The sequence below is a fragment of the Macrotis lagotis genome, chromosome 7, assembly GCF_037893015.1.
Source record: "Macrotis lagotis isolate mMagLag1 chromosome 7, bilby.v1.9.chrom.fasta, whole genome shotgun sequence".
Lineage (NCBI taxonomy): Eukaryota > Metazoa > Chordata > Mammalia > Peramelemorphia > Peramelidae > Macrotis > Macrotis lagotis.
In genome coordinates, this window is record NC_133664.1 from 74739727 (window position 1) to 74883905 (window position 144179).

At 34.6% G+C, this 144179-nt stretch overlaps 1 long non-coding RNA gene across 3 annotated transcripts; it reads left to right on the plus strand.

Moving 5' to 3' along the window:
• The first annotated feature begins 3034 nt into the window (after positions 1–3034).
• LOC141492648 (uncharacterized) lies at positions 3035–109551 on the plus strand. Of its 3 annotated transcripts, XR_012470010.1 has the most exons (7): positions 3035–3374; positions 92627–92719; positions 93295–93358; positions 97359–97475; positions 98359–98430; positions 99129–99263; positions 108474–109551. It is a non-coding gene; the product is annotated as an uncharacterized LOC141492648 (long non-coding RNA). The 3 variants fall into 3 exon arrangements; XR_012470009.1 differs by lacking the exon at positions 108474–109551 and having other exon boundaries at positions 99129–100226; XR_012470011.1 differs by lacking the exon at positions 108474–109551 and having other exon boundaries at positions 93295–93351; positions 99129–100226.
• Positions 109552–144179: the final 34628 nt, after the last annotated feature.

Consider the following 144179-nt stretch of genomic DNA (forward strand, 5'->3'; position numbering starts at 1 on the left):
AGATCAAGTATAGTGGTTATCTGTCCTAAGTAATCCAGTTTCATTCCAATTGAGACCCTATCTCACTGCATGAAAAAGGGCCAACATGGTCTAAACAGTAGGGTAAGCCTCAGATAGTAATAAAGCTATCTAAACCATACCTAAAGATCTGTTTGGACCAGACATAGACTTAGAAAAACCATAAACTAACATCTATTATAATGCATTTTTGTTTATTTAAAGAAATTCCCATTTACATTTTAATCTGGTTCTGGTATACCATGAAGTGTTGTGGGCTGCCCTTGGGGCATGTATTTGACACCTCTGAGGATCTGTGATTGAAGGACTTTCACTTGCTAGCTCACAATCTTGCCATAGTGTAAACATAATGGTTCTTGAGGTTTCCCAAATGGATTCTGTAATTTACCTGTGAATTTTTTAAAATTGGATGGGGGCGGGGGGGGGGGGTGGCGACTTGGTTGCACAATGGATAGAGCACTGGTTCTGGAGTCAGGAGTACCTGAGTTCAAATCCAGCCTCAGACACTTAATAATAATTACCTAGCTGTGTGGCCTTGAGCAAGCCACTTAACCCCATTGCCCAGCAAAAACTAAAAAAAAAAAAAAAAAAAAACAAAAAAAAAAAAAGGAATTGGATAGGGGAGATTAATTCTATTTGAGAATATTAAAACAGGGTAATGATCCACCTGGACCTGGTCTAATGCAAAGTCCTGGGGCTAGTGGTTCACCTGACCCAGAAATTCATTCAGCTGCTCAGTCATCTGTGTGTCTGTGTGTGTGTGTGTGTGTGTGTGTGTGTGTGTGTGTGTGTGTGTCTTTTTTCATATTAGTCCTTTGTATCCAGAGGTTAGCAGACTCCACTTTAACCTTAACAAAAAGAAAACAGAGAAGGGAAGAAAGATGTCAAGGTCCACAGTCAAGAACCATTGGTAGTTGCATAAGTTTTCTCTCTTAGTGGTCAAAGAGAATTTTATACAGCATTATGAGATGTCAAACAAAGGAACAGGCAGGCACATAAACAAAGTCCAGGCTGTCTGAAATGCTTTAGCGGTAAGCTGTGAAATTACAATTCAGGTTCTAGGTCAATAAACAAGTCCAAGGAGTTATACATTAAAGTCTCTCAACAAGATTAGTAAGGGCTGGCAATTTATTTCATTGGGAACTCTGAAAATTTGAGACAGGAACAGTAAGGGACAGAAAGAACCAGAAGAAGGCCCTTAGTCAGCAGGGTTTGCTGTCTCCTTCCCTCCCTGAGTTTCAGTTTATTTTATTTTTTTTAATGTTCATGTCTTATGAAACCAAAGTTTGGAGGACTTTGATAAGCTTCATATGCAGAGGAGGACAATGGTGATGAAGAAAGCTTCCAAAGTCATACATTAGGATAGGGACAGGGTCATATAAGCCCCTGCCCCCACTCCCAAAATCATTTGGTCTGGCACAGTCATGACAACTGCAGGGGAGGCCTGAAATTCAATAAATCTAGGAACTTTTTAGGTTTGAATTAATTAAATATTTGGCCAAATATACCTGACTAATTTTTATATTAATTTTTTATGGTCCTAAATGATGTTATAAATAGCCAAATGACCCTTGGCAGATAAAGAAAGTTTCCTACTCCTGTTTTAGGAGGATTGGTCATTAAGTATAACTTGAAGAACAAAAGACTTGAATGGAGTTATACAGGAGGAGGGGGAGGGGATAGGTAATTATTAAAAACCTACTATTTACCAGGTCTTGTGGGATTCATTTTGCAAATATTATGTCATTTAATCTCATAACAACTTTACTATTCCCCTTTTATAGTTGGAGAAACTGAGAGAGCCAGAGGTTAAGTGCCTTGTCAATAAAAGTTATAGCTCTTTGGGGGTAGCTAGATAGCACAGTGGATAGAGTACCTTCCCTGGAGTCAGGAGGACCTGAATTCAAATCTGATCTCAGAGACTTAATAATTGCCTAGCTGGGTGACCTTAGGCAAGTAACTTAACCCAGCTGCCTTAACTAAATAGAATTTTAAAAAGTTACAACTCTTTTCTGGAACAGCTTGCGTTGAAAAAAGAGATATATGTTTGGGTTTATATTTGGGCATTGCATGTGCTCAGGATCATATCAATAATATGTATCTGAGGTCATATTTGAACTCAGATCTTCCCAGTTCCAGTCTATTATCTGATTTGCCATTTACTTGCCAATACAGGACTGAAGGACTTTCACTTGGTAGAGGCTTTAAACCCATTTTCTTTGATCCTAGAGGAGCAAAGTTGGGTTCAAAGATTAGAGATGCCAAAGAGACAGATTTTGTCTTAGTACTGAGTGGGGTAAAGTAGACCAAGAAATAAAAATGCTAACAAATAGGGCTTTTCCAAAGCAGAATAGGCTCAAATGAGTTGACTGTTTCCCCAATACTGAGGGACAGTTTATCGGGGAGCAATGCTCCTTTTTCAGATGCCCTTTCCTGCTTGGAAATTCTATGATCCAGAGACTATCAGTGCATTCCTTGAATGAGACTGAAGATATTTTGTCCCTGTTTACACAGAAATACATTGGTAGGCTTGTGGCAGAACTAAAAATCCATTTCACTGACTTGTTTTTCACTGTTTCTACCCCCAGTGATGACTTTTGCATGGCAATTTCCAGAAAGAACAGATAGTGTGATTTGTTCAAATAGTATTTAAAGACAAAGTCCATTTAGAAAAATAGTGGAAATTTTGAGGTTCGGTGGTTGGGTAAATGCTGTACACCCATCTGGCTGTAAGGCCGAGGAGCTCTTCCTTCTTGCATGAACCTCATCAGGAGCAATTATCATTAGAACACATACTAGAAAAGACACACAATCCCCGAGCCAAGCGGGGGTGGGGTGGGGGGGTGGGGTGTTTGGAGACCTCGGAGCTCCAGAATGTTCGGCGTTTGCCTCAGGCTCAGTTAGCTGTCAGGAAAACCCCTGGAGCATCCGCAGTTCTCAAGATTTACAGCACATCATAATCAATAAATGCGACAAGTCCAAGCTGGGGAAGGTGGAGGAACACCGGTTGTCACTGTGACCATCACAGAAGGAAGCCGGCTCTCCCCGCCGCTCAGCCGGCCGGCTTCACAAACAATGTATTTCACTCCCAGTCCATGCTGGCAGGAGGAGAGGGAGGGAGGACCTGGAGGCAGGGATCCCGGATCAATCAAAGGCACAGCTCTATTCTGGGAGCAGCTTGGGCTGGTTGGGCAGCCTTCAAGGCTGCCAGGGAAATAAATGTTTGTCTTTAGATTTGGACATTGCAGGTGCCCTGGAAAAAACTAGGGTGTTTGTGCAGTGGAAGGAGAAAGAAGATGTTTTGAAAAGTGCTGGTCTTAGCCCTAAGTGGCCCCAGAGATCCTGGAGAAAGTGAGGTACGGATAGTAGCAGAACTTGGGGTTCTTTCCTCTCTGTGTGAATAATAATCATAATGATATAATAAGAACAGTATATATTATTATAAATATATAATATATAATAATTAATAACAACAATAATAAATAATAAATAATAAATAGCAAATAATAATTATTTATTTGAAACTTTAAGGATTGCAAAGCTCATTCTATATGTTAACTCGTTTGAACCTCACAATAATCCTGGGTGGTAGGAGGTATTATTTATCCCCATTTTACAGAGGAGGATATTGAGGTTTAGACAGGTTAAAGGACTTGCCTGGAGTCACATGCTTGTTAAGTGGTCTGAGACTGAATATAAACTCAGGTCTTTTTAGTTCCAAATCCTATATTTTAAGTCCAAATCCTATTTTCTATTCACTATACCACCTGGCTACAAGTACAATGAGATTATGAACATGTATGCCAGAAACACAGGACAGTTTCCTTGGCTATCTGGCTATCTTTGAAAAAGTTAGGTCTGTAAAGCTTTTGTTTTTATTATTATTATTATTATAATTATTATTATCCAGTGGGCTCAATCTTTTGCAAGATTAAATAAAAAGATTTTCTCTCATATTTCTCCACCTGCCATTTCAGTTCTAATCTCTCCTTCCCTTGATTCTCCTCTTCACCGCCTTTATCTTTTTTACCCACCTTCACTCTTGTTTCTTGATTGCAGCTCCTACCTCTTGGTCCTTAGCAATATATATCCTTGCCAATTATGAGATTCCATCTATAGTAGGGAAGATATCTTATGGAGAGAGTGCCTTCCCAGACCCTTTAAAGCACTTGGCACTATTTTGACTTGGGCTTCAGAATGTGAGTTTTATTGCTTATTACATATTTTCATGTTTGACTTCCATTTTAAAAACTGCCTAGCTCTCTAATCTGTCTGGGATTCCTGAGTCTGGTCTGATAAAATCCTAGTTTTTTTCTCAATATCTCCTCTAATCAAAACAAACAAAAAAAGTTGATTGATAGAAAATTGTGTGAATTGAAACAATTAGAGTTTAATATTGGGAATTAATAAAATTAGGCAGAATTAATCCAAAATTACTTCTCCCCTTAATCTCAAAAATTGCTTCTGGGCAGACCTGTAACTAAGGAAAGACAATTGAGAATTTGTACCAGAACATTGAAATATATAAGGAGTTAAATGTATATCTTATCTACAATGCATAAACCTGGGGGACTAAGAGGAAATAGCATAATAATAGTGTTTGTCCTTCATTTTTGAAGACCATATTTACACAATAGGTAGGTGTGAGGCAATGCTTGAACCTAGGATTTCCAAACTCTGAAGTTGACTCTCAGTGTGTGATATATGTAAGCAAATATGATTGTTTCTACAAAAGTATATGTGTATTTATGCACATGCATATATGTATTCATCTACATATATATTTTTTTAACCTTAGATTGTTAAGTGTAATCCTGAGACCTCTGCTGGTCTTTCAAGCTTTTCATCTGAAATTGAATTGAAACTTCTCCTGTTCCTATAAAGATTAATTTACTGTTTGATTAACTTATTATTGATGTTATCACAAAACATATGTGGTTTTGATATTGTCATTCTAATTTTGACTGCTTTGATCCCCTTTCATCTTATCCCAATTTTCCAACTTCGTTGCTGAAGCATAAATGCTAACAATGAAAATTTAGTAATCAGGGATAGGAGCTTATTTTGAGACTTACCCCATTGGACACAATCTCTATAGACTCAGTTGATTAATTCTTCAGTAACAGGGATTTTTTTCCAATATGCTTAAAATTCATTTCTTTTAAGTTCTTTCTTCTTCTTCAAACTTCTAAGTTTGCAAAATGAATATGCAAATATTTATATCTCTTCCTGTTGGATTGATGCCTTAATTAAGAAAGCTTGTTCACCCTTTAACCCTTTTGAAATGTTATCATATTCAGTGTTTTTGGAATTTTTTTGGTTGAATTGGAGAGCTTCTTCCAGGTTCAGGAGGAAGAAGAGAAAAGGTTATTCTCAAGGTTCTTCATTACCGTCTAGTCTCTGATTTTCTTGAGGGGTGAGGTTGTACCAGTATACATTATTGCAAGCCATTGTTCATGCTTCATTTCTGCAGATTGAAATTCTTCTGTTTCTTTAGACTAGCTCAGCAGCACTTCCTTCAAGGAATTCTCTCTAATATTTCCTGCAGAAAGTGAGTTCTTCTTCCTTAACTTTTCTTTATTCTGCTACTTAATAGAATTTTATTTTTTCAATTACATGCAATGAAAATTTTCAACATTCATTTTTGTAAGATTTTGAATTTCAAATTTTTCTCCTCTCCCTTCAAGACAGTAAGTTATTTGTTATATATTATAAAAACAGTCAAAATGAATATAGCTTCACATAAGTCATATTGTGAAAGAAGAATCAGAACAAAAGCAAAAAACAATTAGAAAGAAAAAACAACAAAAGTGAAAATAGTATGCTTCCACCTGCATTCAGACTCATAGTTCTTTCTCAGGCTATGGATAGCAGTTTCCTTCATGATTTTTTTTTTGAAATTGTCTTAGATCATTATATTGCAGAGAAGAGCTAAGTCTGTGATAGTTAATCATCACGCACTGTTGCTATTATTCCCTACAATTTTTTCCTGGTTCTGCTCACTTCATTTAGAATCAGTTCATGTGAGTCTTTTCAGGTTTTCTTATAGCACAATAATATTTCATTATATTCATATACCACAACTTGGTCATCCATTCACCAATTGATAGATGTCCCCTCAATTTCAAATTCTTTACCTCCGCAAAAAGAGCTGCTATAAATATTTTTGTACTTTTTTGTGATGTTTTTGGAATACAAACTTAGTAATAGTATTGTTGAATCACAGAATCTGAAGGGTTTTTATGACCCTTTGGGTCTAATTATAAATTGATCTCCAGATTGTTTAGATCAGTTCACAACTCTACCAATAATGCATTTTTCCAATTTTTCCCTCATTTCCAATATCTATCATTTTCCTTTTCTGTCATTTTAATAAGTTTGATAGTTATGACATAGATCTGAGAGATAAGCTATTCCTTGTCCTCCTATTGACATATTATCCTCTATGTCTAAATCATACTCATTTTGACCTTATCTTAGTACATGATATGAATTGTTGCTTATGCATAGTTTCTCCCATTGTTTTTTCCAATTTTCTAGCAGTTTTTGTTAAATAGTGAGTTCTTGTTTAAGAAAATAGAGCCTGAATTTATCAAACAGTAGATTACTATTGTCACTGACTAATATGGTTTGTGTACATAACCTATTCCACTGATCCACCACTCTCTTTCTTAACCAGGATTAAACAGTTTTGATGATTTTCTCTTTATACAACTAGACCACCTTCTTTTCCATTTTTTAGGAATACCCTTGAAAATATTGATCTTTTATTCTTCCAAATGAATTTTATTATGATTTCTAATTCCATAAAATAATTTTTGGTAGTTTAATTGATATGGCATTGAATGATTAAATTAACTTAGGTTGAATTGTCATTTTTAGACTATTGCCTATCCAAGAGCAATTGATATTTTTTTCTACTTGTTTAGATCTGACTTTATTTGTGTGGAAAAGTGTTTTGTAATTGTGTTCATATAATTCTTGGATTTGTCTTGCCAGATAGATTCCCACATATTTTGTACTGTCTACAGTTATTCTAAGTGGAATTTATTTTTCTTTCTCTTACTGCTGGATTTTTTTGGTAATATATATAGAAAGGTTGATGATTTATTTGGGTTCATTTTATATTCTGCAACTTGGCTAAAGTTGTTCATTCTTTCAAGTAGTTGATTATTTAGGATGCTATTCTAATTCCTTCCATTTCTTTCATTTTTTCTCTTATTGCAAAAGTTAACATTTCTAGAGTATTATTGAAGAATAGTGATAATAATGGGCATCCTTGTTTCACCCCTGATCCTATTGGGAAAACTTCTAACTTATTGATATTACATAATATACTTACTTGCTGATGGTTTTAGATACATATTACTTACCATTTTGAGGAAAATCACATTTATTCCTATACTCACTGATATTTTTTAATAAGAATGGTTGCTGTAATTAGTCAAAAACCTTTTTATGTGTCTTTTAAAATATCATATGATTTCTCTTAGTTTTGTTATTGATATGTTCAATAGCAATTGGTTATTGCTATGATTATTTCCCTTATATTAAACCAATGTTGCATTCTTGGCATCAATTCCATCTGATCATTGTATATTATAGTAAATGATAAATTGCTATAATCTCTTTTTTAATATTTTATTTAAAAGTTTTGCTTCAAAATTCTTGAAGGAAATTGGTAATTTTTTGCTCTGCTTTGGCACTGCCTCTTTTAGTATCAGCACCATATTAGCATCAAAAAAGGAATTTGGCAGAACTCTTTCTTCACCTGGTTTTCCAAATAATGGGGAGTTCATTGATGGTTTGATCCACTTCTTTTTCTGTAATGGGATTATTTGAGTATTCCATTTTCTTTTCTGTTAATCTAGGCAATTTGTATTTTAAGAAGATATTCATCCATTTTAATTAGGTTGTTAGAATAACTGGCAAACAGTTGGACAAAATAACTTCTAATTATACCTTTAATTTCCTCTTCATTGTTGGTGACTTCATCCTTTTCAGTTTTTGATGCTAGTGATTTGGTTTCTTTTTATAAAAAATCAAATTAACCAAAGATTCATTTATTTTGTTATCTTTTTTTCATAAAAAAACAACTTTTGGTTTATTTATTAGTACAATAGTTTTCTTATTTTCAATTTTATTAAGCTTTTCTTTGATTTTTAGAGTTTCTAAAAATGGGAAATTATAATTTGTTCTTTTCCTAGCCTTTTTAGTTGTATTCTCAATTCATCGACCTGCTCCTTATCTATTTTATTCATGTAAGCATTTTGATATTAAAATTAAATTTTTATTTAAGAACAGCTTTGGCTGTACTTGATTACTTTTAGTATATTGTTTCATTATTGTCATTTTCTTTGATGAAATTATTGTTTCTATGATTTACTGTTTGACTAACTCATTCTTTAGGACTAGATTATTTAGTTTCCAAGGAATATTTAATTTTTCTTTCCATGGCATTTTATTACATGTAGTTTTGATTAAGTTATGATCTCAAAAGTATACATATATTATTTCTGCCTTTCTGCATTTGTTTGTGAGGTTTTTATGCATCGGTATATTTTTTCTATTTCCATTCAGTTTCCTACACAGCTCTATCATATGCATCTTTTCTATAATTCTATTCACTTCCTTAATTTCTTATTTATTTCATGGTTAAATTTATCTAGTTCTGAGAGAGGGAAGCTGAGTTCCGCCCCAAGCACAGTTTTACTGTCTATTTCTTCCTATAACTCACTTAACTTCCACTCTGGGTTGTGGATCAATATTACTTGGTGTATATATTACTTCATTATTTATAGTAGCTTTTGGTAAGATCTAGTTTCCTTCCTTATCTCTTTTAGTTAGAGCTCTCTTTTTTTGCTTTTGTTTTGTCTGAAATCGAGATTGCTATCCCTATTTTTAACTTTCTTTTACTTCAGTTGAAGCAGAATATATTATACTTTAACCTTTTACCTTTACTGTGTATTTATCTCTCTGCTTGAAATGTGTTTTATGTAAACAATCAATTGTAAGATTCTAGTTTTTAACCTATTCTATCTACTTCCATTTTATGCATAAGTTAAACCCATTCATATTCAGTTATAAACTCTAATTCTGTATCATTCCTCCTATTCCCCATCCTAATTTATACTTTTCTCTTTTGTTTCATCCATCCTGCTCCTCCCCCCAGTGTTTTGCTTCTGACCAAAGCCTCTTTTAATCTGCCTTCCCTTCTGTCATCTCTTGTTCCCTTTTCTTTCCTTTTCCTTTCTTATATTAGTCCCATCCTCTTCCTTCCCCCCCTTCTCCTCCTATCTCTACTGAGTAAAATAAATTTCTATACCCAACTGAGTACATATATTATTTTATCTCTGAGCCAAATACGATGAGAGTAAGGTTCAACCAATGCTCACCTCTCTTTCCTTCCCCCCACTATAATAGATCTTTTTCACCTATTCATGGGATGTAACTTACCCCATTCTACCCCTTTTCTTTTGTCTGAGTATAATTTTTTTTTTACTCCTTAGTGTTTTCTTATATCATTTCATCAACGTCAACTTAGATCCACACCTGACCACATCCTATGTCTAGGTATATTCCTTCTAACTGCCCTAATAGAGATATATTTCTAAAGAGTTACAAATATCATCTTTCTATGAAGGGATATAAACAATTTAATATTATTAAATGGCATATTTTTTATGTTTCCCTTGAGTTTTGTATTTGAAGTTGGAATTTTCTGTTCAACTCTGGTCTTTTCATCAGGAATGTTTGAAAGTCTCTTATTTCATAGAATTTCCATCTTTTCCCCTGAAAAAGTATGCTCAATTTTTCTGGCTTGTTGATTCTTGGTTGTAATCCAAGCTCTTTTGACTTCCTGAGTATCATATTCCAAGTCCTCTGATCCTTTAATATAAACCTGCTAATCTTGTGTGTATAATCCTAACCATGTGTAATACTAACCATGACTCTTTGATATTTTGATTATTTCATTCTTTGTGTTTGCAGCATATTCTCCTTCACCTGATAATTCTGTCATTTGACTATAATATTCCTTGGAGTTTTTATTTTAGGATTTCTTTTAAGAGGTAATCAGTGAATTCTTTCAATGATTATTTTAACCTCTAGTTCTAATTTTCTTTTATTTTTTTCCTTTTAGTTGTTTTTCTTTTTTGTTAGGCAATGTGTCTTGCCCCAGGTCACACAGCTAGGCAATTATTAAGTGTCTGAGGTCAGATTTGAACTCAGGTCTTTCTGACTCCAGGGCTGGTGCTCTATCCACTATATCCCCTAGCTGCCCCAACAGTTTTCTTGACAATTTCTTGAAAATGTTATCTGGGCTCTTTCAAATTTTATTTTGATTATGGCTTTCAGGAAATACAAAAATTCTTAAATTGTCTCTCTCTTGGTTTTATTTTCTAGATCAATTGTTCTTCCAGTGAAATAATTTACATTTTCTTCTATTTTTTCCATTATTTTGATTTTGTTTGACTCATTCTTGATATCTCATAGAGTTATTAGCTGACACTTGCCCAATTCTAATTTTATAAGAATCATTTTATTCAGTTAGCTTTTATGTCTGTTCTTCCATTTGGCCAATTTTTAAGGAGTTCTTTTTCTTGAGGATTTTTTTTCCACTTGACCAATTATAGTTTTTAAGGAATTGATTTTTTCATCAATTTTTCCCTTTATTTTTCCAAGTGATTGACTTTTGAATAGCTCTCATTTCTTTTCCCAGTTTTTCTTCTCTTATTTAAATATTTTTTTTTATCATGAAACAGATGCTTTATTTGGGGCAGTAGGAACAAAGGTAGAATTAAATACCAAAGATGGAAATCAACAACCAGATCACAGCACGCACTACAGAGGAGAATTGACGGTGTATTGGGGATTATTTTATTTTTTTTATTTTTCAGAGTTACCTTTCCTCCAAGATCCCAAGAAGCTTGATTTTTAGTTGATGTTCATCTTTTTTTCTGCTGTTTCTCATTTCTGGAGGTAGAAAGCAGGAGGGAGACAGAATCATGTTTCTGAGATGATTGTAGCTTCAGGAACAAAGGCCTTTTATTGTTTTTGCAAGGGCACAGATACATTGAGTTTCAGAGAAAGGAGTTAAGATTATAGTCCTCCCCAGAGAGGCTCCAAATCCCTCCTTCATGGCTTGGGCAGCAATTGGTATTATTAACACCACCTGGGTGGGCACAGGGACTGGCAAGGAGGATGGACAAGGTTGAGGACAATGGGGTGGTGGGCATGTAGGGGGGCAAATGACAAAACAACCTGGAGGGACTTCCAGTGAGCACTTTAGAGGTTGCTGGTTAGATGGTAGATCAGCTCATTCTCCTAGGATGGGCACTTGAGAAGTTGCTGGGAAGACTCTTGGATCTGCTGATTCTGCAGGGAGGACATTTTTCCTAGAGTTCAGTGAAAAGTAGATGCTTCAGAAGTGAGTGGCAACCAGCTGGCCATTGGATGGCTGTGGTGGCATCAAGAGCCTTTGTATATGACTGGGGAGTTCTGCTAAAAGGAAGCAGGAAAAGTCCTATACTCCATCATCCTATTATCTCCCAAAGAAACCAAAAGCCACTTACAGTTCTGAGAAATGACTTGCCCCCATTCTGAGAAATGACTTACCCCCTTATTTAACTAAAATAATTTTTGAGCTCTTCAAAAGGGACTTTTTGGGCTGGAGGACAATTCATATTTCCCTTTGATTTTCTGCATGTAAACATTTTGACAATGTTGTCTTCTTCTGATTTGTGTTTTGATCTTCCCTGTTGCCGTACTAGTTTTCCATAGTTAAGACTCTTTTCTGTTTTTCCTCATTTTCTGAATTCATTTTGTGACTTAAAGCTGAGCTCTCCTCTTGGGTCAGAGGGGTCACTCTCCCATTTTCTGCACTGCAGGTCAGGGATCTGGTTTTCTGTGCATGGGTCTCAGATGTTGTGTTTAGGTGGCCCAACCAAATCTCTCCTCTATTGTACTAGAGTGCTAGGGCTGGCAGTTTGCCTTCTGCACTAAGACTGGAAGTCCCAGATCTGGCCTGAGGAGCCAGGATTTAGGTGCTTAAGTTGCTGATCTGTATTGTCTTAGCAGCCTCTCACTGACTTTCTTGGATACTGTGCTGCACATTCCTTTTACCCAAGTGAGACAGACTTTTCCTGAGATCCTTTTAAGTTAGATGTGCCCAATCTGCAGTCCATGAGCTACATGAGACCCTCAAAGTTCATTCATGTGTTTTGAGTCACCGGGCAATGAAGGGATGGGTGAACACTTATGCCAATATTGCAACATCACAGACCAGCTTAACCTTAATTAGCATGCTATGTTAACTAGCATTGCACAGTCTCACCTGTTACCAGAGGTTGTTTTTGTTTGTTTGTTTGTTTTAACAAAACATATACACATAGGAATTATAAACTTATTTTTCAAAATATTATGCAACTCATCATAATTGCAGTGGACCCCTTTACTGTATGCAACATTAATTGCTATTTTGTCACGGGATTTATGAATAGATTTCAAGAGTTAGGAAACACTAACTGCATTTCAATATACTTGCTACTCCGTTCTCAGTTGACATCATGTTGCCTGCAAAATTTCAAATACATTGTATAAGAATTGTAATCAGATATGCAACTTAAAGAAAAATTTATTCTTTATTAAAATATTATAAGTTGTACCTTCCTAAAGAAAATTATCTGGCATTTCACTAACATGTTCTGTTCATGATGTCTCTTTGAAACATACAAAAAGTAAAAATAAAACAAACATTTTAATCAGGCGTCTTGAAAATATTCTTTGCATTGCTGTATCAAACCAGATAAAGATGCACTGGTATGGGAAAAAGCAGGCTTACTGTTCATATTAAAAATAGTATGTTCTTATTTTTTGCTTAAAAAGTAGATGTTTTATTATTATATTCATTGTTTTTGTTATACTTTTTACATGATTCCATTTTATTCTTATAGTTGTTGGTAATATGGTTTATACTGTAGTCATAAATAAATATTAAATTCTATATGTGACCCTTGACATGTTTTTGTGGCCCAGAAGAGCTAAATGTTGGACACATATTCTAAGCTATCTCAAGCTGGGAAATCATCTCACTCTTTTTTTTTGCAAGGCAAATGGGGTTAAGTGGCTTGCCCAAGGCCACACTGCTAGGTAATTATCAAGTGTCTGAGGCTGGATTTGAACTCAGGTACTCCTGACTAGGGCCAGTGCTCTATCCTCTGTGCCACCTAGCTTTCCCTTCACTCTTCTTTTTGGCTTCTGTTGCTCCAGAGTACATTTAGTGACTGGATTTCATATTGGTTTCTAAGGGAAAATGGGGAGAATTCAGACTTTGGGGAAAAGTTCCTAACTTCAAACCATTTTGGCTCCACTCCCCTCTCAGATTTTCTAAAGACTTTTTGTGGTCTCTCCTTTTAGTCTATGAGTTTCTACTTTCTGTCATACTTATTAGTGTATATATTAAATTAATCTTTAAAATAAAACTAATTGAAATTGTCCAGCATTTTAAAAGTTCACAAAGCATTTTACATACTTTACTTTCATCCTTATAATGATATCATGAGGCAAATATAGATGATGTTATTTTTCCTATTTTTAGGTGAGGAAACTGAAGCTGAGGAGGTGTTATTTATGTGCCCATGCAGTTAATGCAAGATGTATGATTTGAACCCAGTCTTCCTGAATATACATTCAGATATCTAATCAGTATAATATTTCTTCCCAAAATTTTGATTTTAAGCTGCTAGAGGAAAGAGACTATCCTTTTCCATTGTCATTTCCAGAATATGAATAGTTCTTGTCCACACTGAGTAATGTGTTTGTTGACTGAAAAATGAATGGAAAAGCTAGAGCAATTACAGTATCTTGTTTTGGTATGGTTTGTTGCTTTCTAGAATAGGCAATACTGTTCCCTTTAAACTTTTTTTCCTGTCCAAAACAAAAAAAAAAAACCATGGTGGATCATTTAAACATACTTACTAATGGAAAAAATGATAGTTAAGGAATCTTCTTTGATAGCTATTTGCTGAACCTTTCCTCTCTCTCGATGCTGGAACTCTAATGATGCCAATCTCTTCTGTTTGCTGATAGCACCTAAAGATTATTATTTTGCTTTGGTTATAACATATCTCATCAGAGTTCTCTCTTCCCATGAGATCATCTCCTATGGTAAAGGCAGCTAAGTGGTTGATTGATACCAATCAGATTTCCAGGGGTTGAGGTCTCCTTATATAATGCAAAACTCAGTTGTTTTGAGGGGGAAAAGGGGGGGAAAACTGAGAAATAAACAAAGGATAAACAGAAGATTCATAAGAGAAATGTCAAGTATATTTTCTTCAGCACTAGACTTGGGCTTATATGATATATTAGTACCACTCTCTCTCCTTTCAAAGGACAGAGAGCTGTCTTAGTAGCACAGTAGGAGAAAAGAGAAAAGGACGACTCTGGGTAGCAGGTATAGATTTTTAGGTCACCTGGTCCACTGTATCCCGCTGACCTATCAGGCTGATGAGACATTGATGTCTCCAGAAGATGGGCAAGATGTGAAGTTATTTTGTCACTCTTGTATCCAGATTTCAAACTATTAGTCACAGATGGTTCAAGGAGTTGCTGTTGCATAGGAAGGAGGGAGGAATGATGAGATCCCTGGTACCTGGGCATCCTTTATTAGAACTCAACCTATGGTGAGTCCAGGACACATGCAGTTGTATTCTATAATTCCCTTCTAATCCAGAAACAGATGAATAGAGACTGAAACTAAGTTTTCATGCTTGAATATTACATATGCCTGAAAGATTTTGAACTTAGTACTAAGGAACTGTCTTAATAAAACATTATGAATCTAACTAACCAAATTTTTCCATTGCATCTGATTCCCCATGAATAGACAGCCTGAGGTGAACTCTGCAGGTTTTAGGAGGAAGCCCCTATGGTTATATGGTTCCTAGGAAAAGAGGAAAGTGACATAAAACCTTGTCACCCACCTTGCACTAGTAATGTGAAACTGTGCCAGTGAATATAGAGGGGAGAATTGAGTCTATTATCTGTATGACCAAGGAAAAATGTGATTCTCTCCCCTTCCCCCACAAGGCATTGATAATTGAGTTAATAAGTTATGTAGACAATTATCTCTGGTCTTCACTTTACATGTGTAGACACATCTGAAATGTGGGTGGATGCAAATATAGCTTTGTAAAGAAGTTCTGATTTTCAGGACCAAGTGCCCAAGGACATACTTTAGGAGGCAATTATTTAAGGTCCTTCTGATGCAGGAGACCTCAATTATAAGTGTTGTTATTTTAATTGAACACATAATTAGGTATCTTGGTTTCAATGCACAGGTGTGTTTTCCCTAAGTTGTTTTTGCCCCAAATATATATTTTCCCTAAAATTGAATTAATGCATAGAGGAGATACTTTCTGTGAAAGGTTTTGTAAATTGTAAAATATTATCTTAATAAGTGGTATTATTACCATTATGTCTGATTTTTAAAAATTCCTTCCAAAAAGAAAATATTAAATGTAATTTATAAAGAAGGAAAAGTTTTTGTATTTTCTATTTCTCTTGCTCTCTCTTCTTTTTATACTTTCTTGGCATGCTTCTCTATACTTGCCACTATTTCCTACTCAGGCTTCTCATCTAAATCAATATTATTCTAGGTCACGACTTTTTATAAAATATTTCCTTCTATGTTGTTCTCACAAATGCTATATCCCAAACATGCTATCAAGTTGATATTCCTTAAATATAATTTTTGTCATGTCATTCTCCTGCTTTAAAAAAACCTTCCCTGTCTCCTTGGTTCCCACTGTAATACTCCTAAACTACTCTGACTGATTTTCAAGGTTTTCTCCTTTTTTCCAGCTCCTTAATATGGTACTTCCATTCTCATCAGGGAAGTTTCCTTACTGTTCTTTTAATATATAGAACAAAATACTAGGTAATAAGGCAGATGAAATATTTGGATAAGTGTGGATCAGTCTTCTTGAAGTCAACAATGTAATAGGACAATGAGATGGATGCAAAACAGCTAACAAAAAGTTACATGAGAAATATGTTAGAGAGGTCTTAACCATTTCAGCTCTGGAAGTCTTGCTCTCATCAGCACTACTCCCCCAGCTCCCATTATCAAGTGATTCACATGGTCCACTCTTGCTAATGGTTAGAGCAGCTCTCATGTTACACTCTGCCATCTTCTCACCAACTTCCCCAACCTTTTAAAAGTACTTGCACCCCACCTTCCTTTCTAGTTCTGGAACCATAATTAAATCAGGATTGACAATGCTACCTGAAAGGATAAGTCCATCCATTTCCCAGTGGCTCTACTCCATCTGGGTAAGTTTGGTAACTAAAAATCAGCAACAGAGAAGCAAGAGGTAGTGGCCAAATACTGCAGAGGCTAGAGAGTTGAATTCAAATTAGAAAGACTTAAGGTCAAATTCTGCCTCAGATACTTGCTAAGTGAGTTACTGTGGTCAAATCACTAAATAACTTTCAGCCTTATTTTCCTCATCTGTAAAATGAGGATAATAATGGAACTGATCTCATAGGATTGTTGTGAAAATCAAATGAGATAACATGTGTAAAATGCTTTGCTCACATATAAAATCAAAGTATCCCTCTTTACTGCTCCTCTGTAAATATTTTCTCTTTTATTGGAGATTAAGCTGTAGCCTTTAAAGATGTCTGAAGAGAAATTAGAATAATGGTAACTTTATATATTTTAAAGACAAAATTTTGGCAGGTGAATGAATTTTATCCAGAAAAAGTGAACCTTTTCAAGTTTAGGTATGAGTAAGGTACTTTTCATTTTCTGTTTTCCCCACTGGACCATCATTTCAGATCACAAGAACTCAGAATTTAGAGATGGAAGGGACCTTAGAGAAAACCTAGTCTAAGCCTTTGTTTTATAGATAAGAAAACTTGAGACAAGAGGGAAAGTGACTTGTTCAACATCAGCAGATAGCAAGAGGCAGAATGAAGAGGGTTGTGTATAGGTTTGCTAACTATGCAGGCTCTCTTTAGTTTGGCATTCCTATTGTTCTGTGGATCACTTTAGAAATCTTCAGTTTGTGTCAGTCTGAAATCAGAATCTTTACTTTAATGATTGCTTCATTGATTTAAACAAGGGAGTCTAAAGATGACACTAATAAAATTATAGTTTCTAAAATAAATAATTGCATTTGCAGAGGTCTTGTTGGGGGTCTCCATATTATTTAAATATAGTTTTTTTCTGCAAAAGTTTTCATAACTCATTTAAAAAATCATTTATTTTTCCAACTACATGCAAAGATAGTTTGCAACATTCATATTTTTATAATATTGTCCTCCTTTCCTCCCTTCCCTCCCCCTCCCTTTGACAGTAATATAGTTATATATGTATGTTAAGTATATTTCCTTAGTAATCATATTGTGAAAGAAGAATCAAAACAAAAGGGAAAATAAATCATGAGAGGGAAAACCATAAAACATAAAACAAATTTTAAAAATTTAAAACATTATTCTTTGGTCTATATTCAGATTTCATACTTCCTTCTCTGGATATGGATAATGGTATTTTCCATTACAAGTCCTTTAGAATTCTCTTTGACTATAGTACTGCTGAGAAGAACAAATCTATCATAGTTGATCATTATACAATATTGCTGTTAATGTGTAAAATGTTTTTCTGGTTCTGCTCACTTCACCCCACTTCAGTTCATGCAATGCTTTTCAGGTTTTTCTGAAGTCCAGCTGCTCATGATTTCTTATAGAATAAGAGTACTCCATTCATTAATATGCCACAATTTGTTCAGTGATTCCTCAATTGATGGATATCCCCTAAATTTCTGATTTTTTCCATTATAAAAAGAGCTTTTATATACACACACAGTGTGTGTGTGTGTGTGTGTGTGTGTGTGTGTGTGTGTGTGTGTTGTACATATGATATCTTTGGGATAAAGACCTTGTAGTGGTATTACTGGATCAAAGTTTGAGTATTAGTCCCAAATTGCTCTCCAAAAAGGTTGGATCAGTTCACAACTCCAGCAACAATGCATTAGTGTCTCTATGACTCATATTTCTCATATATGTCATGTGATCATCCTAAAATCACTGGTCCTAACATTCACACACCATTAAAATGTACCTGTGTCAATAAGACCCAAGTGCTTAGGGAAAAGAGAAAAATAAAAGTATACCAGATTGCCAGATTAGGTAGAATGTAGATTCTCCAGACTCCAGACTAGTAATGTTGACTTCTGGTTAAGTTCTACAATTGTTTATTAAGGAATGATTATGCACACTGAAAAGAAGGACTGTGATCCCCATGACCCATCATGAATGGATAAGATCACAAAGAGACAGAAGGGTTCTTGGAAGTGATCTGGTCCAGTTATATTAGAGTAAATGAAGTCCAAAGAGATTATATGACTTGTCCAAGGTCACATAGATAATAAGTATGCATAAAAAGAGCCAAGATTTCAGCATAGATCTTTTGTCACTAAATTCTTCATTTATTTTTCTGCATCATCCTAGTTCTCTCTAATTAAGGAAAAATCATGTCATAATTGCCTTATTTCTCTTTTAAAATATTCTAGATTCATAGATCCAAGGGAAAACTGTAAGTTTAATTTAACTGAATTTAACCAAAGAATTTGGAAAATAATTGCAAAATTTGTTTGAAAGAAATAGGAAAAAGTGAAGCCTAGATGACAAAATTTAGGACCAAATAGGTTAATGACTAGACTCCAGTAATGAGCAAGAATTCCATACAAGTCTGGAATTCCATAATCTAGGTTCTGGTTCTATCATTGTTCTGATGACATTTTTAGTCTTGGATAATTGGATGAATGAATAGTAGGCAAGTCTACTCTTCCTACTTCTACTGCTTCTCCATACATTTTGAGTTTTAGTGTCACCGATTTCCTTGAAGTTGACATTCCATCTCTCAATGGCATTGTGTTCACTGGCTCTCCTCCCATCTTTGGAATACTCTCTTTCCTCATCTCTACTTCCTAATTTCCTTGACTTCCTTCAAGTCCTAATTTAAAACCCATCTTCTTCAAGAAACCTTTCCCAGATGAAATGAGATAAGGTTTGTAAAGAGCTGAATATCGTTCCCGGCCTTAATCATTTTTTTATTTTCTTCCCTTCACTTGAATCTTAGTATCTTCCCTCTGAGACATCCCCTCTAGTTTATCCTGTTGGTGTCTTATTTGTACATAGTTTTTTTACTTGTTGTCTTCCCCATTAAACTGTACTCCTTGAAGGCAAAAATTGATTTTTCCTTTTTTTTTTGTTATATCCCTAGCACTTATATTTGTGCTTAATAAACACATAGTGGTGCTTAATAAATGTCTGGGTCACCAAGCTACACCGTGGATGGAGCCCTGGGCTTATAATCAGGAAGACTCAATCCCATAAGTTACAACCATCCTCAGACATTTACTAGGCTGTGCATCCCTGAGTGTCACTTAATCTTGTCTACTTCAGTTTCTTATCTGTAGATTGTGATGAGAAAGCACTGGCACACCACTCCTGTATCTTTGCCAAGAAAACCCTAAATGGGGTCACAAAGAGTCAGACATGATTGAAATGTCTTAACAGCAGCAATAAATTTTTATTGATAGACTAACTCAAGAGCAATAGGAAGGTGTGATAGTATTGAGATCCAAAAGTATTCTAACAGACTGGAACAATGTACCACATATAATAAAATGAAATTTAGTATGGATAAGGGTAAAGTTCTGCATCTGGATTTACTGCACAAGTGAAGATTGAGGAAATATGGCCAGATAGCAGTTCATGTGAAAAAGACAGAGATTTTATTAGACTATAAGATTTATATATCTGAGTGTCAAAAGCATGATAATGGAAATCAAGTAAGTGCAAAGGATCTTAGGTTTGTATGGGTAGAACTCTATCATTATACAAAATATACAGATAGCACATATACAGAATTGAGATCGGAGGTGCCTGTAAGACTTACTATATCTTGCCTTTTTCACACTTCATCAGGAGAGTTGTACTCCATTAGAGGCACCACATTTCGGATATTGTTTTCATTTCATTAACTAGATGGATGAGTAACATATGATGATGACCATAAAAAACCAGCTCAAATAAACTGGACCAAAGAAACATGGATGTTTCTTGGGGAGAAGATTCAATAGGCTGAGCTCACTCTATAAAAATATTTAAAAGGTTGCCATATGGGATAGTAATTCAATTTACTTTGTGTGACTCTAGAAAACAAAACTGTTCTATATGCTGAATAGTTTACTAACAATTAGAGATGTTCAAAATTGGGATGTGTCATAATAGGGAATAATGAATTTCCCATTGCAAGTTTGTATATAAATTCTTTTAAGAGCTATTTTAGAGAGGATGCCGACCTCTGAGGTTCCTTTCAATTCCTAAACATTTTATGGATTTTATAGAAATTTTTATACATTTCATTTCTTTTCAGCAATGTACTTTGACCCATCAAAAGTCTGCTGTATCTATTTTTTCAAATTAAGCAACTGGTATCTATCTTTTGTTTACTTGGTGTTGCTGAAAAATAAGCTGAGTGTCAGATCATATGGAAGTACTATAAAATCAGTCACCTGTTCTTTTACACTTAATTTCTTAATTCTCACTTAGAGTAAATCAGGTGTATGGGGTGTTCAAGGAGGACTAACACCTCTACAATGAGGACTTGTTCATCTATCTTTGGTGACCACCATCTCTCACACCTGTGCTAAGAAGTTGAGCATACACAATGACAACATCCTGTTAACCCTCTCTACAGATAGACTAAATGAGGTTGAGCAGTCTAAACTGAATGGTCTATAAGTCAATGATGAGTTGGGGGGAAGTGTGTACACCCAAGAATGTGAAGACTTTCCCTTGTGAAATGGGAAGCTAAGAATGAAAAGAGCTAAGTAGAATGCTTAATAATTTGGCATATTGAAGACACCAAGGCTATCAATTGTCTTGCCAATGGACTCTGATGACTCTGAAAGAGAAAGTGAGGCTTACAGCTTTGTTCGAGTTTGCCTAACTTAAATCCAATTCATATACTAGTCAACATATCATTCCTTGATATCATTGGTCCTTTTTCAAAAATGAAGAACAAATAAATTATATAAAGTATTTTGGAAATTATGTTAATGTTATCTCAAGCTATGTTTTTTCTGAACTCATATTTCTGCATTATCTATATAGCATTTCCCATTAAAGCTTTACTCTGATGACTCAGGTTGTACGGATGATGTTTACTTCTTGAAACCTATGCCAATATTACTTGAGGGTAAATGTAGGATTAAAGATTTAATAATAATTATAAGAGCATTTATATAATGTTTTAAGATTTGCAATGATATACAAATGATATACATGATTTACATATATTTTCTCATTTTTATCCTCACAACGAGGATATATAATAATAATGTTTGTCCTTCATTTTTGAAGACCACAACATCAGAGAGGTGATGCCATGACAAGCATGTGAATTGAATTTGAGTGAGGGGGAGCTATGCTAAGTCATCAGCCTCACTTTCTCCTCCAGAGCCATCTGGGTCAGTGGTCAGACATGAATCAGGAGGACTGGAGATGACCCTGGATACAAGACAATCAGGGTTAAGTGACTTGCCCAAGGTCACACAGCTAGTAAGTGACAAGTGTCTGAGGATGGATTCAAACTCCTCCCTTCCTGACTCCAAGGCCATTGCTCTATCCATTGTACTATCCAGCTACTAAGTGTTTAAAAAAAGGAGTCAATGTTTACTGACCCAGATGCCTCACATTCTCTCCCTGGTGTCATCTAACTGCCTGGATTAAATCTGATATTTGGTTTATTTCTAAGCACTAAGGAGAGAGAGAGAGAGAGAGAGAGAGAGAGAGAGAGAGAGAGAGAGAGAGAGAGAGAGCTGATTTTAATCTGAGAAGGACCCTTTTAAAGGAAAATGGTGAACATAGGATGGGAACCATCCAGTCCAACTTCCTCATTTTGTAGATGAAGAAACTGAAGACTAGAGAAGTAAAATGACTTGTTCAAGGTCATACAGATAATTAGAAGCAGAGATAGCTTTGGAACCCAGATCTTCTGCCTCCAAATTCAGAACCACTTTCTGATGCTCTGCTGTTTTTCCAAGCTTTGAGTAAGGGTCCAATGAAGATTGTTTGTATATCTTAACTACACAATTAATGAGAGGTTATCATTAGAATGTTGGCCTCCTGTAATCACTTTTTTTTGGTAGCTGCTAATGAAATGCTAACTCCTAAGTGTGGAGGTCTATGCAGATGCTGACATGAAAACTATTGCTAATATAAGATTGAGTAACTTTTTTCATCTGAGGTCTACAGATATACAAAAACAAAAACAAAAACAAGGTGACCTCAATGTTTAAAAGAAGCAAAATAAAAATGCCAAAAAAAAATCTTAAAGCAATTTATGAGTAACTTGTAACTTAAAGAAAATTACAATTACTTAGAAAAGTTTTTCTTTTCAAAGAGAAATAAAATTTTTTAAATGTTCAGATCAGTGTTTAAGTTAATAGGAAACACCAAATTGTTACCCAATAAATTTCATGACTAATGATCAATATATGTTTATTTCTGTATAGATCATAGCCAATAAAGGTAGATAAAGTGACTAATATCTTCTGCAACCTAGCCCTTACTTTTCTCATTCAATCAAGTCATGCATAGCCTGAGGTTGGGTTTCTTATTGAGTAAAGATCTTACATTTTGTTATTTTGTTTGTTTATTTTGGTAGGTAGAAGGGCACCATACTTGGGATCCAGTATGTGTATATATATGTATATATATATATATATACATACATATATATATATATAATCACATTGTAGATAATACCTTTGTTGATAATTAACAGTATATTGTATTTCAAAACTCCTCTCCAAAGTTCACAGTCTTTGTTGCTTCATAAATATGTAAAGGCCAGCATATACACCAATATGAGTGGTCCTTTAGAATGTTTTATGAAGAGTAAAAACAGCTCAGCGTAGAATATGAGAATTGTCTTTCTATACAGATGTATTATTTTCTTCATTGACAGATCTCATCCTTTCCTTTGAGAATTTCTCCATTTCAGTAAAGAAATAATCATTTGGGGGCACCTAGGTGGTGCAGTGGATACAACACTGGTCCTAGGGATCCGAGTTCAAATCCAACCTCAGACATTTAATAATTGCCTAGCTATGTGATCTAGGGCAAGTCACTTAATCCCCCAGCCTTGCATAAAAAAGAAATAGTCATTTCATTCACTATACATCTTCAGAAAAAAAGCATTTGCAATATATTCTGAGTAGATGAGAGATTTTGAAAACTTTTATTTCTATTGTTGAGTGGGTGGGAAGATAGTGCTTTCTTAATTCTTTTCTCCTCAGTCCTCCTTTTGTTAGAAGCAATAATGCTAAAAGAAGCTATTTCTGACATGCAGATGATGGGACCTTCTGCCTTTGTTGCTAGACTGACACCTACTTTTAACTTGATGACCTCAAAAGAAAACACATGACTTTTGCTTATCCTAAGAAAAGTATTTAAAATGGTTTAATATCAAGGGGCTATTAACAGGAAAATTATATGATATTCATCATCTAGTTCCTTTCTCTGAATTACCAGTAAAGGTGAGAGAGAGAGAGAGAGAGAGAGAGAGAGAGAGAGAGAGAGAGAGAGAGAGAGAGAGAGAGAAAGCTGATTTTAATCTGATAAGGACCCTTTTAAAGGAATCTCAAGAGAATCAGAGTTTCTAGAGGAACTAGGAGATATGAAAGTATTTGTTACAAATGAGAAGAGCCTTAAAACAATATAGAATAGGAAATGTACACCTGGTGACCTCTCCCCTTACTATCAAAAGATAGCAAAAGGAAGCTGATATAGTCTACAACTGTCACTGTATACGAACGTTATACTTACTTTCTAATGGAATGGCAACAAAGGCCACACTCAGTGGGTATTCAATGATCAGACAAAACTGTTAAGAGAAGCATGAGGTTCTTACCTGAACGTTGGTTCAAAGAAGTATTCCAGTGCCGGGGAACACTTAAAAACATAGAAAGAAAAGAAGCTTGGATTGATGTTTTGGTTATCTACCTGAAATGATCATAGGAGAGGTAGAGATGGAATACCACAGTATGTTTTTTTTTAAATTGCATGATTTTTTTTCCTATATATTTAAACAGCATCTCTAAAACAATGAATTCTTTCATCCATGATCCCGTCCATCCAGATGCCTTATTGGTAGTGATTCCAGACAAGGTATATGATCCTTTCTCTCTTCTCTCTATTTCTTCACTCAAGAATACATTTAAATTTGTTCCTTAAAAGGTTTCATGCTATTCTTAAAACCAAAATTAATTCTTGCTTAATTAAAAGCTTTATCCTTGTTCATAATGTGAATGTGTTTGAGTGTGTGTATGTGTGTGTGTGTGTGTGTGTTGTGTGTGTTCGTGTGTGTGTGTGTGTGTGTGTGAGAGAGAGAGAGAGAGAGAGAGAGAGAGAGAGAGAGAGAGAGAGAGAGAAAGACAGAGATAGACACACACACAGATAGAGAGACAGAGGGAGAGAAAGACAGAAAGACAGAAAGAGAAAGGTAGAGAGACCCACAGAGAGCAAGCATTTGCCATCAGGTTGGCAAAGAAGAATGCTTTCTGAAATCAATAAAGTAATATAAGTTGTTACAACTTCAAAAAGGTTGTGACCAGTATAATGACATGTAACATATAGGATAAACATTTTTCATTGTGATACCATCTGTTACAGGGGAATAAAGAGAGTAGAAGCGGTAGGTCATTGAACTGGAAGTCTTGTTTTTCAATTGCAGCTAAAGTGATTTTTCTCATTTGCATTGTTACACTGATAGTCAAATGATGTGCTGCAGTGATTTTTTTCCGCCTTTATGTCTGTCTTCTTCTTTGACAGGCTAAATGCAACATTCCAAGAATATAAATACACTGAATAATTTAGGAAAGAAAGACAACATATTAAAACTGTAAACATTTGGAAGCAATTGATGAAAAAAAAGTATCTGAGACCATTTCACAAATTTGGTAAGGTAAAAAAGATTTGACTATGGAAGCAGAAAGGGCAAAAAACATATTCCATGGAATGTAATTGTCTGTTAACTATATCTGATACTTTTTTTTTTATTAATGGGGTAGAGCAGTTCAGAGGATCAGAGAAGGGGCTCTTGGGGAGTGTGTTCTACTGTTAGCCTTGGGAATGGTCTTATGAGTTTTAATAGAAGAATGAACAGGAGAGGGAAATACAGTCAGTAACTTAATGTTTATATATTGTTCTGTACAGTATTGTTTCAATTACTAGATTATTTCATATTTTTATGCAGGTGGCTAATGTAAAACAGGTCCCAATTATATAGTAAGTGTGGCCTGTTTTAAATTAATAAATAGCCCAACTAATCTTGAATCATTCTTGGCATATCCTAAAAAAATATTAAATGTATTCTGCTTACCTTAGAGAGAGCTTTAGTTCTATGGTTCTCTTGGAGCCCCCTCATCATATCATTTTATATAATGATTCTGAAAAGCCCCAGGTGGTTAAGAATTCTTATCCATGTACAGTGGAGATAGCATCAATCCCTTCTGGAAGAGCTGCAGATTTTTCCCTCTGATTAATAAGGGTTGATAATACCATTGTGCCTGAAAGGGGAATTGAATTCACTGGAAAGAAGTTTCTTTTAAATACAAGGTATTATCCTTTACATTAATTATATCATGCAGACAATTGAGATCTCAGTGCTCTTCTTCTGCTTAGATATAAATACTTTTCAAGGTCATGTTGTACTGTATGATCAAAACTTCTAGTTTTGGTTAGAAGGAAACTTGCAGCATGTCATATGAAAGATAGTTATGCATTACTCATATGTGAGTATAATTCATTTGCTTAAGTCTTTGAAAATTGCCTTAAAGTTTAATCTTTTCTATGTTTCATAAATATGACTTGTGACAATTATAATATACATATTATAACATATTCCCATATTTAATATAATATACACTATAAGATAAGCAGTAGAAAATATGTATGTGTGTTATATATATACATATATACTCTAGTTTTTGCTTTTTTAAAAAATAATACAGTCAAGCTCATATGAGATACTTTATTTCATATTTCCTGCTAAGAGGATATTGGACAATCAGCAACTACTCTGCATTCAGCAAATCAATATGTTCCAAATCCATCTAATTGTATCATCATTTGTCCTCATTGACTCATTACTTTCACAAGAATTCTAGAAAATGCTCCACCAAATGCTTTGCTCAAATCTAAGTAAAAGATGTATTTATCACTTCCTGACCTACCATTTTAAAAATGCTACTCCCCCAAAATGGTTAGAATAAGAGAATATTAATTGTTACTGATTCATATAGCTATTTTTGCATATTTCTACAGTCTTTAACATAATAATTTACATATATATTAAGTTTATATTTGGTGAAAATGAAATGAGAGACAAACAAGTGAATGATTTTCTAAAGCAGATATCTTTAATCATATGATTGAGAAAACAAGATTGAGAATATAAGATTCCACTGCTTCAATTTTTTTTTCATTCAAGCATTGTATTTGTCTTAGTAGAGAAAAAAAAGCAACCCTAAACGCTCACCTCTAAAACATAATTTTTACAAATGTGCTATCATACAAACTTCTGTAGTAATGGTGAATGCAGATTATAATGCTGAATGGCCTTTTGATTATCATTGATCTAAAATAGGGTGATATGTATTTGCTAATGGTATACAACATTGCTTAAGGAAGTATTATACTCAAGGTTCATCGGAAAGAACAATTCCCTATAAATTAATGAGGTTCTCTAGAAGCTCTTATTTGTCAATGAAATTCTCTGATTGTTTCATGTCCAAGAACATTATAGGAACTCAAGTCAGATCTGCGATTACTTAAGAAAGATTGATTTCAGGGGCAACTAAGTGGTGTAGTGGATAGAGCACCAGCCTTGGAGTCAGGAGGATCTGAGTTCAAATCTGACCTTAGACACTTAATAATTAACTAACTGTGTGACCTTAGGCAAGTCACTTAACCCCATTGCCTTGCCCCCCCCCCAAAAAAAAACAACGACAAAAAAGAAAGATTGGTTTCACGATCCATTTTGAATATGAATTGATGCAGGATATAGATCATCTATAACTAAATTAAAAATTCCAATTGTCCAATCTGTGACAAAGATGGCTAGTCCATTGAGCCAGGACCTTATAACACATATCTTGGACAGATAATTGGAGATGAGCAATGAATTATGACTTTGTTGCCTTCTCTCCTTTCTCTTGTTAAAAACTATACAAACATTTCTCCTTATATATTAACTTAGCTGATTAGCTCTTTTCTTTTTTATCCTTTCACTATAAAAATTCTTGAGAATTGCATCACATTTTCACTATAAATTTACTCTATAACATTTTCCTAAATGACTTTTACCATCTCCACTCCACTGAATTTGCTCTCTTGTAAATCAACAAATGATAGCTTCTTTTTCTTTCCAAATGCCTTTTATAGTTCAATGGATAGAATAACAGAGCTTTAAACAGTGAAAGCAAGCTTTGAAAGTCTTGTCTTAATGGAAAATGGATCAATTTTTCCAAGTGTACTGTTGAAGCAGGTTGCTATAAAAGAGATTCTAATAATGTAAGTAATAATATCTTACTATCTTTAAATAGAGGTTACTAGGTGATGTAGTGGATGGAGTGTTGACCTAATGTGAGAAGACTTGAGTTTAACTGCTGCTCTAAAAATTTGCTAGGTGGATGGCTTTGGGCTAATCACTTAACCTCTCAGAATTAATCTTTAAAATGGAGATAATAATAGACCTGAACCACAGGCTTGTTGTGAGGATCAAATGAGATTACTTATATAAAATACTTTGCAAACTTTAAAAGTTTTATATAAATATTATCTATCTATTATTAGGTCGAGCAACCTTATAGTCAAATTCATGATGAAAATTTTTTCTCAGTCCTCATTTTCTTTAACCTTTCTGGAATATTTATCACACAGTAGTTAATAAATGCTTATTGATTGCTGAGTAATCACCCCATCCTTGATTCTTTTGTAAGAACTCGACTGATTCTTGGTGCCTTCTTAGGTTTCCATATAAGTCTTGAACTATTCTTCCTGGACCCCTTTTTCTTCTCTTGTCCTAAAATATGAAATGACTCCACATTGCTTAAATAAAATATCGAATTTTTAGTCCAGGGTGTCCAATATCTTCTACATCTACAATATGGACCTGTCCTTATAGTCACAATTTCCACTATTCTTTATGTACCTTCCATTCCACACTGTACTATACACAACTGTCTGAAGACTTCATGACTTCTTTTCACAACATTTTCTTTCTATAGAATGTCCTCCTTAATCCTAACTTGTTCAAAACATTACCTGTTTCAAGGTATAGCTACAAAGCAATCTCCTTCATTAGACTTGCCCCTATTACCTCCAACTTAAACAATCTCTCTCCTTTAATTTCCTATGACATATTATTTGTACTTTTCTCATGGCATTTTGCTCTGGATCAAGTATAGGTAGGAATTCCTTAGTTTCTTTCTCTTTCAGTAGATTTTCATACTGGTCTTTCATTTTTGTCTGTCCAATGATCATTTTTAGTGTCAAACTTAAGAAGTTTGGAGTAAAGGAAGAAAGGAAGGAAGAAAAAGAATGTTCCCTCATTGTCTTGCTCAGTAAGCTCACCAGTAAAGTCTGTGATAAACTATGTGGTGGAATTGTCTCACTCAGGGAGTGAGAAACTGGACAATGTTTAATAGAGGTCAATTGGGATGGTGGTGGTCCTTGGGGACATACTAAAAGAGGATCTGTTAAAGGAAGAACATCTCCAGTTAATAAATGGCCAAATGGTAAATATAGTTTTCAAAAAGAGAAATCCAAATTATCAAAAAAATTTACACAAAATTCTCCCAAATCACCAAAAATTAAAGAGATGAAAATTAAAACAACTCTGAGGTTTCATCCAATACCCATCAGGGTGGCAAAGTTGACCAGAAAAGGAAAATAAATGTTGGAGTGAAAATAGGCACTTTATTACATTGTTGATGGAATTGTGGATTATTTTAGCTATTCTGGAAGCAATTAGGAGCAATGCCCCCAAAGGTACTAAAATATGCATACCTACCATTGACTCAGCAAATGACTCAGCACTAGGCTTATGCCCAAAAGAGATCAAAGAAAGAGGAAAAAAGAAGCTAAACTTGCAAGTTTCTTCTAACAGTTTTTTTCCTGTAGTTGCAAGAACTGACAACCTTAGGGCAAGGATACCCATCAATTGGGGAAAGGCTGAACAAATTATGAATGTAATGGGATGTTATTAAGTGTTAAAATGATAGAAAGGTGTGGATTTGCAGAAACCTGGGAAATTCTCTATGAACTGCTGCAGAATCAAGTAGAACAAAGAAACAATTTAAACAATATTAGGGGCAGCTAGGTGGCACAATATTTAAGGAAGTCAGGAAGATATGAGTTCAAATCCAGACTCAGATATTAACATTGTTACTCCAGGCAAGTGACTTAACCTTAACCTGTTTGCCTCAGATCCTCATCTATAAAATAAATTGGAGATGGAAATAGCAAATCACCCTAGTAAACTTGCCAAGGAAACCTCAAATGATATCACAGACTTAGACACTATTGAAAAATGACTGAACAGCCGCAAAGATGTTATTCTGGACCACTCCATGGTCATACGATATACTCCTATTCATCTTTTATCTTGGCATTATTTTAACTGTCTTAAATTTCTTTCATTTCTATCATTAACTATTATAACTGAATGCCTCTTGAGCTTCGTTTATCAAGTCATCAGTCTACATTATGCTTAGATTTTTTGCTTCTGAAAGCCTCTGGGCTGCTACCCATCTCAATTTGTCAAATACTGGAACAAGAACTTTTGTTTTCCATCTAGTTTTGCTAATTACTGGTTTTAGACAAGTCATAATTTCCAGTGGCCTCTGGTCTTCTATCAATTTGTGATAATATACCCTGTCCCGTCTACTTATGGGGTGGTTGTGACTCTTCCTGTTGAAATTTCCAGAAGGCTTCCCTCTTCCTGGTCCAAAACATTCAACATCATCATTTTCCTATTTTATTCTCCTATTTCTTTTTTTAATGAGCTTGCCTACTAGTCCCACTGGGGATTTGTTTGAATACATGCTTTTTTTTTTGGAGGAATGGTCAGTTCTGCCCATTCATTTCCTTACTTTTGTCCTTTCCCCCCTTGGATTCTGCTACTTATATCATCCTTTAAGTCAATGAACCTGGAGCTATGATTTTGCTGTTAAGTCTAGGAAAGAGTGGACCTTTTGTCATAGCATTTTTTCTCCAATAGAAGACCCATTGTTCTCATGTTTAAAAGTTGATGTTATTTTTTTGAAATATAAGAAACACAGGGGTATGCAAATCACCAGTCTTTAAAAATTCAATTCATCACTAAAATAGAAATATCTGTTTCTCTTCTAGTCCAAATATATATATTTTTTTAGTGCAGGAGCCATGGTCTCTTGAAAACTGAGCTCTACAACCTTGTAAACAGTTTAATCTGGTGTTGATTCCAAAAAGATAAGTTATAGCTGAACTTTTAAAAAAAACAATAATTACATCTAACTCAGTAGCCTAGTAATAAGATCATAGTAATAACTGATATATGAAGCAAATCACAGTGACACTATCTATACAGAATCTATACATTCTATTAAGCCTTACGTAATAGAATTCCCATTTTGAGCATGAGATTTACTCTTATAACAATGTGTAGTAATTGGAGGGCTAATTTGTTTACCTATAGTCAGGTTTATTGCTTATGACAGAAGGTGTGGGGGGGATTGTTCATTTGTTAAATTATTTAGAAACTATTTGATCTGGGAGGGAGAGGTACAATATTTCCTTTGACCACTGAGACATTCTGTAATTGAGTTTACTGTTTGATGTAACAGATGTAATGCAGTCAAAATAGAAAGTAGATGTATATGATTTTGTGCATACTAAACAGGAAGTAAAAGAAAAAATAGAATAAATCCCTTGTCAATATGCTTTGATAATAAGCCTCAATATTTAATTTATGCCTTGAAGCATTATTCATAAAGGGATTCATTCTCAAAGCTAATACCTTCCTATTTGTGTTGATTTAGGGAACAATTATTAGTAACTGAAAAACATGGGTTTTGAGAAAAGTTATTGGTCAAGGGGAACTGATGAAGGAGATTGCAATCAATGTGGTAATATGCATGTATTATATGTTAAATATATATGTAGTGTGAAAAGTTTTAAAGCAATGGCCTCTTTTGCTTAATAACCAATTTGCTTCCCAATAATATCATGATTCAACCTTCCTATCATAATGTGTTCTTGTCCTTTCTATAGAGTTGAAGTTTCTTGGTATTTAAGTAATTCATTTCTACTGGACAAGGCCCAAACCTCAGCTTTACTTAATTCCCCTTTACGGTGGAATTATACAATAATATAGAGAACTTCATTATAGTGTAGGGAGTTGCTCAGTTTCCTAAATGAACTTGATAAATCATTAGAATGGTGAAACTTGACTTATTTCTTTGATTGTATTTTCCTAAGGAAAGTAGATGTAGACATAAAGGTAGAAAGAATGTCATAAATCATATAGTCCAAAATTGACATTCTGAAAAAAGATTCATTGACTTGATCAAGGTTATTAGCAATGTCAGCACTGGAGGTGACATCTTGTTGACAAGACATATAAATGTGTACTTATATATTTTCACACACACACACACACATATATATATATATATATATTTATATACATGTAGAAATCTACACAATACCTACACACATACACACATAGATAGTTAAATAGATAGCTATTTCCTTAATTAGTCTCAGTTACTGAGATTGATCTCAAGATGCATTAGTTCATTTTTAGACACTCTTCTGCTACCTGGGTTTCTTTGATAGGAGATTACTTCAAGATAAACTGGGTGGCTTGGACTCTCTGGAAGATGGGCTCTTGTTTAAAGAGCCCCTCCCTCTTTTTTTTACGAGACTTTAAAATAAGTCTTCAGTGAAGTCTTGGGGTCTTTTTCGACTTTTCCTTTCTACCCCATAAAAACACTATGCTATATTCCTGTACTATATCCCTGTTCATCATTTTTTTGATCTGTGGAGTCTCTGATGAACTGCTATTTTCATAGTCTTGTGGCTAACTAACACTTCTTCCCTGTTCTCTTTCTCACACTCTTGACTCATCCGGTTAGCTATTATCCTGGTTAGTTATCTCTCTGACCGCTACTTTTTTATATAGTCTCTGCAATCCCTCATCTGGTATTAACTAACTCCCATTTCTTTATATTTTCTTATTGTTTTCACATTCTTTCATCTTCTGACCTTCATGGAAACCTAGTCTTTTCTAGCAGATATCAATACCAATTCCTCTCATACTCTTTTGGTGGTAATGAGGAAAGAGTCTGCATGCTTACATACCCCTTATTCTTCCATTTTTGTCATTTTTCTCCATTACTAAGTGAATTCTCATCCTTTCAGTTGCTCTACTTGACCTTGAGTATATATTTATTTCATGAAAAGACATGAATAGAATACCTTTTTTTAAAAAAATATCTATTTTGTACCAGTTTATATAATTTTAAAGTTAATTGTACTTTGAAAGTGTTATAGAATTTGTTGGCAAATCTTTATAGTTCTGAGGTATTTTCTTTGGTGGGTCATCTATGGCTTATTTGGTTTCCTTTTTTTCCTGAGATAAGGTTATTTAATTCTCTCCCAATAGTAATTTCAAATCCTTTCATCTTTCTCAGTTTTTCCAGTCTCTCAATTCTAATCTGACCTCTTTTTTCCTTTATAGAATTGACCAAATTGTTATCACATTAAAATGTTTTGTCCTACATCCTTAATTCTGTTACCTCTTATCTTTCTGCAGTTCAGATCTTGATAATATTTTTTCAGTTCTTTTTTGGCAAAGCAGTGGGGTTAAGTGATTTGTCCAAAGTCACACAGCTAGGTAATTAGTAAGGTCAAATTTGAACTCAGGACCTCCTGACTTCAGGGCCGGTGTTCTCTTCACCGCATGCTTAGCTGCCCCCCAGATCCTGATAATTTTTAAACCATGATCACTTCATCACTTGATTTGCTCCTATTCTTTGGGTACTGAATGCTCCTAGAGAAAAATCTTATCCCTACTGGGATTTTATTGCTTCACAGCACTTGTTAGTTGATTATTAATTGTTTATTTATTTAACTGCCCCTTAATTTAGACCTGCATCATGTCTCTCCTATCTATAGTAATAGCTTTCTAGTTGTAGTTCTTGCATCCAACCTCTTTCTGTACCATCTTAACCATAGCATGCCTACCAAAATCATTTTCCCATTCATATAAGTAACCAAGGTCATAAAGATAAAATACAAACACTTTATGTTGATATTTAGAGTCATGCAAGATCTAGCTCAAACCAATCATTCCAACACGTATTTCATATTCTCTTAATTAATTCTACATTTCAGGCAAAGGGAAGAGAAAGAACAATGTCCTTGAAAATCTCAATGTGGCATTTATGAAAAAGAACAGAAATGTAATCAGGTGAATAAAAACAAAAATTCATAAACAATATCCTTCATTCGCAGAAGGTTTTTAAGCCATATTTTGTTGAGAGTCCTATAAGCCTTTAAATGGGTAGGATAATTACACCTGGTTAAGTAATGGGACTGTGAAAAAAGTTTAATATGCAAAACCAGATTTGCCTGCTTTTCTGAGTTATGAAAAGACAAAGCATACTTCGTTCATTTTGGCCTAATTCTCACTTCATCTCAGCCAAATAGCTCCTCTGAGTCAATGTGCGTTACCTTAAACAAGCATCTGTGCTTCATGGGAGGGGGGTTTGCTGAGGAAAGAAAAGAGGAAGTTGCATTTTTTTCCTCTTTTTTTTAGGTGGGCTGTCTCAGCCTGATGGTGCTGGGAAATAGCAAGTTTTCATAGTCTCTTCCAGCTGCCCAGGAACAAGCCCAGTGAGAGTATGGTCACTCTTTTTTGGAGACTCAGACCATACAAAATGAAGGAGTGTGTAGGGAGCCTCAGAAGAAATATCTTTGCAGAATTCTGTTTGACTTAGGCTTGGGTTCAAAATAAGGTTTAAAATAAAACTTACTAATTTCTCAAGAAAACTAAGACAATAGCAACAGCCAAACAACAATCAAACAAAATAAGATTGAGCATTATTCATTTGCTAAATAGTTCACAGCATTCCAATATACTGAGTAAAAGGGAAAATATACTCAGAACTGTTTTAATACATTTTTATCAATTAGTATTCATGGAATTATAGAATCATAGATTCATCTGTCTATCAATCAGTGATTATTTATCAACAACTTACTAATTGCCAGACAGTAGGGCAATTAGAACTTGAAGGGACTAATCGAAGTCAATCAGTCCAATATCTTTATTTTGCTGAGAAATATCATAAAGATGTTTAGAGCAAGATTATAAAGTGCTAAGTACTTTTTGATTCTTTGGTATTTTTTGGTATTTTAGTAATCAGTTATAGTTAAGGATTAATGATAACAAGCAAGTTAAGACAGAAAATGCCTTCCATCTACTTATAACATCGACCAAGGGTGACATTTTTTTCTCAACATTATATGTAGTTTCCATTCAGCTAATATAATTATTTAAATTATATTGATTTATAATGTTTTTTAATGACTAACTAATGACAGAGCTACCCAGGAATCTCATTTATAGTGCTTCTATTGTGTTTTAACACTTCATTTGAATATTATTCATGTTCAATGTATGCTTCATTTGTAATGCTCTTTAGGGAAACTATGGAACAAGGCGAATTCAAGCATTTAGACAAAATGAAACCACTGTTCTCTCATCAGCCTTGCATTCCTGACCACAAGGTTAGTTGCTGCCAATATGAACAGTTTCTACTTTTTTAAATGCATGATTCACCATGGAAATGAAATAGGGATAGTGGTGATAATATTCACATGACCAGGAGCTGAGCTGGAAGGGACTTTGGAGATCATTTATTCCAGCCCCCCCCCCCATTTTATGAGCAAGGAGACTGGAGCCAGAGAAGTAAGCTGATTTGTGCAATATTACTCAAGGGGATTAAGTTTCATTGGAGACTTGGAGCCTTTGATTCAAAAATCCAAGGATTCCATAAATGGGGATAAATAATGTGAGGTATTGTTCTTCATACATGCAGATTTTCTGATAATCCACTGTTTATAGGACCTGACCTCTAGCATCATTCATTAAAAGTAAGAGTTTGGAGTGGTTAATAAGCATTCTGTTCTTTCTTTTCTCATGGGCTTAAATAATGCTATCTTAAAATAATCTGCTAAACTGAAGAAGAGGATTAAGAGAACTCTGAGAATCAGTACTAACTTACATCTAAAAGGTCATCCTAAAACTGACTTTTTTTCTTGTGTGGTACAGTAGAAAAAATGTTGACTTGGGAGTCATATTTATTGCAGTGTTAATACATGTATGTATGTATATATATGTATGCATGTATGTAGTATATAACACATTTATTGAGTGAAAAAGGATAATTGTCCAGATTTGTAATTTCATTGGTGGAGTATGGTGGCATCAAGCTCAAATAAGAAACAGGATCACTAAATCATATGTAATGATCATATTGAGTAGGCATATTTAGAAAACTACATAAAAAAATTATCTATATTCCATGGTATTTTTAGGAATTTTGTTAAATATTTCTCAATTATTGACAAATGGCAAAAGGATATGCAAAGGCAATTTCCAGATGAGAAAATCAAAATTATCCATAGTCATTTGAAAAATTGCTCCAAACCATTACTGATTAAAGAAATGCAAATTAAAGCATCTCTGAAATACTAACTCATACCTCTCAGATTGGTCAATATGAACAGAAAGGACAATGATCAATGTTGGAAGTGATGTAGGAAATCTGGAACATTAATGCATTGTGGGTGGAACTGTGAGCTCATCCAACCTTTCTGGAGAGCTATTTGGAACTACGCCCAAAGGGCAACAAAAATGTGCATACCCTTTGACCCAGCAATACCACTACTGGGTCTATATTTTGGAGTGATCATGAAAAAGGGTAAAACCATCACTTGTACAAAAATATTCATAGCAGCTCTGTTTGTGGTGGTAAAGAAATGGAAATCGAATGTCCATCAATTAGGGAATGGCTGAACAAATTGTGGTTTATGTATGTGATGGAACACTATTGTTCTGTTAGAAACCAGGAGGGATGGGATTTCAGAGAAGCCTGGAAAGACTTGCATGAACTGATGCTGAGCCAGATGAACAGAACCAGGAGAACATTGTACTCCATAACAGCAACATGGGATGGGTAATCAACTTTAATGGACTTGCTCATTCCATTGGTGCAATAATCAGGAATAATTGTAGGGTATCTGTGAGGGAGAATACCATCTGTAGCAAAAGAAAGGACTGTGATGTTTGAACAAAGACCAAAGACTCTTATGAACTGTGTTAATTTTGCTATCTCTTACAGTTTATTTTTCCTCAAGGTTATGATTTTTCTCTTAACACATTCAATTTTTTGTTTAATGTATAGCATAGAAATAATGTAAAGTTTATCAGATTGCCTTCTGTGAGGGGGTTGAGGAGAGGTTAGGGAGGGGGGAAATTGTAAAATTCAAAACATTACAAAAATGATAGGTAGAAACTACTATTATAATTTGAAAACAAATAAAATATTTATATTAAAAATAAATATTTCTCAATTATATATTATTCTGGTTTGTCTTCACACTGGAGTGGTGGACATGACATGTTTGATGCTTCTGATGTAGTGAAATACCCATTTGAAAACTCCCTTTACTGATGAAGATCAGTACCTTATCAGATTCTAAGTCTGGAATTTACAATTTTAGAAAGTTTGGAACCTTGAGAGGTTAAGTGATTTTATAGCAACATATCTAATATGTGTCAGATGCAGGATTGAACCCCCATCTTTCTGATTCTAAGACTCTGCTGCTCCCTTTCTTCACAAAAATATGGTACTGCCCTAAGTTTCAAAAATGCAGTGGTGCTAAAACATTCTCTTTCTCCTCTCTTTAAAAATGAATGGAGGTGACATGAGTTTGTTTGGTTGTTGTTGTTGTTGTTAAAAAAGGAGACAGTGATTTACAAATTTGGGAAAAATTATTACCAAGTTAGATGCATCAAACATGATGAGTTTTGAAATAGCAGTGACTTCTTTGGCATTCTATCTATCTCTTAATTTCAGCATAGTTTTCTTAAGTATATTCTCCCTTGTGCTATCTATCAGTAACACATCAATGAGTTTCCATGAATTTTTTTAACCATAAATGATTACATTAGCTGCTTTTGTAGCAATTTGCTCATCTCAAAGGATACAGCTGCAGAAGAGCTCACCCCATGGGAGCAAAACACGATTTGCTTTAAAGGAGCCTGAAAACTGATGGTCTTGGTTTTAATTGCTGAGCATGATTTTCTAAACGAAAAAGTCAAGGATACACCTGAAAGGGTCATTTCCTTCTTGGAGCTTGTTAGTTCCTCCTCTGTGCACAGTAATGAACTTCAGTCTTATAAAATTTGGCTGCTGCCCCAGCTCAACATGTTGCATCAATCACCAAGAATTTATGGAACCCCTACTGTGTACCCAACAATGTCGTCTGGTCTTATTTGTTTTACTATGTAAAATTATTAGGAATAAAACCTGATGAGGGTGATTCATTGAACAAATTATAATGTAGTCTCCCTCCCAGGGATTCCTTCTCCAACTCCCACTCTTATTGGTAGATTGGGGTCCCAAAGCATGGCTAATTATTTACTGACATCATTTTGGAAGTTGCTCAAACTCTTTATCTCTTTACTTTTTTCAAAAGAGAGACATTCATCATTATGCATCAATGCAAAGAAAGTTGACTCTTGAGGAAGAGAAAGTGGGTTCAAATCCAATCCTGATATTTTTGCTATGTTCATAGGCAAGTTTTTTAAGCAGATCAAGGACTGGTCCTTGTTTCCCTCAAGGACTTGAGTTTGGGAATTCATTTCTGGTTCTCCATCAAAGATTTTTCACTTTTTTGTGTGCATGGTTACCTTTGGCCATCTGGTAAATTTATAAACTCCTCAGAATAATAATTTAAAATAATTGACACAGATGCAAAATTTCAGAGAGAACTCAGTGAAAATAAAGATTCATTTTTTCCCATCTAAATTCATAGCCAGACTCCCTGAATTCTATCCAGAGATACCTTGTTGGGGGGATATTTCTGTGATCTCAGGTTAAGAATTTTCATTCTAGATCTATGATCCTCATTCAAGCAGATTCTATCAGGAGACAAGTTCAGAGCATTTTTCTTTTAAAACTATGTGTAAATATGCTATACTTTTAAGGGCAATGATATTAATCTACATGTATATTAAGAACCAAGTTTATATAAAAAATTCTATCACTATTTTCCTTTGAGGTCTTAATAATGCTATTAATAAAGAAATGTGTGCAATGTTCTTCTGGGTCTGCTCATCTGACTCAGCATAAGTTCATGCAAGTCTTTCCAGACTTCTCTGAAATCCCATTCATCCTGGTTTCTAATAGAGAGATAGAGAATCTGACTTGGCCTCAGGAAGACCTAAACTTAAATCTTGCCCCATATAATTATTTTTGGCCACGTGACCCTGGGAAAGTCATTAACCTTTCTCAAACTGAGTTTCCTTTTCTGTAAAATGGGAACGATAATTGTCCCAGGATTGTTTTGAGGAACAAATGAGATAACATCTTTAGTGTGCTGCAAAACTTAAAGTGTTACAAATATGCTATCATCATCACCACCATCATCATTATTGGAGCAGCTAGCTAGTGCAGTAGAAAGAACACTGGCCTTGGAATTAGGATGGGAGTTTGAAACCAGCCTCAGACACTTGCCAGTTACTAGCTGTGTGACCTTGGGCAAGTCATCTAACCCTGATTGCCTTGCCAGGGTCATCTCCAGTTGTCCTGATTCATGTCTGGCCACTGGACCAGATAGGTCCTGAAGAGAAAGTGAGGCTGGTGACTTAGCACAGTCGTCCTCATTCAAATCCAGTTCATGTGCGTGTCATGGCATCACCTCACTGATATCAAGGTCTTCTTTAAGAATGAAGGACAAACATCGTCATCACTATCATCATCATTTTTGTACTTTTCCATGGTCACATAGCCAGAAAGCATAGAGCGAAAGTTCAGACTTAGAAGTCCTGACTCCAAACCTTTGTAGAACACTGAACTGCTGTGGAAATATAGAGATGTCTCTGTGACATTTAGACTGTCTGGATTCTAGTCCTGCTCATCACAAGACAACTTGGGGTACCTTCAGCAAGTAAGATAATGGACTTAAAATCTATGAATCCTAGAATTTTAAAGCTAGAAGGGACCCTTGCAGTTAGTCCAAATGTTCTCATTTTATAGTTGAGGAAATTGAGGCCTAGAGAATAGAAGTTCCAGAACTGGTTAATTGTAAGGCTAGCATTGGAAACCAGAGCTTCCAACTTCCTGTCCAAATCTTAATCTACTAAACCGTTCTTATTTCATAATGAGGGGTTAAGAAATTGGGTCAAAACCAAAATGGTCCCTATTAAAATGTTGGCCAGTGCATAGCCATTTCCTGTGAGCAAACACATTTTCCAAGGTGAAAAATATGATTGTAGAGACTAAGTGTGAAAGTATTGACTATATGGATCCCTAGCTGAAATTCTTGGTGATCATTTTTTATATTCCATCAAGCTGTCTTCCCTCAGAGGAGTTTCAGTAACACTAAAAACCAATGTAATTAACTGTGGTTTGGAATTCAGTCAGGTCTCTCCTTGGAGACTCGGAATTCCATCAGGTGTTTGGGACAAACTACAAACTCTGCCTAATCTAAGCTTTCACTTCAACTTTTTTTCCCCCTTCAAAATATGAATTTATGAATAGAAGTTGATGGTGAAAGACTGGGTAGGTACAAGTTTTTGAACAGGCTGCCATATTGAGATAACTTGATTTAGAGTCCCAGTAGGTAATCATGACCAGAATTTTCTCTGTTTCAAATGGTGAGGGGTGAAGTCTGTGGACAAAGTTTGACAGATTGGGTCTCTGGAATGAATGAAGGGGCAATGTTTTATGCCCAGAAAGGAAGAATGTTTTATAGGCCACAACACATGATAAATGAGGAATTATGAAAGAAAAGCCATGGAAAAATTGTCATTTAAGGAATGCTAGATTGCAGAGGAAGATGGGTGAGCCAGGTGGCAAAAGTCAACATATGTGCTCCATTGTATCCTCCCTATAAAAGAACTAAAAGAGGAGCATTGGCTGTACCCCTATAGGGTGAAATTTTGGGAGGACAAAGCTTTTTCAAGTTCTTAATATTCATGGATGGGATGCAGCATGAAATTTGTTGAAATGCACACATTAATGGAATCATGTAAATATTGAAGTATCTGAGTTTGTTGTAGGAAAGGTCACATGTTGTAGTGACTACAGATAGATAGCTACCATTATGAGTTGTAGACCTGTTAATTTATATTAATAGAAGTAATTTCCATGGTAGAAGTACAATGACCCCCTCCCCACAAAAAAGGTAATGGGAAAAGACATAGAGAATAAAATTACGGATTTTAAGAAAATTTATTCAGAAAGAACTGGGTTCAAATTTATATTCAGCATATTAGTTCTAAGACTCCAGGCAAGTCACTTGATACTTCTGTGCTCATTTCCTTACCTATAAAAAGAAGGCAAGGATTTGAAGACTTCTAACGTATTTTTCAGCTCTAAATTCATGATTCTATTAATACTGTGAGATTTCCAGAGTCAGAATATCCTCTTCTAAAAGTAACTATTTTTAAAGTTGATATCAGATGAACCCCAAGAAGCCCCTGAAAAGGCAAGGCCAAAGAAAGTATCTAGCTTTACTTGGTTCTAGAAAATATGTTCAAAATAATCTAGGGCAGAGCTCAGCATGTGTGACTTTTTGTGCTAATCAAGTACCATCAAACCCAGTTAGGATTGGAAACTCTTAATGGTAAAAGAGTGGGGTACAACAAAAATGAAATATAATACAATAGAATGAGCACAGACATAAGAAACTGGTACCCTGAGCTCTTGCCATAACTGTCATTATGAATGTGTGAGTACAGTAAGTTATTTACCCTCTTTGGAACTCAGTCTACCCATCTATAAAATCATATTATTTAAGAAACTTTCTATAATAAATTGTAAAGTATTATAGCCTAAGAAGCTCAAAATTTTCTTTGAGCTCAGTGGATAGTAGATCCAAATACCAGAAAGCCTAAGCCTCCCCTGAGTGTTATCATTAACACTTTTTATCAACAAAGGCTTAAATGGCATGGCTATGAAATATTCAGATGACATTAACCTTGGAGGGACAGCTATCACATTAGAAAACAACCAAACCTCAAAAAAAGGTTTCCACAAGCTTGAAAATTCGACACAAATAAGATGAATTCTAGTAGGCAAAAAGGGGAGCTAAGTACGTAGTGGACATAGTGCCATATCTAAAGTCAGAAAAGCTCTTTTTCAAGTTCAAATCTGGCCACAGGCACTTACCAACTATGTGACCCGGGAGAAGTCACGTGATCTTGTTTATCTCAGTTTCCTTATCTGTGAAAAAGAACTGGAGAAGAAAATGGCAAATCAGTCCAGTATCTTTGCCATGAAAATAGCAAATGGGGTCAGAGAGAGCTGGACGTGACTGAAAAATGACAGAACAACAAAATAAGCATAAATGTTTAAGATGTTACATGTAAACTCAAAAAAATCCACTTCTATATACAGTAAGCATGTGACTGATAGAGCTTGGGATTTTATTGCCCCCCCAAATTCAATCTTTTTCAATGGTCTAATATTGCAGTGAAGATAGGTAATGCTGTGTAAGAAGAACATCAGCATTTAGGAATAAGGGAATGCTAATTTTCCTCCTCGGTCAGAATATATTAGAAATATTGTTTTCAGTTCTAGATCAGAGGTTCTCAAAGGTTTTTGCGGTGGAAGCAGGACAGTTTTTTCCTTGTGAGGAGTCTAGGCATGCTACAGGACTCAGGCAATTTGTAAATGTCCATATGATTGCAACCTTAGTACTCTCTTATTGCTGATACTTGTAATTACTGATTGGATCCCCAATAGTGTGATTATATTGAAGACTAGATCCTCTGTGGATGCTTAGTCCTAATCCTACAGTTCATAAACCACTTAATTGTTCTCAAATAGACACAATTGATGCCCAGGAAAAGGAATTAGAGGTAGAGTAACTACAAAAGAAAACATAAAAATCCTCCTTAGACACTGGGGCACACTCTCCCTTACATACACAATATCACTGGGAAGAACAGGCCGTCTTCATTCTTTATTGTAGTTTAGAGCTTCAGTCATTTCCAACTCTTCAGGATCCCATGGTCCATAGCATACCAGACCTTTCTCTCTTCCCCAAGTCTGTTCAAGCTTCAAGTCTGTCTGGCTATCTGGCCATACCTACAATTATTAATATTTCTTATTAAATATATAGTTATGCTACAAAGTGCTGAGTAGAAATAACTCAATTCCCTTCACCTCCCACTAGCAATAGTTTTTGAAGAAAGTAATTGCCTCTACATATGTGGGTTGTTGATCCCATATGTGGGTCTCCTCCAGACTCCTGGGATTTTTTTTTTTAAATAGCTATTTTCCTCACTTCGTTCTCCAGAGTGCAAGGGCAGATAGATGGTACCAAAGATGATTTTGGTGTCAGGAGGAAGGAAGTTCAAATTTGATCTCAGACACTAGACTCTTAATAGTTGTGTGACCTTGGGCAAGTCACTTAATCCTGATTGCCTTGCATCTAGGGACATCTCTGATTCATAACTGGTCACTGGACCCAGATAGCTCTTGAAGAGAAAGTGAGGCTGGTGACTTAGCACAGCATCCCCTTCCCACAAATCCAATTCATGTGCTTGTCATGGTATTACTTCCCTGATGTTGTGGTCTTCTTTGAAAATGAAGGACAAACGTTATCTCCAGAGTGGCAAAATTGCTTTTAAAATGTTATCTTGCTCATGGATAATCTTTCCCAAGCCAATGGCAACCTACTTTTGTGATTTCATCAGACTGAAATCTTTATATAATGAAAAGAAGTAGCAAAGAGTACAAACCTTTCTTTATATTTTTCTTGAAACCCTAATGCTCTCTAATTTTACTCACCTGCTCCTTCTGTTATTTCACTTTATGTTGACTAGAGGAGGAATCAATTGAGCAAGAATGTCTTCACCAATTTCCATCACCCATACTGCACAGATGTTCCATACAGTATGTAAAAGGCTTGGTTGTACAAAAAAATTGCAAGCATAAGCTTCATATAATTCTTGGCAAATATAATGGAAATTCAACCTTTGAGAGCCACTGACTAGGTCTTTTCATTCACCCCCAGTTGAGCCCAACTCAGTCTATTGTCTTTCACAATTATGAGTATGATCTCCTCAAGAGCAGGGAATGTCTTGATTTAAAAAAAAAAAAAATTATCCCTTGCATTTACCAGCATTTGGTACATGATGAATACTTTATAAATTATTTTTCATTCATTCATATATTCATTCAACTGGAAGTAATCTTAGAGATTAATTAGTTCAATTGTTATTATTCCTTTGTTGTTTCCAATGTGGTTCATGCCTTCTTACTTCTGCCTCTAATCAATATAAAAGAAGTAAAGAGTTTCATTGTATTATTTTTTGCTTTTTGTTATAAATCCACCCAAATGACAGTGGTTTTATATGCCTTTCACTGTTCTAAATTGTTCATGCTTTTCATCACATCTTCTCTTACTCTACTTCTGAATCCATCGTTTCTTCAGGAATCTTGTCTTTTTTAAAAAACTTCCCTAAATAGTAGGGTAGAACAGGGGTGACAGCTATCTCTATATATGAGACATGCTTTATTTGATTTTTATTTTGCATTCATTGTGAGGTTGTGGTCAGGATTGAAGCCCTTTAGGCTGTCAAGATATTACTCTTCTGTCAAGGCCCTACTCCAGTAGAGTGGCTGGGTCCTAAATTTACATTAACATTTAAATAGCAAGTAAATAGAATTATAAAATGTCAGTACTGGATAGGGCCCTCAGAGAACATTTAGTTCCATCATCTCAATTTACAGATGAAGAAACCAAGGCCCTAAGAGGCTGACTTGGTAGACCTCTTCCATGACTTATATTCTCATTTTCCTTGGCTATAACCCAAGGATGCAAGAACAAAACTGAGTGGCAATTATCCATGCTCCCAGTATTCCAAACTTGATGACAGTTGTTCCTTTTTGAGCATTGACAGTGCTGTTGATGTTAAGTTCCAAAGATTGAGAAGGCTGTGGGGTAAGGGAATTGAGAGGGGCCAAAGATATAGCAAAATATCTTATGCCTAGCTTAAGGAATTTGGGGTCAGAGTCATCCACATCTGCAAGTTGGGAATTGTTAATTTAGTCCACATGTGTGCAAGCAATGATTCTGTTAAATTCTTTAAATCTCTACTCGTGGTAACTGGTCAAGTTGGGCACCACCAGGTCTGTAACAATGCTTTCCCTATTTTTCAAATGAGAAAATCAAGGACACACATGCTGTGTAAGACTTATGTTCTCGATGATAGCCTCTAATCACATGACATATTAGTAAGGTGTAACCTCACTAATAAATACAGTGTCATTTGTCAAAAAAGGTTACTAATACCTTTCTTGAGTTATGGCATAATGCTGTTGTCAAGAATTTGTGAGATAAGAAATGTGAAAATTCTATCCAAAGTTAAATGTGGCACCTTTTTGTAGCATTGAAATGAACACAGGGTAAATACCCATTTCTTAGGGATTAGATCAGCTGAATAAATTCATGAATGCAATGGAATTTTATTGTGTCATAAAAAGTATAAGCATTAAAAACTTATAGAAATATAGGAAATAGGAATGAATTGATCCATAGTATATGAGTAAGAAAAAAACATTTATTATGTACAAAGCATTGTGTTCTGCTTGGGACACAAAAAATAATTAGTCTACCCATCAATTAATAAAACTTTATTAAGTACTATATTCTAGACACTGTACTAAGCCATGGGGATACAAAAAAGCAAAAGATATTCGCTTCCCTCAAGAAGCAGAGTCAATATTTCCCCTCGAGGATCTCAAATTAATGGGAGAGAATATAACACGTATAAGATTCCAAGTGTAAATCAAATGAAAATGTCCCATGAACCTTAAGGTGTGACAGAAAGCATAAAATAATACATCTTTGATGTCATTTCTATTGATAAAATGATAGCACTTTCTCATGTTGAACCATTTGACAATTCCAAAGACCTTGGTGATGAGAATTTTTTTTCCCATGACTTTCATAGCTCTGGCTATAGTAATTACAAAAGTAGTCCCTGGTAATGTCACTGGAGAGGTTACTTCTTGGCATGTTGCCTTCAGTGATTGGTTTGGAAATAGGACTGGTATATCTGTATATGTGTATATGGGGGGGGCAGTGCTGTAACTTTCAAGGTCCTTGGATTTACCTGCTGGTTCATGATGGTCAGTCAGCAGCCATTGGAGTTAGTGATGATGAGGAATATAGTTCTCTTTTCTGATAATTGTTTCCCTCAATGATGGCTTCAAGGCAGGGATGGCATTTTTGGAGGCATTGTTATTCCTATGACTATTGGCTTCAGGGTTCTGGACTGTTTCCATTGTGCTTTGAGATTATGTGTTGGTAGTTATTTGACTTTCCTGATACATGTTAACTTCTTTTAGTAAATTGAGCAGGACAGGGATGAGGGTGGGGAAGGAAACTACATATACAATATCTATAGTTATTTATACAAAGAACAATATAAAAACAAATGATGACTAATTACGAAAACTAATTATGACCCTGGCAAAATGATGAATAAATCTATTCCCTTCTCAATGGATAGATTAGGAATGGTGACTGTAGAATGCCAAGATAGTTACTTTGCATTTCTACTTTTTTCCTTTTTATGTTCAATCAAATAACACAAAATACGTATTTAAAATGTTCAGCAAGATGATTGGATTGGGGATATAAACATAATTGTAAGGCTATTCTTGTCTTCAAGTAACTTACAACAGCATGTCCATAGATAAATATAGACCAAATACCTATTAAACAAAAAGCACAGTATTTGGTAAGGGGAGTGATGATTTTTCATGTGGTATCAAGTCAATCAGAGTGGGACAAATTTTAAAATGTCCAAGATGAACAGCTGGATGGGGAGTGTGATCTGGTCTTGTGTGGGACTGGTTGTATAAAAGTGAGTTACCTGAATTTGGCCCATGATCAGAAAAATTTCATAGATAGGACTTAATGGGTTTTTGGGGGGTTGGGAGATGCCAGAATCATAGTTAAATATTTTATTATTTCTTTGTTATCACTTCCTCTGATCTAACATTTTATTTAATGATTGATTTAACATTTATTTCAAGGTTTCAAAGAAAATTTTCATGAATGACTTTATCATTGAGAAAATGCTTTTTCTGTAGTATGTGTAGTGCACAACAATATCAACAAAAATTCTTCTAACATTTATTTAGAAAATGAAAGCTAGAGTAATGCTAAGAGGATAACTAAGGCTTGTAACCTATTATTTCCTAGACACTGCCCCCAACTATTGTTCGTTATTTTAAAGAAAATGAGATTGATTCATCCAGTATTTATTGAGCATTAACAACATTGTAGTATTCTAGATCTCAGGGAATCAAAAGCATAAGTAAAATGAATCAGATCTAACTCTTGAGATGTTTGTGGAGAAAGAAAGGGTAAATTAGAAATATCTATAGAGAGAGTTGTTAAGGAAGCTCAGAATCCTGAGAAGTATTGTGAGGAGGAAGTATATTACATATATAGTAGATGACAGGTGAAGATATGGTACTACCTCTTGGCTATAAAAGAGAACATATTTAGAGAAAACTTGAAATAAAGATGGTTATTTAGTTTAGAGTCAAATTGTTTGATTTACCAAAATTTACTGGTTGATTGATTGTTTGGAAGCCTTTATATATCAAACACTATCCTTGGCATTTTATTTTAGCAGTAACAACAAGTCACTGGCAGTTTGGATTGACATAATCAAGTCTGTTCCTTTGGAAGATTATTTTGGCAATGGTGTTGAGAATAGATTAGAGAAAGAAAAGACTAGGAAAAGGGGAAATTAATTTGGAGGATACTATTATAAGCCAGGGAAGAGGTAGTGAAAGACCTGAACTAAGTTTGTGTTCATAGTAAGTTATGGAGATTGGATTCATGCTGCTTGGTGAAGTGACTGGGTGTTGGAGGTGGGGGTAAGATAAGATTTGATGACACTCAGGTTGGGAACTTGAATGAAAATGGTGCTTTCTAAAGAAATATTTAGTTTCTGTGATTGTAATTGATGGGGTTAGAAATGCAGGTTCTTCTTCTCTGAATTCTTTTGGCCTTAAGAGTCAGAGGCAAAGGAACTCTCCATTGAATACATGTTCATATATTCTCTCTCCCTAGATGCCAGTGCCTGGCTTGCTTAGTTTGATATGAATATTAACCTTTATTTCTTGGCCCCTGAAGTTGGAAATGTGTAGATAGAAGGTGGAGAGGTGCAGATTTTGCCTTGATAAAAGGAAAATATTCTAACAATTAGAGTTGTTTAAAAGCCGAATGGACTTTTAATGGAAGGATTGACTTTCCCATCACTGGAAGATTCCAAGTGCTTGCTAGAGTGTCATTTGTTGATGACGATGTAGAAGAGATTATGGGATTCTTATTCTTCCACAGAATGATAGAGATTGCCAGTACCCGAGTGCCTGAACTCTTATTGCCTTTCTACTGGCTTGGTATTTTGAGCTTAATTTTGAGCAATTTTCATTCAGTGAAATTCCACTATAACAACAACAAAATTTGGAGCCTCACTGGACATCATTGTGATGGAGTTTGACTTGCATTCACCACTTTTCATATTATAAGCAATAAATTCCATGCTACTTGCAAAGTATCCAAAAATGTGTCACAATAAATTTTGAAAACCCTACAATGAATATTCTTATACATATATGACCTATTTCAGCAATATAATCAGTTGCTTAACAACTTTAGATCATAGGTTTTTCTATTATTATTTTAATGATTTTTCTATATATTGTTAATTATAATAATCAGTTATTATATAATCAAATTTATTATTTTAAATTTACTTTGTAAGTTTTTGACTACCATACAGGGGTCATCTTCCATTGTCAAGTTCTTGATATTCCAATATGCATTTCCTGCTCTACTGAAACTGGGCAAGTGGGGGCATGTCAAGTTACCAATGATGATACTCCCTTAATGTGGATTTATAATGGATGTAGCAACTCTGCATATTTCAGAAGACTCAGAGTACATTGCATGAAGAGATTTTGAGGGAAAAAGACAGAGGAAAACAAAGTGGTGACTGGGATAAATAAAAATGCTATAACTATCACCTATAGCTTTCTCTTGCCAAAACCAGTGCAAGGCTTGGAATCCTATTCCTAATTACTTTTAAAATTGTATTTGTCTACAGTGTAATTGCCCTTAAAATTGGAACCATTACATTCAGTCCTTGATTATGTAACTTTGGATGGCTGCCCTGGTAGAGAGTTGTAGACTACTTTCAGGTCTCTCCTCATACTGGCCATTGGTATAAAGCCACTAGGGAAGGAGGAGGGTAAAAAACCAATTCACAATCAAACTGAGAAACTTGTGGCAGCCTATTCACACAGCTGTTTCTTATTGTTGATGCTCTGGAAACCCTAGAACTGATAGGTTTCTTTGTTTAATGTGTGGAACAATTATAGGAAATTTTATGGAAAAATATTTCCACCAAAGGTCAGATTTTCCTAATCTCTTAGTGAAAATGCAGATGTGAAAGCATTATTCTGAAAATTCTTACACAAATGTTTTGTTTTTGCCTGAAAATACAGACAGTGAGGCAAAGGAAAATTGTTTGAGATTTTTATCTAGGTTATTTGTCTCTTTGCTATGCTTCAAATTCATAGATTTAGCACCAAGGTCATCATCATCATCATCATCATCATTATCATCATCATCATCAATGTAATCATTATCACTACCACTATCATATCTACCACCAAAAACATTTTAAAGTATTTGTTCAGTAAGTAATATCATAGAATCATATAACTCAGACTAGGAGAGAATATTAGAGTCCATCTGGCCAAACATTACCCAAAGAGAGATGCAGATTGTCACAGTGGCTGGAGTGCTGTCCTTGGAGTTAGGAAGCCTTCTGGTTCTTACTGTGTATATAAGCATGGGAAAGCCACTTAAATTCTAATGGCTGATGGGTCAAATGATGAGCCAATTTGCAAGGGTTGAAAATAGAATATTCGACTAATAGATTGGATACCATGAAATCAAGGGCAGTTGATTGGTATGCTGAACAATGAATGGAACCAACAATTAGTATGGTTATTTGGAAATTGAATGAAATAGGATGCTCGATCCTAGTGTTTTGTAACATTGAATTAACAGATTTGTGTAGGAATACATCCAGGAAAAGCTATTTTTTTTTTCCTTTCTTGTAACCCTCTTTGTTTAACTTTGAAAAAGTTACATTTCTCTGCTAAATCATTTCCCTTATCTCTATGTCCATATCACTCTTTACAAACTTTCATAGTAAATTGAAAGTTATGTCCCTAACTAGCCTTTGGGATAACTCAGTGATTTGTTGTAATCTCAATGGAAAATATGGTCATTCTGGTTCTTCAGGGCTTATCCTAAGAGTAGGAGCAGAACAGGCACATTCAGCTTCCTGCCATAATACTGTGGAGATCTGATTTGGTATATTTTAGGGTTGAGTTGGTTGGTAAAATTTGGAATTTGTTTTACTGATTTTTTATTTTATCTAGTGTTTTGCGTGGTTTCCATTGCCTACCTAATAAAGTACAAACTTAATTTGTCATTTAGTGTATACATAAACTGTTCCACAGTTCTGTATTCTATTCCATTGTCATTTCCCCAAAAACAATGTTAGGAAGGAAGTTTGAATTTAGAAAAATCACTTAAGATTTCTTGAGTTTCATTTTCCTCATTTGCAAAATGGGGATAATATAATTTATTCTTTCCCCTTGTGAGGAAACCATTGTATAGACTGGGAGTGACAGTATAGCATGTATGTATATTTTCCGTTTTCTGGTCAAATTAAATAATTACATCTTTAATTCTTGTCTTCCTTCTACTTCTTTTAATTATCATGTTCCCCTGGGCCTAGAATGGAGTATTCCTTTCTCTAGATCACTTTTGCCTATGGCAGTGTGGACACAGTGGAATGAGTAGGGATGTAGTGGGGCATGATCCTGTCATAAAAGAACATACTATTAAGTGGAAAAAAAATCCTGAGATAGCTGCCATATCAGCAACACCTAGTTTTCTTGTACAGGGTGGTATACTTTCCCTCTGTTGGATTTCCTTAGATTCGTAGTGCTGCTATGATCTCTTTTCTTGCCCTTTTTTTTCTGAGCCCTTCAATGTGGTTATCCTGTGAATAATACAACTTAGTTGCAGATCCAGGACCAAACTTTGCATTCTCTTTCAAAAGTTTTTTTTAATCAAAAACTTATATTGAACATCAAAACAACAAATCAATAAAAATAAAACTTTTCAGTAATTAGCATTAAATAAGTTCAATAGATAAAACATTATGACCCTCCATATCTATCATTTCTCACTAACTCATCTCCACAATATGCCATCAAAATGTTCCCTGATAACAAATATAGTAAGGTAAAACACCATGTTAATTACTCTAATGACCAGCACTTATTGACATTTCTCCCAACCTTATCACCCCATATTCCTGCATGTTGAAATCTTTCCTTCAAGGATTAGCTTTAAATCTTTTTTTTTTCTGTGAAAGCTCCCCTTATGCTCCCATCTGGAAGTAATCAGTCCCTCAAATTTCTCACAACATTTTGTATGGACCTCTCCTTTACACTTAAACTTTACTGTCTAATTTATGTTATAACTTTTTTACATGTATAGATTTCTTGTCTCCCCTAATAGATGGTATGTGCCTTAAGGATGGGGTCTGTTCCATTTCACAGCAAAGTGCCAAATACATACTAGGTGCTTAAAAATGTAAAGGTGATTTGAATTAAATGGTTTAAAAGAAGTATTCTGGTTTGTTTCATTCTATGCTATTTTAGAGTCTATTTTAATTCACCTCAGATATTATTATTAGAGTTTTTCCCCATGTATTTATTGTCTAATTATATTGTTTCTATCTTCACCTCATCTATCTTTTATGTCCCTTTTTCTTCACTCATACTGATGCAATCAGGTCCCCATTTCTTCTCACAGAACTACTGTAAGATCCTTCTAATTTGTCTCATGTCCACAGGACTCTTCAAAATCCAGTATAGCCGCCATTCAACTCCTAAGGTGAATTGTTTAAAGCTTTTCTGTTCATTCCCTATTCACTGAGTTCTGTTGGCTTCCAGTTTCCTCCAGAATCAAATATGAAGTCCTGATTTTGGTCTTTTAAGCAATTTATAACTTGATCCTTTCCTATCTTTCCAAACTTCTCACCTATTCCTCCCTCCTACATACTCTGTCTGACCTAATGGCCTTTCCTCAATCTCTTTACTTCATCTACCTTTTCCATGTCTTTGCACTGGTTCATCTCCTATGCATGGAATGTTCTGCTCCTTCATTTCTGTATCTTTTTCTCACTTTCTTCAAACCAAATAATCCCTTCTGAAGAAGGCTTCATATAGCACCTCCTTCCTCCTATCTACTAACACCTCCCTCTATTTGGTGGCCTCTATGGACTCTCTTAATAGATTACTTTATTCAGTGATGTTTTACAACTGTTCATCTTGAAACATTGTATTCTCTGATGAAACAAAATTATAAGACCTGGAAACTTCATGAAATATGTAAATTATCTGTAGCATAAAATAAGTAATAACTTATGTAAAAGAAGTAGCATTAAAGATATCATCAAGGAAATGTATGAGTAGAAATGATTTGCCAAATCAAATGAACTAGAGGAAAGCCTCCAGTACTTTGAAAAGGTCCTTTAATGAGGAATTGGGGGGAACCATGGAAAAGAACATGCAACAGAATTGCTTGTATGGCTTATGATCCTCAGTTTTGGCTGGAATACTTATGCATTTGAGATCATAGGATTAGTTCAATTCATCAAATACTTAATTCTTGCTATAAACAAGGTCTTTCTTTGAACTTTGGAACAATCATTATTTTTAGCATGTATCTCATGAAACTTAAAAAAAATCTTATTTGAGGTTTTGAGAGGAAAGCATCTTCTCTTATGAATGATTCTGTGGGCTGTTTTCCTCCTTCATAATGCTAAGAACATTGGACTTGGTTATTAATTTGAGTAGGGAAAAAAAAGCAGAAAAAATCAGTTTGGCTCTCTACCATCTTCTTACCATGTTGTAAATGATGTCTTTTATTTGGCAAATGACAGAATGAAAAATATTTTATGTAAGGTAGGAAAATAGTTCACTTTTTGGAAAAGTCATGATTTCACTTGAAAGGATCTGTGCTAAATGATCTTGGGAAATTTTCACTGGAAAGAACTGAATTAGTTCCACACTATGATGCCTCATTCAGTTTAGTTGGATGACCAGTTGGATGAATTATAGGGAATGCCTTTTGATCTATATTCATACATCTTTTTGCTTTGTCAAATCAAAGTGAATTGGATTTGCTTAATTTGGAGACCAATTCATAACTTAGCTGCCAAGAATCATTCCCAACTAACAAGAGTAAATGTTAATGTTTATATTCTTTATTGAATTAATTGCTTAGCAGAGGATGAATGGTTTGCATACTTATTAGATTAGGCTTATGAATTGGGAAATAGCCTAAAAGATGGTGAAAGCTCTAATGTTTAACAACATTATTCCAAAAATTTATGAATTCTCTGAACTTCAGCATCCTTTCATTTAGAGTGATAAAGCAAAATCTTATCTCAATGAGCAAATTTATTGATTTACTTGAGTAATGCATAGGAGGAAAATCCCTCAGAATTAAATTATTTTCGGAACTCAAGCAATATGACTCATTTTGAAAGATTTCAGATAATTAAGTGTTCAAACATTTTGGTACTGTCTTTGTAAAATTAGTCTGTAGGTATGATGTCTTAGATTATCTTATTATTCTTATTTCCACATAGCCAGAAACACCAAAGGAATTGAATTATTTCTCAGGATATCTTCAAATTCTTATTTCACATTCCTCCAGGAATCAAATGTTGTGGAGATATTAAAAAATGAATGCCTTACTGTTGTGAGATGTGTTTATGTGTAGATTTTTTTTGAGCAGTAGACAGATTTAGGTTCAGAATCAGTTTAAATTTGGGCTATTTTTTTTTCAAAAATCCTTAAAAAAAGCATTTGGAGAAGGGGGAAAAATGAAATTAGTTATTCTTTCCCCTAATCCACATAGATGCTAACTCCCTTTCATAGAGATAAGCAAACTGGATTTAGACATAGAAAGGATCTGTGAAAACATTTAGTCCAATCTCCTCATTAAATAGATAAGGAAAATGAGTCTCTAAGAGATTGTGGCTGCAAAGGTAGTAGAGAAAGAGCTGCAATTTATCTTCATGGTCTCTGACTTCATATCCATTAGTCCTTCCATGGTATCATCTGTCAGAATTATAGAATGTTAGAGCCAAATCATCATCATCATCATCATCATCATCATCATCATCATCATCATCATCATCATCTAATAAAAGTCTTTCATTTGACAAATAAGAAAACTGAGCCCCAGAGAGCCTGGGTGATCCAGAGTGCCAAAGAGAATAGTAGGGAGTGTTCTTCTTTGTACTGGAGTTAGTAGCAGAATGTTATGAAGGGACTAAAAACATCTTCAAATGAAATTTCCTCTCATTTTGCCCTGTCTCTAGACATGACCATAGCTTTCTTTATATATACCTATCATTAAAATTATTTCTTCTATATGGTTGAAATTACTTTGTGATTGAATAGAAGATAGTTTAATCTTCTCCAATTCACAAAATGCAAGATGTTTAAGAATTTCAGGATATTTGATAAAATTCCCCATACCATTTCTTGGAAGGGTCCGTGCATTTTATTTCATCACTGGAAGGAAATGGGGAAACTCCCGGCTCTGTCAGTCAAAAACTTGTAGAGATTTTTCAGGGGATTTGTGAGGCTAAGTGAATTGCTTAGACTTATAGAGCTATTATTTTTCAGAGATGGCACTTGAACCCAGGTCTCCCTAAATCTGAGTTCATTTGCCTACTCACTAAACCCAACATTCTCTTACTATAATCATAGACCCATAGCCCAACTTCCTGCTTTTCCTGATAAAGAAACTTTAGGCGTAGATTATTAAAGTCACTTGACCAAATTAACAGATGGGAAGTGGTAGAGTTGGTATAGGAAACTTGGTTCTCTGATTCCATATCCAGAACTTTTTTTTCCCCTGAACCACATTACATCTACTCCAAATTCTCATTTTATAATAAAGAAAACTATGTTTCAAAAAAGTTATGGGACTTTCTAGAGTGATCCACTAAGATGCATGCCTCTGTTGTGCTGCATTTCAATTATTGCATCAAGTTTGAGCTCACTTTCTAATCAAAAACTGTACACTATTACCAGCAAATAATTAAATTATTTTTTCTCACTATAGAATTTTCACATATCTGAATGGGATGAGGAAAAACATCCATTAGCTTTGGAAATAAAAGGGTAAATAGAAACACTAGTGATTGCTTTATGAAAAATGAAATATTTATTTCAATTGGTATGTATTGAGAACTTATGTTTGTACTGCATTAAGTATGTGGGATATGGAGCACAAAAGACACTGATGATGCTCTATTATTGAAGAGCTTCCATTCTAATCTATAAGATATAAAATAGGAGGCATCTAGAGAGGAATGTGAGATAGCATAGGAAGACTTTAATAGTGCGTGGTACCCAGAAGTTGCTAGAATAAACCAATGATCTGCTTCAAGCAGGGAAAAAACTGTGGAAACTAGAACAGAGGAATGACAAGGCACTGTGCCAAGATGAGGAGGAAAGTGCAGTGAGCCTGCTCTATACTGATACTGTGAGTTATGTGGACTTTCTATGGGCAAGATGTGTGTGTGTGTGTGTGTGTGTGTGTGTGTGCGTGTGGTCAACTCTCCTTCAACTTTTTTCCCTTTCCTGAGGGGCCCCTTCAGAGCAGTGGTATAGTGGTCTATATATAAATAAATACTTATATAAATAAATATACACACATATAAGCACACACATGCATGTGTGCATAGGCATTCATATATATGTATCCACACATGCATATGCAGACACAGGCATGCACACATGTATCGATGGATATATAAATATGTGTGTATGTGTATTGTGCTTGCATGCATGTGCACATGGATATGATGTAGTACATATAAGATATATGCATGCACAACACATGTGTAAGAATGCATTATATAATCACAATATATGCACGTGTGTCTGTGTATGCACATGATGTGTGTATTTGTTTATATGTAGTGGGTATGTATGTTTGGGTATGTACTTATATAATACACATGTGATTATATGTGTGGCATGTGTATAAATATATTTATATATGTTTATGGTGTGTGCTTTCATTTGTATGTATATGTGTGAGTATAAATATAATATATATATACTAATACATTTAATGCTTTAAGGTTTACACAGCACTTTTTGTTTATCATCTCATTTGATCCTTTCTCCCACTCAATGAGGTAGGTGTTATTATCTCCATTTTATAGATGAAGAAACAAGGCACAAAAGGAGAAATAATTTTCCTGGGTCCCCCAGCTCAGATGTGCCTAGGGCTGGATTGGAGCTCAGATTTTCCATAGTCTAAGTTCAGCCTTTTATCTTCAGTGCACCTTACATAACCACCTCTAGAGCACTATAAGTCTAAAGTACTGTAGAGAACACTGAGAAGGTAGGATTCACTGAAGGTGAGATTTTATTAATCCTTCAGCTACCCTGAGAATATTTCTTTTGGGGGAGTAAGAGAAGAGGACAGGCAAACAGGACATTTTGATTGGTTTCCAGTGCTGTAAAGAGTTCTGAGCCATAGTGGAGGGAAATATGGGTGTGTTGGCTTAGCTATGAGCCCTTTTTATTTACTGGAGGGTTAAATAAAACCTATTTTCTATTAGATGCTTTATTAGTCCAAATGCTTTCATGGAAGTTGTTAGACCAATTCCTTTTTTCTCCTCCTGTCTTTCTAGTTCTACTAGTTCATGTGCTTCTAGCTCCCTTATTGGCACTTTGAATTATTGCCACTCCTTTGCCTCATTAGATAGGTTGATGGAAGAATGTACAGGCCTCCTCCAGAGAATTGAATCATGACTATTTGTGGATCCTCTCTCTTCTCTTCTCTATTCAACTTTCTCTGTCATACAGGGAAGGGAAGATAAAATTTATATCACATCTACTATGGGCCAGAACTGTGTTTAAGTGATTCGTAAATATTATTTCATTTAAAAAAACAACCTTTAGAAACAGTTAATATTCCCATTTATGATTGAGGACACTGAGGCAGTGTTCACACATGACATGCTCAAGGTCACATAGATAATAAGGGTCTGAGGTCAGATTTGAACAGGTCCAGAACCTTGTGTTCTATATTGTGCTCTAGAAGCCTTTAGACACAATTAGTGGGCATCCTTCTTTAGAAAGCCAAGCACAAAGATATAGCTCAGGTATAGATTTCATTATTAATGAGTTATTTTGAACAACAGCATGGCAGGATTTGTCAAAGAGTTAACTTTGTCCTTGGAATTTTATAGCTTCTTAAGGAAGTCATGCTATGGAGGTAAAAATGACTTGCCCAAAATCACATATTGGGTTAGTGTCAGAGCTGGTTAGGTCTCCCGACACATAGCCCAGTGGTCTTTCCAATCTAATTTGTTGCTGAACTCAAGTTAGCACAGCTGTGGCTTCTGCGACTTTAATTTGAACCTCAGTTCCCACATTGGCATTTCACTGGAGATGGAGAAGAAGCATGATTTCATCCTTGATTAGATGCCAAAAATACACTAATTGAGAACCAGACTATGTGACAGGGGCCTCCAGAGGGGTGGGGACTATTAATAACAGTGTGTGAATTAAAAGAAACAGGACCCATTAATTTTAATATTATTAAGTAACAGCAAATAGGACCAATCTGCCTCAAAATTATAGGAAAAAATAAATATATCTGGAGGGAATGCTTCAGCTTTAAAAATTAATAACTTGTATTATTCATAATTTGAAAGACTGCTGAATTTCAGTATTTTTTTTTGGCAATTCAGCACCAAGTGTCCTGTTTCTCACTTATAACTAAAGCAAGAAGATCCATTATATAGTATTTACCTGAGGGTCCCTAATCATTCTGTCCACATATTCCAAAAGAAAAGAACACTTTGTAGGATAAAGACCTAGAACAATGGAAAATGAGTTTTTTCTTGAGGTCTTGAATTCCTTGTTCCATTTGTTTTGTCTTCTCCTTTCTCCCTCCAAATAAGTAACAATATGGTACTACGTGTTTTCCCCCTTCAGTTACTCAGTTGTGTTTTATGGAGAAAAATGTGGACAGCATACAATGACAACAGTTAGACTTCTGGAACCCATAAATTGTGTTTTGCTTGACTTGTCAAAAAGATCGAATTCTCAGCATGTGCTGTCTCCTTCCCTCAAACTCTACCTAACCCCAGGCAGATCTCACTCCCCCACATGTCCCAGCTGTTTTCAGCTACTGTATGCTCTCTTCCAAATTCATTAACCTTCCTGCAAGCAGTCTATTAGAGTTCATACTTGAGAAATTATGGATGGAATAGGAAATATTTTCTATTCCTCCCTTCTTTTGGATTGACTAGTTTCTTCCTCCTTCTGGAAGCTCTTGAGGTCTATTTGAACAATCACAACTATTACAAATGGAGGATTTCTTTTGTTCCCCAAATTAATAAAAGTCTAAATCATCCCAGAGAAAATGATATTTGCTAATTAGGCAAGCTCTGATTCATATTCAAACAGTTCAAGAAATAGCAAAAATCTAAGTCTTACCCCAAGTGGTAGCACATCAATAAATTGTAGGCATATTTCATGAGGAATAAACAAGTAGTCTAGAAAATTAATTATTACTTATTTGGTTTTAATGCATTATTCCAAGTTCCTTGGGCTTGAATTCATGTAAATGTGATGATACTCAGAGAAGAAATCCCAGGGATTTTATGTACCTTTTATTGGAGGGGGTGCTAGAGGGATAGAGCATAAGAAGGGGAGGGCTGGAACTTTGAGGACAGAGAATTTTTAGCATATTTAAAATATTCTATGAATATTACTTAATATTATAAAATTTTTCTTTCATTAGATGTTAAAAAAATGAAAGAAATGAAAAATAACAATGAAAAGAGCCTGAAGAAAATTTTTAATGCCTTCCCTTATTTGTAGGTAGAATGTACCCTGGACCAGAAAATGTCACAGCTAGGTTCTAGTCTCAGCTAGAATACTAACTAACTAGCTAGATGATTTGGGGAAAATCGTTGACTTGAAATTTCTCATTATGTTAGGATAGAAAGTAAATTTAAATCTGGATCTTAGTTAAAAGACTTGTCTCGGAGTCAAGATGAACTGGGTTCAAGTCCTGCCTCTGAAATATACAAGGAGTGTATAATATTTAATATTTCTGAGCCCATGGTAACTATCTAAGAATGTAAGTTGATATGCTTTGCAGAAGGAAGTTTTCATGTCAGAAGATCCCATGAATTAAGTTTTAGAACTATGCTACCCCAACTTCTGTTTCCCCTTTCAGTTCCTTCCCCTCTCTAACATGAAAGGAAAGAAGAGTAAGGGTCTGACCTGATGAGGTCTAAACTATCTTCTACCTCTAAAATTCTAGGATTCATTCAAATTTGTGTCTTTTTTTTTTTCTTAAGACATATACACCTAAATATTCATTGCAACATCTTGGACTAGTGGATATAACTGTCATTTCTTGGAAACTAGAAGATGAGTTCAAATGGCACTTCAAATGCTTGTTGTGTGACCCAGGACAGTTTATATCTCAATCTCAGATAACTGATCTGTAAAATGGGCCTAAACAAGATAACCAACCTCAGAGTTTTGCTGTGGGGTACAAATGATCTAAAATCTGAACTGGGTTTTATCTATCTTAAAGGCATAGGGACTGGACCTGTTATGCAAACTGTCTATCAATACAGAGCAGGTTCTTTTAAGTCATTCGTTATCTTAGACCATTGCTTAAAACCCTGAAACTTAAAAAGAATATTTGCCTACTGTGACATAAACAGTCTAAAAGCTATTTTAAGTGCTTATGTGCCAATTACACTACCCAGCATTGGGGTCTACAAAGAAAGGCAGAAATAACTCTTACCTTCAAGGAGCTCACATTTATAACTAGTAAGTGTCTGAGGTGGGTTTTGTGCCTCCAAAAGTCAGTTTTCTATCCACTATACCACAGTGCAGACTTTAAGCAACTATGCATGTTAGCCACTCCTATTATGCCACAAGTCCTTTTTTGATAAAGCAAAGATTTGGATGCATATTAACTAAAGGAAGAAGGAAGGGGAAAACAGAATCTATAATGTTATATAATTCTATAATGTTCTATAATTTGCAACACTGTAAATGGAAAGGAAACAATAAATGAAGTTAAAATTATATAATTCTAATGACCAATCTTGATCTGGAAAGAAAGATTAAATATATCTCTCAATATTCCCTTTAGACTTGAATGGAGGGAAAAGTATGGTCATGGAACATTGCATATACTTTGGACTTAGTTGTTTAGTTTTTGTTGAATTACTACCCTTCCCCCAATCTTTTTTATTCTTAGTGACAAAGATGGGAGGGTGAATATATTCAGAAATGAAGGTGATTTAAGAAAGAGAAAACATAAACTTTTAAAAGGACTCTCAAGAAAGGTCTTCTACTTTCCCTTCTAGTGGGCAGGACTTTCATAGAAGTCTTGGGCATAGGTCAGACTGATTACTGTATTATGGTGGCTGACCATGGCAGGAGGGCACACAAAGGTCAAAGGGGATACCCCATTCCTAAAGAAGAGATCACATCATCTGGACAGCTCCATAGCTCATCAGCACTTCAATACCCTTGTGCTGGGGCTGGGGAATGATCTGACATAGATTTGACACAGTGTGGGAGCATCTTCAAAGTCACCTGTCAACAGTTGTTTGCTGGGGTCAGCCTGGCCTGGGCTGTCCTGGGCAGGACCAGCAGCTGCTAATCCTTTGCTTTAAGCTGAGCTTGACAATAGCATACACAGATAACTAGGGATCAGTGACTTGGCATGTGTTCCTGTGTTATCTGCAGGGCTACTAAATAATAGCAATAACCCTAAACATGAAATCCCTGTTTCCTGGGCAGACAATGCTAACTAACTATTAGTTATGGTTGTACAAAGAAGTGTGAGAGAACCCTTAGAAAAAGAATGAATGAAATCAAATGGGAATCTTCAGCTAAATGATTTGGAATCTAAGAATCAAAAAGTCCCATTTCATGCCTGAAGCAGTCTACTTGAAAGATTGCAATAAATTTATAGCCATAATAAAAATTCCCTTATAAACATCGCTAATCAGGGTGTGGAGGTGATGCTGTAAACCAGTAAACACTGACAGATACTATAGCATTAAGAAACTTAGAACATTCCACATTAAAGACTATAATTCTATTACTCAATAATAGCGTAGGTACTTTTAAAAGATATCATCATAAGAAGGCTAACTAGATTATAGTTTTTTTTTGCCACCATAAGTCATTAAAAGATGACTACCAAGCCATATGGCAAATGAAATGGAGGGAGGATGTTAGAGAAGCTTATGTCTACAATACATACTAGGTTGGTGAACATAGTCCTGCCTTGGCAAATTACTTAAACTCTTACTGTTGTTCCAATCAACTCTCTAAAACTATGTTCCAGAAAAACTGCCATTTTTATCTTTGGAAGGATTTTATACAATAGATTCCCCCCCCCACACACACACTGATGAAACCACTCAAAAAATCCAAAAAAAAGAACAAGTAAAAATGTTAAGAAATGAGGTACAAGTTAATGAATGAAAGTGTATACACTGTGAGGGGTAGCCAATTTGTTTTGGAGGCTGAGCAATGGGTTTGGAGTCAGGAGTTTTGTATTTAGATTTTTACCTTGGTTATTGGAGATCTGTAGAGTCTTAAGGTTAATTGCGGATTTTGAAATCATACTATTTGGGATCCAGGTGATGCAGTGCATATGGCACTGGTTGAAGTAAGTCAGGAGACCAGAGACACTTGATACTTAATAGCTAACCCTAGGCAAATTCATTTAGCCCTGACTTTCTTGCGAGAGAGAGAGAGAGAGAGAGAGAGAGAGAGAGAGAGAGAGAGAGAGAGACTGAGAGACAGAGAGATGAAGAGAGCCAGAGAGAGAGAGAGAGAGAGAGAGAGAGAGAGAGAGCAAACACACACACACACACACACACGCACACACACACACAGAAGTGATACTACTCTTGTTAATTATTTTAATTATTACCTTAAGAAATAGCTTGGTACAATGGAGAGACTGGAGGCAGAGGAACTGCAATGGAATTCTAGCTGTGGCTAATATTTCCATGTTGCTGTGAATTTATAGCAATGGAATAAATTAGGATATTGAAAACATATATTCATTTAGAATTGTTATTCATTTATTTTTTCTTCCAAAGAAACAGTATGGTTTGTTCCATCTTTGCTTTACATCTATTCAAAATTTTACCAGAATTCTTTTCATAGAATACAGAAAGTTATTGGGGTTGGTGATACACAGAAAGTATCCATGGATAGAAGTGAATAATTGATAACTCTTTCCTGAGGGTTGAATCATCTCTTCTATATAATCTTGACAGCATCTTAAAATTAATGGGGAAGTGTCCATTTCTGAGGTGTGAAATGGGAGCAGAAACCTGCTCTAGTCTCTGAAATCTAGATGACTATAGTATGAGTATCAATATGTTGTATGATGTAATCAATAATGATGATGATAGTTAGCAGGTATCTAATACTCGATGTGTTTGAGGTCCTATGCTAAAGGTTTTACAGATACTATCTTATTCTATCATTACAACAGACTTGGCAGGGAGGGACTATTATTATTATCTCTATTGTACAGATGAAGAAATTTAGGCAAATAGAGGTTAAATGGCTTGTTCAGGATCACACAGCCTGTGTGTTAAATTCCAGACTTTCAATCTCTAGGTTTGGGAAATTTATCTACTGTACTATTTAGATAAAAAGTAATTTAAGTCTTGAGTAGGACTACAAATATTACTGAAACATGACATTTTTGGAAATGAAAATTTAGGCCAGATTTTCTTAAACACTACTTTGTGATCTTAAAAAATTATTTGACAGTTTTAATAAGCGGTTTCTTTTGTGTTCCTAAATTATAAAATATTATAAGAAAAAATGTCTATAGACTTTACCAGACAGCCAAAGGACTCTATGATGTACAAAAAGTTTAGCAGTCTTTTATAAATTAAGAGAAGCCCTAAATTATTCATTGAATTTGTGACCTCTCTGGTGTGGATGTTTTCTCCACTGGACTGTAACCTATCCATGCTTCTCTTATCCAGGAAACTTCTTGTCTATGCCTTCTATAAACCTCCATAGATGACCTCTCCAGAATGCCAAAGGCCTTCTTCTCTGTCTTTTAACATTCCGTGCAGCACATGGGCCATCCATCTGTTATCCCTCACTCTTGCCACATGAGCAGCCCACCTGCTTTTCCCCTGTTATGGCTTTCCAGAGATTATAGAGTGACGCAGAGGAAACTTGGATTTATCTAAGTGCTTTATTGGCCCACACAGCTCTAGTTCACAGCAATAGAGAATCAGCTTTCAGTGCAAAACAGCAGCTAAAATTCTCCTGCAAGAAACATTGACTTTCATATTTATGGGGTTTTTTGGGCAATGGGATTAAGTGACTTGCCCAAAGTCACACAGCTAGGTAATTTTTAAGTGTCTAGGTGGAATTTGAACTCAGATCCTTCTGACTCGAGGGCTGCTGCTCTTCTATTGTACCTCTTAGCTGCCCCTGACTTTCAAATTTATGAATTCAATTAATTGAGCTTTTTTTGAAAAGTCTGCCATGCAGATGGTCTTGTGCTAGGTTCTGAGACATCAAATGCTGAAGCAAAATAACCTCTGCCCTCAGGGAGCTTAAAATCTACTGAAGATAGTAATAGCCTGGATATGGTTAAGTAAATATACATGACTCTTTTAAGGATAGACATTTGTCTATCATGTAGGATATGGCACTAAATGTTATCAGGAGGAATCTATGCAAAATCTTGGGAAAAAAATTGAGGTGGTAACATATTTTAGACAGGAGCCATGGCTCCTGGGTACTCAGAAGCCTAGAGATAGAAGTTAAGGTGTTATACAGGAAGAAGAGACAATTAGCATAACTTAACTGGAATGGATTGTACAAAGGATATTATTATGAAGGGATTGTCATGACTTGAATAGGTAAAAGTTGGGCAAGGAGAAATTCACATAACGTGAAGAAACATCAACAAAATCACAAAGGGAAGAACTTTCAGGGCAACTGTAGGCGATGAAATGTAGCTCATTTTATTTTGAGTTTGATGTAACAGATGCCAAAAAGTCAGATTGTGAAAGCCTTGAGTATGAGTATAAGAATTCAGTACTTATCTGGTATTTAAGTGGGGAGCCACTTTGTGATCAGCTTTTTACCTAAGTGATATCATTTTATAGAGGGTAGATTTGGGGGTAGAGATAGTACAGTAGAGGATCAATTGTACTTGTTCAGGCAGGTAGTAATGAGGGGATTATATAAATTAACTGGTAATGGTAATAGAAGTAAAATTAACTAAGTCATTATTAAAAAAATAATTCTTGGCTTGTGTTTCTAATTAGCATAGTCTAACCCATTCATACAGAAACATGTAGCCAAATTGCACTGCAACTATATTTCCATTTTGCTATCCGTGGGTGATCACTTGCTCAGAGCATTATGTGAATTATTCCAAGTGTTTTTCAGCATTTATCCTACATTAATCTCATAATTTGATCCTAGTTCCTAATCACAAAGAATATTTAATATGCAACAAGTAAATATTTGTTTAGTCTAACCTTGATGGCACATGTCTGTTCCCAGACTCATATGTTGTGATTCTTTTCCTGTCTGTGTCTATAACTGGTCTCTAAGAGTCCAGTCCTCTTCCCTTCCTCCTCTTGCTTCAGAGCAGACCCCTACACGAGCCAACCCTGGGTTCCTCCTCTTTTTATCTCTTCTCTGTCTCTGGCCCCCATGTGTCCTTGAAATCTGTGCCAGCTCATCCCCTCCACACTACTCCCTCCTTGCCTTCCACATATCTGCAACAAATTTACATTTTTATATAGAGGTCTATAGAATGGTTCACTTATGTAAAGTGAGAATTGCATATCTCTGTAGATACCGATAACTATCTAGTGTCATACATACCCAACTAGACTGGATATGCTTAGATTAGATGTTGAGCAAACCATTTCACTTCTGAACCTTCATTGCCTCACCTGAAAAATGAAGCAGTTGAATGAGATGCTCTCTAAGGTCCTCCCCCATGTAAAAATGTAAGTAATATAACCCAATGGGATTTCCAGGTCACTATTGCTTTTAGCACTATAAAATTCTGATCCATGTATCTTTTGGAAGTATCTAAGTTAATCACATTTGTTTGGATAGATTTCAAATTAGTTTTTAAATAATAGCAATAATTCTAAATATGCAGTAGTACACAGTGATGCCATGATCTAAGGTTCCATGGACTATTCCTCAAGACCTTACCCATATAGCCATTCTTTACCTCTGCCAACACACTTGACCTGATATTTTCCCTATTAGAGTCTAGATAATTTCAACTTTTCTTGCTTGAATGGAAACCCCAACCCTAGCTATGGTCTACAATTGAAGATTTACATGCTTTTACCTAATCCTGACCATTTGGAATACTTTTTGGGTCATCTAAAGGACTGAGGCATTTTAAAGCAAGCATGGTAAGGTGTGGTATGATGCAAAAAATAAGAAATTACAAAAATTATTGACCTTTGAAAACTCATTCTGTTCTTTATATACACAGACAAAAAATTTAGAAGGAACATTTTTTTTTCACCCATCCAACTCTTTGGATAACTTCCAATTCCAATTTTGTCCTTATTTTCAGTTTACCAAATATCTTTCTTGAGCTTTTACATTTTGGCAAAGGTATAGTTCTCTCAGACTATTTTGAGCTCTCTCACCAACCTTCAAACTCTGCATATGGAAATCCAAGGCTTGTAACAGTCACTTTCTGCTACATCAAAAAAGATTTCCCTTGGGCTTAAGGATTTCCAGCAACTTATAGTCACTCTAGACAAGTCACTCTCACTCTGGACTCTTTTCTCTGCCAGTATTTAGGTAATTGATTTTCCTGTCACCTTTGTCCCAGGAGGAGAAAGACCTTTCATATTTTGCTTCCATAATACTTTTCAATTTGGAGATTAACTCACAATAGCTAGCTCATTTTTAAAAAGATCTTGTTATTTCCTGAAGTTAGGTCTTCAACTGTATTTTTAGCTGCATCATTACCAATACTCTTGTTTGGACATTGGTTTCTCTATATTTCTAGACTTTTTAAGAGAATCTACTGACTTCATATAGTTGAATATGTCATCTGACTTTCTTATGTGCTTTATTCCATTTTGCTTTGTTTATATAAGACTCCATTTCAGTCTTTTCTTCATGTTTTCTTGAAATTTTCACACTGTTGTTTCTACTAACAGATTCATTTTTCCAAGAATCTGTTCCTAGCTAACTTCAAGAGCTGTGATAATAGGCAGGCCTTGGGTCCAATCAACAATACATATCTTTGTCTAAGGTATTCCTATTATTCCATGTCACACTGTGAGGTTGTAAACACTGAATTATGTTTCTCCTGTAGAAAATTAATTCAGATATTCCAGGTTTCATAATAACAAAATAGCATATCCAAACACCTGTGATATATATTTCTGAAGGCAAATTGAATGGGTTGGAAAAAATACTGCTTTACACCTAGACTGTTTGATTCCAAATATGAGAACTTTGGATGTATATTTTCCATATGAAGTGCATTTATTCATATTTATTTATATTTTAATATAATATAATATATATTATAAAGTATATTCATATTATATACTGTGTATATGTAGATAGGTACACAAAAACATATTCACCTTGCTTCAACCATTATGAATATTGGGGTAAGTGTAAAATCATTAAGGTATACACCACTAAAAAATAGCTGCATATAAATGAATTTGTGACTTCCCAGATATTGATTTTATGAGTTTTATTTTATCAGACTATCTATCTATGTGAGAACTTTTCAAGTATCATCATCATCATCATCATCATCATCATCATCATTATTTTATCTTGATTCGCTAAAGTATTTGTTTTTTTTTGAGAACAACAACTCTGACTTTGGGCCAAGATGGCGGAGAGAAGACAGGCATAGTTCTAAAATCTCCTGATCTTTCCCCATATATATAATATGAAACAAATCTCTTAAAAGAAATCTGATCAGCAAAACCAAGAAAGAAAAGACAGGAGAAAGAATATCTACCTCAGGATTAGTCTTGTGCAGTTGTGGATGAATCCCGATTGGAGGGCAGACTCTGCTGGGAGCACAGTGACCAGGGAGATCTAGGAGCCTGGATCAGCCTGATTAGCAGCAGGGCTAGGGCCTGGGAGCCTGAAGGCCTGAGAACTGGACCAGCATGATCAGTTGTGGGGCTAGAGCCTGGTCCACCGTGGGGGTTTGGGTCAACTAGGGAGCAGAGGCATTGGTGCAGGTGCTGACCCTTGGGAGCTCCCCAGCAGGTCTAGAGGAAGAGTTCTCATGCAGGAGAGCTGCAGACATTATCCCTGGGCTCCTCTGGTCATGAAGAACTCTGAGTCCACACGTCCAGTTCAGCTGAAGCCTCATCCCAGAACAAACACAATTACAGACCTTCTGCCCCAGACACTGGTGTATGAGCTGCAGAACCACCTCAGCTGACAATAGGGAGAGTGATCACTTCACCCCAGGGTAAAGCCCACTATTTATCAAAGATAAAAGTTTTTAACAGCTTCAACCACTTCCTCCAGGTCAAGGGAGAGGGCCTCAATCAAGGTCACAGACCTTCCAGAGAAAGCAACTAGCACCCCATACTGGCCAGCTGGAGATATTACATTCAGTGAGCAAATACTCTAGCACCCTGTACTGGCCAGCTGAAGAGATTACACTCCGAGAGTAAAGCCTCTAGGTATCCCAAACCAAACCTCTGTGAAACAGCCCCTCCTCAACTCAAGGTATTAGTAAAATGAAGAAAGGCCAGTGGGAAGGAGGGTCCACAGAAAAATTCTTGGAAGGAAAAGACCCTAACTCAGAGAGATCTAGAACCTTTGAGGAGAATATGATCTGGTCTCCAGTACAGAAAGACTTCCTAGGAGAAATAAGGAAGGAGTTTAAAAATCAGGGAAAAGAAACCCAAGAGAAGATTAACACCTTGCAATAAGAAAACAAATCAATGGAAAATACAATTGGACAAATACAAAAATGAGAATAATTCTCCCAGATCCTCAATTGGGCAAATGCAAAAATAAAATAATTCTCTCAAAACCTCAATTGGTCAAATGGAAAAACTTTCAAAAACAGAATTGACCAATTGGAAAAGGAGTTGCAAAAGGTAAATGAAGAAAAGTCTTCTCTCAATAAAAGAATGGAGTCTATGGAAACTAATGACTTCATGAGACAGCAAGATCCTGTTAAACAAAACCAAAAAAATAGAAAAAAATTGGAGAAAATGTGAAATACCTCATCAGCAAAACCACTGATCTAGAGAATAGATCAAGAAGGGAAAACCTGAGAATTATAGATCTTCCTGAAAACATTGAAGAGAAAAAAAAACCACCTAGGTTTAATATTACAGGATTTAGTGATGGAAAATTGTCCTAATATCATGGAACCAGAGGGTAAAATAATGACTGAAAGAATACATTGCTCCACTCCAGAAAGGGATCCTAAAATGAAACACCAAGGAATGTTGTGTCCAAATTCCAGAACTATCAGATAAAAGAGAAAATCCTGCAAGCAGCAAGAAAGAAACAACTTAGATACCAAGAAGCCACAGTAAAGATTACTTAGGACAAGCCTGCATAAACATAAAGGATCAAAGGGCCTGGAATGAGATATCCTGAAGAGTAAGAGAGCTTGGAATGCAGCCAAGGATCCACTATCTCGCAAAGCTGAGCCTTCTCTTTCAGGGGAAAAGATTTTTTTTGCATTTAATGAATGTTTAACAGAAATTTGATGAAATGGAAGACTTCCAATAATTCCTGATGAAAAAACCAGAGCTAAGTAGAAAATTTGAATATCAAACAGAAGGTTCAAGAGACACATAAAAAAGGTAAAAAAAGGGGGGGTGAATAAAGAATAAAACTGTTATCCAATAAGATGAAACTGGCTATATCCCAGCATGGGAAAAAGAATCTCATAACTTTTAAGAATTTTAAATCTATCAGAGAGAATATATGTAGCCAGAATTGAAAGATACTCATGAATTATCCATAAGACTGCTCCCAATGGGATGAAACTGGCTCTATCCCTACTTGGGAGAAAGACTCTAGTAATTCTCAAGAATTGTAATTCTATTAGAGAGAATATACTTAGACAGAAGTGATGGATACTTAGAATTTTCTATGATGCAGAATGATTTAAAAACACTTCCTCCTTAAAAAGGGGGACAGGTAGAAGATGGGAAGAGGGAGGGAAATTAAATGGGGGTAAATATAATTACATTAAGAGGTAAAAGGATCTTTGGTAATAGGTGGGGGGAAGGAGGAGATGAGAAACACCTGAATCTTCCTTTCTTCAGATTTGGCATAAAGTTAACTTACACACACACACACACACACACACACACACACACACACACTCAGTTAACTTAAAAAGCATATTACCTTTCAAGTATTAAAAGGGGAACAGGGGAGGTGGAGAATGGAGAAATGGAGACAGGGAGGGAGAGAAAGAGGAACTAAAAGAAAGAAGGGAAGGGAAAAGGGAAAAGAGAAAGGGGAAAGAAAGGGGTGTGGATTTAGGAGGGCAAACACACTGAAGAAGGTGGTATTCAGAAACGAAATATTGGGGGGAATACATATAAAGGGGGAAAAAGGGGGAAAATGCAAACAGAGGGAAGATAGCATGGAGATAAAGAAAGAGTAATTATAACTTAGAATGTGAATGGGATGAGCTCTCCCTTTAAAAATAAGCAAATAGCAGAGTGGATAAAAAACCAGAATCCTACAATATGCTTCCTACAATAAACTCATCTGAAGCAGAGAGATACATGTAGAGTAACGGTAAAAGATTGGAGCAAAATATATTTTGCTTCAACTGAAGTGAAAAAGCAGGGATAGCAAATCTTATCTCAGACAAAGCAACTACAAAAATAGATAGCATTAAAAGAGATAAGGAAGGAAACTATATCCTTGTAAAAGGTACCATAGACAACCAAATGATTTCAGTACCAACTGTGTATGCACCCAATATGATAGCATCCAAATTCTTAAAGGAGAAGCTGAAAGAACTACAGGGAGACATAGACAGGAAAACTCTACTAGTGGGATACTTAAACCTCCCACTATCTGATTTAGATTAATCAAATCATAAAATAAACAAGGAAGAAGTTAAGAAGATAGATTGTTAGGAAACCTAGATTTGATAGACTTATGGAGAAAATTGAATGGGGATAGAAAGGAATATACCTTTTTCTCTGCAGTAAATGGCACTTATACAAAAACTGACCATGTATTAGGGCATAAAAACCTAATAATAAAATGCAGAAAGGCAGAATAGTGAATATATCTTTCTCAGATCATAATGCAATAAAAATCATATGCAATATTGGGACAGGGAGATATAGACCAAGAACTAATTAGAAACTGACTAACCTCATTTTAAAGAATGAGTGGATTAAACAACAAATTATAGAAAGAATTAAATATTTTATCCTAGATAATGACAAGAATGAAACAACATGAGAAAACCTATGGGATGCAATCAAAGTGGCTGTCAGTGGATATATTATATATCTTTAAATGCTTATATGAATAAATTAGAGAAAGACAAAAATCAATGAACTAAATATACAACTAAAAATTAGAAAAGAACAAATTAAAAGCCCTAATTAAATACAAAATTAGAAATTCTAATAATTAAAATAGAAATTAATAAAATCGAAAGCAAAATGCTATTGAATTAATAAATAAAACCAATAGTTGGTTTTATGTAAAAACCAGTGAAATTGATAAACCTCTGTTCAATTTGATTTAAAACAAAGAAAGAAGAAAACAAAATTGCTTGTATCATAAATAAAAAAGGTGAACTCACTACCAACGAAGAGGAAATTAAAGTAATAATTTGGAATTATTTTGCCCAACTCTATGCCAATAAATTTGACAATCTAAGTGAGATGGACAAATATTTACAAGAATATAAGTTGCCCAGGTTAACTGAAGAGGAAAGTAAAAACTTAAATAACCCTATCTCAGAAAAAGAAATACAACAAGCCATTTTTGAATTCCCTAAGGAAAAATCTCCAGGGCCAGATGGATTCACAAGTGAATTATATCAAACATATAAGGAAAAAAATGGTTCCAATTCTATATAAACATTTTGGAAAAATAGGTGAAGAGGGAACTCTGCCTTACTCTTTATATGACACCAACATAGTGCTGATACCTAAATCAGGAAGAGTTAAAACAGAGAAAGAAAATTATAGAACTATATCCCTGATGCAATAGATGCAAACATCTTAAATAAAATCTTAGCAAAAAGATTACAAGTCATCACTAGGATAATACATTTTGATCAAGTAGGATTTATCTCAGGAATGCAAGGTTGGTTCAATATTAGCAAAACTGTGAGTTATAATTAACTATATCAACAACAAACTTATCAGAAGTTTTTGATTATATTAATAGATTCTGAAAAAGCTTTTTACAAAATACAGCACCCATTCCTACTAAAAAACCACTAGAGTGTAGGAATAAATGGACTGTTCCTTAGAATAGTAAGCAGTAACTATCTGAAACCTCCAACAAGCATTATATTCGATGGGGAGAGGCTAGAGGCATTCCCAATAAGATCAGGGGTGAAACAAGGATGCCCATTATTACCACTACTATTTAATATTGTATTAGAAATGTTAGCTTCAGCAATTAGAGAAGAAAAACAAATCAAAGGAATTAGACTTGGGAAGGAAGAGACAAAACTCGCACTCTTTGCAGATGACATGATGGTATACCTAGAGAATCAAAAGAAATCATCCAAAAAACTACTGGAAACAATTAGCAATTTTAGCAAAGTTGCAGGATATAAAATAAACCCTTATAAATCCTCAACTTTTCTATATATAACTAGTAAGATACAGCAGGATGAGCAAGAAAGAGAAATCCCATTCAAAGTAACCTCAGACAATATAAAATACCTGGGAATCTGTTTGCCAAGGCAGAATCAGAAACTTTTTGAAAACAATTATGAAACACTTCTCATGCAAATTAAATGAGTTTTAAATAACTGGGCAAACATCAACTGCTCATGGATATATTGAACTAATATAATAAAAATGACAATTCTACCAAAACTAAACTACCTGTTTAGTGCCCTACCTATCAAAATTCCAAAAAATTACTTTTATGAGTTAGAAAAAATTGTAAATACTTTCTTATGGAGAAATAAAAAGTCAAGAATTTCCAGGAGCTTAATGAAAAAGAAGTGCAAAAGAACTTGGCTTAGCCCTACCTGATCTAAAATTATATTATAAAGCATCAGTCATCAAAACTGTCTGGTATTGGCTAGGAAACAGAGTGGTGGACAAGTGGAATAGACTAGGTGCAATAGCAGAAAATGATTTTAGTAATTTGTTGTTTGAGAAACCCAAAGAGTCCAGCTATTGGGATAAAAACTGCTGGGAAAATTGGAAGTATGGAAGAAACTTAGATTAGACCAACACCTCACACCCTATAACAAGATAAGATCAAAATGGATATGGGATTTAGACAAAAAAAAACAATATTACAAGCAAACTAGAAGAACAAGGAGTAGTTTACCTGTCAGATCTATGGAAAGGGAAGCAGTTTATAACTAAGGAATAAATGAAGAACATCACTAAAGACAAACAAGATGATTTTCATTACATTAAATCAAAAAACCTTTGCACAGATAAAACCACTATAACCAAGATCAAAAGAAATATATTAAACTGGGAAACAATCTTTACAACTAATGTTTCTGACAAAGGACTCATTTTTAAAATATACAGACAATTGAGTCAATTAAAAAAAACCCAGCCATTCCCCAATAGACAAATGGTCAAAGTATATGCAAAGGCAATTTACAGATGAGGAGATCAAAGCAATCTATAGTCATATAAAATATCGCTCTAAATCATTACTTATTAGAGAAATCCAAATTAAGGCTTCTCTGAGGTACCACCTCACACCTCTCAGACTGTCCAATATGACCAGAAAGGATAATGATCCTTGTTGGAAGGGATGTGTGGGAAATCTGGGACACTATTACATTGTTGGTGGAGCTGTGAACTCATTCAACCTTTTGGAGGGCAATTTGAAACTATGCCCAAAGGGCAACAAAAATATGCATACCCTTTGATCTAGCAATACCACTACCGGACCTATACCCTGAAGAGATTATGAAAAAGGGCAAAACCATCACTTGTACAAAAAATATTCCTAGCAGCCCTGTTTGTGGTGGTAAAGCACTGGAAATCAAGTAAATGTCCTTCAATTGGGGAATGGCTTAACAAACTGTGGTATATGTATGTCATGGAACACTATTGTTCTATTAGAAACCAGGAGTGATGGGAATTTTCAGGAACTGATACTGAGATGAGCAAAACCAGAAAAAACACTGTGTACCCTAACAGCAATATAGGGGTGATGATCAACCTTGATGGACTTTTTCATTCCATCAGTGCAACAATCAGAGAAGATTTGGGGCTATCTGCAATGGAGAATACCATCTGTATTCAGAGAAAGAACTGTGGAGTTTGAACAATGACAAAGGATATAACCTTTAATTTAGAAAAAAATGCTATCTTATTGTCTGATCTTGCTATCTCTTAGACTTTATGTTTCTTCCTTAAGGATATGTTTTCTCTCTCATCACATTCAATTTGGATCAATGTATACCATGGAAACAATGTAAAGACTGGCAAATTGTTGCCTTCATTGGGGGGGTGGGGTGGAGGGAGGGAGTAAGATTAGTGTAAAAATTGTAAAACTCAAAATAAATAAAATATTTTAAAAAATAAAAAATTAAAAACTTAAAAAAGAACAACAACCTCAATCATCATCCTACCTTAAGCACCACATCATAATCTTCATCCTCTTCAGCAGCAGCAGCAACAACAATAACAGTCATGAAATATAAATGATTTCTTTCGGAGTAATATTTGATAAAAATGAAAACCAAGCAAAGCTTTCTTCTTAAGGAGCTATTTTACTATGTATGAGTTATTTCTAGATAATCGCATATTGATATTACTTCTTTTATTCATTATTGGGGAGCAGATCTTTGCTCTAGAAGTCAGTGACCCACAAAACCTAGGTGGAAGGGAATGAGATTTTGGGAATGAAATTACATTAATGGAAGAATGCTGCCGAAAGTGAAAATAAATTATTAGTTGTGATTCTTCATGCCTATGTATTTCTCTTCCTCTACTTTTCACTCTAAACAATTTCAGAATTTTATAACATTATATTAAATATTTTCATTTGCTTTAGCACCTGCTTAAATATTCAGCCAGGATACATTACCTGTGTGTAAGTAAAACATTTGCTGTATTTGTTGGTAGAAGAAAAATATTTTAATTGAATGTTTCGTGTGAATTATTAAATATCAGAGTCTTATTTATGAAATATTTCCTGAGTGAATGAAGTCACTTAATAGCTCTTTACTATTCGTATGCCTATTTGGGATGCCTATGTAGGTGACTGCTTAGGAATGTGGGCTTATAACTTGGTGACAGTAAATACTCTGAAGGTGAGATTTTTCACTATTAGCAGCCAAATTCTTTGAGGCATTTAGATCATGGAACCTGGGGCCTAGACACCTGAAACCCCACAGCCGCCATTCTGAACTGGGCCACGATTGATACATTTTTCAAAAATAGCCAGTTTCCTTCCTTTCAGAATCAGAACCCAGTGACTAAATTTGCAATAGTCAGAAACAGGAGAGCTGGATGCTAGACTCCCATTTGCCTATAATTTAAATTTGCTGTCAAGAGTAAATAATTCAAATGCCACAGAATTTTCTGTGGATTGGAATTTTAGACAGAAAATACTTGGATTGAAAGGACATTTCCTGCTTTTATTAATTTCAATAAACACAAATAATCAATGTTTTATTTTCGGAGATTTTTGGAAATATTGGGCCATGAATGTTTTCTTCCCCTCTGGTAAAAAAGAAAAACAAGCTACCAACTAAATTGAGATGCGTTTGCTCCCTTATAAAGTGTTAGTGTTTATTCTAGATAGATTCAAGAAAAATCATTCTCCTATTGGGGAATGCAAATCCCCAAGAGCTGGTACATCTTATATAACCTCAATTTAGTATCAGCCTTAAGCTATTCCTTATCTGGAGAATCCAATAAAATGATTGACACAAACTGATATGGATGAATATGCATTTTGCCCTCACTTTACCAAAATTTGAGTTTATTTTTTTTATGTAAAATTTGTTTTAAGTATTCATCTCGGTTGATATCTGGTTCACAAAGCCTTCCCTGGTGAAATTAGTTAATAGTGCTTTCATATTCCTCAAATTTCATTTTATTTGCTTCTCTGTCTGTGCATTATATACACCATATAGAATGCAAACACTTTGAGACCAAAGTTTATTTTGCTTTTGTATTTAAATGTCCATAAATTAGTATAGTCCCTTGTACACAATAATCATTTACAAACTTTTTGGTGAATTATTTTTCTCTTTTAAAATATAGCTTTCAGTAGCTCAGATATAGATGATGGGTAGAAAATATGATAATTCACTCTATTTATTGAACTATGTCCACATTATAACAAAATAAATATTTTATTGTTTTTTTGTATATATTTGGGTTGAATAGAAATCATATATTATTAACTAAGGTTGTTTTCTAAAGTGTATGGGGCAGTTCTAGTGGATTTACTAACCCTGATGGAGTTGCTACCAATGGAATTCCTTTTACAGTGATAAGATTTCTTGGAGTATTTGATTAAAACTACAATCCATTTAAACAGGGTTTTGGCTAAGGCTAAGGTAGATTTATCCTTTCATTATTAACATTTACTCTCTTGAGCTGTTTGCTCTAGAATTTTGCAAAATGTGTTGGGTAAGCAACCTTGAATTCTTAGGCATCATGTTCAATAAGACAGAAATGATTTAATCCTGGATATATTTAAAATCAAATATATATATATATATATATATATATATATATATATATATATATATATATATGTACAAAATCATGAGTAAGACCTGTAAATTCAGTGAAACATCTCTTATCATACCCTGAAGGGGAACTGTTTCTTAGCAACCAATGTACATGTGTGAAGAAATGGGGTTGCAGAAAGCAGAAGAATAGATAAAAGTAAACACTTCCATTTCCTGAAAAGGAAAATATATATGAACAAATAACTTTTTCCACATGTGGAAAGATAAGTTGAGACAGAAGGTGATTATCTATTTAACCCATATAACACTACTCCCATTTTTCTCAGTTATTAGAATCAGGTGACTGCCACTTGATGCAGAATGAGAGGGGTGGGGAGTTAGTTTTGGGTTCAAATTCTGCCTTACATTCATATGGTGCTATCTGGAATACCCTGAATAAATCATAGAAGATCTCAATGATATGAAGCAATTCTTCAAAGGTCTATGTTACTGTGTTTTCTTTTCAAATCAGGAGAGAGTTTTTATATCTGACATTACCAGCTCAGTTGGAATCACTGGTCTGGTGATGCCATTTCATATACTTTTCCATAAACAAATCAAAACTTGTAGGTCTTAGACAGAATTTTTTTCTTAGATTGAAATCCATAATTTAATGTTATCTACTACTGTATGTTGCTATGCCTCAGCACACAACTTTAGGCTACAGGAAAAAGTGCCATTTGAGATTCAAGGGAAGAAGAATATTTAATTTGGAAAAATGGAAGTTGAGGATGAGAATCATAGCTTGCTTTAAGATATTTGAAGAACAGTTATGAGGAGGAGTGATTATTTGTAATCTGTTCAGATTTAGAAGACAGAAGTAGAAGCAATGTGTAGAAATTCACAGAAATATATTTAGGTTCAGTTCAGGGGCCCCCTTCCCTCCAAAAATGTAGAATGGGCTACCTGGGGAGGAAATAAGATTTACCCTCACTGGAGGATTGGATGACCACTTGTCAGACATGTATTTATCTGGTTGGAGGTTGTGTTAGATGGTTTCTGACTTTCCTTCCATTTGATATTCTAATTCTATAAATAAATATACATCATGATTATGGGACTCAAAATCCAGAAATTCAAATAATATTTTAATGTTAAAACTATGAATTCAAATAACAATTGTAGACAAAACAATGAACCTATGCTCAAATAGGTCTTAAAAATGTATTATATTCTCTTTTAGCTCAATAGATAATTTTAGTAATGCTGCTTGAAGAGCAGAAGGAAATCTTTTCTATTCTTCAAGGAACCTTACTACTTATCCAGGGAGCAGGGATGATAAAATGTCAATAAATTTCATTTTATTGTTTAAGTTGGGACAGGTTGACCAGCCAAAGCTTTTCCATTTAGACTTCCAGAGGATTTGTTTCATAATGCATTTGGGAAACTTATAAAAGTCAAAAAACAAAACAAAACAAAACAAAACCTTTCAGATCTTGCATTACCTTACAAGAATGTGTTGGAACAAAGGATTCTAAATTGAGATTGAAATCTTACTTGAAGGGTATTTTCCAATACTATTTTCCCCTTATAAATTATCTCATAAGAACGTTTTAAAAAATTTTGCTTGACTATTTCTCCCAATTCCACAAAGTAGTTTTCTACTGTAGCCAGGTCCTTATTATGGTAAATGAAGAATTCCCCCTGAAGTGATTATAATATTTAAATTTGTATTATATAATCCCATTGAGCTGGAATCAATTTCCATATTTTATTTAACTTCCTATACTGTGAATCTGTGTACATATGATCACTTCAAGGGATTCATTATTTGTACTTGACTATCTAAATCACTATGTAGGTAAGTAAATTGTAAGCAGGTTAAGATAGGTACCAATTAATCTAAGGAATAAGAGAATCTTTTAAAAAATATTTTTTTCATCCATATGCACATATATAGTTTTAAGCTACAAAATTTTCTTCCACTTTCCCTCCCCACCGGCAAACAGTCAGGTTATCATTGTACATACATATTTTTGATAAACATATTTAGAGATTAGTTATTTTTGGTATGAGGAATTAGGATTAAAGGAAAGTAAAAAGTGTTCATCAGATTCTGAAGGGCTGTTTTTTTTTAGTCTAATACAGTATTCCTAGCTCTCTGAACTGCCAAGAGAAGCTGCTTCCTTCAAGGTTGTTCATCTCACAATGTTGTTGTTAATGTGTACATTATTCTCTCAGTTCTACTTCCTTCACTCAGCATCAGATCCTTTAAGTCATTGCATGTTTCTTTAGAGTCTGACTATTTTATGGTTTCTTATAGAACAATAGTATTTCATAGTATTCATGTATTATAACTTGGTTTAACCATTCCCTAGAACTGCTATGGACATGTGGGACTTCTAGGACTTTCCCCTTATTTTATAATTTCTTCTGGATATAGACCTAGAATTGGAATTACTGGGTCAAAGAGTATTGAACAGTTTTATTGCTCTCTGGGCAGAGTTCCACATTGCTCTCTAGAAAGGTTGGATCCGTTTACAACTCCACCAGCAATGCACCAATGTCCCAATCCTTCCACAACTCTCCAACATTGATCATTTTTCTTTTTTCTCATCTTGGCCAATCTGATAGGTGTGAGGTGTTTTAATTGTTTGAATTTGCATTTCTCTAATCAATAATGATTTGGAACATTTTTATATGATTATATATAGCATTCATTTCTTCATTTGAAAACTGTTCATATCCTCTGACCATTTATCAATTGGGGAAATGACTTGTGACCTTATAAATTTGATGCAATTCTCTCTATATCTTAGAAATAAGACCATTATCAGAACCCCTAGTTGTGAAGATTGTTTCCCAGCTTTCTATTTTCCTTCTAATTTTGGCAACATTGATTTTATTCATGCAAAAACTTTCTAATTTAATATAGTCAAAATCATTCATTTTTTTCAATTTATAATGTGCTCTAATTCTTCTTTGGTCATAAATTTATCCCCTTTCATAGATCTAATAGAGTATTTAATGGTCTATTAATTTATCTATGATGTTGCTCTTTATGTCTAAGTCCTGTACCCATTTTAACCTTTTTATTATAGGATGTGAGATGTGGCTCTATGCCTAGTTTTTGCCATACTATTTTCCAGTTTTCCCAACAATTTTTATTAAATAGTGGGTTCTTGTCCCAGAAGCCATCTTTTGGTTTGTCACATAGGAGATTGGCTGTAGTCATTTGCTAGGACTTCTTTAGAACCTACTCTAATCCACTTATCTAATTCTTTATTTTTTAACCAGGACAAGACAGTTTTGATTACTACTGCTTTATTGTATAGTTTTAGGTCTGGTAGAGCGAGGCCACTTGCTTGACATTTTTGCATCAGTTCCCGTGCTTTTTCTTTCCCTTTTATTGTTACAGATGAATTTTGTAACTTTTTTTAGCTCAGTAAAATTGTTGTTTGGTAGTTTGTTTGGAATGGCACTGAATAAGTAATTTAATTTGGGTAGAATTGTCATTTTTATTATATTAGCTCTACCTAACCTTGAGCATTTGACATTTTCCCAATTATTTAGATCTGACTTTATTTCGATGAGAAGTGCTTTATAATTCTGTCCATACAGTTTCTGGGTTTGTTTTGGGAGTAGATTCCCAACTATTTAATGTTGTCTACAGTTACTTTAAATGGAATTTCTCTTTCTATCCCTTGCTCTTGGACTTTGTTGTTCATATATAGAAATGCTGATGATTTATGTGGATTTATTTTATATCCTGCTACTTTGTTGAATTTGTTAATTATTTCAGTGAGTTTTTTAAGATGATATTCTTAGGTTCTCTAAAACTACCATCCTATTATCTGCAAAGAGTGGAAGTTTTGTTTCCTTATTACCAATTCTAATTCCTTCAAATTATTTTTTTTCTCTTGTTGCTACAGCTAGCATTTCTAATACTATATTGAAAGGAACAAGAGCACCTGAGGAGGTGCTCAAAAAAGGATATTTGTTACATTTTGAAAAAATGGCACCTTAATAATGATTTTCAAGATTTTGAAATAGCAATAGAATAATAAACAATGGAATTTAAATGAAATAGATAGAATTAATCATAATTATGATATACCATGCACACATTAGGTGCATTGCACATTAAACTTTAATTACATTAGATAATTAAAATATTTGGTGAATTGACAATGTTGCTAATTTGTTATTACCTGCCAGAGATGGTTGTTTTAAACATACTTTTGTTTTGTGAGAAAGGATTTGGCTCAATGACCTTTTGATAAAAGGCAAGATAAGAATGTTTTTGGTTCTTGAAGTGTGGGGCTATATTTAATTTCTGGACTGTTGCCTGTGACATTTTCAGAAATTTCTTGAGATGATTGGTGGTGTCCAAAATGAAATTGAAATGGAAAATGGAGTTAGTTATGCTAGCAAGAGAATTTACTCTTGTTTTATTATCCAGAGGATAGTCATATAGGCTCACTTAAAGATAGGGATACTTATTCATTGATGGCTAATCTATTACCATTATCATTTCATGGACCAAACTTTGATAGTAGTGTTCCTAGTGACTTTTCATTTCTGTGCCACAATAGCAGAGATACTGAGTTCTGTTATAAATACATGATAGACAATGTCACTATTGATATAATATCTAACATTCTTTTTTTAAGGCTTGTTTTTTTACAAGGCAAATGGGGTTAAGTGGCTTGCCCAAGGCCACACAGCTAGGTAATTAGTAAGTGTCTGAGGTCAGATTTGAACTCAGGTCCTCCTGACTCCAGGGCCAGTGCTCTATCCACTGTGGCACCTAGCCTCCCCAATATCTAACATTCTTGTAGTTTTAAGATTTATGAAGTACTTTATACAGAAACATAAATATAATGAATATTACTGCCTTTATTAATGACTTGATAAATAGAGAAATGCATGGGAAGATTAAGTGATAAAAATTATTTTATTTAAAGTCAGGAAAACCATATACAATGAGTACAGTAATAAAAACTTAAAGGGCAGCAATCATGAAATAATCTGAAATGAATGATGAGAAATTATTAGGAGCAAAATCATCCTCAAAGAAGAGAAATGAGAAAACACCTCACTTGCTCCTCTCAGGAGATTGCAGTCCATAGGTATCCATAAGTTTGTGACATTGAAAGTGACACTTTCTTTTCTTTGATATTGGTAAAGGTTGCTGATTTTCTTCCTTCACTTAAAACATCTACTAGAAGGGATGGATCTCTGGAAAACCAAAAAAAAAATAAGAATAAAGGGGAAAATTCATGTGATTTGAAAACAAACAAAAACAATAAAAATCTTTTTTTAAAAAAAGCCCTACCTATAACAGTACTTTTTCACATTCTGGACAAGGTCTTTGGAAAGGAAATTTGGAAACCAGACATTGGATAAAAGAATATCACAGAAAAGGAAGCTAAAGGTAAACTGCCCTGGATGTAGAGGAAAAGGAAAATAGTTGCCCAGGAAATTGGACAAATTATGTTTGTACTTGACGTGTCCATTTATGTTTATATATCATATAACAAACATATAAGTATATATGATTTATATAATTGTTTATATTTGTATGTGTATGCATATACATAAATGTATTAAAAACACTTTTTAGGTTTCCCTTAACTTTTCTGGTCTGTAAATATCCATTTCTATTCTTTTATAAGGTAAGCATCAACCAATGTTAATTCTAGGAATCACTTAATAGCCTACTCTCAGAGAGAAATCAAAAAATGAAAAGTAATGTCTACAATCAAGGAACTTACCTTCTTCTGGGGGAGGGAATGTGATACACTATGTAAGTCAATAAGTTGATACAAGGAATGGGACAACTTTAGCAACTCTGAGACAGTGGAATTCCCCATATGGTTATGTTCATAGAGAAAAATAACTGATACTGCTATAGTGAAGCATCTGGGGATCCCGACAGACCTTTCTCATTCCCACAATGCCTTTCTAGCATGACAGCTCAAGAAAGAAGCCAGAGCTTGAATAACTGGGAAAGCTTAGTTCACACACCTGGGTCTGCTTTGCTTGGCCACCATTTAGTCATTCAGTCAGCTTTAACTTTGCTGTAAGAATTTATTCAGCTCAATTTTGCTGAATAAGTTAACTAATCACAATCTCCCCCAAAGGGGTATATATGATTTAGGAGCAAAATAAATTGTGTACCCCTTTTTATTCTCAGAGTACAATTGACTTGGACTTGTTCTTAGGGTACTTTTTGAGGACTGAAACAAGTAACACTCACCCCTATAATTAAAGGAATACCATATTTGGAACCTTGGAATCAAAATTCACTCAAGGCAAATCTCCAACTTTTCATTTTATTAGAATGGAAGAACAAGATTAAAGGAGAAGAATAGTCACATTGAGGACAGAAGACAGAACTGCATTTTATCTCAATCTGTTTTAGTAGTTAATTTCTTCTCATGAGGGACATTAAGTACTTTTCCCCAGCAGACTGATTGTAGGTTTTAAAATCCTAAATGGATTCATGAATCAGGTAAATAGATTTTTGCCTCAGTCTTAGGAAAAGACAAGGTTTTCATTATTCTTGGCCTGTTTCATCAGGAAATATAGGCTATCCTTCCTTAGCATATTTACTTAACCATGTCAAAGAACATCTTAATTTCATAGAATGAACAAACAACTTTTGAGAATTAGGTCTAGTACATTTTAGCACTATTGCAGGTGTTTCTGGTCAACATGAAGGAAAAAAAAACTCTTTATTTGCTTATCCTTCCCTTTACCAACATCTTGGATTGCCATGATTAGGCATCCTTGCCAGTATTTGCTTATGGGTTGGCAGCTGACTTTGTGGTTCAGAATTAGCATGAAACGCTTGTCCCAGAAAATGCTGTAAATTTCCATAGACAATGATCTGAAACCAAAGATTGGATGATTCCCTTTGGGGGGTGTACTAAAAGGGATTTTTCCTTCAGGTAGATTGACTTTGAAATTTTCAAAGATGCTGTAAAATTTTCATTTTTGTGTCACCATTTTGGAATTTGCTGCAATTGATAATGATGTGATTTTATTTTTGTGATTTTCTTTGGATTTTAAATATATTCATAAGGAATTTCTAATGTTGAGAACAATCATCAAGTTTCTAAAATCTGTGGCTTAAAAAGTTTTAGAGTTCTTCACAATTCCCTAAATTGAGTTTGTACCTAAGACACCTGCAATCCATCCTCAATTTATATACTATTTCTTAGAAAAGAACGAGAAAGTAATGTTAGAAAATATAAAGAATTTATTTTCTTTGATTCCTGGGAATACTGACAATAATAAAATGGAATCTATGTGGAGAGAAAATTGAAGCAAGGTTCCCTTAAATAATCATTAAGTAGAAGAGACTTCCTAAATGTCAAAGTTATTTTATAATTTATTTTAATTATTCAATAATTTATTTAATGTACAAAATAATGTTAATTCTGAGTTACTTAAAGTTTTCAGAGATGATATCCTTTGTATCTCCTTGAATTATGACTATTTGGACCTCACTTTAGGGGCACCTAGGTGGTGCAGTGATTTGAGCATTGGTCCTGAAGTCATGCAGACCTGAGTTCAAATCTGTCCTCAGACATTTAATAATTACCTAGCTGTGTGGCCTTGGGCAAGTCTTTTAACCCCATTGCCTTGTAAAAATAAAAATAATGACAACAGAGTTGCCCAAGAAAAAAAATGAACCTCACTTTAGGTTGAATCTGTTCTGCTTCAAGTAACAGCAATTTACTCATGCATTACTTTATATAAAAGGGAAATTCTTTTGAAATAACATGTATCTGAGGTTTTAAAAAATCCTGCTCTCTGATGGAAGGGATTGAAAAATCTTAGGGCATTTTCCTGTGGTGTTTAAGGTTACTGTTAGACTGTCTGAGCCCTTTTCCAACATAAAAATCTTAGATACTTTTTCTCATTAATAGAACTCCTGCAAGTTTTAATTTTTTAAGAAATCACAGGTCTTCACTTTGCCATACTTCTCTTTCTTGTCATTTTTCTCTTATGGCTTCAGAATCAAATATTTATTTGATATTTATTTATTTATTGCTATTTATTTGAAAACAAACAACTATTTTACATGACCGACATCTGTCTTTAGGATACAGTAGGGAAATATCAAGTTTTAAAGAATCTTATTCAGAGTGACCCCATTGCCAGGTCTCCTGGCCTCTATGAGGGGCACAGTCCGAAAATGGTTTGTTTATAGTTTTTAATGTCTCAGTTTGGGCTTATGTTTCATTGTACCTGGTTGACATTCATTTTAGATGTTCAACCTTCATTAGGTCTCAGAGTTTTTCTTAAAAGCTATTATATATATTCTTCAAAATATAATTCATTGTTATTCAACACAGAGTTTGGTCTGGCATTATTAGCATCTCAGTTATAAAGCATCCAATAAATAATATTCACTTAATGTGCTTTGGGATGCATCTTGGGTTGTTTTCCAAGTTGTCATCTGGTTTTCTATTTGGTTCCATGTCAGTGTTGAAAAGCTGTGTTCCTAAGACTGAAGGCTATCCTGTTTATTCCTGACCCCAAGCACTGAGGACACAGGAAACAGGACAGTGCACTGTTTTTAGACAGGATTGATCTGAAGAATAATATTTAATTTGTACCTGTGTCTCGGGTCTGTCATTGGAAGGTGCTGTTTTCAGTAAGAAGACCTGCTTTCCTGTATGTTCATGCTATGCTAATTTTTAAGAAACCTTCCAAATTTAAAAACACACATGCAATAATAAGCCAAAATATGATGATGACTTCACACCTAAACTAATCCCCATCTGTTCGAACTTGGAACTGAAGCCAGCAGTATTAAACCCTATAACAGACTCTGCAAGGGGAGGTTTGCATTTTCTTTGTTTGGGAGGTACTACAGAGGTCAGAACTCTGAATTGTTATGTCTTTACTTGAGTACTCTCCTAACTTCCAGTCCTTCATTTCCAACTACCTGCTCTATATCCTTTCCTGGATCTATCTCCTACTGGCATCTCAAATACAATATTTCCAAACCTGATTTAATGTTCTCTCTCAAAATTGTTCCTCTTCTAACTTTTCCATCTTTATTTTTAGCTCGAGATATGTCACTCTCTCTGGAACTTTGAAAAAGTCATTAAAATGTCTTGGTCTTGGTCTCATGTTTTCATTAGTAAAATGAAGAGGTAGGGCTAGGTTCTTTCCACACTTTAGATCTCTAGATTCAGAAGTTCCAAGATTTTATTCCAAGCTATGGAAATTTTACTTTTTTATGATTGAAAAAATAGAGTGTGATAGAGTTACAAAGCACTTTTATATCCATTATGTCATTTGATCCTCAGAGCAGCCCTATGAGGTAGGCAATGAACTTAATATTAACACCATTTTACAGATGAGAAAACCAGCACTCAGAACTTAAATGAGATGCCCAAAGTGGCAGAGTTAGTTAAGTGGTGAAGCTGGGACTAGATTACAGTTCTTTTAACTCCACATCCTGTACTTTTCTGGTATACTCTGCTATCTCCCCATACCTCCTGGATGGCTCTAATTTGAATGAAGAAAAAGAAATCTAGTTTTCTCAAAGCACTTAATGAGAAAATAAAATAATATTTTATGTTAAAACAGCAACAGTGATTTAAAAAAATCCTAACACCTTTGAAAATGGAGAAAGAAAAAAATACGTAAATTCTTGGAGTTATAGAAAAGATATTTATCAGCACCTGGAGTTTAGCAAGGGCAGGGGGTACAGCTAGGATCAAAAGAAAAAAGGTTTTGCTCTTGAGAATTCTAATGTGGGAAGAAACACCTAAAAAAGAAACAAGAAAGAAGGGCAAAAGAAGGGTAGGATGCTGGGAAGGAGATCGTGATCTAGGGAACAGGAAGTGAAGTGAGCAAGTATGGACCAGAAAATTCATGAAATGGGGGATCATCTTGAGAAAGGCATTGTAGATTTAGGGGAAAACAATTTAGGGGCAGGTGCCTGCTCTGCTCAGTCAAGTTGGTCTATACTCATGGAGATGTACAAGTTTAAAAAGAAGTTCCATGATAACTTTATTGATGTAATTTTCTTATTTTGACTCATGTCTCTGTAAAGATTCCCTGAGTACATGAGTTCTGTATTCATGGCGACTATGCTAGTTTAAATGTCAGGCTTACAATAATAATCTGTGCTTTAGATTAAACAGAGATCTTGGATATAGTAAAGATTTTTTTGGATAAAATATAATGATTTTAAACCAAATTAGTCCTTTCATCTGCTTATGGAGCACAATAAGAAGCCTCAATGAAGACTGCACTGTGCTGTCACAAAGAGTTGCCTTGGAGATGTGGGAAATATGGGACACTAATGCATTGTTGGTAGAGCTGTAAACTCATCCAATCTTTCTGGAGAGCAATTTGGAATTACTCCCAAAGGGCAATAAATTGTGCATACCTTTTGATCCAGCAATACCACTACTGATAACCTAAAGAGGTCATGAAAAAGGGTAAAAACATCACTTGCACAAAAATATTCATAGCAACCCTGTTTGTGGTGGCAAAGAATTGGAAAATGAGTGAATGTCCATTTATTGGGGAATGACTGAACAAACTGTGGTATATATACATTATGGAACACTATTGTACTAATAGAAACCAGGAGGGATGGGAATTTAGAAAAGCCCGGAGGGATTTGCATGAATTGATGTTGAGCCAGATGAGAAGAAACAGAAGAACCTTCTACTCCATAACAGCAACATGGGGGTGACAATCTTAATGGACTTGCTCATTTCATCAGTGCAACAATCAGGGACAATTTTAACGTATCTGATGGAGAATACTTTTGGTATCCAAATAAAAAATTGTGGAGTTTAAACAAAGACCAAAGACTATTACCTTTAATTTTTTTAAAAAGGTATCTTATTATGTAATTTTATTCTCTCTTATATTTTATTTTTTCCTTAAGGATATGGTTTTTCTCTCTCAACACATTCAATAGCATGGAAACAATATAAAGACTATCAGACTGCCTTCTGTGGGGGATGGGGGGAGGGAAGAGGGATTGGGGGGGATTGTAAAATTCAAAAAAAAAATAAAAAAAATTTTAAAAAGAGTTGCCTTAGAGACTCTGAAAGATTAAATAACTTGTCCAGGACCACACAGATAGTAGGTGTCAGAGACTTATATCTTTCTGACCCCAAGAATAACTCTCAGTTCATATATCAATACACCAATATTTATTAAGCCTTTAATATGTGATAGGAACTATGCTAAGGTGTGGATGAACTTTGTTAGGATCTTAACAGATCCAGGTTTGGTTTCAAGGCATTTATTTTCTTCCCTTACAAAATTGGTTCCAGTTTTTCTAGTTTATTCTGTATATCTAGATGATGGTATCCCTACAGGTGCTACATTGCTGACATAGAATAGACTTCCTTGGGTCACAGTGAGAAACTCAATCACTTGAATCTTTCCAAATTTGATTGGATATATAAACCACTGGAGAATATATATTGTAGGAAACAGGGTTACCTAATCAGCATCTTACATCTATTTTCTGCACTCCCAAGAATAGGTAACATGAGCAGCAATGGTAAAGAATTTTAATTTTTCCATCACATGCTTTCCATCATCTAAAGCATATAGAGAGGGCAATTGTACTTTTTTCTGCTTTGGGATGCTGAGGCCTGCAAATCACTCAAGAGGTAAGATATTAATATGCCTGGTGATTGAGAATAACAGAAACCTTAGCTTGCAGGAGAGGGTGAAGGGACTCCTGCCTCACCTCTGTGTGGTCTAATAGCCCTTGCCTCTGCCTCCAGCTACTGGCTCTGCTCTCCATCAACTATATTTCTTTCTCTTTAAGCTATCACATTTTAAAAACAGTCTAACAATGATTCTATATACTTCCAGTCTATGGGTTTTACACTTATTGGACCTCTACATCTAAACAGGGAACTGACAGAGGGGTGGGAAAAAGTAAACTTTTGAAACAAACAAGTCTTTCACAAATCTGGCCTTTTCTCAAGAAAGTTGCCAATGGCTGTCAAATAAGGAGAGTGGAAAAACAAACATAGAATTGGAAGGAACATTTAATTTCTAGTTCAATGTAATTAAAATGCAAAATTATTCTCAAGGATCCCTCATATAAGATTTTATATTTGCAGTAATACAGTAATTGATTTGATAACAAAGGCCCTAGCTTTGGCAATTGAATCTTAATTATTTAAAGGTTGATCATGCAAATTAAGGATTCTCACATTTTTAAAAAAATGCTCTTTTCTTTGGCTATCCTTTATCTTTGCCATTTCACTACTCTTTAAGATTGTGTATTGTAAGAGTATCTGTACCAAGACATCAAGGATCTGGGATACTGTCCATATGTTAACTCAGGGTGAGACTTAATATCAAAAACTTATCTATTATTTATGCATATTTGAAAGCAACCTATGACTAAGAAAAGTGATTTACTTGTCCATGATATGTGTCAAAGGGGAGATGTGAACTTAGTTCTTCCAACTTCTAAAACCAATACTCTCTCCATTATCTGATACTGCTTATATATGAATTCTGCATATAATTTTTACTATACTGAAACACTCAAATGGATCTGTGATTTTAGTAATTGGGAAGTTTCATCCAACAATAATGATTACAACTCTATCCATTCTTGCCTATCTTATACAACTCATTTGTGTGCTTTCATAAATTCTCCTCAGGAGTTTTCCCCAACATGTAGGAACTCTCATTTTATTTCCCCTCAAATCTAAAGGGGACCAGTAAAGTACTGGCTATCCACCAGTTATCCTTTGTGCTTATGATGTCTGATGAGTTTTTCTCCCTATCATAGAATTCCTTGATGGCATCTTTACTCTTCTGCTTCTTTGATGTTACTAATTGGTTAAATGTTGCAGCCAACTCACATTACATTAAATATTCAGTCAACAAGAATTTCTTGAATATTTTATCTACATAGCTCCTAATCTATAAAGTGGTCTTTTAATGTGATTTGACTGGGTGATTTTGTCATGTTGCTCTTTTACTCCTAGAATTTTTATTTTCTAAGACAATGGTCTCCACACTATTTTGGTCACACACTATCAATGTTTAAAAAATGAAAATTGATTTAAAAATGTACAAACTCCAATGGGTGTGTATTTGTTTGGTATTGACCTTGCTGTTAATTATCAGGTTCAATTGAAAGTACACAAAAATTGAAAAGAAGAAGAATGAGAAGAAGGTATCTAAACAAAGTGAATAGGGAATAACTGGAATTGACTGAGTAGAGAATTGATGTCAGATCTGAACTTTAGGAAAATTCCTTTGGCAGCTGTGTTGAGGATGCAAAAGTGAGGGGAGAGGCAATTAGGAGTTCACAGTCTGGGTGAGAGGTGATGAGAATGAGAACTAGGTAATGGACTTGGTATGTGATGATGATATTCATTCTTTATAATTGAAAAGGATCATGTTGTCATATACATGATGATATGACTTGCACAATTATGTATATTATAGTGAGGGAATTGTTGTGCCAAGACCTCCTTCTCACTTGCTTGTTCCAGAACCATCCTACCCCCATGATCTGATTGATAAGAAACAGAAGTATTGGTGATGGTCTGAATGCTGTCTCTTGGATTTTAATTGTTTTTTCTTATTTCCATATCAGGGCAGGCACATTAGGTCACCATCAACTTTAGGCAAGCATCAGCATGTGATTTATAGTGACAGAATATGACAAGTCTGTTTATCCAAGCCTCTTTCTTTCTTTCTTTCTTTCTTTCTTTCTTTCTTTCTTTCTTTCTTTCTTTCTTTCTTTCTTTCTTTCTTTCTCTCTGTCTCTCTTTCTTTCTTTCTTTCTCTTTCCTTCCTTCCTTCCTTCCTTCCTTCCTTCCTTCCTTCCTTCCTTCCTTCCTTCCTTCCTTCCTTCCTTCCTTCCTTCCATCTATGCAAGGTAATGGGGTTAAGTGATTTGCCCAAGGTCACACAGTTATGTAATTATTAAGTGTTTTAGTTTGGATTTGAATTCAGGTCCTCCTGAGTCCAGGGCTAGTGCTCTATCCACTGTGTCATCTAGCTGTGCTAAGCCTGTTTCTTGATGGACAGATCATCAGTAGAGCAGAGGGGATAGATTTCAGAGAGAGCCATGGCAAGGTTTTGGCAATTGCTTAGCTATTAAGGGAGAGAAAGAAGGAGGAGTCAGAAATTGACATTGAAGTTTTGGATCTAGATAACTTAGATCAATAGTCCTGTCCTTAACTATAATAGTAAAGTTTAGCTAAGTGTGGCTATGGAGAGAAAGAGAATGCAATTTGATCTGAGATATCACAGAACTCCTCCACGCTTGTCCCCCCCCCCCCAAGAGTGTGAGGTAGGGGCTCTTACTCAACTTTCATAATCCTAGAGGGAACGGCTGGATCTTTGAGGTCGCAACTGCCACAGTCATAGCTACAATGCTACTGGAGGACACAAGTCAGGCTTATAAGGATAAATACAGTGATATATATTTAGCTGGTACTGTGAGTATCAAGGTGGTGATTAATTTGTTTCTACTTTGTCAGCAAAAGAAGAAGAGGGAATATGATGGGAGAGCAGTGGAAAGTATAAGGGATTTATTTTGAAGACAAATGCTGCAAATGCACAGTTGACTATAGGAGAGAAGTTCATATAGCTGTTCTTTTCACTATCTGATTGATTGATAATCTATGCTTTAGGTTCAGAAAACATCATCTGCTTTGGAGACCATCATTCTAAGAGGTGATGATGGTATCATATAAATAGGTTGCCAAGGAAATGTAAAAAAAACACAAAACAGAAATCTGATATTTTTGTTAGCAAGTTTGGTACTGTGGGTATACACATGAGTTTGGCTAAACATGACTCATGTAGATGCATGAAGAGATATCTCTATGTTTGACCACCATTTTCCATGGGAGATTTCTATTTCTTCAGTGAGAGAATTAGGAAATTGGAGTCATAAGGCTAGCTGCTCTGCTGTCTTAAGAGACAGGCTACTAAAGTAAGATTTTATCTGTCTGCCTCCACCTTCAATATAGCTAGTCTAGGGAAAATAATTTCATCCTAAACTTTAAGCCACTTTCCTGTTCACTATAATGGGTGGTTTATTTCTACATGCTTCATTCTTTTCTGCAAATGGTAGTTATACAATATATAGCCTCTGAGAATCATAACCATTTATGTGAATAAAACCATTATCTCAGCAGATAGCAAAGGGAAATTGGAGATGTTATAGAGGTTAGAATATACTAGACAGAAAAGAGAATGAATGAGAGAAGAGAGAATGGGGAGGGAGAAAAGTAGAGAGACAGGGGCAAAGAAAAGAGGTTGGCAAGGAAAGAGAGAAGATAATCTTTGATCTCACACAAGGGAAATTCTTTAAGTCCCTAGGAAGATCAGGAACTTGTTGGCATGTCAGATTTCTCTAAATATCTTCCTGTTTGTTTGATTCTTTCTGAGAGGATCATCTCTTGAAACCAGAAAGAAGAAAAATTATTTCTCTTAAATTCTTAAGTATCAACTTTGGTCCTCTTCAATAATCCAAATTATACCTAAGTAGTAGCAATAGCATAAAGCAAACTATACTAGTCCACTAACACATTAAATGAATCTAATGAAGAAAAAAAAATTGACTCACTTTGCAAATTCATAGATTTGTCAATGAAATTGTGAATTTTCAGTGGAATATTGGATCTTTTATAAGAGCAGGGTCAGAATTTCTCCTTTAAGTTTGAGTGGTAGCAGCTTTCTCACTACATCATTTCAGTTTCTCTTCATGGAACTATGAGACTAAAGCACCATTGTTTCACTTAATGCTGAACCTTATTACCATACTCTCTTGCCATAGCTGTGTCTGTTGCATGAAAGTGCTGACTGTCTTGGGTGGTATCCCAATACTCTTATATTCTGTTTGCTTGACCAATTCAGAAGCTCTTTGGTCATTATATTTTTTGCTCAGTCTCTTAGGATTTGTTTTTGAACAAAAGAATAAAGAAGGAGAGGGAAGGAAGAAAGTGGTTCCTTTCATTCCTATCCATACTTATCCTCAGCACCCATTTTTGAAAAAAAATATTTTTTTCATAATTAGTCAATCAGTCTGTGAATAGATTCTCAGGAAGCATTTCTAAGTGCTTAGTACATCTCAGAACCTCTGTCATGGGCTAGGGTTGCAAAGAGAAAGCAACCAATAATAGGCCCTCCCCTCAAGGATCTTATTTATATTTGATAGATCATTGTTTATTCTTTTAAATTCATGCTATGACAAATTTGGTATTCAAACCTGAGTAAATTAATTCCTTAGCATCCATTTGATTCAGAAATTTCCAAATAAAGAATTTTTGCTTGACAAATAATCTCTTAAAAAAGTCTATGACAAATTGAATTGATTATAATTTGACCTATAATGCTTGGTTAAAACAAAGATTTGCTTTTGTCTTTTTAGGGAAAAAAAGTAAAGCCACATCTTTAGAAAGGTGCTTTCTCAATAAACTGGCAACTACTTTGATACTCTTCAGCAACTGTAGATTCAGAGTGGGAAAATGACCAAATATTTGTAGACAAACCAGCTGCAGACTTTTCTAGTCAAATCACATGGAAGAAACCTTGTCTGGTAAAGCAGAAATTGTGACTAAAATAGGTTTGAGAAATCATGGATAATCAGCCTCATTGAATAATATGTTTATCTGAAATGAATCCCCTTGTTACAAAATGGGTCTCCTCAAAGGAATTCTACGTAGTCTTATTCTTGAATTCCAAAACTACAGTTTGTGAATAAAGGACATGTGTTTCCTATATCCAGTGACAAAAATGATAGGTTTTATTTAATTTTCTTTTTAAATTTTCTTGAATGAATATATGACTCCAATAAGGACATTTTAATGACATTTTTTTGGAGGAGAAAATTTAGATTTTGCTAGGAAAGCAATTGTTTCTTTCTTCCTTATTTTATATATATGTGAGGACTTTATCATGGAATTGCACAAATAGCCTCCCATGCCTTTTGAACTAAGATATTTGTCCTAAATTAATAGGACACAGGGGACAAGTCCTTGAAATTTAGCAAAAGTCAATTTTATTTTTCTTTTCCATGTTCTAGGTCTGTCACACCATAATTCCAGTGAAAATGAAAAACAAAGAGGAGAAAAATAACCAACTAGGTTGATGTGATAAAGTATTTTACAATCTCTAGGTAAGAATGAACTCATACCCATGACATAAGAATTGAGAGACCAAAGACCACAGAGGTAAATTAAGACTTTTGAGACTTGGGGAGAAAAGATAAGGGTAACTTTAAAAAATCCCAAGTTAATGCTGGTCAAAAGGGTTAAAAGGAACATGATGAAATTTATAAATATAAAAAAGAGAAATGAGTACTAGACAGAAATGCTACCACTGCTTAGCAATTTCAGAGAGCTTTTCATCTTCAAAGAATCTTACATGTTAACTAATTAATCCTTCCAACACCCTTGTGTTGGTAGAAGTGACAAACAGGAAGGGAAATCAGTTTAAAATTACTAAGCCACTGAGTACAAGGGTTGAGGAAGAAATATGAAGTAAATGGATGGACAAATAAAGACAGGTCCTAACTCTAAATTATAAGCATATTCAGATATACTATTAGATCTTATTTCTTGTCATTTAAGAAGTATCAGGTGAAAGGAGTGACTCTGGCTTCCCTAAGTAACTAGGATCAGCCAGTGATTGAGATTTATCCAATCAAAGGTAAAGTCATTATTTATTAAACTAACTTTTTTATCATTTCAGAATTCTCAAATTAAAACTTCACCATGAATAGCCAATATCAGTTAACTCCCTTGAGAGGTATGAGGTAAGTGAGTGTGTATGTGTGTGTGTGTGTGTGTGTGTGTGTGTGTGTGTGTGTGTAATAAATGAGGTAAACAGTTTATATGAAAAGCCAAATAGAAACCAACTTGACACAAGGGTGAGAGAAAGAGACAGAGTCTGTGACGGTGGCACAGGAGGGAAAAAAGAGGGGAGAGTGACAGAATGATAAAGCAATGGGGGGAGAGGGAGAGAGAGAGAGAGAGAGAGAGAGAGAGAGAGAGAGAGAGAGAGAGAGAGAGAGGCAGACAGTCAGAGACAGAGTCAGAGTCAAAGAGAGAGAGAGAGAGAGAGAGACAGATATGAAAAGAAACAGAAGAGAAAGAAAGGGTAGGGGAGAGGGACACACACCCAGAGAAAGTCAGATAAGCAGACAGACAGAGATGGGTGGGGAAGAGAGACAGAGAAAAAGAGACAGACAGATGAGAGAGAGAGAGAGAGAGAGAGAGAGAGAGAGAGAGAGAGAGAGAGAGAAGACAGAGACAGAGAGACAGAGGGATATAAGTATTGAGATTTTGAGAAAATGCCACTACAGTTTATTCGAATTACATTGATAATCTAATTTAAAAGATGTTCAAAGTATTTTTCCCTATTACTGAATGAATATTTTCAGTGTAAAGGGGGAGAAAGAGATTCTCATGATCTTCTCATAGTCTGATGTTATTAAGAATTTACAATTAACTACAGGACAGGACCAGGATCCTCTTTGTCTCATTAAATGATCAGCTTAAAAAATCCAGCTTTTACTATATCCTTGACAATTAATGCATGTGATTCTATCTTGCCTTATAGTATATCTTCAAATGGGTCTATGTACCATGCTAATTCTGATAATAAGGGAAAGGAAATCATTCTTTTGTTTTTTTTTCCTGAGTGAAGCCCCAGAAATTTTTGTTCTCTAAACTCTTTTACTTTGGTAATGATTTTGCTTTCATGAAGACAGAAGTGATATCTTTGCATTCTATGCATATTAATTTACAGAATTAAATATTTCTCTTGAGGCTGATGATGTTGTCTTCAATATAAACTTATGCAAATTATATAAAATAGGTCTAAAATCTAGAAAACCAGGAAAATAAGGTAAAATGACCAATATGGGAATGATAAAAAAGAAAAAAAAATATGAGATTCAAATAGAGGAAAAATGTCATAAAGTTATATCCTTAAATATTAATGGGCTAAATTCAATAATAAAAGCAATGATTTACAGATTGATTTGAAAACAGCATATAATTTTATTTCTTTCAAATTACATATAAAACAAAGGGTCTGACATTGATTCAAATGAAGCACTAGAATAAAATTTGTTATGCTTGTGCTAAATTCAAAAAAGCAGAATTTACATTTATGATTTAGGACATCCATATGAAGTCTAGATAAAAATCAAGGAGATAAAAACTAAAACTTCAGGTTCATTTTGTACATATGAAACATACATAATGAAACAACATCAATATTAAATATATATGGACAAAGGAGCATATCAAATAAGTTTTTAGAAATTAATCAAAGTGAAAAAATCCTGACATTATGGACAGATTTTAAATGTTTCTCTCAGAGATTGACAAGTATGACAGAGAGATAGAGAATATGGTGAATATTTCAACAAAATATTTGATAAAACTTATTTGATGAAGCCAAGGAAACTTCTAAATGACAATTTTTATATTTATGAAGCATTCAAAGAAAAATGGATATAAAGAATGGCATGATACAGCTTGAACAAATCAACACCAAAAACAGCTAACATTTATATAGAATTTAATGTTTTTGAGGCATTGTGTTCAAAGGAACATGATATAAAATTATTACTGTCATATAAAAGAAGATAACTGTAAATAGCACCAAAATTCATGTAAAGTATTGGGTAAAATTACAAAAACCTTATAAAATGTATACACAATTTTTCTTTTAACAAATGGTAAATTATTAATTTATAATGTAAGCACTATTAGTCAATCAGTAATCCTTTATAAAGTAATATGTTCTAGGAACTGTGTTTTCAGTTACTCTTGTATGTTGATATATTTTATTGTTTTGGGGGGGGTAAGATGGGAGGAACTCTGTTTATAAAGAATTCCACTTGGAAAATACTGAGAGTTTCTATGGTCCAATTCAAATCAACAGATATTTGTGAATTTTTTTTTAATATTGTAAGGCACTGTATTAGATTCTGGGTATAGAAAGATTAAAAGCAAAATTTCCCTCAGTGTAGAAAAGAAAACCAAAATAGTTAAAGTGGTCCTTAGCAGGAAATATATACCTATAAGCACTTTGATGAACAAAATAAAAAAAAAACATAGATTGATGAATTGAGAATGTAATTAAAACAAGAAGAAAAGCAACAAAATAACCATCCTAAAATAAACACAAAATAAATTTTTTGGGAAATTAAAGTCAAGATAAAAATAATGGAAAATAAAACTAGTTAAACTAATAAAAATAACAGTTATTTTAAAAGAATAATACAATAAATCTTTAGCGCATTTAATTTTTGAGAGAAAATAGTATTTTTAAATAGAGACAAAATACACTTCACATTTTTATTTCATCAGTTTTCTTTTCTATAGTGTACTTTAAAATTTTCTACACTTGCATATAATATCCCTATTAGATTATCAGTTCCAGGAGGGCCACTTCTTATTTAAACAGCATCGTTCTCCATTCATAGCACAGGGATTGATCCTTAAGTAATATATATTGAACATGTGAGATGAGATGAAGTTATTATCATAGGTAAGGTCTTAAACTAGTATTTTCCACTAAAGGTAAAAAAATAAGAGGTGATTTGAGAGATATGGTGGATTTAAAATCACCCAGATTTGTAAAAGTGATTGAATATTTGGGGTGATGAAAAGTGAATAGTTAGAGGTGACTACAAATTTGTAAGCCATGATGAATGCGTAATAAGGAGAAGGGCAGGTTTTATTTGGGAAGATCAATTCAGATTTGAACATGCTGAGTTTACATAGTATATCCAAATGGAAATTACTCTCTATAGCAAATGAAGGACTTGATATCTGGTAAGAAGTTGATGGTAGAACTATGTAATCTTAAAGTCATAAAATTCAAAAATGTGAAAGCCCTTAAAAATTATTGAGTTAAATCTTTTAATTAAATAGATTACATAATTGAGAACAGAAGTTAAATGTTTTCCCCATGGTCATAGAAGTAATAAGTAGCAGGGTTATGATTTGATCTCCAGTCATGTCAACAAAAACTACAATGCTCTTCCATTGTATCTAGGAGTCACTTGCATGGAGGTGATAATTCAAGCCATGAGAAGGAGATAAAATCACTAAAATAAATAGGTTAAGGGTAGAACACTGATTAATACCTATTTCCAAGGATTGAAAAATATGAACAGACAGTGAAGGAGAGAGGGGAAGTCAAAGGATTGAAGGGAATCAAGAAGATGAGCACATTGTCTAGGTCACAGAGAGATCAAGAATGATGACAGAAATAACATCATTAGATTTAGTGACAAATAATTAGTCAACAAAACAATTTCAGCATAGAAATTAAAGACAGATTGATGAAAAATAGTTAGAAATGGGATGAAAGAATCAAGTATGGACTATTCATTTTAGACACTAGATGGTAAAGATAGGAGAGATTTGAGTATACAGCGCAATCCAATTAAGGAGGGAGGTAGTGAAGGAAGAACACAATAGCTTTGTGCGTGTGTGTGTGTGTGTGTGTGTGTGTGTGAGAGAGAGAGAGAGAGAGAGAGAGAGAGACAGAGAGACAGAGAGAGACAGAGAGAGAGAGAGAGAGAGAGACAGAGAGAGACAGAGAGAGAGATACAGACAGACCGACAGACAGACAGGCAGACAGAGAGACAGACAGAGACTGGGACATGGCAGTGGAAAGTAGGAGTGGATTATGATTGAAGGAGAAAGAGAAGAGGGGAAGGAATAGCAGCAAAGGTATAAGGGGAAAAGTTAGCCATAAGAATAAGAGAGCTTTCTTCTTTGTGAATAAAGGAAAATAGGAGAGACTGGATATGGAACTGTTAAGAAGCTTGTGGGAAAAGAGAAAGGAAGGTGAGAGAATTCAAGTCGGATGACTGTTATGAAACAACATCAACACCATTTATATAGGTATTTATTGTTTTCTAAGTGCTTAATAAATACTATCTCACTTAATAAATCTCACTTAATAAATACTATCTCACGTACCACCCTTAGAGATAGGTTCTATTACTGACTACCTTTTACAGGTGAGGAAACTAAAGCAACAGAGGTTAAGTGACTTGCCCAGGGTAACACTGCTAAAAAGTATCTGGATTGGATTTGAACTCAGGTTTGTCATGACTCTAGGTACATAATTCTTTTTACGGAGTCATCTGGCTGCTATAAAATTAAGTAACTATTGAGATTCTGAAAGAATCCTGCCTTTATATGTCTTATTGTTAGCATTTCAGAAAATATTCTAATACCTTATATAATTTTTTCCTATTTATCCTATATTTTCATTTTAGCATGCAGTTTTTGACTCATTTCTGTCTACATTACAGCTAGTTTTCTTTCTAGTTTGGAAACTTTATAGCACCCATCCATTTTGACCCTTATGAGCTGAGATAAATCCCTTTCCCACCTTTCAGTAAGGAATCAAATCAGTTCCCTGCTCACTCTATGATAACACTAACACTGTAATCCTGTTGCCACCCTGAGGTGATAATAACAGAGAATTATGTTATCTACTCATGATAAGACTAGTCCCATTCCAACTTCATGGAGATAACAACAATGAGTACTGCTATCTATATGCATTGACCATTTACTCCCTTATCCTTCCTTCTTTTCTTCTATTATGGGGTTTGAGCACCTAACAGACCACTGTCTGACAGTAGCAATTGGGGTCCCTTAATTCTATCCAGCCCTATTTTTGTATAAAGGACAGACAGTTAAAGATTCTCAAAGAAGCAGTGATTGCTTATTCCATTTAAAATGCTACTTCTACAGTATGTTTGTTCTCTTCAAGGATTGAGATCAGATCATCCAAGAAGAGGACCATTTATCCCTAGCATAAAAAAACTGTGAGAATATTCTCTAGGTGAGTTATGATCAGTAAACATATAATGTATCTACAATGTACTAACCATTGAGGACATAAAAAATAGCTTGTCCTCAGTGAGTTTGCATCCTAATGAAGCACACAACACATATAAATAGAAGCATATACATATACATATATGAGTGGTATAGATTTAGTTTTACATCTATCAATAGATACAGATATGGGTCAATTTTTGTCAATATACACACAAGATAATTGAAGAGAAAGAGACCAACTGGGATGAATCAGATAGAACATCCAAAAAGAAGACTGGGAAAGATATCAAGGATTCCAAAAGGCATAAAGAAGAGGGAGTAAATTTCAGGGATGGGGACAGATTGGTACTTAGAATGACATGTATGAAGTATAGCAAGGAGATCAATCTGACTGAACCAAATGGAACATGAAGGGTAATAATACATTGGCTTGGCAAGGGAGATTGGAGACAAGTTGCAAAGGGTTAATGCCAGATACAAGATTATGAACTTGGAGGTAATAAGGAACCATTGCAGTTTATTAGTACTAAATTTTAAAAATTTGAATTCTTAGAAAATAGGGTACTGGTTTTTATTTTGGTCAAAAACACATATTCTCTGTTTTGTTATTCATTTAAATAACATATTACATACACATATACATATTACATATGTATATATTATGTATGTATTTATCTTTAATTGTCTTTCTCTGTCTAGCTTTGGAAGGTGCAAATGAAAAGGAAAACATAGTGATTCCAGCTCTAACTTGTTCCAGTAGTCTTGTGTCTGCCATTTTTTCCTCACTGTTTATATTGAAGCCTATTAGTGAGGTGAAAAGTTCTTGGAAGGGTGGTAAGTATGTTCTGAGAACACAGAAAAGATACAGTCATTAATTTTACATTATTTTAGAACTAGGAATAGGAAGGACACAAAAGAAATAAAGCATTACCACTTATCTCAAGTAACTTAAAGTCTTGGACCACTTTACTTTTGGGGGAGTTATGAACATTCCTGAACAGGACAATCTCATTCTCATTGCAATGCAAATATTATTGAGCATATTATCATAAAGAATTATCCTGGGCACTGCAATTTTATTTAACTTATCCGAGATCACAGAACATATCAGAGGCAGAACTTGTCTTCTCTAAGGGGCAGAACCAAGATAATAGAAAAAAAGGCAAGGAGTCATCTGAGCTTGCTCAAATCAAAATAACTTTGAATACGCATCAAAATAAATTATGGAGTGGCAAAATCCACAAAAGGATGGGGAGAAGCAATTTGCCAAAGTAAGACATTAAGCAGGTTGGCATGAAAGTTCTGTCACACTGAGAGGAAAGAAGATGGCTCTTGAGAGTAATCATTCTTCCATTCATCCATCTCATTATTCCATCATTCTTCCAATAAACAAGGTTCATAAGATTAGTGGTGTGTGCCTTTGATTCTTCTTGCCTTTCCTAGCTCATATCTTCCTATGATCTCTTTGAGGTATAGGCCATTTAACTTTTCCATATGTAAACCCTATATTCACATAGTGCATTGCATTCCTTCACTTATCTGTTGATTGCATACTAAATATTAATGTTTCTGCATCCATGAGATCTCTTGAATTTGTCTCCTCTCTATCACACAGACACTGTATGACTTTAGACCCCATGGCCTTTCACCTTGATCTTCCTGATTTGCATCTTTTTCCTCTCCAATATATTCTTCATAAAACTACCAAAATGATTTTCCCAAATCTTGGATACAATCATTTCTTTCCCCTACTCAGGAAACTCCGGTGTCTCCCTATTGATATTAGAATTAAATGCCATTTCATATTTATCTTATTCTTTTAAATTTTCCATTAAATTTTATCAAATATATGTTCACATATATTTATTAGTATTCCAAAATACTTATATAAAATTATATATAAATAAAGATACATATTGGATAAGTGTGCTTTTTTTTAACTAATGGATTGTGATCTGAAAAACAAATGTGACTATAACTAGCCTAGATTGAAAGTTTCTTGAGTATAAGAACTTTTACTTTTGTTGTTGTATCCCTAGCCCTAGGGCCTTGGGTTAGTAGGTAATTAAGTTGTTGATTAACTGATATCAAGTAATTTATTTAGTAGTTGTTAAGAACTCATTGAAGATTTTTGAGAAAGAGACTACAGTGATTAGAACTGTAGTTTATATAGATTATGCAGACAATTGTATGCAACTGGAATTGGAGTGAGAAGAGAAAAGCAGTCAGAGAACCAGTTTTCTGGTAATGCTTTGCAATCTAGAGAAAAAAAGTAATGAGGCCCTCAACTAGAATTTATGAAAGGAAGGATAAATGAGAGTGTGGTTGTGAAGGGCTCTGTAGCAATAGAGATTTTGGTTATTTGACTCTCTGAAATGGTTGGGAGAGATAAAGGAGGGCAGGGTGATCTCATGACCATAAATTACCATATATTAGTAATAGCATTAGAAAATATTGAAAATTAAAGAAAGAAGTATGGGTCCATGGGAAAGATGATGAAATTAAAACTTTTTCAACATTCCAATACTTGCTATTTAGGCTTAATATATTTGTGATAGTGACTAAACATTTGGAATAAAGCCCTCAGCTGGCTGTTAAAAACTTTGGCAATATGGTTCAAGAAAGAGCATAGGCTATATGTAATGGGAATAAACTCGGAGTATTTCCAATAAAATCAGGGGTGAAACAAGGATGTCCATTATCCCCATTATTATTCAATATAGTATTAGAAATGGTAGCTGTAGCAATAAGAGAAGAAAAAGAAATTGAAGGAATCAGAATTGGCAGTGAGGAAGCAAAACTTTCACTTTTTGCAGATGATAGGATGGTATATTTAGAAAACTCAAGAAACTCATCAAAAAAACCTCCTTGAAACAATTAGCAAATTCAGCAAAAAAGCAGGATATTAAATAAACCCACATAAATCATCATCATTTCTACATACGATCAACAAAGCTCAAAAGACAGAGGTTGAAAGAGAACATCCATTTAAACTATAGACATTATTAAATACTTGGAAATCTACTTCCCAAGACAAACCCAGAAACTGTATTAACACAATGATAAAGCACTTCTCACCCAAATAAAATAAGATCTAAATAACTGGAAAAATATCAAAAGCTTATGATTAGGTCGAGATAACAAAATGAAAATGCCAATTCTACTTTAGCTAAATTACTTATTTAGTGCCTTACCAATCAAACCACCAAGCTAGAAAAATGGTGACAAAATTCATCTGGAGCAACAAAAGGTCAAGAATAGCACAGGAACCGATGGGAAAAAAAATGTCAAGTAAGGTGACCTAGCTCTACCAGATAAAAACTTTACTATAAAGCAGCAGTCATCAAAACTCTGTGGTATTGGTTAAGAAAAAGAATAATTAATGGATCAGTGGATTGGGATAGGTTCAAAAGAAAACGCAGTGAGTGACTACAACAATCTACTGTTTGACAAAGATAACAGCTTCTGGGATAAGAACTCACTATTTGACAAAAATTGTTGGGAAAACTGGAAAACAGTATGGCAAAAATGAGGCATAGATGCACATCTCACACCCTATACCAAAATAAGGTCAAAATGGGTACAGGATTTAGACCTAAAGAGCAACACTAGATAAATTAACAGACCATTAAATACTCTTATCTATCAGATCTGTGAAAAGGGGATAAATTTTTATGACCAAACAAGAATTAGAGCACATTATGAATTGAAAATGAATGATTTTGACTATATTAAATTAAAAAAAGTTTTTTCACTAATAAAATCAATGTTGCCAAAATTAGAAGGAAAGCAAAAAAGTGAGAAACAGTCTTCTCAACTAGGAGTTCTGATAATGGTCTCATTTTTTAAAATTATTATTTAAGGCAATGGGTTTAAGTGACTTGCCCAAGGTCACACAGCTAGGCAATTATTAATGTCTGAGGCCATATTTGAACTCAGGTCTGCCTGACTCCAGGCCTGGTGCTCTATCTACTGTGCTGCATGACTACCACCTCACTTTTAAAATATATAGAGAATTACATCAAATTTATAAGGTCACAAGTCATTTCCCAGTTGATGAAATGATCAAAGGATATGAACAGCCAGTTTTCAATTTAAGAAATTAAAGCTATATATAATCATATGAAAAATGCTCCAAATAATTATTGATTAAAGACATGCAAATTAAAACATTAATGAGGTATCACCTCATACCTCACACCTTTTAGATTGGCTAAAATGAGAAAAAAGAGAAAATGATCAGTGTTGGAGAGGTTGTAGGAGGATTAGGACATTGATGCATTGCTGGTGGAGTTGTGAAATTGACCCAACCTTTCTGGAGAGCAATATGGAATTATGCCCAAAGAGCATTAAAACTGTTCATACCCTTTGACCCAACAATTCCAATTCTAGGTCTACATCCAGAAGAAATTCTAAAACAAAAGGGAAAAGTTCTACAAATTCAAAACTATTCATAGCATGTGTTTTTGTAGTGGCAAAGAACTGGAAACTGAGGGGTTACCCATCAATTGGGGAATGGCTAAACAAGTTATGGTATATGAATACTATGGAATGCTATTGTTCTATAGGAAACCATAAATGGTTGGACTCTAGAGAAGTATGGAATGCCTTACTAGTACTTGGCTAGTCCTGGCCATGGTCTGAGGAAGACATCAAAGAATGATAGAAGAATTCCCTATTATCTTCATTTTGATTTTTCTTTTCCTTATGCCAGCTGATGCTGAGCAAGGGGAGTAGAACCAAGAGAACTATCTACACATTAATTATTGTCCAATGAACAGCCTTGATGGAGGCATCTCCTCTCAGCAGTCCAGAGAGCCTGACTCCAGGCTGTATTAGACCTGCTATGAACAATACCATCCCCATCCAGAGGAAGAAAATCAAAACAAAACAAAACACACACATATCTACTAAAACAACCCTCCAGGATTTGTTGAACACTTTATAAAAATTATTTCTTATGTATCTCTTTCCCTTAATCCCAATTCCTTATAGCAAAAATAATTAATATGCAAACATGTTTATCAAAAATATGTATGAACAATGTTAACCTGACTGTTCACCACTGAGGGGTGGGGGGATAGAAGGAAATTTTGTAACTTAAAATTATAATTATAAATTATAATTAAAGATATAATAAAAATTGTAAAAAACGATTAAAAAGGAAAGAACATGGTGTCAACAGAAATAGGAGCTGGTATAACTTCCCAGCTCTGCACTTCTGACTTATTTTAGGGCAGGTCACTTGACTGCTCATGGTTTCAGTTTCCCTTTTGGTAAAATGTAGGAATAGATTCTTTGGTCCTGTGATTTAGCAGAGATTTCATGGGTATCAACAAAGATTTAAAAGAGGTTTTATGTAGCATGTAATTGAAGCTGGAGACTAAACAAATTTACCAATTTTTCTACATTTACAATATATTCAAAAGGGGATAATCATTCAGTTATATTAAAACATTTATTATATGCCTCCTTTGTGTAAGATCCTCTGCTGACTAAGAGGAGACATAAAAAATGACCATCTCTTTTCTGGAGATTTCAAACTTATAGGTTAGGAAAGAGAAAATTTTATAGACAAGGTTTATATAAGGTAGAATCTGATAAAGTCAAAGGGTCATAAGAAAATTTCAGGACTGTGGTTCATTTTTAACTGGTAAAGAAATAAATGGAGGTCAGGAAAGATTGTATAGGGGAGCTGCTTTGGACCTGGGCCTTATGGGAAAATAGGAAGTTTAATAGAAATGAGGAGACCCAATGGAGGAGCTTGAGTAAGTGGTAGAACATACTAAGGAGTGAGAACTCCTCATGGTCTGATCTGGTCAGAACACAAACTACAAAAATGGCAGTGGAGTGAAATAAGGCTAAAAATCTGTGTTGGAATTTTGCCAATAGTAGTATCAGCATCTAGTATGGGCCAAGGTCTGAGGAAGACATTAAAGAATGATAGAAGAATTCCCTATTACCTTCATTTTGATTTTTCTTTTTCCTTATGCCAGAAAATATTGAAAATTATTTCAGCCAAGTGCAGATAGGTCAAGGAACTCCCATTTTAAATGAAAGATTTATTTAACTCTGTTTTGTCCAAGATTACCATTAAGAAAATAACTTGTTGAAAAGTCGACATTGAATTGCTTTATCCAGACAAATTTAGGTGCTTGAGTTGAGCAAGGGCGGTGTGTCAGCTAGTGCTGAAAGTAAATATATGATTACATTTTAATGTTGTTATAGATTCAATCATTTATAAAACTACAAGAAACTTTTGTTATAGGTTTGTATTATTAACCACTTCCTTCCTCCATGTAGGTGCTAGAATTCAGGTTTTATGATTAAATGCTATAATTCTTCAGACTCTGAAGAACTCTTTGAAAATGATGTAGTATTTTAATGTATTTATCCTTGAACTGCCAGTACCCATATGGAAAAAAATTCTGTATTAATCTTAAGATACTATATTTATTTCAGCCATCAATTGCTTTTGCTAAGGAAAAAGAATGGGATTTTCAAATCCATTTTTTAGGGCCAAGAGTTGGAAAGGACCATGAGGTCATCCAGGTTTACTTTTACATTTTATATATGAAGAAAGTAAGTTACAGAGACTCTAGTTGAGTTGACCAAGATTACATTGACATTAAATGGCAAATTTGGGATTTGAATTCAAGTGTTGCAGGCAGCTAGGTGAGTGTGTGGCCAGAATGCTGGATCTACATTGGAGAAGTTCATATCCAGCCTCAGACAATGACTAGTTGTGTGACCCTAGGCAAGTCCCTTAGTCTCTCTTTGCATCAATCACTGCAAAAGGAAATGGCAGATCACTCTGTATTTTTGCCAAGAAAACCTATCCAAAGAGTGGTCTACGGAGTCGCAAAGAGTTAGGCAGAAGTGATTGACTGAAAAGCAACAACTTGAAAATCAGTTCAATGCTCTTTCCAGGATAGCAAGAATTGTTATTTATGCCGTTTGATGACTTTATGGCATAAGTGACAGAAATGAAAGGCACACATATGAACGGAAGACATTGGATTTTGTTGAGATTTAGACATTAAAAGTCAATTTTCATAGGAAATACTTTTGCAAAGGTAGAATTAAATAAAATGGAGAAATGCTTAATATGTGATTTATAACCGATTGTATAAAATTTTATGTGCATAGGTCAAATATATACAGTTCTACAATGAGGTTTCTCCCATGTTTATCTTAAAACATGTGGGATTGCTTGATGTTTGCTACCATTAATCAATAATTATTATCAATAATTATCAATATGAACAAAGGTATAGAACAGAGGTATATTGTTGCCAAAGGTTTTCACCAATGTCATAGAGAATGTCCTTTACAGAAACAAATCAAAGCTGACTTTGTTAGTGATAGGAAAGGCTTCTTGCAGAGATTTGTTTTTTGTAGATGCCATTGTGCTGCTTACTACAGTGATTCCTCAATTCAAAACCACTGGAAAAAATTTTCCTAAAGTTATCATAGGAAGGAACAAATGGATAAAATATGACTATGACGTGCAACTGAATGCATTTCTACATAAGAATATCTACCTACCTATTGATTTATCATCTATCTATCTATCTAGTTTCCTATCATCCATCCCCCATCTCTTTATATATATACTCATGTGTGAACACACATATGCGCATATATAGATACACATGTGTATAGCTATAGCTATATGTCAGACAAGAACTTCAGTGAACTAAGAATTGGACCCAGAACTAGGAGGAAGAGAGCAAACTAGATTGAATTTGGAAAACCATGTAGTGATTTAAATGAGCTCAAGCTGTTTTTTGACACAAAACCTTATTTTTTTTTCTACTTCAGTATTTTCCCCCAATAATGTTATATTTAGAGATGTTATATAAACCCTTTATATAGAGTAGTGGCCATGTGAATTGAGAAGCATTGTAATATCAGAAGCATAAACTGTAGGTGACCCAAAGTACAAAGGGGAAAAATGTGACATGCCCTCTGGCACAAGTTTATCTTTTCTCATTGCCAGAAAAGGAAAGAAGATGCACTCAGCAGAGCTCTATGAGATTTAAGGTTTTTCCTAGTTAAGGCCTCAAGACTGGTCAGTTTGATCAGCCGGATGGGAAGTTTGTGAATGACAGAGGAGTTGCATAGGAGAGTTAGAGCTGGGTCTAGAGTGTTAACCAAGAGGATGATGCCATTTGGGGCTGTGAACTGAGACTAAATCCTCCCCAAACTCATAGTCCTGGCTAGGAGGAGCAGTAAAACCTTGAAGTCCCAGAGAACTTTGGTAAGAGTCCTCTCTTTTCTTGCAGTTTGGGGCAAAGACTGACCAACCCATAAGGTTGCTGTTACTAAAGGTTGTTACTCGTGGATGTTAGATGTTTGAAAGTTGTGACCAACAAATACTTGTATAAAAGATGGGATATTAAAGTTGTCATCTGAAAAACATGTAATAGGAAAGGGAAGTTGTCTGGGTATAATAGAAATAGTGACATTTAGTAAATGAATGTTCAAGTAATGAATGTGAAAAGATCAAGAAAAAGATTTTCAGAACTTTTAACTAGATCCTTCCTGGAATTTAAAGATGCATGTGAAAAAGAAGTATAAGACAAGAAGACATTGATGGATTGCAATACACACTCATCAAGTGTTATTTCTTTTATCCATAAGATCATGAATCTTTTGAGGAATAATTTTGATTATATATTAATCTATTTTTATGGATTGACGATAGTGTCCGAATCTTTTATTGTTTAATATAAGTAAATTCTCAGTGAGAATATTCATATGGCCATGGTCGCAAAGCCTGTATGAGTCAGATGTAAATCTTGAGCCCAGTTCCCCTTGCCTTTTAGATCAATTCTCTTTCTGTCTTTTTGCCTGTCATTGTGTATCTCTCCCTATCTCTCTCTGTCTCTATCTCTCTGTCTTTCCTCTTTCTGTTTCTCACTGTGTCTGTCTCTGTCTCTCTCTGTGCATCTCTTTATTTCTTTCTCATTAATTGTTTTTTCTTATCTCCTTCCCCTATGTTTCTAAGTCTCTATATATGCCAGTTAATTATCTATTCAAATATTTGTGCATGTGCACACATGTATAGCTATATACATGTGTATTTGTATAACTATAAAACATAATGCACACATAATAGGCAACATGGTACTTTAGAAGTACCCAGAAGAGCTGAATTTAAATTTTACTTTTGATACTTATTAGTTGTGTGACCTTTAGCAAGTCATTTAACTTTTTAGTACCCCAGGCAGCTCTCTAAGGCTCTTAGGTTACAGATAAGTTGTTGGCTTGTTCTGGTGGAAGAAGTTTCTACATCAATCTACAATCAATTGAATTAATCATTTATTATTTACAGGCACTGTCCTAAGTACTGAATATGAGACAATTTCTATTTATTGCAATATTAGTAAAACCTCAGTTTCAGAATGGGTAAAATACACACATACCCTACATGTATTCCAACACACACATATATGTATATGTGTGAGTGTTTTCTATAAATTACATACACACCTATATTCCATCTTTATCCATGTCTTTGAATGTACCTCTCTATAAGTATGTCATAGTTATATTCACAAAAGTTAATAGTAAAGGTTTTGTCTACTTTTCTCATTCTGTTCATCTCCTTTCTCTCTTTTTTGGATTATTTCATCCCATCTATCTATTTATCTATATATCCATCTTTATCTTTCTATCCACCTATATCTATATATGTAATCTATATAACTATCTATATCTATATCTATAGTTACACATATATTTTTTGCTCCCATGGGAAGCTGGAAATTCTGAGCAGCAAGGGGAAATAACTACCAAATAGTTTTCTGTCCTAAAATGTATTCAGTCCTGAACATTCTTCAACTATTGCTATTCTCCTCATTCAACATTTATGACTACTATAAGCAAGTCAACAGATACTCATCTTTTCTGTACATCTATGTTAGGAATGGAGAATATTGGAACAAAGTTAAGGGAGCATTTTAGTTCAGTTTCCTCTCTTTATGCTGATTGATAGAATTCATTTAAAAATAGTGCCTGCATTCTTATCCCATTCAGCACTCTGCAATTTCTCTGACATTGTCTTGGACAACTGCTTTGTTTCTTGGAGATCTTCTCTAAGTCTCTATATCCAAACGAGCACAGTTATAATAGAAGACTTCTTCAAATATATCTAGGTAAGTTTATTTCCTAGACCAGTGGGAGTCTAACAAATATTGTTGAACTTTTATTCCCTCCCCGCCCCCAATTCTTTTTCTTTTCCTGGTGACTGTATAGAACTTTCACCAAGATTTCCTAATTTAAATTTTCAGCAGTGCCCACATCTTCACTCTGGGAAGATCTATTCATTAAAAACAAATAAATAGTAAATAAATGAAGTGAACAAATAAATCCTACCCTTTTGGCTTGGATATTTATAGAGAAGGTCAATTTTAATTTCATTTACCTCTCTACTACATAGACTATAACTCCTCCAGAAAAGATTTATCAGAGCATTCTAATACATTTCTGGGGTAAAGACTGGGTGCCTAAGGGGCTCCACTCACCTTCAACACTAGAAGACTAAACTGTCTTAATCTGCAGACCAATTTGCTCTACAGCCCCTAAGGAAGGAACTTGTTGATTTTGGCAGTGTTTACCTTTCCTACAAACAAATTCAACATTTTCCAGACTGGCTGGCTCTTAAAAATCACTTGAGAGCTGGGAAAAAAATCTGCCCTCGGGCTGCACCAGTATTTTTTTTTTTCCTATGTTCTAGGAAAGACTTTTGTGTTCTTTACAGCTGTTTGAGGATAATCCATGGAGTCAAGATTATTCGGTCAGGATACTGGTCTGTAGAGTTCCTGGAGTATAGTCCCTTTCAGTGAAGAAAGGGAAAGAAGCTTTCAGACAAAATGGAATAGCTTTGGCTGATGTAATGATGTCCTGAACTACCTGTATGAGGGAAAGGAAGGGAAAGGGGGTTATGAGCACTTTCCTTTTAAATGCAATATTATTTTGGGAAATTTTATTTTAATTTAAGGAGCAATAGCATGTTATGAGTAATAAGGCTGTATTTTTAGCAGCTTTTGTAACAGAGGTATTCACCAATGCTTGAGGAAGCTAAGAATTAAAAAATGGCATCATGGCTTTGGTCCTACTACCCCTCTTTATTTTCTCTCTCTCTCTCTTTCTCTCTCTCTCCTTCTCCTTCCTTCCTTCCTTCCTTCCTTCCTTCCTTCCTTCCTTCCTTCCTTCCTTCCTTCCTTCCTTCCTTCCTTCCTCTCTCTTTCTCTTTTCCTCTCCTGTTCTCTTTCTTCTTTTCTTCTGTATCCCCTCACTTCCTCTCTTTTTCTGTCCCTCTCTTCGCCTCCTTTCCCTTCCCTTCCTTTCTCTTCTTCTTCCCTGCTCTCCTCTCCCCTCCTCCCTCCCTTTCATTTAACATGAAATAGTAATTGTAGTCCCCTTTTCTTCCCCCATACATAATAAGGAAGTTCATTGGCAGCTAGCATAACTGCAACTGTTATTGGCCAAGGTATTCTAACTCATGTTTTCAAAAATCAAGTGTAATAATGCACTTGTTTGTGAAAATTCCCTCACATCTGGTTTTTTGAAAGATCTTCCAGATGTTAGTAAGTATTCTGTCATTGCTATGGCTGATACATTGGGGAGGTTGCAATAAATAACCATTTTGATTACCAGAATTTTCCTGATCCACAAAACAAAGTAATTTAGTACTATTTCTTACTTGACACATTATATTTGGCTTCTCCAGTGAATTCAAGCCCATGAACACTCCCTTCTAGACTATGTCTCAATATTTTTCTTTTGTGGGGGGAGTGAAGGGATTAATAAGGTAATGACCTTCTGTTTTAATCTTTTTTTTTTTTTTGAGCAGAAGAGTTACTATGTTTTGCATTCCTTACTTGTGAGGATCCCTTTTCTTGGTCAGAATTTTCGATTTTTCTCACAACTCTTAAATTTTTTTTACTTCTATTTCCTGCATCTGAGTTGGGGGTGAAGGATGGAATTGACATTTTAAATTTGTCTTCTCTTTCTTTCGAACTTTTGATCTCATTTTTCTTTGTCTCTATCTTTTAGAACTCTCTGCTTCAGTTTTTCTCCATCTTTAATCTTGCCTGCTTATTTAACTCTGCTTCATTCAGTGTCTCTTTTTCACTTTGTCTCTGTTTCTGTTCATTTCCATCTCTCTCTCTCTCTCTCTCTCTCTCTCTCTCCATATGTCTCCCTACTCCCTCTCCTTTCCTTCTCTTGCAATCCTTCCTTTACTCTCTCTTTTCCTTTCAATTTTTTGACCCATCTTTTCTGTTTTGCTGCCAGCAGTCTCTTGCTCCTTCTGTCCTAGTCTTCAGATATGTCTGGTCTTTTTCTAATGTTCTGTTTCTGCTCTTTCCATTCATCTCTGCAGACAATATCTCTATGTCCCTCCCCCTCTCTTTCTTTGACACTCTCTCTTCTCCCTTACCTTTTCTCCCTCCTTCTCCCTTTTCTCCTTTCCCTCTCCCCCCTTTCTCCTTCAAGATTCTCTTCTTCCAGGCTATTTCCTTTTTTCAAGGGCTCTTTGCTTAGAACAATGTCATTAGCAAAGTGATTTACTGTTCTGATTCTGATTCTCCAGTTGTTCAGTTTTGCCAGTGCAGGCCAAGCCCTGGCACCTCTATGTCTGTCTTCTGTTACCGGGCTATGGGGATGGTTGGGAGGTGGGAGGGGAAATAACTATTTGAGACTTCCCTCCTAGACATCTGCTGAAGTAAAGGAACCAAGTTTTTAATACTTTTAAAATAACATTTCAGAAGAAACTGAATCTTGGCTAGATTCACAAGTTATTTGACTGGAATGTATGAACCTGAATTGAGTTTTGCGTCACTCTTTCCCCATCTCATGAGAACTGAGGTGGAATTCTCTTTCGGAGTGAAAAACAGAGCTTAGTTATTATTGGAACTTAATAGAAGTGATTTCCAAGCCATATTGAGGACAAAGGAGAAAAAGGATAGATTTAAAACGTGGGAGTGGGGGAAGAGAATAGTTGGCACTTCCCCATTCTTCACTTGCCCAGACTGCTTATCTTATTCCTTCTATTTCTTAAACCCTTGTTCTTTGTAGAGCACTGACAGTTTATGAATGAAGACTCATGATAATTCAATAAGTTTTCCAACATAATTAGACTAGAGTTCATGTCTTCAATTGGAATTCACTAGTTGGTTTGATAACATAGATTTCAGAGAATCTTTCAGAGTTAGGTGTCTGAGACCTAACTCTGATAGTTATTAGCTGGGAATTCTTTGGCATATGATCTCTCAACCACAATTTTTTCATTTGGAAAATGGGGATGATGATGATAATGTATTATTATCTTTCTCATAGAAGTGATGTGCAAAAAATATTTGCAACCTTAAAGGAATTGTTGAAAAGTAAACTATATTTTTCTCTAGACTGCAAATTTCATTGGGGGTGGGTGCAAACATCTCTCATGTAAACTATACCATACCCAACAAAATTCTGACCATAGTAGGCAATTAATCAATATTTTTGAATTGATGAATTTTGAATGAAGGTTTTAATGGGAAACTGCACATTATGTTGGTGCAATCCTCATGTGGAAAAGTGGTGAAACTTTGTATAGAGAACAGTATGATGGCGTATAGTGGAAGGGCCTTGCTGGCCAATTTGGAATATGTACAGACATTTTTTTAACTGGTTCATTTCTGGTAATCACTTGCTAAAGAGAAAGACTATTGACTGACCGCTGAACTGGAATCAAGATTTATTCAAATGTCACCAAAGGATCAAAGTTATTTTTTCCTTCCTTCCTGGCTGCTGAGTTAGTGAGAAAGACAAAATTTTTTGGTGGAAAAAGCTTTCCACAATTTTGAAGATCCTCCAACCATATACTATTGATGATTATGACTGTAAAGTGAGGTGTGGGAGTAGCAGAACCCTAAATCTATATAAACCTTGAGAAGGCTGCTCTTTAAAATTAATATATCTACTGATCACACAAGCTAGTCCTTGTCAATTAAATCAGCAGGGTTGATCTAGCAGTTCAGAAATGTTCTCTATATAAATGGATTTCTAACAGCTTCCAGACATAATTAAATGAAGTCAGGAGCCACATTAGATGATGCTGTCAATTTTTTTATGAAATAAAAAAAAGTCATGGTTTATTATTCCAGGTCTTTCTACTGAAAATTTCTTAGAGTCATAGTGCCATATTACTAACTTTCATTTTTGTTTGTTTTTCACTTCATTTTCTAGGAATAGAAGAAAATTTACTGAGATACTATCTAATTTACAAGGTTCCCTTGACCAAATTTAAAATTATAATGAAACTGTGTTAGAGAGGAATGGGATTGGTTAAAAAGCTATGGATTTCTATAAAGAGTCTATAATAGAAATTTCATAATAACTGACAATCACAGTAGCCCTTTAAGATTGCAAAGTGCTTTTCATACATTCTCTTCTCTGATTTTCAAATCAAAGAGAGTGACACTGCTGGTATTTCCTCCATTTTAATGTTAAGAAGATCAAAGTTCTAAGAAATTAAGTGACTTGCTTAAAGTGACATAGACATGTCAGAGGTGAGATTTAAACTGAAGACTTCTTGACTCCATGTCCTGTATTCTATTACTCATTCCATATTATTTCTTTTTGTTAAGACCCATTTGCAGAAGTTAGCCTTGCACTTATCTCAGCTTGGAATTCTCTGCCCTAATGTGGAGAACTATTGTTTCCTTTAAAACCACCTAAATTGTCAACACAATTTGAAAGAGGCTTGTTAGCAATGCAAATAGAAAGTGACCTATACACGCCCTGGGAAAGGAGATAATCAAAGTTATAAAGCTCATTAGAAGGTATCCTGAAAATTCTAGGCTTTGATTTTCCAGCTTTGATTAGTTAAGGAGAAAACAGCCCAATCAATCAACAGGTATTTTACAAACCACCAACAGTAGATTTAGTATTTTTCTGGGTATTATGGGAAAGTTAAAAAGCATAGAAATTGGCATTTTAAAGGACCATAATTCTTCCAGGGAGGTTATATGAATATAATTGATGGAATATTATTTTGATGTAATTGATGGGATAATATTGGAGGAATCCAAACTGCCAGAGACCAAGAGATGACTAGGAAGCTGCATGCTGAGTATAAGCAGACTATATATATATATATATATATATATATATATATATATATATATGCTATGAACTGATCCTGGATTTCAAACCTATCACAGGAGACTTAGAGAAACATCCTTAAAGGAAGAAAGATATTGATTTGAGTCTCACCCTTAAATCATTTAATCTTTTAGTGACCCTAAGACTAGACGTTAAAGAGCTCATTCTGAACAAAGATCAGTGCTAGAGAGAATGGGCAGAGTATCAGAGAATAGAAGAGAGGAGAATCAAGCAGATGGAGTTACTATGAACTAGAATATGCAAGGCAGGAGCAAGTCTGATTATAGTGAAGTCCTGGATACCAACTCATGAGATTAATCAAATTCAGTAAATTGTTACCGTCTAACTTCTAGCCACATCTTGGTATCATATACCCAATTCCCAGCAAATATTTTTTTTATTAAAGATTTTATTAGAGTTTTACAATTTTCCCCCCAATCTTATCCCCCCCCACAGAAGGCAATCTGTCAGTCTTTACTTTGTTTCCATGTTGTACATTGATCCAAATTGAATATGATGAGAGAGAAATCATATCCTTAAGGAAGAGATAAAAAGTATAAGAGATAACAAAATCAGATAATAAGATATCTGTTTTTTTCCTAAATTAAAGGGAATATTCCTTGAACTTTGTTCAAACTCTGTGGTTCTTTATCTGGATACAGATGATATTCTCCATTGCAGACAGCCCCAAATTGTCCCTGATTGTTGCGCTGATGGAATGAGCAAGTCCATCAAGGTTGAATATCACCCCCATGTTGCTGTTGGGGTGTACAATGTTTTTCTGGTTCTGCTCATCTCACTCAGCATCAGTTCATGCAAATCCCTCCAGGCTTCCCTTAATTCCTGTCCCTCCTGTTTTCCAATAGAACAATATAGTGTTCCATGACATACACAGTTTGCTAAGCCATTTCCCCAATTGAAGATCATTTACTTGATTTCCAATTCTTTGTCACCACAAACAGGCCAGCAAGTATTTTTTTTTAAAGCTTTTTTGTTGTTGTTATTTTGTTGTTTTTGTTTTCTGATTTATCAAGGCAATGGGTTAAGTAATTTGTCCAGGTCACTCAGGTTATTATTAAGTGTCTGAGGCCAACTTTGAACTCAGGTCCTCCTGACTCCAGGGTGAGCACTCTATATATTTCACTACTTAGCTGCCCTGTTTCCCCCTGTACCAGCCTCATAAACATTCTACTGAATCATCCTAACTCCTGTAGCATATTCCCACAATAAGTATAAATATCAAAAGGCTCAGTCAGATTATGGAGATCTTCATGAGCCAGAATTGGAATGCTGAAAATTATTACTAGTACAGACTTGTATTTTGATGGTAATTGCAAGCAACCTAAAGACTTTTGAACACTTTGGGAACTAAAATTATCATTTACCACCTCTTCTTTTTGCATGATGCTTTTATCTAACCTTAGTGAATAAGTTCAGTGATAGGCAGATATAGTAAGGCTACAACAGCCATAGAACCTTTCTCTCATTCTGTTTAGAAACACTGAAGGTAGGTACCTTCCACTTTATCTCTCCTGATCTTAGTTGTTAAGCTCTTTTGATTTTTTACTGATCTTAATGCCAGAAGGGATACTATATTTTGGATTTTATCCTTCTTTTCTGCCACTTAAAGTGAAATAGTGTTGTCTTTTTTTTTTTAATTTCCTTACTTATCCTCAAAACTTTGTTTTTGTTATTAAACTATGTTGAAGTGATCAAAGCTAAAACCTTGGAAAGACTCAGGACTGTAATTTATGTTTTTTCCTCCTTTTTTAAAAAATTTCTTTGGATTAGGGGCAGCTAGGTGGTGCAGTGGATAAAGCACTGGCCCTGGAGTCAGGAGTACCTGGGTTCAAATCTGGTCTCAGACACTTAGTAATTACCTAGCCATGTGGCCTTGGGCAAGCCACTTAACCCCATTGCCTTGCAAAAACCTAAAAAAAAATTTCTTTGAATTCTTAGAATCACAGTATGAGAATTTCAGAACAGAAATAAAATTTTGAGGTCATCTACACTGGCAATCAAGATTCTTATTTCACATAGTCAGAAATGATGGACACTCATAACTTTTGTGTGACTCAGATAGAATGATTTAAAAGCAATACCTCCTTAAAAAGGGGGACAGTAAGGAGAAGAGAGGTTGGAGGGAGACTGATTTGGGTAACTCTCATTATATCAAGAGGTACAAAAGACCTATTGTAATTGAGGGGAGGAAGGGAGGAGGTGAGAACCACCTGAATCTTCATCTCATCAGACTTGGCTTAAAGTTAACATAGACACACTTAATCAAGGTTAGAAAATTATCTTACCTTTCAAGAGTTAAAAGGGGAATAGGGGAGGGGGGATGGGGAAGGGAGAGAAAAAGAGGAACTAACAGATGGAAGGGAAGAAAGGAAAAGGGAAAGGGGAAAAAGGGGGGTTGGTTTAAGAGGGTAGACACAAAGAGGTGGCAGTATTCAGAAACAAAACACTGCGGAATATGGATGAAGGGAAAAAGTACAAATAGAAGGAAGATAACATGGAGGGGAATAAAGACTCAGTATTTATAACTTTGAATGTGAATGGAATGAACTCTCCCTTAAATCATAAGCAAACAGCAGAATGGATTAAAAAACAGAATCCTACAATATGGTGTTTACAAGAAATTCATTTGAAGCAGATACATATACAGTAATGGTAAAACACTGGAGCAAAATATATTTTGCTTCAGCTGAAGTGAAAAAAGCAAAATAGCAGATCTTATCTCAGAAAAAGCAGCTGCAAAAATAGATAGCATTAAAAGAGATAAGGAAGGAAACTATATCCTCCTAAAAGGTACCATACACAATAAAGTAATTTCAATACTAAATATGTATGCACCCAATGGGATGGCATCCAGATACTTGCAGGAGAAGTTAAAAGAGCTACAGAAAGACATAGACAGTAAAACTCTACTAGTGGGAGACCTCAACCTCCTCCTCCCATATTTAGATAAATCGAATCATAAAATAAACTAGAAGGAAGTTAAGGAGGTAAATAGATTGTGAGAAAACCTAGATATGATAGACCTATGGAGGAAATTGAATGGGAAGAGAAAGGAATAAACTTTTTTCTGCAATACATGGCACTTATACAAAAATTGACCATGTACTAGGGCATAAAAACCTAATGATCAATTGCAGAAAGGCAGAAATAGTGAATAACACCTTTCTCAGATCATAATGCAATAAAAATCATATGCAATATTGGACCAGGGAGATATAGACCCAGAACTAATTGGAAATTGAATAACCTCATTTTAAAGAATGAGTGGATCAAAAAACAAATTATGAAAAGAATTAATTATTTTATCCTTGATAATGACAATAATGAAACAACATACCAAAACTATTGGATTCATTCAAAGCAGCTGTCAGGGGATATATTATATCTTTAAATGCTTAATGAATAAATTAGAGAAAGAGGAAATCAATGAGCTAAATATGCAACTAAAAAAATTAGAGAAAGAACAAACTAAAATTCCTCAATTAAATACTAAATTAGAAATTCTAAAAATTAAAGGAGACATTAATAAAATTGAAAGCAAGAAACTATTGAACTAATAAATAAAACCAAGAGTTGGTTTTATGAAAAATCAATAAAATTGATAGACCTCTGGTCAATTTGATTAAAAAAAAGAAAGAAGAAAACCAAATTGCTAGTATCATATATGAAAAAAAGGGAACTCACCACCAATGAGGAAGAAATTAAAGTAATAATTCTGGATTATTTTGCCCAACTCTTGGCCAATAAATTTGACAATCTAAGTGAAATGGATGAATATTTACAAAAATATAAGTTGCCCAGGTTAAATGAAGAGGAAATTAAAAACTTAAATAACCCTATCTCAGAAAAAGAAATTCAACAAGCCATTATTGAATTCCCTAAGAAAAAAATCTCCAGGACCAGATGGATTCACAAGTGAATTCTATAAACACTTAAGGAATAATTGGTCCCAACTCTACATAAACTCTTTGGAAAAATAGGTGCAGAGGGTAGTCTGCCTTACTTTTTATATGACACCAATATGGTGCTAATACCTAAACCAGGAAGAGTTAGAACAGAGAAAGAAAATTATAGACCTATCTCCCTGATGAATATAGATGCAAAAAATCTTAAATAAAATCTTAGCAAAATGATTACAACAAGTTATCACTAGGATAACATATTATGATCAGGTAGGATTTATCTCAGGAATGCAGAGTTGGTTCAATATTAGGAAAGCCATTACTATAATTAATTATATCAACAAAAAGACTATCAGAAGTCATATGATCATGTCAACAGATGCTGAAAAACCTTTTGATAAAATACAGCACCTATTCCTACTAAAAACACTAATAAATGTAGGACTAAATGCTTTGTTCCTTAGAGTAATAAGCAGTATCTATCTGAAACCATCAACAAGCATTATATGCAATGGGGATAGGCTGGAAGCATTCCCAAATTAAGGCATCTCTGAGATACCACCTCACACCTCTCAGACTGGCCAATGTGACCAGAAAGGACAATGATCAAATGTTAGAAGGGATGTGGGAAATCTGAAACACTAATACATTTTTGCTGGAGCTGTGAACTCATCCAGAGTTTCTGGAGAGCAATTTGGTATTATGCCCAAAGGGCAACAAAAAATGAGCATGTCATTTGATCCAGTAATACCACTACTGGGTCTATACCCTGAAGAGATGATAAAAGAGGGTACAAACATCACTTGTACAAAAATATTTATAGCAACCCTGTTTGTGGTGGCAAAAAATTGTTAATTAAGTGAATGTCCTTCAATTGAGGAATGGCTTAACAAAATGTGGTGTATGTATGTCATGGAACACTATTTTTCTATTAGAAAACAGGTGGGACAGGAATTCAGGGAAGCCTGGAAAGATTTTCATGAACTGATGCCGAATGAGATGAGCCAAACCATAAAAACATTGTACACCCTAACAGCAATATGGGAGGTGATGATTAACCCTGATGGACTTGCTCATCCCTTCAGTGCAACAACCAGGGACAGTATTGAGCTATCTGCAATGGAGCATACCATCTGTATCCAGAGAAAGAATTATGTACTTTGAACAAAGACCAAAGACTCTTACTGTCAAATCAGAAAAAAGTGTTATATTATTATGTGATTTTACTATCTCATACTTTATTTTTCTTCCTTAAGGATATGATAGTTCTGTCATCATATTCAGCTGGCATCTATGTATAACATGGAACCAATGTAAACACTAACAGAATGCCTTCTCTAGGGGGTGGGGGGGAGGGAAGCAAGAATGGGGGAAAATTGTAAAACTCAAAATAAATAAAATCTTTCTTTAAAAAAATTCTTATTTCTGAGACAAGAAAATAGAGACTATGATTGGTTTTGACTTTCCAAAGATCATATAGCCACTTATAGAGAGAGTCATTCTGTAATTAGAATTTTATATTGTTTTGAAAATAACTACACTTTTATCAACTCAGTTCAATAAAAGAGAATGGTTTTGGCTATTGGTGAAAGTTTCTTTTCTAAATTTGCTATTTTTTTCAATACCTTGTAGGAACTCAGAGAGTGGATTAAATTTGCACTGTATTGTGCTACCCATTAGATCACATCTTAGTAGGTTAGAAATATAGTATTTCCATGCATGACAGAATTGACTAAAGAGAAACAAGCTAAAATAGTAGAATCATTCAGCAAAATGGTAAGGTAGGTTCAGACTGAATCAAAATCCATTTTTTTCTAAAACTTGTGAATTCATCCATGGGAAGAATGAATCCAAATCGCAACATGATGTTCTCTAGGCATCTTCATACCATGTTCTTAAACTCTACCCTTAGCTTCCTGGCACTCCAGTTCCTACTCTATTCTACTGGACTACTGAATGGCAATAATTTTCAATATTTAGCCTGATGTAAAACCTGTTGCTCTCTGATCATCTTTACCCCACACTGCGGTATATATCCCTCCACTTCTTTCTTCACATTTATCTCTAGGAATTGTATAAAATCAATACTCCCATTCCTAAAATAGAAATGTCAATCACAACCTATAATTCCATTTAACACATCATCCTTTCAACTTTTAAGGATCTAACCATTTTCCTTTGCCTAAATAATGTAAACACTTGGAGTACAGAAGTTGTTCTGTCTTTTGTAGAGTGTCTAGCATATAGTGGATAATTAATGCTTTGCCAATCATTCATTTGCCCCAGGGAATCTTTGGTATGGAAACTCCCTCTAAATTGTAACACAAAAGCTTATTGTCTCAGAATGATGCTTGGGAATTTATAAGTTAAGTCAATTGTCAATGGTCACATACCTAATATATGACAGAGTTAGGAATGGAAGCCTCTCTTCATTATTCCAAGGCCAGCCCCTCTAGCCATTATTCACAGCCACTGAAAGATTAAATTATTTTACCCATGTAATTTATTATTTTCTAAATTTTTAAAATATTTTAGTGCTTTTTAGAAACTCAGAGAGTAAATAAATTTTGCTCTTTATCATGCTGTGCATTAGATGGGTTTCCATGTATGGCAGAGATGACCTGCCCAGGATAATTATTAGTATCATTCAATCAAAGTGTGGTATAGTTCAGAAGTCTAATTCAAAATCAGATTTTCTTTGTACTTGTAAGTTCATCCAAGAATGTTCTCTATGAGAGATGCTTATATTTTGGTTATTATGCTCACCATGCTTGGTGCAGAATTATACTTTCTAATAAGGACTGGATTAAAGATGTGGTTCAGAAGTACTTTAGGATCTAAAATAAGAAGTAACTGAAGTGTCTAAACATACATATGAATAAATATATATATATATATACATACATATACATACTAAGTATGGTAATCAACTCTCAGTGCCAACCATAGACAGAAAAAATTATTTATTTTAGTATTAAAGAAGGCATAATACTCTGTATTCAATGTGTGCAGGAGCAGGGTGTCATTAGAAGCTCTTAAATAAGGAATAACATTATGAAAGAGATATCATAATGATAACAATGAAAGTACATTTCATTATACATAAATAATTTAATTAGAAACTGAGTTTTATTTGTATATAAGAGAAATGAGATTTGATATCTTATATGTGTATTATGTATTATATATTATATATCATACATTATTGTATATCAAGGTGCTTTGAAGTTATTGGTTCCTCACTTTTATGGTTCTGACTAGAATATAAAATCCCTGAAGAAAGGGATCTTATTTATGTATCTTTGCATCCACCTGAGTGACTTTGATGGAAGAAGGATTCCATGTTTTAGAATTTGAAGAGAGAATGATAGAAAAATAATCATCAAAAAAGAGTATTTGACATTACCTTTGCTTCATATAACTCTGGGTGGATAGATTTCATGACCTTTAACAGGAAAGTCAAGAACAATAAATCATTATTGGCTTCTTATAAGATTGATTTTTTCACCTCAGTCCTATATCTACATCAACATTTCTCCTGATTTATAGAAACAAAGACCTAGAAGGCTAGACATTAATAATTAGGTTTTGCTTTTGACCATGAGACCTCATTATCCCCATATTTCACTCTTATTTTACATCTTGGTTTTCCTACAAACCATGAGGTGGACCATCCAAATTACTGGAATAATTTACAAAAATTTGGATATTATTTGAGGTTTGAGTTTCTGATTTATCAAGTGTACTAATGAGTCAAAAAATCCTGGTTGGCATAGAATGAGTTTCTGTGTTCCCTAACTCTATCGCTATTTCACTTTTCTTTTTTTCCCATTATTTTATATTCTTTACAAAATATTCTCTTGAGGACAGTGAGCATTTTTTTCCAACCATATTTTTACAGATAAAAAACAACAACCTTGTTTTAAGAGGCTTTTCAAGCTTACAAAATCAATGCCTGGCCATTTTAGTCTCAAGAGTCAGAGATTTATGGAGTAATTCTGTGTGACACTCCCAGGATGTAGGTCAGCATTATGCTTAAATCAGTGGGCAAATAAATACATTGTTCAGGGTTCACTTTCTCTAGGTGATGAGGAAAACATATACATACATAGAACTGACATGATTTCATGAAACAAATTACAATTAGTAAAAAAAGGTGTTTTGCTATTACTAATGATCATAATAACAAAGTTATTATTTTAGGGAAAAACAATTCCATACATCTATATTGATTACCAAATGGAGAGATTTATGAGCTTTGGAAATCCCCAGTAGTATTTATATTAAGGAGAGAAACTATATATATATATATATATATATATATATATATATATATATATATACATATATATATGTATATGTATATATATGCAGATCTCTGTATATAAAATATATATCTGTATGAACTATATATATATGATTTCATATCTGCTCTGACAATCACTTTTGGTGCAATCTATGGCTTTGTTTTATAGTGTTACTATAAAATAAGAATAATAAAATAATAGAGCTTTATTAAATTCCTACAGAGTCAGGCACTATTTGATAGACTTGGGAAAAAATCAAACAGCTTTTGCTCTCAAGTAGGGGCAGAAAATATGAATGCAGCTAAACCTTATACATGGTCTTATACATGAGGTGATATTTGAGCTCAGTTCCAAGAATTGCCTGATAGTAGCATTTATCTTCCTCCCTCCATTTTATCTTCATATAAATTATGTTTTTAATTATTTAATGAAAACCAGAAATATTTAATCAGAAAAATGCTTTAAATAACTAAAAAATTGCTAAATTTCAATAAGAAGTTACTGAATATAAAGATACATGTGTTCTCCCATCCTGCAATTCCTGTACCTGCAAGTCAAGATCTCCTGATATAGATGGAATGTCACTAATCATTTTGACCAATAATTTCAACTGGAATAGTTTTATGATTTTTTATGATTTTTTCCTATCTTAGTGTGTACCATTTTATTTTTCTAACGAAAACATTCTGGATAAGAATTGTGTTTGGAAAATGTAAAGAAAATAATTTTATAGCCAAGAATATATTCTTTAAAAATTTGCATGTGATCAAGAACTTCAGCACCAATATAGTAGATAGCTACAATAGACTACTGGCCTTTAATGTTACTAATGCCAATCTAGTGAATGACAACAGTATAGATTATTAGTAAATTCAGTTCAATAAGCATTCATTAAATATCTATGTTCTAGGCACTACTCTATGCAACAGAGATATAAAGACAAAAATCAGACTGTCTTAATTAATTATTGAAGAAGCCAAACATTATGTAGGAGATAAATTACATAACAAATGAGCTCATTCAAAAAATCATACAGAATATGGAGGGGAAGCAATTGAGTCATGAATCAGGAAATTGAATGGAACTATCTCAACTGAGGTAATTAGCTCCTATGGTGTAGACTCCTTGGTTTACAAGTTCGTCCCTTGTGTAGTAAGAAATGTCACATTTATTGAATGCTCTAAGATTTAGAAAGAACTTTTAAAAATCTATTTTTCTATTTTACAATAAAGCCATCAGTAGATAAATAAAGCTGCATTGATGGTGAGATAATTGGACCTGGAATTAGGAGTTAAATTCAGTCAAGTCTCAGACACTGATTAACTATGTGACCTTGGGCAAGTCACTTAAGCACTTTGCCTCAGTTTCCTTATCAGTAAAATGAGAACATTAATTAGCAGCTATCAGAATTGTGAGACTAAAATGAGATGTTTAGTAAAACACCTTGTAAATCTTAAAGCACTATGAAAACACTATTAATGTTATTACCTATGTTTATAGATAGGGAAATTGAGTTTGAAAAATTAAATGACTTATGATAGCACAACTAAAATTTTTCTGAGGCAGGATTTGAACACAGATTTTCTGACATTAAATCTGACCTTCTTTCTAGCACACATATTCCCTGTCATATTAAATTTTGACCCTATTTAATGTTAATCTTAGCTTAGTCACAAGTCTCTGAATTTCAGAAATCAAGCAGGCAACAGAGAGAGGTAAATAAGGTGAGCTCAAAGAGAAATGAAATAAATCTTTCTCCCTCTTATTTCAGTTTCTGGAACTTAAGTGGCATTCTGGTAATAATTTTTCTTAAAAACTTTGGTGCTCAAATGATAAAAAATATTTTCTTTACATTGGTCTGTCGAACATTGTATCTTTGCTTATAGAATCTTTAATTTATTACTCCATTGGGAAAATAGATAAAGGAACTGATTGCATGCATTCTTCTTAGAAATGAAATTTTCTTGTGAATAAATAGCTCATATTATATGTATTTGAATTATTATTTATGCTGTATTTTATAACTTTTCCCCATACACATAAGCCTTTCTTTTCCATTTCTTGCTATTTGGTAAGTTGGCTCTCCATTTAGATCCTCTTGGTCTCATTTTTCTTTTTAATCTTCAAGATCAAGTTTGTTCTTCCATTCTTGCAATGTGTCAACTAATTATCTATGAGTCTAGGGAAAAATCTGATAATAAAAAAAATCTTAAATAGAGTTTCTCTTGTTAATTCTAAATATAATATTCCTGAATCTTTTATTTATCATGGAAAGAAGCATTTATTTTCTCTGTGAGAACAGAATGACTTAGAAATCAATATAGTATCCTGGCATGGATACTGGCATAAAACATAATAAATCAAACTTCCTAAAGCTAAAATATGTACTCTATTCCAACCAGACAGACCTCTATTCAGTCCCCTGATTATGACACTGCATCAACATTTTCCCCAAAAAAACCAATGGTGTTAGGTGTCTCAAGGTCACACAGCTAAGAAAGTATCTGAGACTGGATGAAAGCTAAGGTCCTCCTGACTCCAGGGCTAGTACTCTATCCACTGTGTCATCTAGCTGCCCCATCATCACCTCTTTTGTGCATTTGTATAAAGTACATCTCATGTCTAGAATGTTCTCCCTCCTCTCTTCTACCTCAGAATCCTTGAATTCCTTGAAGGTTTCACTCAATTGAACTCCCACCTGACTTTTTTCCTGAATTCATTATGAGTGATCTCTCCAATTTTATTTAGTATTTGTTTTCTACTATTGTTTCCCACCCTCCCTCTAAGAACATTAGTGCTTTCATGGTAAGAATTTTTTCATTTTCATCCTTGCCTTTTTAGTAACATGCAAATAGTACATTCTTAATACTGGATTGTTGAATTCATTGAAAAAAATGATATATTCTCATGTTGGAAATTAAATGCTAAATATATACGAAAAACCCTTGGAATCCTGTAGCATTAGTTTTGGATTTGAGTGGCTTAGTCAAACTGTTTATGAAAATGTTCTATAATTCATTTGCTAATATCTTTGTAAGACCCATCTTCTGGGGTTCTTTTTTCCTAATGCTTTTATTTCCCAAATCACCTCCATTTCTAGCTCCATGAAATGTGTATTCACAGCAACATTTATAATAAAGTAGCACATTGTTCACATGCAAGAACCAAATGTTGCTTGTGAAATGCCCTAGTAAGAACTGTTGACAGCTTGAGTGGACAAAGGAAGAATCCACTGGGAAAAAAGCAACTGTTGGATTTGAATGTGGCATTTTTCCACTGGAAATGTCACATAAAACACATGGTATATCCAAGTTCAATTTTTGCCATATCATGTCTTACACCTGACATGAAATGATAGCTTTACTCCTTCTATTCCTTTGCTTCTTGCCACACATGTCAAAATCAAAGTCAGTAGGGAAGGCTTGGGAACTTTACTAACTGCATACTTCCTTCTATTACCCATTTTCCCTTTAAGACTGATGAGCACATGTTCATGACAGAATAACAATGAGAATTAATGGATGTCAAAAAGCTGTTACCAGGCAAATAGGAGCTTCAGCCTATTTCTTTAAAGCCTCCACTTTAATGAGTCATTAACAGTCACAAAAACAGAAAAAAATTGTCTATGAGGGTCCATGATCAGGTGATTGGTATAGAGAAAAGAGCTAGAGAAGTCTTGAAGCAGAACCTCAATGATTACTTGTCAAGAGATATAGTAGGGGTGGTCATGTTATAGAAATGACTTGACCTAGGATGCAAGTCAGAGATTCTAACACCAAGTAAACATTTCAGAAGATATGAAGAGCAATGTGGTATAAGGAACAGCCTGTACATTGTAGAGTATGTGGAGAGAATAGCATATAGAAAGATTGATAAGTTGGTAGAACAGAGCCAGACCTTGAAGAATTTCAATGCCAAATAAAGTCCTTTATATTTAATCCTGCAGGGAATCTAAAGCCGCTGGAATTTAATTGGATGACATGAGCAGATTTTTGTTTTGGGAAAATCTCTTTGAGAACTAGGTGGAAGATATATTGGAGTGGGGAGAAAAGAGAAGGGAAAACCAAACAGAAATTATCTTAGTTCACAGAGGAAAAGAAGGCCTTACCTAGAATGATATCTAAGGGAATGGAGAGAATCAGAACTTATCCAGTATTCCTGATACATATTTGGTCACCAGACTGAGATGACTCTAGAGGAGGAAGTGAGGCTGGTGACTTAGCACAGCACCCCCTCACTCAAATCCACTGGATAACATGGCATCAACTCCCTTGTATCTTGGTTTTCTTTGAGAACAATGGACAAGTATCATCATCATCATCATCATCATTATCATCATTATCAGTGAATTGAGAGTGAGGAGCCAAGGATGTTATCAGGGTGGCACAGAATATCAGACTTCTTGTAGCTTCATTGATTCTAATGCTGCCCTTTGGAATGACAATTCTAATTTATCTTCCACAAAATAATCCTTTAAATATGTGAAGAAAGCCAATAGGTCCCTAGTACCTCTTCTCTTCTTCAAGTTAAACATTCCCAGTTCCTGCATTTCTTCTCCATAATGCACGACTTTCAGATTTCTTCACCATTTCAGTCATGCTTCAATTTTTAAGCATGACTCTCAAAGCTGATTGTTGTTCTTTGTAATTGAAGAAGACCATGACATCAAATGAACAATGCCGTGGCATACACATTATATTGATTAAAGTGAGGGAAGTGTTGTGCAAGGACATCCTTCTCACTTCCCTTCCAGACCTATCTTAGTCAAGGACCTGATATTATAGGAAACAGAACTGGTATTGGTCTGGACACAGTGGGAAACCTTGACCTTTTAGATGGAGGTCTTCCCCAAATCATTGAGGCACCATGGCACCCCTTTAGTCTTTGTCAGTAGCTACATCCAATGTTTGGTGACAAAACTTTATCAGCAGGTACAGTATTACAGATGAAGTTAGACCAGGGCAACTATTAATCCATTTTAAGATTGTTGAAAGACAGGGACGTATTAAATGATTTTTTCTTAAATACAGAGAAGTCTCTGGCCTTTCTAACCCAACCTGACTTGCCTATACTCCAAATGCCAAGCCCTATGTTTTTCTGACTTCCAAGAGGTTGGATCCTAGGCTGCAAAGGCATCAGGGTGGGTTATTTCTTGGGTTGGGGGAGTAGAATCAAGGCTTCAATTGCAGGCGGGCAGGGCCAGGGTGGAGTAGGCTGAGCAGCGGAAAGTGGAAGGGCTGGCCAGCGGGGTCCAGAGCTCCCTTAGGCAACCTTTCAGGATCCCATGGCTAGTTAACTGGAGCTCCCCGTCTCTGCCAGAGCATCACACACAACTGACCAGTGGCTTCTGACCCTTGGGAACTCTGTGGACCTGCGTTGTGGGGCAAGCAAGTATGGGACATGGACAGCCAGCTAACTTGCACCCCCAGAATTTTTAATAAAGAGGCAAACTCATAAAAAGAAGTACTGAAGAGATGAGGAATTTTGTATTGATTCTAACTTCAACTATCCACATGATCTTGAGGAAAATCATTTAGTTTCTCTGTCTCAGTTTTTTCTTCCATTAAGAGAGATTGGCATGGTTAGATAAAATAATCTTGAAGGCCCTTTCCAACTCTTAAGTCTGACATTTCAGGGAAGTTTCTACTTTGTGAAGCATTTTTCTGTATTTCAGAACAGAAAATAAACAGCTCCAATAAGCAGCTAGAGCAATTTATGACCCCAAAGTCATCTAGTCCTTTTAACTATTGAAGACTTGAAAATGATGAGGAATCAGGAAAGCTGTAAGCTTTAGAGGTAAAATTCAAATTCATATCTATCCCCTGACTATTTCCCAGGCTTTCTTCATCTTTGTATCTTTCCTCTGAGACTCTCTCCTTCAACTTAACTTGTGTATCTATATCTATATCTATATCTTTGTCAATGGATATATATATATATATATATATACACACATATATATACACACATATATATATATATATATATATAGTCTGTGTGTGTGTATGATATATAAATATGTGTGCAAATAGTTAGGTATTCTCTCTCTCTCTCTCTCTCTCTCTCCCCTCTCCCTTTCTCTTTCTAGAGTGTGTGCATAATTACTTGCATGTTGCCTCCTTCTATTCAACTATGAGATTTTTTGTGTTTTTTTGCTTTTTTTCTATCTCCAGTGTGTACCATAGTTCTCAGTGCATAGTAGGCACTTAATGAGGTACTAGCTGACTGGACTGACAAACTGTTTCTTGATTACAGCACAGTCAGATACTGAAAAAAGGACTGAGCATTTTCTTTGAAATTATTAGAAATGGGTAGCCACCTCTTTGGGGATTTGTGAGGGGGAAATCCAAGCCTGGAGGCAGAGTTGAACTAGTTGAGGGTTTTCTTGCAGCTACATGATTTTATGAACCATAGAAATTAACTCTAAAGTCACTCTTGAAAGTCATGAGTCTGGTCAGACACTTAACAATAGCTGATAGCTAGTGCAATAAGTTTAGTCTCTTATTTTTCATTGATGATGAGAAGGATGAACAAAAGCCCTGTTTACATTACTCTTTCCTTGTGAGACTAGGGATACAAATTATGAGAAAGTATCTGGGTCAAAAAGAGGGATGGACATGATGATGGTAAGGCATTTTAATTTTGGTCCTTTTAATGCATCACTCTCATGTCAATGTCACTAATGTAATACTTGCTTTTGTATCAATAGTGCCATTAATATAATATAATATAATATAATATAATATAATATAATATAATATAATATAATATAATATAATATAATATAATATAACATAACATAACATAATATAATATAATATAATATAATATAATATAATATAATATAATATAATATAATATAATATAATATATTAATATAATATATAGAAACCATTAGAGAAAAGGGTTAAAACCTCTCCATTCAAGACTTGATAAGCAGATTGACTCCCCAGAAATTCTTGGGTAGTTTCTAGCTTATTTCCTTTACTGTATATTACTCTTATTCATGTAATGAATTTGCTTGGGCACCTGATAAAGTGTCATAGCTCTCAGTACTGTGCTAAAAGCAAGATTTAATTTGCTCTAAAATAAAGCCTAAAAATAGAATTTGAGTTATGCAGTCCAATATTTGAACCTGTTTAGCATTATCTCCTTTCAGTAATGTTTTATGCTTTATTAAAACAATCTTGCTATTTGAGAAAATTAAATACAACTATGGTATTTTGAATATCTTTTTCATTTTAATTTCTTTTGAACATATTTAAATAATGACTTTGAAACTCTTTGTCTAAATATAATTGATAGAAGTATGAAATAATAGATGAGCCAATTAAACATAGTTGAAGACATTTCCTTTTTTGCTAGGCCAGTGTTGATTGTTGCCAAAATTACCATACCATTTAATACTGAAACATGTATCTTTAGCAACACACATTACTATTGTATCTTATGAGCTCTTAAAAAGAAAGTGAAACTCTGATTCTATTAGCTGCCAATAAATGGAAACATAATTACTCTGGAATGATGATGCTATGATTTTTTGGGGGGAATATGCTTTTATGTGTGTGTGTTTGTCAAGATTATCTATCTACCTATCTGTCTATCTATCTATCTATCTATCTATCTATCTATCTATCTATCTATCTATCTATCTATCGATCTGTCTATCCACACATATAAGATAGCAACTTATGATCCTGATACTAAGTAGCATATTCAACAGTATATTTTGTTTGATACCCCCTGTAATGACAAGGTTGATTACAAAGACAATCATATTTTGTAATGAATCTTAATTGGTAGTTATAGAGTGCTCTAAAAAGCAAATCTTGAATTATTGCTGGGATTTGGGAAAGCTTACTTTTCTAATCATCTAAATGAATAGTAATAAATTAAGAGAATGAAGCACTTTCTTGGTTGCACTGTAATATGCTATATAGTAAAAGGCTCATATAGTTGATGGGACGTAATTTTCATTGATAGAATAATTGATGTAGAGAAGATGTTTTTCAAGTATCACATAAGCATTTTTGTTATTATTTCTTTTATTTACTAATAGATATTTTATTTTTCCAATTACATGTTATGAAAGCTTTGCAACATTCATACACATACATATTTATTAGTTATATAATTTCCTTTCACCCTCCCTTTCCATTCCTCTTCCCTCGATGGCAAATAGTCTAGTGAACATTGTAAATGGATATATTTAACATCTTTATAGATTGGTCATTTTCTGCTTGAGGAATTAGAACTAAGGTAAAAGAAAAATAATATGGGATAGAAATGAAAACCATAAGAAAAATTTTCTATTTCTTGAGTAGTTATAAATTTCTTCCCTTTCCATAGATCTGACAGATAAAGCATTTTTTGATCTGCCATTTGGTCTCTAGTATTGCCAGTAATTTCTAAATCCTGTACCCATTTTTAAATTATTTTAGTATAGGGTGTGAGATGTGAGTCTATGGCTTGTTTTTGCCAAATATTTTCCAGTTTTCTCTTTGTTTTTGTTGAACAGTGAATTCTTACCCCAGAAGCTATTGTTTTGCAGTTTGTCAAACAATAGATTACTGGTGTCATTTACTACTGTTTCTTGTAACTATTCTAATCTACTGGTCTGTTGCTCAATTTCTTTTTGAAAAAATTCATTATTTATTTATTTTCATCCATTTGTACATGCATATTTCCAAGTTACAAAGTTTCTCTTCACCCTCACTTCCCACCCCCTCTCCCCTCCACAGGGAATAGTCAAGTTAATATTTTACATACATATTTTGTTAAACATATTTACAAATCAGTAATTTTTGCCATGAGGAATTAGGATTAAGGGAAAGAGATACTTAAGAGATATTTTTTATAAAGTGTTCAGCAGATTTGGAAGGTTTGGGTTTTTTTTTTTTTTACTGTGTGTTGTGTTGTGTTGTGTTTTGTTTTGTTTTTCTTCCTCTGAATGGGGATGATAAAGTCCATAACCAGTCAAATACAGTTGTCCTAGCTCTCTGGGCTGTTGAAAGGAGTTGTTTTCATCAAGTTTGTTCATCTCGTGTTGTTGAGATGTGCATTGTTCTCTCAGCTCTACTCCTTTTGCTCAGCATCAGATCCTCTAAGTCAATCCATGCTTCTCTAAAATCCGATCATTTATGGTTTCTCATAGAGCAGTAATATTCCATAGCATTCATGTACCATAAATTGTTTAGCCATTCCCCAATTGATGGGCATCCCTTCAATTTCCAATTCTTTGCCACTATAAAAAGAGCTGTTATGAATATTTTGGAACATGTAGGACTTTTCCTATTTTTTTTAAATAATTTCTTCCAGATATAGTCCTAGAATTGGAATTGCTTGGTCAAAGGGTATGAACAGTTTTATTGCTCTTTGGGCATAGTTCCATATTGCTCTCCAGAAAGGTTGAATCCATTAACAACTTCACCAGCAATGCATCAATGTCCCAATTCTCCCACATCCTCTCCAACATTAATCATCCATCCCCTTTTCTCATATGGACTAATCTAATAAGTATGAGATGATACCTCATTGTTGTTTTAATGTGCATTTCTCTAATCAATGGTGATTTGGAACATTTTTCATATGTTTATAAAAATATGTTATTTGGTTTCTTAACCAGTCCTAGGTAGTTTTGGTGACTGCCACTTTACAGTATAGTTTTAGATTTGGTAAAGCAAGGCCACCTTCGTTTACATTTTATTCCATCAATTCCCTTGATATTCTTGAAATTTGTTGTGTCAGATGAACTTTGTTATTGTTTTTTCTAGCTCAGTGAAATAGTTATTTGGTAGTTTGATTGGAATGTCACTAAATAAGTAATTTAATTTGGGTGGAATTGTCATTTTTATTATTTTAGCCTGACCTAAACATAAACAATTGGTCATTATCCCAGTTATTTAGATCTGACTTTATTTGTGTGAAGTATTTTGTAATTGTGTTCATACAGTTTCTGAGCTTGTCTTGGGAGACAGATTTCCAAGTATTTAATGTTGTCTTCTATTACTTTAAATGGAGTTTCTCTTTCTATCTCCTGCTGTTGGGCTTTGTTGTTCATATATAAAAATGCTGACGATTCAGGTGGGTTTATTTTATATCTTGCTACTTTGCAGAATTTGTTAATTGTTTCAAGTAGTCTTTTGGATGATTTTTCTTGGTTTTTCTAAGTATACCATCATATCTTCAAAGAGTGAAAGATTTGCTTCCTCATTGCCAATTCTAATTCCTTCAATTTCTTTTTCTTTTCTTATTGCTAAAGCTAACATTTTTAATACTATATTGAATACTATTGGTAATAATGGGCATTCTTATTTCACCCATGATCTTACTGGAAATGTTCCTCATCCTCATTACATATAAGATTTGTTGATGGTTTTAGAAAGATACTGCTTATTATTTTAAGGAAAACTCCTTTATTCCTGTCCTCTCTAGTGTTTTTAATAGGAATGGATTTTGTATTTTATCAGAGACTTTTTTTAGTATCTATTGAGGTAATTAGATGAATTCTGTTGGTTTTCCTAGTGATATGTTCTATTGTGTTGATTGTTTTCCTAATATTGAATTATCCCATACAACCTGGTATAAATCCTAACCAAACATGGTGTTTTATTTTAGTAATAACTTGCTATAATCTCTTTGTTAAAATTTTATTTTAGGGGAGGCTAGGTGGTGCAGTGGATAGACCATTGGCCCTGGAGTCAGGAGTATCTGAGTTCAAATCCAGCCTCAGACACTTCATAATTAATTACCGAGCTGTGTTGCCTTGGGCAAGCCACTTAACCCCATCATCTTGCAAAAACTAAAAAAAAAATGCTTAAAATTTTTACATCAATGTTCTTTAGGGAGATTGGTCTATAATTTTCTTTGTCTATTGACTCTTCCTGATTTAGGTATCAGCACCATATAGATTTTACTAAAGGAATTTGACAGAACTTCTTTTTTAAAAATAATTTATGTATAATTAGAATTAATTGTTCCTTAAATCTTTAGTAGAATTCACTTATAAATCCATTTGTACCTGGAGACTCTTTGATAAGGACTTTATTGATGAATTTTTAAATTTATTTTTCTGAAATGAGGTTAAGTATTTAATTTTCTCTTCTGTTAATCTTTTGTATTTTTGTAAATATTCACCCATTTAACTCAGGTTATCAAATTTATTGGCATGCAATTGGGCAAAATAGCTCCAAATTATCTCTTAAATTTCCTCCTAATTAGTGGTGAGTTCACCTTTTTTATTTCTGATATTCTTTCCTTTTTTAATCAGATTAACTTTCCTTTTTTAATCAGATTAACCAAAGGTCTATGTGTTTTATTTTTTTTTATAAAATTAACTCTTGGTTGTCTTGCTTTCAATTTTATTTATCCTTTGATTTTCAGAGTTTCTAATTTTATACTTAATTGGGGATCTTTAATTTGTTATTTTACTAGTTTTTTTAGCTGTATACCCAATTCATTAATCTCTTCTTTCTCTATTTTATTCCTATAAATATTTAGAGATAGAAAATTTCCCCTAAAACCTGCTTTGGCTGCAACCCATAAATTTTGGTATGATATCTCATTTTTGTCATTTTCTTGGATGAAATGATTGATTATTTCTATGATTTGATGTTTGATCCCTCATTGTTTAGAATTAATTTATTTAGTTTCCAATTATTTTTGGTTTATATTTCCATGGATTTTTATTACAAATATTTTTAGTGCATCATGATTTGAAAAGTATTTATTAATTCTGCATTTCTTCAGTTGTTTGTAAGTTTTTATGCACTAGTACATGGTTAATATTGGTATAGGTGCAGAGAAAAAGGTATATTCTTTTCTACCCCCCATCCAGCTTTCTCTAGAGGTCTATCATATCTAAATTTTCCAAGATTTTATTCACCTTCTTAACTTCCTTCTTGATTATTTTGTGGTTAGCTTTATCTAGTTCTGAAAAAGGGATACTTAGGTGCTCCCATTATCATAGTCTTACTTCTCTGTCTCCTAGTAATTCACTTAGCTTCTCCTCTAAGAATTTGGATGCTCTACCACTACATACATATATGTTTAATAATGATAAAGCTTCATTAACCCTGGTGATTTTGCAGAAGATGTAGCTTCCTTCCATATCCATTTTTTATCATTACAGTATTGTTTATAGTTTATTCTTCTGGTTCTGCTTTTGTCACTTTGCATCATTTCATACAACTGAAACTATTCCCTTCATTATATGTTACAGTACAATGATACTGTATATATAATGTTGATACGCTGGTTTAATTCAGTATACTTTAGTTTTTGTAGAAAATATTTTCTTCCTTTTTGCTTTATTATACAGGATGGCTCTCTGCAGGGGGAAAGAAAACAATGGAAAACATCTTATATAAGACACACTATTTCATTGTAGCTTATTTAAGAAAAAAGAGGTAATTGAGAAAATATCAATAACTACTGCCATTAATAACACATACCTTAATTTTCCCCCTTTCTTTTTTATAATTTAAATTTATTTTTATTAAGGATATTATTTGAGTTTTACATTTTTCCCACAACCTTGCTTCCCTCCCCCCCCCCCCAGAATGCACTCTGTCAGTCTTTACTTTGTTTCCATGTTGTACCTTGATCCAAATTGGGTGTGATGAGAGAGAAATCATATCCTCAAAGAGAAGAGAAGTCTAAGAGGTAACAAGATCAGACAATAAGCTATCTGGTTTTTTCTAAATTAAAGGGAATAGTCCTTGTACTTTGTTCAAACTCCACAGCTCCTTATCTGGATACAGCTGACACTCTCCTTTGCAGACAGCCCAAAATTGTTCCCGATTGTTGCACTGATGAAATGAACAAGTCCTTCAAGCTTGAACATTACTCCCATGTTGCTGTTAGGGTGTACAGTGTTTTTCTGGTTCTGCTCATCTCACTCACCATCAGTTCATGCAAATCCCTCCAGGCTTCCCTGAATTCCCATCCCTCCTGGTTTCTAATAGAATAATAGTGTTCTATGATATATATATATATATATATGTATATATATATATATATATACATATATATATATATATATATATGTATATATATCACAGTTTGCTAAGCCATTCCCCAATTGAAGGACATTTACTGGATTTCCAATTCTTTGCCACCACAAACAGGGCTGCTATAAATATTTTTGTACAAGTAATGTGTTTACCCTTTTTCCTCATCTCTTCAGGGTATAGACCCAGTAGAGGTATTGCTGGGTCAACGGGTATGTACATTTTTGTTGCCCTTTGGGCATAGTTCCAAATAGCTCTCCAGAAGGGTTGGATGAGTTCACAGCTCCACCAACAGTGTAATAGTGTCCCAGATTTCCCACATCCCTTCCAACAATGATCATTATCCTTCCTGGTCATACTGGCTAATCTGAGAGGTGTGAGGTGGTACCTCAGGGAAGCTTTAATTTGCATTTCTCTAATAATGAATGATTTAGAGCATTTTTTCATATGGCTATGGATTACTTTGATCTCCTCATCTATAATTTGCCTTTGCATATCCTTTGACCATTTGTCAATTGGGGAATGGCTTTTTGTTTTAAAAATATGACTCAGTTCTCTGTATATTTTAGAAATGAGTCCTTTGTTAGAATCATTAGTTGTAAAGATCGTTTCCCAATTTACTACACTTCTTCACTTCTTTTGATCTTGGTTACATTGGTTTTATCTGTGCAAAAGCTTTTTAATTTAATGTAATCGAAATCATCCAATTGGTTTTTGGTGATGTTCTCTAACTCTTCCTTAGTCATAAACTGTTCCCCTTTCCATAGATCTGACAGGTAGACTAGTCCTTGATCTTCTAATTTGCTTATAGTGTTGGTTTTTATGTCTATGTCCTGTAACCATTTGGATCTTCTCTTGGTAAAGGGTGTGAGGTGTTGGTCTAATCTAAGTTTCTTCCATAATGACTTCCAATTTTCCCAGCAAATTTTATCAAAGAGGGAGTTTTTATCCCAATGGCCAGACTCTTTGGGTTTATCAAGTAGCAGATTACTATAATCATCTCATGCTTTTACACCTAGTCTAATTCTACTGGTCCACCACTCTATTTCTTAGCCAATACCAAACAGTTCTGGTGACTGATGCTTTATAATATAATTTTAGATCTGGTAGGGCTAAGCCACCTTCTTTTGCACTTTTTTCATTAAGCTCCTGGCAATTCTTGACTTTTTATTTCTCCATTTGAATTTACTTACAATTTTTTCTAACTCATTAAAGTAATTTTTTTTTGGAATTTTGATTGGTAGGGCACTAAACAGATAGTTTAGTTTTGGTAGAATTGTCATTTTTATTATATTAGTTCTACCTATCCATGAGCAGTTGATATTTGCCCAGTTATTTAAATCTGATTTAATTTGTGTGAGAAGTGTTTTATAATCATTTTCAAAAAGATTCTAAGTCTGTCTTGGCAAATAGATTTCAAAATATTTTATATTGTCTGAGGTTACTTTGAATGGGATTTCTCTTTCTAGCTATTCCTGCTGTTTCTTGCTAGACATATATAGAAAAGTTGAGGATTTATGAGGGTTTATTTCATAACCTGCAACTTTGCTAAAATTGCTAATTGTTTCCAGTAGTTTTTTGTATGATTTCTTGGGATTCTCTAGGTAGACCATCATGTCATCTTCAAAGAGTGAGAGTTTTGTCTCTTCCTTCCCAATTCTAATTCCTTTAATTTCTTTTTCTTCTCTAATTGCTGATGCTAAAATTTCTAATACAATATTGAATAGTAGTGGTGATAATGGGCATCCTTGTTTCACCCCTGATCTTATTGGGAATGCCTCTAGCCTCTCCCCATTGAATATAATGCTTGTTGATGGTCTCAGATAGATACTGCTAATTATTTTAAGGAACAGTCCATTTATTCCTACACTCTCTAGTGTTTTTAGTAGGAATGGATGCTGTATTTTGTCAAAAGCTTTTTCGGCATCTATTGATATAATCATGTGATTTCTGATAGGTTTGTTGTTGATATAATTGGGTATACTAACAGTTTGCCTAATATTGAACCAACCCTGCATTCCTGGAATAAATCCTACTTGATCATAATGTAGGATTTTTGCATCTATATTCATCAGGGAGATAGGTCTATAATTTTCTTTCTCTGTTTTAACTCTTCCTGGTTTAGGTAACAGTACTATATTGGTTTCTTCCATATCACTTTTAATGAGATTTATTTTTGCTTTTGCTTTTCTGAGGTTAGGATCACTACCCTAATATTTTTTTTGCTTCTGCTGAAGCATAATCTATTTTTCCCTCTAGTATTTTACCTTTTCCCTTTTTTTTATCTCTCTGCTTCAATGTGTAAAGAACAAATTATAGGATTCATTTTGGAATCCATTCTGCTATCTGCTTCCTTTTTATGGGAGAAGTCATCCCATTCACATTTACACTTAAGCTGGCTAATTTTGTATTTTATCTTTTCCCATTTGTACTTTTCTCTTTACTTTCCTCTTATTCTTCCTCTCCTATGTCTTGCTGCCTTTTCCTCTTTAACTTTCCTTTAATCAGTCCCTTCTTCCCTTTTTCTTTCCCTTTCTTTTCCCTCCCCCATTTCCCCGTAGTTAAGATAGATTTTTGAACCAAATTGGGAATATATTTTATTTTCTCTCTGGTCCAAATCTGTTGAGTAGGACTTACTTAGTGTTCATAACCTTTCTTTTTTCCCTCTATTTAGTAGGTCTTTTTTGCCTCTTCACCTGGTGTTATATATCCACTAATGACTAGCCTTCTCCTATTATAGTTTTTCTTTTTTATGTTTTTGTTCTTTTAACCCTGTCTTGTACTTATATCTCCTTTGTCAAAATATACTCCTTTCATCAGACCTGATAGAAGTATTATTTTGAAAGTTTGATTGCTCGCTTGATTAATTGATAAGCATTGCCTCAGAGTCACTAAGTATCCTCCCGCCTTCTTGCTTCATTAGAAATGTACCTCTCAAGAGTCATGGATCACATCAAATTATAATCACTTTATACCTTACCCACTTTACAAGTAAGTACCTGCCATGGACTTGTAATCCTCATGAGCTTAAGAATCATGCAAAGCCAAATTATTTCATGAACCATTTGTACCACCCCCCAGTATATTCCCTCCAGTTGTAGGCAAAGCATCAAACAAAGCATCTCTCTTTATGATATTTTCATGTCCAGTTCCTATAAGTATACTCCCTCCCTCCATCTCTATAGTACTTCAGCAAAGGTCCTACAGTCCTCGCAGCTATGGTATCAGATACACTGTCCCATTAACATCCCAATCATGGTACTAAAACCCTCCTTAACTAAAGTATGGATTAAGATAAGATCACGAACTAATTTTTTATGTCAAATTCTATTAAGTACTTTTCCACCCTCTACCCCTTTGGTACTACAAATGTCTAAGTGTCTAGTCATGTGAAAACACTTCTGATTAATAATGTATAGAGCCTATAAATATTATAAGTACTGGGATACTCTGTCTCTTTTAAGCACTTGATTGTAAGGGATGGGAGACTCTGGAAAGGACCACCCAGCATAGGGTGCTCTACTACTTAGAGTATGTGCTGAGATCCATGAGCATGGCAGAATTAAAATAGCTCAGAGAAACATTAAATTCACATGTTTAGAGTAAACTACTCAGGGGTTCACTTGGATTATTTGTGCCTGATCTCTGATAGAGCATTCTGAGCTCATATTGATCATTTTGGACATCTTTGATACAGAAGGACAAGAACCAACCATACTCATTTCCTCTAAATATGATCTCTTCAGCTATGTTTAACTTTTAACTATCCTAAGATAATTAAAATTCTTAAGTGTTACAAGTGTTATCTTCCCTTATAGGGTTGCATACAAGTTAATCTTAATGTTCTTGACTAACATTTATTTTTTCCCATGTACCTTTTTATGTATCTCCTAAGTCTTATATTTGAACACTGAATTCTCTGTTCACTGCTGATCTTTTTAGGAGGACATTTTGGAAGTCCTGTATTTCATTAAATATCTATCTTTTCCCTGGCAGCATATGATGAATTTTGCGGGGTGGACCACACCAAATTCATGGGTGTAATCCAAGGTCTTTTGTCCTCAAAATATCATGCTCCAGGCCTTCTGCTCCTTTAATGTTGAAGTTGCTACATCTTGTTTAATTCTGATTGTGCTGCCTTTGTATTTACATTGCTTCTTTTTAGTTGCTTGCAGCATTTTCTCCTTTATTTGAGAATTATAGAATTTCTCTATGATAGTCCTTGAAGTTTTTATCCTGGGGTCTCTTTCTGGATGTTTATCTTCTTGAACTAGTTTATTTAGACAGTTTTCCCCTGATAATTTCCTGAATGATATTTTGCTGGCTCTTTTTATGATCTAACCTTTCTAGAAGAGCAATAATTCATAAATTATCTTACCTGGATCTATTTTTAGGGTTACTTGTTTTTCCTAAATGCTACTTTACATTTTTTTTCAATTTTTTCAGCCTTTTGTCTTTGCTTGATGGAATGATATAGATTCATTATTTTCTATTTGTCTGTTTCTAATTTTTAGGGTTTTATTTGCTTCAGGTAGCTTTTTTGTTTCCTTTTGGTTAATTTAATTTTTGTTGATTTGTATTCCCTTTCCCATTGATCAATCTGAGTTTTAGAAGAGTTGCATTCCTTTTATAGTTGGTCAGTTTTATTTTTTGAATAGTTACTTCTTTTTTCAGTTAGTTATTTTTCTTTTAAAGGAGTTGATTTCTTTGGTTAATTTTCCATAATCTTCCTGCCTGGCTCTCATTTCTTCCCCCCTCCCATTTTTCATCTTCCTCTCTTCTTTGACTTTTAAATTCTTTTAAAGCTCTTTTATGAGGTTCTTTCAGACTTTCCACTTAGGTAATTTGTCATTCCTCTCTTTTCTTCTGAGGTGGCATTTTTATCATCTGAATCTGCATAGTAGCTTTCTATGATCGGTGTTTTTTTAGCTTTTTGCTCATTTTAATTGTTTGAGCTCTGCTCCTGGGGCATAGGGAGTATAGACCCAAGCTTTTTGTGCTAGTGCTAAGCTCTCATCCCTGGCTTATTTCTGGTCAAGGTGTTGCCTATGCAGCCCAGGTGTTGCCTATGTAGCCCAGGTGTTGCTTACATAGCCCAGATGTTGCCTGTGCATATGTTTGTTTCCTCCTTTATGACAAGCTGGATCTATGCATTGGCTTGTTCTGAATCCAGTCCTGACTTTTTCTCTGGTGTTCCCAGAGTGCAGATTTTGTCTGGGATTGGGACTATTCCTGTTGACTTGCTATCTAGCTGTTGTTTTCTAGCTGATGATATCTGGGCTGCACCATAGCTAAAAGTCTCCTCCTGTCTTCCCTGCTCCTTCCCTTCTGGAATTTGCTTCCCTTTTTTCCCTGAAGAGACAGGCATTCACTGAAGATCCTCCATGATGTTTCCAGTTGAAAACTTGTTTCAATCTTTGCTCTTTTTTTGTAAGATCTGTAGCTTTAATGTCTGTGTAGAACCTTCATTTTACCTGATGTAAGGAATATCTCCAGGAGCATGCTAGTTTCATGCCACCATCTTGGCTCTTCCCTGGAACCATTCCTTTTATTTCTAATGTAATTTTCCTGAGAAAGCACTGTGAAATCTCCAGAACATCTATACCTGGGCATGGTAGTTTCAAGAAGTAATTTTGTGTAGCAACTATTTTAGAATGAGGAATCAATAATAAAGGAAATCTTTTCTAGGTCAAAGGACCAGCTCTCTCTGAATAGTAATCAGACAAGGACCAATTAGAAAAATATGGTAAAAGATGTGTCTAAGATTTGGAAATAAAGTCGGCAAGTCAGAATCCATGTCTGTTGCTTAATAAGCATTTATTAAGTGCCTATATGATATAAACTGTGCTAAGAAAGTAATGTAGTGACTAGAATTCAAAAGACAAACTAGGTACATTCTTTATCTGTTGTGTAATTTCTCATTATCCTCTTTCCTGATTAATTTCTTCAAATGCAAAAAAAGTGATTTGTACATAAAAGAATAAAAAAATGGGGGCAATTCTTATTCCTGATACTAAATGACACTTTCAAAAATAGACATCATTTTCTCTGATGCACCCCATGTCACCAAAGTAGCCTATCTGCTCTGCCTTAAACTCAGGAGTCCATCTCCAGGTTACTTAATTTTTTTTGTAGACCTGGAATACCCTAATTTCTTCCAAACCCCAGTCAAGTACCAATCTTCTTCATCTTCCCTTAATTTTCTTTTCCTCCTTGAATTACTTTCTATTTCCTTATCTGAATATGTACTATATCCTCTGAGTGGTATACAAGTTCTTTGAGATATATTGAGACCCAGTGATACTGACTTGAATTTTTGGGAGTAGAAATTAAACCCATAACTCTTAAGATTAAAGTATGGTGATCAGAATTGAGATCTTGGATTAAGCCAAGATGGTGACCCAAAGCTAGGAAACTCATTTTGAGAAGCTATAATGCTCAGTTAAGATCTCAGGGCAGCTTGACATCAATGAGGGAGGGTCCCAATCCCATCTCAGAGAGCAAGGTTTCAAGCCCTGGAAAGTTGTTGAGGCATTGGACCACCCTAACCAAGGGAAAAAACTGGGAACACTAGAAATGACAGAGCAGAAAGCCAGGGCCTAGAACCCCTGGCCCCCAGCAAAAACAAAAACACTTGGAACTATGCCGCATATAACATAAGAACAGAGCTCAACCGACAGAATGACCAAAAATCAAAAGAAGCGCTAATCACTGACAGATATTATTCTGTTAGAGGAGATTAAAAAATGCTACCTCAGAAGAGGAAAGCAATGACAAAATGCCTCTAAGCAGTTGATGAACTGGTTTCAGTTCCAAAAAGATGTATTGGATGAACTAACAAAAGACTTTTAAACATCAAAGAAGAGAGGAAGAAGAAAATTAGAGAAAAGAAATGAGAGTCATGCTGGAGAATTATGAAAAAATTAACTGATGAAAATAGTAATTTTAAAAGTAAAATTGACTTGCTGGAAAATAATATTAACCAATTATAAAAGGAAACAAAAAACCCCAAAGAAAATAAAACTTCAAAAACTAGAATTGGATAAATAGAAATGAATGATTCCATCAAACAAAGCCAAAAAAGCTTAATAAATAGAAGAAAATGTAAAGTATCTCTTAGGAAAATTGATCAACTTGGAAAATAGATCCAGATGAGATAATTTAGAAAATTTTGATCTACCTGAAACACAATCAGAATAAAGAACATTGATTAGGAGGTATAAGGGAAAAGGAGAGAGATAGGTACAAAGAGAGGGAAGATAGGATAGAAGGAAATACAGAATTAGTAATCTTAACCATGAATGTGAATGGGATGAACTCTCCCATAAAATGGAAACAGGTAGAAGAATTAAATAAAAACTAGAATCCATCAAACTGTGGTTTACTTTGAAACACATTTTAGGTAGAGAGATATAAAGGGTAAAGATAAAAGGTAAAAAGCTGGAGTAGAATATGTTATGCTTCAGCTAAAGATACAAAAAAGCAGGGGTAGCATTTCTGATCTCAGTCAAAGCAAAAGTAAAAATATATATCATTAAAAGGGATAAGGAAGGAGAAAGACATCATAATCCTAAGGCTAATGACTATTTCTTAAAATACCCATCAATTGGGAAATGACTGAACAAGCTATGATATATGAATATTATGATGTACTAGTGTTTTGCTAGAAATCAATAGCAGCCTGACTTCAGAAAAGTCTAGAAAGGCTTCCATGAACTTATGCTGAGTGAAGTGAGCAGAACCAGGAGAATATTTTACACATTAACAGCAACATTGTGAACTGATCAACTATGATGGAAGTAACTTCTATCATCAGTCCAGTGATCATGGACAATTCTGACAGACCTGTTAAGAAGAGGGCCATCCATACCCAGAGATGAAATTTTCAGTTCTGAATGCAGAGCAAAGAACACTATGCTTTTAAAACTTCTTTTATGTTTTTGTTTCTTCTCATATTTTTTCTCTCCTTAGTTCTAATTTTTCTTCCACAACATGACTAATATGGTGATATTTTAAAAAGATTGTATATTTACAGCCTATAGCAGATTGTTGCCATGGGAAAGGGAGAGGGAAAGGAAGGTGGTAGAAAAATGTGGAATCAAAATCTTACAAAAGGAGCTATCTTTGCATGTAATTGGGAAATAAATTAAAAAAAGAATCAGAAAAAAAAGATTCCAATATGGTACTGTAGTCACTCTACTACAGCAAATTTTCCTTCTTGAAATGTGGTTTAACTATATTTTCCTTTGTTAAGAGGGAGACTTCTGTGGGAGAGGAAGGTGGTTATAATGATTGGATCATTGGACCTTAGAAGTCTTTTCCCTTTATTATACTAATGAGGAAATGAGGTTCAGACAGTTAAACTAATGAACATGCTCCAGATTATAAATTGCAGAAGGAGTGTTTTCAATGAGGTTCTCTGACCATGTACCTTGCTTGCTTTCCTTTGGTGTTAAGACTAGTGGACACAATGATTCCTTCTGATAATCTTCCTTCATATTTCACACCCCTATATGGTGGAGAGAAATGCACTTTCATCATTAGTCCTCTTCTGATCATGACATTGAATCTGAATTCTGAGGTATTTTCATAGTGATTTCAAAAAATATTCTTTCTAAGGTTAAAAAAAATACTTTGTTGTTCCCAGGAAAGAGTAACTATGTCTGGAGAGAAGTAAAAAAGAGTAATAAAGTACACATTGCCATTGGTTTAGCTATTTTTGCTAATATAAACATTTAATGAGAACTTATAGTGTGGGAAAAATGGCATGTTCTGCATCTTTATCTCTCCCAGGGTACCCATGTCTTTCTGAAGTGTGCCATGAGGATCTGGGGATAGCAGAAGTATGGAAGACATTCACAGTAATACAAATAGGATTTGATTTAGAAAATAGGGTTTGTCCTGACAAGGCTGCTGATGTGGACAAATAACCCCAGATCAAGCTTTTCTGGTAAATCTGTGCTAGTGCCGCCCTCAGGATAGGATTTGATCCTTTGGTGAGAGTTCCTGTGTCCCCAGTTGCCATGTGCCTGTGTCCCAGATGAGGAGAAGCAATGCTATAAAATTTGATGCTATGCCGTATACAGTTTCACCAACGTGACCAAATGAACTCATTAGACCACAGTGCCCAATTCAGCTGACTGTGCCTGCTTTCCAGAAAACAGCATGTGCACTTGGGAGCTTAAGAACACACATTTATTTTTCAGCAGGTCTGCAGACACATTTTAATTAAGTCCTTGCTCCACCTTCCAACCCCTTCTAATCCCAGACCCACAGCTGATCTGGGTTGGTTTGCAGTCACTGGCTCAGAGGTAAATTCAGTCCAGGTTGAATCCCAAACCATGTTATTAC